This window comes from Lethenteron reissneri, chromosome 14, assembly GCF_015708825.2.
Source record: "Lethenteron reissneri isolate LAM-NWPU_2019-01 chromosome 14, ASM1570882v1, whole genome shotgun sequence".
In the NCBI taxonomy this organism is placed as follows: Eukaryota; Metazoa; Chordata; class Hyperoartia; order Petromyzontiformes; family Petromyzontidae; genus Lethenteron; species Lethenteron reissneri.
In genome coordinates, this window is record NC_083792.1 from 8,097,058 (window position 1) to 8,241,236 (window position 144,179).

At 49.1% G+C, this 144,179-nt stretch overlaps 1 protein-coding gene across 4 annotated transcripts; it reads right to left on the bottom strand.

Moving 5' to 3' along the window:
• Nucleotides 1-32,580: 32,580 nt before the first annotated feature.
• On the bottom strand, nucleotides 32,581-109,870 carry LOC133342344 (ral GTPase-activating protein subunit alpha-1-like). Of its 4 annotated transcripts, XM_061551451.1 has the most exons (42): nucleotides 109,527-109,870; nucleotides 100,030-100,140; nucleotides 98,601-98,650; nucleotides 94,846-94,903; nucleotides 91,253-91,296; nucleotides 90,240-90,423; nucleotides 88,400-88,515; nucleotides 87,548-87,686; nucleotides 85,403-85,611; nucleotides 84,028-84,429; nucleotides 76,816-77,007; nucleotides 74,248-74,397; nucleotides 72,906-73,054; nucleotides 72,582-72,693; nucleotides 71,340-71,577; nucleotides 70,002-70,172; nucleotides 66,338-66,547; nucleotides 63,610-63,734; nucleotides 62,116-62,368; nucleotides 61,278-61,358; nucleotides 59,613-59,810; nucleotides 58,816-58,980; nucleotides 58,345-58,538; nucleotides 56,230-56,328; nucleotides 55,074-55,229; nucleotides 53,269-53,397; nucleotides 52,577-52,702; nucleotides 51,424-51,482; nucleotides 50,408-50,516; nucleotides 49,589-49,699; nucleotides 49,386-49,454; nucleotides 47,493-47,624; nucleotides 46,724-46,904; nucleotides 44,779-45,706; nucleotides 43,956-44,027; nucleotides 43,568-43,691; nucleotides 42,875-43,030; nucleotides 42,532-42,690; nucleotides 40,437-40,564; nucleotides 39,417-39,541; nucleotides 36,907-36,938; nucleotides 35,016-35,167 (listed from the first exon to the last, which is right to left on the bottom strand). In XM_061551451.1, exons 1-41 carry the CDS (start codon nucleotides 109,633-109,635, stop codon nucleotides 36,925-36,927), a joined length of 6,537 nt encoding a protein of 2,178 aa, XP_061407435.1. In that variant the 5' UTR covers nucleotides 109,636-109,870; the 3' UTR covers nucleotides 35,016-35,167; nucleotides 36,907-36,924. The 4 variants fall into 4 exon arrangements, with proteins under 4 accessions (XP_061407434.1, XP_061407432.1, XP_061407433.1 ...); XM_061551450.1 differs by lacking the exon at nucleotides 36,907-36,938 and having other exon boundaries at nucleotides 32,581-35,167; nucleotides 66,461-66,547; XM_061551448.1 differs by lacking the exon at nucleotides 36,907-36,938 and having other exon boundaries at nucleotides 32,581-35,167.
• Between the last annotated feature and the right edge of the window lie 34,309 nt (nucleotides 109,871-144,179).

Below are 144,179 nucleotides of genomic sequence, written 5' to 3' on the forward strand. Positions count from 1 at the left end.
GCAACAGCAACAGTTCCACGTCGCATTTGCTGCATGTCTATCCTCCATCGCTGTGCACGGTGGCGATGCTGGTTCACGACCTTGTAATGTCAAGACGGTTCCACCTGAAGACGGAAGCTTGTGTTGCCTCCGAAACGTCGTGATTTTTATTTTATTTTACTTTTATTAATTTTAATTTTTTTTACCTACGTGACTTTACCGAAAAAACCTAAGAATATGAATCCTTGCAGTCACGAAAGCTTCAAATCTAGAATTAATGTCAAGAGCACCTATGAAGGATGCTGGCCACGATTGAGAGTGCTTCAGCAGAGAGAGAGCGAGAGAGTTCGTGTCGTTTTGCTGTTCCTCTTCCTCCTCCGTTGAAACAGATCGCAGTGGCTTTGCTGTGTGGTCCATCGTTTTTGGCTTGCATTTCCACGCGGAGTGCACTCACTTAAATGAAACAATCCAAACCTCGAATTTGTCCAGCAAACGCATGGAAAAGATGGATTCAGAATTGAGGTGCTGTACGACCACAATAAATACACTTATTAACGTTATTTTAACACAATATTTGTAGGCAGCAACATGACAGATTATAGTTTCCACAACCGCCCACGACTAAAATACTACTTTTGAGTTAATTTAAGTATTGAGTTTATTTGATTTGTCACACGGATGACCCAATTTAGCCAGTTACCCGGCTATTTTACACGAGAGATCCGTGGGGTGCGTGAAAACTACAGCGACAAATCGTAAAAACAAAAGAAACACCATCAACATTGCAGAGTACGTGTACAGGGGTGCTTAAGGAATATAGGACAACCAAAAAACCACGTGGGTGTTTAACGGTCGTTAAACTTGTCCCAGCAAGGGATAAAGCCATTTGAAGCCTTGGCCCTTGGTAACAAGTCCCCCCAAAAAATATGCAAGTTCAGCCTTTTCAGTGGCGGATCCAAACAGGGGCATTTCAAAAATTTATATTTACCAAAGAAAGTTAATTTCAATGCGATATTTTAAGATGAGAAATAAAATGATATAGGGCTCTATTTCAAAAGTAACTTCATTTTAGGATTACCCGCACCCCCTCATCCTCGGGAAGTTTCTTCAAAAAAATGTATTTTGTGATCCTGGAAGTGGCCGCACCAAATGGACGATTCATTTTATAAATTGCTTCTCGCTTAATCCCCCCAAAAAACCCACGAGCATCATCATGGAGAACATCACCAACACTATTCTCCCGCAGACGTTAAAGATAAGGGTACTTTGAACACTTCCCGTATCATTATTTACGATCATCAGCATCATTATCATCATGATATAGAACAGTGCTCTTCACACACTTTTAGAGGGTGGCCACTTTTGCCGGTAAGACATCCGTTTGAGGGTCGCCACACATTTGCAACCCTCGGGGTTAGACAAGCAGCACGATGATGGGGTGCGTCACCAGGGGTCGCGAGTGGCCCACGGGCCTTGCAATGAAGAACACTTGACGTAGACAATTACACATCCACACGTTCTCAGATGTGTCGGAGTCGGTGACCTTGATGAGGGGTGGGGGGTGATATTCTACATGATGATGCTCGTGATTTTCTTGAGAACTGCTTTTTGTGTTTAGTTTGTTGTCCTTCCCCGCCGCACCTCCGATTGGCACGGTTGGCTACGTACGGTGCGAAATAATTTCGACACACATCCACACACAGACACATACATCCACACACAGATATACACAGATATACACAGACACAAAGACAAAGATAAAGACAAAGATCCCCCGTATAGCCTTAACAGACTGTAGGGGCAAGTGCTGTTAGCGAGCACCTATGAAGGCCGGAACGGTACACGAGGGGGTGGGTGGCCAGCACCACGCCCGACCGCCTTTGTCTCCCCAGTGGCTATGTTTACACACCGCACCAGGTACTTATTTAAGGCTGAGTCGACCTAGGAGAGGCCCAGGACCGGTTCAGATAATCGTCACTGGTGTCAGCCGTGAGCGGGAATCGAACCCGGCTCGCCAGGTTCATAGCGCAGCGCGCTAACCGCTACACTACCGCTCCCCTCTTCAGAGACACACACGCACAGACACACACAGACACACAAAGACACGCACAGACACGCGTGACAGAGCACACGGACGGAGAGTCCGTGCCGCCACTGTCGTTTGTGAGCAGCAGCACACCTCTCCGTGTGTCGTGTGTTGCTAACATCTAGTCTCGGGCAGTGTTGCTGACAAATGTATTGAGCGTTTGTGCTAAAAAAAAATAACAACCAAAAAAATAGGTGTATAGAGAAGAGGGAAGGGCGCTACTTTAAGAAAAATAAATCCATAAAATAAGTTTTTTTTCTCCTTCTTATCATTTTCAAAGTACTTACTAAAAAAGAAGCACGCGCATAGGCGCCGTGGCTGATTGTAGTACGCGCGCGCGCGCCTGTGTGTGTGTGTGTGTACTGGTCTCTGTTAATCTGCGAGCCATATGCGGCATCTGAATAATGCAATGCTTCCAGTGACAGCTTTAATACGCCTGCTTTGTAAAGAGAAAGGCAGAAAAAGGGGGGCTTATCCCAGCGTGCGCGTGTGCCGCGGTGTCGCCACAGAGACCGTGCAACTAGCCCGACGTCGTCTCTGAAGAGCGCTGAGCGCGCTCGCCCATCCTTTGTGACGCCCCGAGGCGCGCGGATGAAGCCGGCTGAAGGACTTCCCTTGGCACAATGAAAATATGATCTTTAGACTTTTAACGCGGATTTTTTTTTTCAGAAGGGAGTTTTTTTTTGTTTTTGGTTGGTGGTGGTGGTGGTGGGGGGGGGGGGAGTAGGTGGTGGGTGCCGCGCTTTGTTTCGTGTTAAAACGTCGAGGGCGGCTCTGCAGGGATATTTCGTCTCTCGCATCAGGGTCCCGGTGAACGGAGAACGGCTTGCGTGGCGGCCACTACAATGCTGCGACTTATCAAGCGGAATAATCAACGGTTATTTATATATATATGTGTGTGTCTAAACATACGACGAATGATGAACTTTTAGACCGCGTGTGCCAAGCACAGGATAAACTGAGTGCATCGGTACTCGAAGGGCAACAGTTAAAGGCGCAGTCCTGCAATTGCTTGCTCACGCGCACTGCTGGTTGAAGTGCCTCCTCTTTAGAGGGAGCTCTAGTCAGCCCTTCCGGAGGGAAGTACTCTGCAGAGATACATTCGAAATATATATATAGCAGATTCACTCTTCAACACACCGGTGGGCTAAAGTAGTGAACTATTTTGTCTTTTGTCAACGTGACATTTTTTTTGCTGATTGGCCGTGTCGGGTGGTGGAGGGTTACGACACATTTATAAAAAACGCGATCGAACCCAAACACGTGTATTATGAATAATATTGGTCGCGAAAGCCTACGTGTTAAACTGACAAATATCCCTCCCAACCCCTATAGCCTCTAGCAGACTGTAGGGGCAAGTGCTGTTAGCGAGCACCTATCAAGGCCGGCACGGCACACGAGGGAGTGGGTGGCCAACACCACGCTCGGCCGCCTTTGTCCCCCCAGTGGCCATGTTTACACACCTCACCAAGCACTCATTTGAGGCTGAGTCGACCTAGGGGAGATCCAGGACCGGTTTAGATAATCGACACTGGTGTTGGCCGTAAGCGGGAATCGAACTCGGGTGGCGGGGTTAGTAGCGCAGTGCGCTATCCATTACAGTACCGCTCCCCTATGTGCATAGTGCCTACATACACACACACACTCACTTGTACACAGACATCTCTGTATCGGTTCCACGTTACATTGGGGGAGCGGTTGATGAGTTCACTTAAGCTACGAACCTGGAACCCCGAGTTCACTAATCGACATCGGAATCAGTCCGAATGCCACACTCCCCCCTCCCCCTTTTCCAACGTGCACTGACCACCATGGGGCCGCCCATAAATGACGTCACACGATTTTGGACGATTTTTGACCCCCCCCCTCGTCACACAGCGTCACAAAAAGTCAGACCCCCCCCCCTCAAATTTGACGTCGCAAAACTCTGCCCCCCCCCAAAACCATAAAACATGCTTCAAATCGTTTTAAACTATTGCCATTGTAGTGCGTATTTAATGTGGCGCAGCACTCTGATGTTGTAAGAGAAAACATTTATTAAAAAGTCTACTTAATTAAGTAGAACGTGTTGTCTATATTTATTTAAAGTTGCGCATTTTGATGTGACGTCACATTTCTCAACACCCCCCCCTCGTCACACATCGTCACAAATGTCTGACCCCCCCCCCCGTAGGTGCGTGACGTCATTTATGGACGGCCCCCATGGTGAAGTATGGTCAAACAGTCCACGTGACTGACACAGCATGGGGGGAGTAGACGTGGGGGCGGGGGGGGGCTTCATCTCACAGTGGATTGACAAGAAAACAATATTGGTTATCATTAATATTTACCATTAATATGCATACTATTATTTATCGTGTCCATTGCGAGGGCATAAACTCAAAGTGCAAAGTTGACGAGCAGAACCACGCCGTGTTTTGTGTGTGCGCTGTGCGCGTTTGTTGTCCATCCTCTGCACCTCCGCTGAGCACGATTGACTAGGTACGGTGCGAAAGAAGTTCGACATAGGTACACAAATATGAAAAACGAACGCATTTCATTTTAGCTGCGTCTCTCTCAGCAGCCACCTGTCTCCTCATCCTCGTGTGATCTGACCCACTTTCTCCTAATCCCCAAGGCCGCAGAGGACCTCCATCGCCACAATGGACTCTCCAAACAAAACCCATTGACGCTCGGAGCTGCCACACGCAAGCACTCACTCACTCGTTTAATAACACGGCGACAAATTGGAACAAACACACACGCACGCACCAATTTATCACGCAAATTCCTCTCGCAACATCTGCAGAACAGCGAGCTGCTCAAGCGGTTCTTAGCTCGGAGGCTCGCGAAACCACCCTTCAGCTTCCTCCCGCAAGGCCCCCACTCCATGGGCCCTGACGTGGGAGCATTTACGTTATGGGAGTGAGTGAGTGGGTGATTGGGTGAATGAATGGGTGGGTGAATGGGTGAATGAGTGGTTGGGTGAGTGAGTGGGTAGTTGGGTGGGTAGATGGGTAGGTGAGTGGGTGGGTAAGTGGGTGGGTGAGTAAGTGGGTGAGTGAGCGGGTGGGTGAGTGAGCGGGTGGGTGAGTGAGCGGGTGGGTGGGTGAGCGAGTGAGTGGGTGGGCGGGTGGGTGAGTGAGCGGGTGAGCGGGTGGGTGGGTGAGCGAGTTGGTGGGTGAGCGAGTTGGTATGTGAGCGAGTTGGTGGGTGAGCGAGTTGGTGGGTGACCGAGATGGTAGGTGACCGAGTGGGTGGATAAGCGAGTGGGTGGATGGATGAGTGGATGGGTTGATGAGTGGGTGGGTGGATGAGTGGGTAGTTAATTGGGTGAGTGGTGGATCATTGGATGAGTGGGCGGGTGGGTGAGCGGGCGGGCGGGTAGGTGAGCGGGGCGGGTAGGTGAGCGGGCGGGCGGGTGAGTGGGTGGGTGAGTGAGTGGTTGGGTGAGTGGGCGGGTAGGTGAGCGGGCGGATGGGTGAGTGAGTGGGCGAGCGAGTGGGCGGGTGGGTGAGTGGGCGAGCGAGTAGGTGGGTGAGCGGGCGGGTGAGTGAGTGGGTGGGTGAGTGAGTGGGTGGTGGGTGGGTGAGTGAGTGAGTTGGTGGGTGAGTGAGTGGGTGGGTGAGTGAGTGAGTGAGTGGGTGGGTGAGTGAGTGAGTGGGTGGGTGAGTGGGTGGGTGAGTGGGTGGGTGGGTGAGGTAGGCGAGTGGGTGGATGGATGTGGTAGGCGAGTGGGTGCGGTAGGCGAGTGGGTGGGTGGATGAGTGAGTGAGTGGGTGAGTGAGTGAGTGGGTGGGTGGGTGGGTGAGTGAGTGAGTGAGTGGGTGAGTGAGTGGGTGGGTGAGTGAGTGAGTGGGTGAGTGAGTGAGTGGGTGAGTGAGTGAGTGGGTGGCTGGATGGGTGGGTGGGTGGCTGGATGTGGTAGGCGAGTGGGTGCGGTAGGCGAGTGGGTGCGGTAGGTAGGCAACACGGACACGGGAGATGAACCGGAGTTTGGCACCGGCTGAACAAAGCAAGCCGCCCCCCCACCCACACTCCCCCCCATCTTCCTCGTCTTGCCGCTGCTCCTAAGGCGAAGCGAGCGAATAAACGAGCGGATCCCGCCCGCCGTCGCAGTTCGGGGCGACTCGGAGCCATGTATTTTTAATCGTAACCACACTTTGTAAGCGCGCGCCCCACAACAACAGGTGCTCACCGCCACGCGGACGCCGCGAACGTTCGATAATTATTATTCATTCATCTCCACCGTGGTACGAACCTCGTGATGGTAGTTGTTGTTGTTGTTCAGATCCCAGCCCGGCTCCTGCTGCTGCTGCCGCTACCATCACCATCAAAGGCAAAGGTCCCCCGTATAGCCTTCAGCAGACTGCTGGGGCAAGTGCTGTTATCGAGCACCTATGAAGGAACGGCACATGGAAGTGGGGGGGGGGGAGGGCAGAACCACGTCCGACCGCCTTTGTCTTCCTCGTGCCGATGTATACACACCGTACTCATTTGAGTCGACTTCGGGGAGGAGTCCCATGAACGGCTCAGATAATCGTCACCGGAGTCGACCGTGAGCGAGAATCGAACTCGGGTCGCCGGGTTTGAAGCGCAGCGCGCAAACCGCGATACCACCACTCACAGCACCACCACCACCGCTCCCAGCAGCACCACCACCGCTCCCAGCACCACCACCACTCCCAGCAGCACCACCACCGCTCCCAGCACCACCACCACTACCACCATTACTACTAGCAGCACCACTCCCAGCACCACCACTACTAGCAGTAGCACCACCACAATAGCAGCAGCACCACCACCGCTCCCACCACCACCATCACCGCTCCCCGCACCACCACCACCACCACCAGCAGCAGCACCACCACTAGCAGCAGCACCACCACCGCTCCCACCACCACCACCGCCGCCAGCGTCACCGCTGTCATTAATTCCGTCCAATTGTCTGAATTCCGTCCGACAGCCCTGCCAACGCAGTGGATTACACCGAGTGCGCCATTCGTCTTCAAAGTACTTTGCAGCAAACAAGGGGAGCAGTCTGCTAAACAGCTGAGCCCAGGGCTACTTGTTCAAGGCAGAGCGGAGCGGCCCACGCTTTCACTCCTGCCGTCCTGAGTGGACATCTCGCCAGCTGTGCGTTGTGGTGGTCATTCGATTCCCGCTTCACGGCTGCCAGCGACGACTGTCTGAACCTGTTCAGGGCTTCCTCCCCTAGGTCGACTCGGCCTCAAATGAGTCCCTGGTGCGGTGTTGTAAAATGATCGCCACTCATGCGGAGATAAAGGCGGGCGGGCCGTGGTGCCGGCCACCCACACCCTCGTGTGCCGCGCGGGCCTTCACAGGTGCTCGCTAACAGCACTTGGCACAACACTCTGTTGAAGGCGATACGATGTTAATGTGGATGTTCGGATTGTCAACGTCTGAAATGTTTTGCAAATAAGGGTGGAGCGCTACGAACCCCATGACCTTCCCCTAGCGGACTGCTCATGGATGTCGATGGTGATGTTCACGGTGGTGCGGTGGTGAACCTGGTGACCTGCGTTCGATTCCCTGCAATGGCTCAGATCAATGGGACGTTTCAGGTGTTTTGTGTGTAACTAACCAGGTGAGAACTGGAGAGACCAGGGATTATTGTCATTTGCAAGAGTGACCTGGGGCATTAGTCTGCTCGTAGCGGGGGGGGGGGGGGGGGGGGGCAATTTACGAATTTGGCAAAATTTGGACGCAGACGCCGGCACACGATGGCTGACTCTCGCGAATGATGTCATCGGATCTTCAACATTCACTGTGAAGCAGACGGCTTATCGTGGCCATTCACAGTCGCAGTGTTGACCAGGGCGGCCGCTGAATTCCAACCGCAAACCTCTGCAGCGAGCGGCGAACGCGCTACCCACCGCCGCACCGCGTCACCGCCCAAAGCGATTCCTGAACCGGTCCTACCGACCAAAGATCACCCGGATAGCCTTCACAGCATGTAGGGGCAAGTGCTGTGAGCGAGCACCACACTCAGCATCACCAAGCCACATTGACCAGCGTGGTGAAGTATGGTCAAACAACCTCCCTCCCCCCCCCCCCCGCATGACCGACGCGGCACATAGAGAGGCCTTCCCTCCAGCAGTAGATTGACCACTCAGGGGGCCGATAATTTGAATGACAGATCGGAGGTAACAATCCCCACGAGCATCATTCACAGGCGAACGTGTGGCGAGACGTGATGGCTCAATTTGGTGGTCGATACGCGTTGTCACCAGTGCCAGTTTGTACTGCCTGCACCGATGGGGAAGATTTATAGACATCGGCGGTTGGGGAGCTTAAAACCTGCGTTTAAACCCAGCCCGAGCCATTACACGTGGTTGGAAAAGAATGATAATAATCATCAACAACAACAAGTCTTGTGTTTAAGCGGCAAACTCAGGCTCAAGATTATTTCTTTTTAATTTTCCAGGAGGGTCTTGCATTGTGGGTTGGCCAATGCCATTCGCGGGCGTTCGGCTTCACGTGGGGGTATAGAAGCCATCGGGTTAAACAGAAAACTCAACACATTCTTTAGTCGCGCCGTGGTCTTAAAAGGTGTTTACACACCTCACCAAGCACTCATTCGAGGTTGAGTCGACCTAGGGGAGGCTAACCGCTACACCACCGCTCCCCACAATGTCAACGTCTGAAATGTTTTGCAAATAAGGGTGGAGCGGCGGTGGGGGACAGCGCTACGAACCCAATGACCTTCCCCGAGCGGACTGATCATGTATGTCGATGATGATGTTCACGGTGAACACACGTGCACCGACACACACACGCACCTACACACACACACACGCACCTACACACACACGCACGCACCTACACACACACACACGCACCTACACACACGTGCACGCACTCTCACGCGCCGGGGCGGGGGACACCCCAACAAGACAAGACACACGCCGCACGCCTTGAGCTCGGGCCGTAATTTAAACGGGCACATTTATTATAAACACTCGTGAGAGTAATTAGCGACATCAGCCGGGACCCAGCGTTGATTTGGAGGAGGGCGTCGCTCGCGAGCGTGGCGCGTGCCAGAGATTGGGGGGTGGGGGGGAGGAGGTGGGGTTGGAGGGAAGAAGTGGGTAGGTGGAGGAGGTGGGGGGGTGGGTGGAGGAGGTGGGGGGGTGGAGGAGGTGGGGGGGTGGAGGAGGTGGGGGGGGGGTGGAGGAGGTGGGGGGGTGGAGGAGGTGGGGGGGTGGAGGAGGGGGGGGGGTGGAGGAGGTGGGGGGGTGGAGGAGGTGGGGGGGGGGTGGAGGAGGTGGGTAGGTGGAGGAGGTGGGGTTGGGGGGAGGAGGTGGGGGGGGGGTGGAGGAGGTGGGGGGGTGGAGGAGGTGGGGGGGTGGAGGAGGGGGGGGGTGGAGGAGGTGGGGGGGTGGAGGAGGTGGGGGGGGGTGGAGGAGGTGGGGGGGTGGAGGAGGTGGGGGGTGGGTGGAGGAGGTGGGGGGGTGGAGGAGGTGGGGGGGTGGAGGAGGTGGGGGGGGGTGGAGGAGGTGGGGGGGTGGAGGAGGGGGGGGGGTGGAGGAGGTGGGGGGGTGGAGGAGGTGGGGGGGGGTGGAGGAGGTGGGGGGGTGGGTGGAGGAGGTGGGGGGGGGTGGAGGAGGTGGGGGGGTGGAGGAGGTGGGGGGTGGAGGAGGTGGGGGGTGGAGGAGGTGGGGGGGTGGAGGAGGTGGGGGGGTGGAGGAGGGGGGGGGGTGGAGGAGGTGGGGGGGTGGAGGAGGTGGGGGGGGGTGGAGGAGGTGGGGTAGGTGGAGGAGGTGGGGTTGGGGGGAGGAGGTGGGGTGGGGTGGAGGAGGTGGGGGGGGGGTGGAGGAGGTGGGGGGGTGGAGGAGGTGGGGGGGTGGAGGAGGGGGGGGGGTGGAGGAGGTGGGTGGGGGGGGGGGTGGAGGAGGTGGGTAGGTGGAGGAGGTGGGGGGGGGGTGGAGGAGGTGGGTAGGTGGAGGAGGTGGGGGGGGTGGAGGAGGTGGGGGGGTGGAGGAGGTGGGTAGGTGGAGGAGGTGGGGGGGGTGGAGGAGGTGGGTTGGGGGGAAGAAGTGGGTAGGTGGAGGAGGAGGTGGGGGGGTGGAGGAGGTGGGGGGAGGAGGTGGGAGGTGGAGGAGGTGAGGTTGGGGGGGTGGAGGTGGTGGGATTGGGGGGAGGAGGTGGGATTGGGGGGAGGAGGTGGGGGTGGAGGAGGTGGGGGGGGGGAGGAGGCGGGGGGTGACGGCTGAGAAGGGCGAGCGAGGCTCCCTCGGCGTCGTCCACCCTTGCAACGACGGCAACGCCAAGAGAGGTGCGGGCGCTTCTCCTTCTGGGCTAAATGAGCACCCGTGGACGAGGGCTTCAAGAACAAAGGTGACCACGACGGTAACTACCCCCCCACCCCTCCCCGGTGTGTGTGCTTGACCTGTGCGTTGAACTTTTTGCGCACCGTACGTATCCAACCGCGCCGATACGCAGGTGTCCGGGTTGAAGGACAACAAACTAAAGCCACAAACACAAACAGTTCTAAGGGAACGTGGGTTTCAATTTTGATGATGTCAAAGCGCATTGCCCCAGGTGGCGTCCTAACATCGGAAGGAGAGGAGCGTTCCAGACGGGTCGCAGAAGCGCATCTGAAGGCGCCGCGCCATGCGAGTGACCGCCGCCTTTGTTCGAGGGTCCGAGACAAAAGCGACCGCTGCGAGGATGATGATCGCAGTTTGAGTGACGATTTTAATGCTCCTTGACGTTTACTGTCCGGGGATGCGTTCCTGAAATATGCGACGACGAACATCACAAACGACGTAAATCAGAAGCGATGTACAGAGTAAGTCGGTGGTGCTGGTGGTGGCGAAGGCCGAGAGGCGACGGATAACGAGAAAGAATGGACGATGATTCTAGATTTGAAGCTTTCGTGACTGCAATGATTCATACTCTTAGTTCTTTCGGTAAAGTCACGTAGGTAAAAAATGAAATTAAAATTAACCAAAATAAAATAATAAAAATCACGACGTTTCTGAGGCAACACAAGTCTCCGTCATCAGGTGGGACCGTCACAGCCAGTATTGCAGCATCATTTTATTTTTTATTATTTTATTTTTATTAATTTTAATTTCATTTTTTACCTACGTGACTTTACTGAAAGAACTAAGAGTAAGGACGATGATGATGATGCTGTCAGCGACGTAAGCGTAGGGGGTTGAGGCGATGCAAATCGGGTAGCGGTGTTAACAGTAACGCGACGACGTGTTTGTGAAACGGCGTAAAAGGGGGAGACGTACATCTGGGAATTGCTGTCTCATGTTCTATAATTATATAAATTGTATTCTTGGTTCTTTCGGTAAAGTGACGTAGAAGGGAAATAATAAAATAATAAAAATTAAAAACAATAAAAATTCCAACGACGTTTCGACTGCAACACAAGCAATCATCATCAGGTGTGAAATCCACAGCAATAAATTTTAAATTAAAAATCAACAGCAAGAAAATACATTTTCTTGCTGTTTGATTTCACACCTGATGATAATTGCTTGTGTTGCAGTCGAAACGTCGTTAGAATTTTTATTTATTTATATTATTTTATTATTTCCCTTCTACGTGACTTTTACCGAAAGAACCAAGAATATGACTCCCTGCAGTCACGAAAGCTTTATATAAATTGTGTTTATTATTATTTATTATTGGGCGGTAGAGGTTTTTCCGCTGTACGTGGCCACCTGTAATCCAGCACTACCGCGGAGGGCAGCAGCGAGGGTTGGTGGGTCACCGCACACAGATGTTGCGTGAAACTCCCTTCCACCCGTGGCTGGGCGTCGAGGCGGTGCCGTAACCGTGGCTCGCCAGGAGAAGGCAGTACAGCAAGTGTGGACTAATTGCCATCCGTTTCCATCTGTACGGGGATAGGGCGTTGCCCCCTCGCACACGGCGTGGGGGTTTTCTCCAGGTGCTCCGGTTTCCTCGTCATTAATTGGCTGCAAACTTCTTAGACTAAAAAGTCCATGCAGGACCCTTCTGAAAAGACATCTCACGTCAAATAAATCTTACGGCTCTCCGAGATAAATACGAAATAATGAGCGTGAAAATATACGGACAATTGTCAATCCACTGTTAGATGAAGGCCTCCCTACACCCACCCACGCACGCGATGTCTGTCATGGGGTGTTGCTTGGCAATACTTGAAGAAAGAAAAACCCCGTCGGACCTGGGTCAGCGAGCCGCCGACACTTCACGAGACCTCAACGTGCACCTAGCCTGGCGCAAGCGCTGTGGTCACGTCACCGCCACTCAGTGTCGAACGGAGCTTGTTGTTGACCATACTTCACCACGGTGGCCGGTACCGCTTGAAGGAAGAGGGCGGCACACGCGTATGGCTGGACGTGCGTGCGTTTGTTGTTCGAGAAGAGAAGGCCGCCTCCAGTGTGAGTGATGCCAAGGGGATGTCGCAGGAAGACTTTCCTGCATGGTGTTTCTTGGTGATATCACGGCGTTCATTGTGAAAATTCGGTCACAGTTCCTATGATCACTGTTTCATTGCTTTTATGGCTTTATTTTGGTGATTTTTAAAAAAGTTTTTCGGTTTGGCCATGTTTGTTTGTTGTAGTACAGAGTTAGACTGATGGCCTTAATCTAAGTTGTCTTGTGGTTGTTGTTGTTTGACTTGCATCCCACTGGGATTTTTGCACACAGTGTTGGTGTACGGTGCTTTTTCTGCAATATTTTGCTGTCTTTTCTTTGATTTTCTGTTTGCGCATAGTCACTTTAAGATGTTTTCTTGTTCATGTTTTTGTTTTTTTGTTTGTTGCGGTTGCACCCGATTCAAGAGCCGAATGGCTCACAGGGCTATACCTAATAAATGGGAAAATGTCAAAACTGGGTGGTTTTTAACTTTTGCCGACAAAACTGGATCCCAAATGTCAAAACTGGGTGCACCCTGGGTGGCCAAAAACTTGAGTTTTGGACACTCAGGGTGCACCCAGTTTTGACATTTGTCAAATACACTTGATAATTGTATACTAGAACAGTGTGCCAGCACCCCATTCATCCAAACACTTGGTATTTGTATACTGGCACACTGTGCCAGTATACATATGGCAAGTAAGTGTTACTGTAGTAGCGAGCTGGCACACTGTGCCAGTATACAAACGGCAAGTAAGCGAGCTGGCACACTGTGCCAGTATACAAATGGCAAGTTAGGGTATGTTCGCGAGCTGTAAGTGTTACTGTAGTTGCAAGCTGGCACACTGTGCCAGTATACATATGGCAAGTAAGTGTTACTGTAGTAGCGAGCTGGCACACTGTGCCAGTATACAAACGGCAAGTAAGCGAGCTGGCACACTGTGCCAGTATACAAATGGCAAGTACGTGTATGTTCGCGAGATGAAAGTGTTACTGTAGTTGCAAGCTGGCACACTGTGCCAGTATACATATGGCAAGTAAGTGTTACTGTAGTAGCGAGCTGGCACACTGTGCCAGTATGCAAACGGGAAGTTGTGGTGCAAGGTATGGAACATGAGCCACGAGAAACATCATTTGGAACGCTCTAAATCTGTGGCGACATATGGATGAATAACGCAAGGACCTAAACGTGTACAAAATGATACATTAAATCGTACACCTTCTTCACCCAGTTTTGACATTTGTCCACATTGAACATCACCCAGTTTTGTCATATCAAAAAGCACCACCCTGTTTTGCCTGTCGTTTTCCAAGACCACCCAGTTTTGACATTTGGGATCCAGTTTTGTCGGCAAAAGTTAAAAACCACCCAGTTTTGACATTTTCCCATAAATGAAACTTGAAACTTGATCACGGCGTTGGAGTGGAGGCGCAGTGGTGATCGCACTGCGCTATGAACCCGGCGACCTGCGTTCGATTACCGAGCCGAGGCTAATCGTCGGTCCGAATATGCCTCGCCACCAGTGTCAGCCGCGGCCTTGAATCGAACAAACAAACAAAAAAGGGGTCGCCGGGTTTATTTCCACCGCGCGTAAGTGAGCAGCAGCCTAACCACTGCGCCACCGCTCCACGGTGAAAGTGGGCACCTGGGTAGGTTTGATGGCAAACCCGCTGGGTGAACGTCAAGATTCTCAGAGCTCTTCACTCTGATGCACGCTCGAGGATCACTACCACCCCGTCCTCCTCCCCCCCCGTCTCACCGGCTGTTGTCTTCACGAGCTTTCACGGTCTTCTCTCGGCTGCTTGATCCATCCCCTACTCTCTCCAGCTCTCGCCGGCTCATCATCATCATCATCACCGCCATCGCGGTCCATGGGCAGAGAGCCCCCGCAGGTGTCCACTGCACATTTCGTCACTTGTGAAATACTTTCCTCTGTCTTGTGCCAAAATGGTCTAGTAGTGCCCCATCTTCCTGGCACCGATCTAATCTCGTACGTCGTCGTCGGACATTCTCTGTTAGCTCTTCCTCTCTTTCACGGTTCCTTCCATTTTTGGCGAACAACAACACTTTTCGTAAAATTTCCCTGTTGTTGTCCAACCTACACGCGTGTCCAAATAGCGCCAGTTTCCTTAAGTGAGCTCTCGCCCACGCTCACTCCTCCCGTATTACATCAACCACCGCGCCTCTCTTCCCAGAATCCCATCAATTTTCAATATGCGCCGTCCTTCCAACCCACTTTCAGCCCCATGTTGTGTATCTCGTGCGTGCGTTGCCACTGCCGGAGCACGTGGCACAACAGCTTTGTTAATTTTTCGATTTAAAGCTTTCGTGACTGCAGGGATTCATCTTCTTGGTTCTTTCGGTACAGTCACGTAGAAGGGAAGTAATAAAATAATAAAAATAAAACATAATAAAATAATATAATATAATAAAATAATATAATAATCCACTGCTGGATGATCTCCCCCCCACCCCCCCCCCAGAACTTCTCACGCCGTTGCGGGACAGCGGGGGGGGCTATTCGACCATACTTCACCACGCTGGTTAGTGCCGGGTTGAAGGTAGGGAAGCACACACGCCAGGAGTACAATACAACCGTGACGGATGCTGCTGCTGCAACTTATCACCACCACGTGCTCGCCGCAAAGCAGCTTATAACAACCTGGCATGCACACGTGGTCGGTCGCCCGTGTAATCATTAAGCACCGTGCAATGCTCAACCTCGTACCTTAGCTCCCCGTGCCCTGCCTGACGGAAGTCGGGCGATGCACGTATTATAGGGGCGCCACGGTGACTAGGAGATGTTAACTTCCTCGCCGGGTATCCAGGAGATCGTTGGTTCGATCCTGACCCTGACGCTTGCTGTACATTTGGAGTTTGCGCGTTCTCCCCGTGACCGCGTGGACTTTTCTCCGGCTATCCTCTCCACATTCAGACACACGCGTTCAGGGTATGTGCCTGCGATACATTTCCACGTGATGATGAGCCGACTTCGTTGAGCCACCACTTGCGATGGACAATTCGCTTCTGACAAAGAGCCACGTAGCTCAGCGAGGCCTTACCTGGTAGAATACAAATTATACGAACTTCCCGACAACTCTTCTTGGTTCTTTCGGTAAAGTCACGTAGAAGGGAAGTAATAAAATAATACAAATAAAACATAATATTATTATTATATTCTTTTATTTTATTACGTTTTATTTTTTATTATTTTATTACTTCCCTTCTACGTGACTTTACCGAAAGAACCAAGAAGATGAATCCCTGCAGTCACGAAAGCTTTACATCTAAATTTTCCCGACAACTATCAAAACAACGTAACATATGAACACAGTCGCCGCGCCAGCGGCAGGGGGTGCCCATCGCCAACAACACAGCCCAGGCAGCTGGCACAAGGAGGGCAGCTCGAGGGAGGGGGGGATGGAGGTGCCAGCCCCCACCCACCCAGCCCCCACCCACCCTCCACCCAGCCCCCACCCACCCTCCACCCAGTCCCACCCATGCCCCCACCCAGCCCCCACCCAGCCCCCACCCACCCTCCACCCAGCCCCCACCCAGCCCCCACCCAGCCCCCACCCAGCCCCCACCCACCCTCCACCCAGCCCCCACCCACCCTCCACCCAGCCCCCACCCAGCCCCCACCCAGCCCCCACCCAGCCCCCACCCAGCCCACCCAGCCCCCTCCCCCCCTCACCCACCCCCCTCGGGCTTAATAAGCCCGAGGGGGGTGGGGGCTGGGTGGGGGGTGTAGAGAGGGGGGGATGGGGGGGGGGGTTTGTAGAGGGGGGGGAGGGGGATGGAGGGGTGTAGAGGGGGGGGGGAGGGAGATGGGGGGGGTTGTAGAGGGGGGGAGGGGGATGGGGGAGGGTAGAGGGTGGGAGGGAGATGGGGGGGGTGGTTGTAGAGGGGGGGGGAGGGGGAGTGGAATCTACCCCACGTTGGGGGCATGGAAAGCGTGCGCGCTTAATGAGGCGTGAATTTGGCCGACAACGCTGGCCAACAAAGGTACGACTGCGAGATAGCGCTGGAGGAGGAGGTGGGGGGGGGGGGTTCGGGGGGGTTGGGTGGTTTGGGGGGTTGGGGCAGCCCAGAGGGAGATGAGGCTAAGCCGACAGCAAGCGAGCGGGACCCCTAACTCGTGGTTGTGCCGGCTAATTGTTGAGCTCTCAGTCAAAAAAAAATCCATATTTTTGGGAGGACCCCCCCCACCCCACCGCCACCCCGCCGCACTTTCAAATCATGAACTCCCAGCGAGGCGATCCGAAGAGCTAAAAGCAAGAGATGGAGACGGCAGTGAAATGAAAGAGGGCTTTAATTCTAGATTTGAAGCTTTCGTGACTGCAAGGATTCATACTCTTAGGTTTTTTCGGAAAAGTCACGTAGGTAAAAAATTAAATTATAAATTAATAAAAGTAATAATAGAAATAAAATAATAAAATAAATTTTAAATTAATAAAAGTAATAATAGAAATAAAATAAAATTTTATTTAATAATTTTATTTTAGTTCTATTATTACTTTTATTAATTTTAATTGTATTTTTTACCTGCGTGACTTTACCGAAAAAAACCCAAGAGTATGAAAGATGGCTGCAGAACGGCGTATTTCGCTGCAACTGCTGCCAAACGTGCCCCGCGGCGCCCTGTTGTGCACGCGCGTCGCCAGCCACCCGAGCGCTGTGACGGGCTTCAGCGACCGCTCGTATCTGATCAAAACAGAAGATGCAGACGAGATAGAAGTAGGGATTTTTTGTGTGATATTTGCTAAAAAAAAAAGCACCGACGCTTATGCGGTACGAGTAAATGGGAACCCTTTTTTCGCCAGTATCAAAGTGATGGGGGAAAAATTAATAGGCTTTAACCTTTCCGTCAAGAATACAGGCGGTGTGAAGATGTCCAAACGCCGAAGAGACACATTGTCACGAGACATCGTCAAGTCTAGCCACGCGTGCTCGCGTGGTTAATGCAAACACGCATGGTCTTTGAATATCTCCACACCTGTAAGCCTACTCTTACGTTCATCAAATTAAAATTCACTTGAAACCAGCGAGCGTGTTTCTGTGTGTCCCTTCGTTACGCTCGATTATCTTAAGCCCAAAATGTGCAGTCTCGTCCATGAACGAGACGTTCCCTGCAGCCCGTTCCAATTCGACGCTACAGATGACTGCATCGTCAGGCGAGATGAAATGGTTCGTGCCTTCTGCGTTCATATCCAGGCCGCTGTTTCTTACAATCCAATTTTGGGCAAAATCTCTTCCAATGTTGCCGCCATTAATCCAGCAGCGGGCTGATCATGGCCAACGCTGATTCTAATGTAAAAAATAAATCGCAAAATCCCTAATTGAGAGAGACAGAGAGACACCGAGAGAAACACGGGATTAGCGAACACACGTACAACGGTTAATGGACATCGTTAACGAGGTTCAGAATGAGAATCTTTATTTATCCTGGAGAAATCCGATTAGCTCTTTTTCCCCTCCACAGATGTCCAGTGGGGGCGGGTGAGAAAGCTACAACAACAACAACAACGATGCAATGATCATGAAAGGTGGGGCTTGGGCAGGGGATGAGGCAATCAAAATAACAATTAGAGGCATTTTTTTTTCGAATTTGCTCAAACAAATCAATCAATAAACGAAGCGCAGTTGCGTGTAGATGACGTGACGAAACGGTCCTTGACAGAGCCGCACGCCCTTCTGAAGCCGCAGGCTGCCGACGCCTGCGCTTGGGGTGGCACGACATCGCGAGAAGGGACGCCGTAGCCGATGGTCAATAATAGTTGACAGAGTGGTAGACCAAGGGATGGGTCAGAAGAGCCACCGGGGAGACGCAGCGACGGGATGAGCGCGTGCGCAGGCGCGTTCTCACGTCGCGTGATTGCGTCGGCGTCTTTCATCTTCTTCTCGTACGGCGCACGATGTCGAGGCAGAGCGACAGGGCACAATTTCACGTGAGAAGGTGGCCAGGCCCTGACAACCGCGTCAGCAGCAGAGTGCATCGCCACGACGTCTCTCTTTCGTGTTTGTGGACCGGGGCCGTCGCCTCGTGATTCGCTGCTAGCATCTGCTCTGGATGACCAGTGCCGTGATAGATGTCGACGCCTTGAGGTGGAAGGGGCGGGCGGGGTAGGGGCATAGGCCATCATCCAGCAGTGGATTACGCACGGCTGCTGCTGCTGGCGACCGCGAGACTTTCAGAGATGATAACCCCCGGGCTCACGCGTCACTCGGCGGCCGCACGCTAAACTCTTGCGGTGGTCAGAGCGGAGACGTCAAGCAAACAACAACAAGAAGAACAACAACAAGAAGAACAACACGTGGGGATCTCCCGCTGCTTTGTGAGTGGGGGGGGGGGGGTGCCGGCCACCCACTCTCTGGCGTGCCGTGCCGGCCTCCACGGGTGCTCGCGAAGAGCACTTGCCCCAACAGTCTGTTAAAGGCTATATATGTATGTGTGTGGGGCTTTGTCTTTGTAGGCACCATGGGGCACGTGTCCACACGAGCCAGCAGGCGATGGCGGCGGCGGAGGAGGAGGAGGCAGCTCGCGGGGACGGGGGGGGGAGGTGGCAGGGGGTGCGGTGGTGGTTTGTCGTCTATCTGCACCGGCAGCTGCCTCTCTCTGCTCCCCCCAAACCCCCCGCGTTTTGTCCCCTGCAATTAGCGAGACCGGGAGGCGACCCGCGCCTGCGCGCACGGTGGGCCCATCCCGCTGCCAGAGTCGGTGCCTTGGGGGAGGGGAGGGGAGAGGGGAACGACGGCCGGGCTTGGATTAAAGGGGCCGTGGTTACGTGCGGCGTGCAGTGCAATTAGGGGGTGCACAGAGAAGCGGGGCTTGGCTCAACCGAGGCCACTGAGAGTGGGGGGGGGGGTAGGGGAGAGAGTACGCTAGTGGTTGTGTTGTGTGCGTGTGCGGTTTTTGTTCCTTTTTGTATTCGCGGTTCATTCGCATCGCTTTAAATCGTTACGCGTTCGGGTCCAAGTGACGTCCGGCGCAAATGAGCATTGAACGCATTTTGTGTTGATCTCCCGTTTTACAGCCACGGGCCGGTGGTGTAAATTCCTCGTGCCTATGGCGGGGACGAGTCCATCGTAAGGACAACCGTTGCTGACTTCTCCATGAAGCGATGTAACTGCACTTATTTGATAACACCCGGAGGAGTGATGGGCTGAGTTAAACCCCCAACCAGGGTTTGAATTCGTATCCTTCCCATCTCGAGTCGCTCGCTCTGCCACTGAAGCCACCTTACCGGATACGCATCGCGCAGAATTAAAACATCATGACCATCGTCATCGTCTATCCTTTGCCGAGCACATTGGACTTGCAATGCGGAGGTCGCCGGTTCAGTCTCCCCGAGAGAAAGTTTCTTGAAGCTTTCCCCCGCCTCTGTTCACGCAGCAGTACAACGTGGGGTAACCCCGCAGTCGATCGGCAACTCACACGTGGTGGGGTAAAGCTGTGGGCAACTCCAGCCTCTTCCAAAAACAATGTCTGGGTGGCGTGGAAGAGTAGGTCCAAGTCCCATCGAGAGCAGCGCTCCCCAACCTTTTTGGCACCAGGGACCGGTTTCGTGGAAGACTATTTTTTTCACGGACCGGGTGGGGGTTAATCATTGGGTCTTTCCCCCTTTTCAAAGAAGCTCTCCAGCGACGTTGGTTTTTTTTTACTAATTTTGGCTCGGGTTAGCTTGTGGGCTTACCAAAACTGTGACAAGTCCGCAGTGCGGGAAAGAGGCGCGGATGGAAGTGGTATATAATAAAAACAATGGGGGCGGGTCACGCGCGGACTCACCGCTCTCACCTCCTGCTGCTGTGCGGCCCGATTCCTAACAGGTCACGGACCGAGACCGGTCCGCGGCCCGGGGGTTGGGGACCCCTGCTCGAGAGCTCCCTCTAGTCGAGGTGAGCAGTCGGGTGAGCAAACAACGTTATCGGTGTTTTGTATAGTTTGTATAGTAATTGTCTCACCCGCCTCTTAATGGACATCTGTTAAAAAAAAACAGCGCCATAGCTCATCGGATTCCTCCAGTATCAATACACATTCTGATTCTGAAGCTACTACGGATTCTCGTTTTGAATGTCAGGGCTGCATCGTGACCTTTTCCTTTAATTTACACCATTCCCACCATTTGCAATGCATCTCGGTGCACACCACAGCAAGAGAGGAGGGTTGGTGTTTGTGGGGCGATAATATTTGAGATGACATTAATAATAATAATTTACGAAAACACTCGGCAAGGGAGCGATTGCGCACCAAAGCGCGCGCACACACACACACGAGAGAGAGAGAAAGCGTCTCTCGCTCGCTCTCCACGCCGGGGGGGAAAAAAGAAAACAACCGACCGACCGAGAGCAGCGTCGGAAACCGGCAGCCCCCCCCCCCCCCCGGCAGAGCGGCACACGTGCGGCGGAGAGCAGCGGACGCTGCGTGGAAGAGCGGCGACGGCGGACGGCCGGGGCGAGGCTCGCAACGCGCCGATCACCGGCGCGCTAATGTCCGCGAGCGCTCTCATTTCGCTCGGTCGGGGGGGGGGGGGGGAGCGAGAAGAGCGTGCGCCGATTACACCCCGAGCTAGCGGCTGTCCTCGCGTAAACCCAACATTAGCCGCAGCGACGTATCGGTGACTCAAACGCACGCCGCCCTTTGCATTGCTCGGCCCGCTGGGCAGACGTCACGATCGGATTCCAAAACAACAGCTTGTGCGGTCGCCTGTAATATATATATTTAAACAATATTTACGCACGTCCCGCGACGATCGGGTGAATTTAATTTCCCCCGCACCTCCGACGAGCACGGTCGGCTACGTACGGTGCGAAAGAAGTTCAACGTGCACACACGCACGTTGCATTTGGCGGCTGAGCGCGGCGATTTTTGTGACTAAAGACGCGATTTTGACTGTGTTGCGTGACGTTGGGCCCTTTGGCCTTCGGCTGTATGAGTCTCCGGAAGGGACGGGGAGAGACCGCGGCTCAGAAGACGACCCAGTGGCGGCCAAAACAGGGAACCCTGCCCCAAGACGTTGGCCGCGGTGAGAAGTGGAGCGATGAGGTCGCCTCGTGAGAGGACGCATTGGCGCCGCGGTGGCGAGATGTTAACTACCTCGCCTGGTGTACAGGGGGTCGTGGAATCGATCACGACCCTGACGCCTGTATATTTTTGGAGTTGTGTTTTCCCCGTGGTCGCGTGGATTTTTCTCTCAGTCCTCTAGTTTTTTCCCCTCCACATTTAGAATCAACATCACGCGTTTAGAGTATTTGGCCACTATAAATTGCCACGTAATAAGCCAGATCGCTTCCGACAAATAGCTATATAGCTCAGTGGGACTTTCCTGTAAAAAGAAAGTTTCTATAGTTTATTTTCTCTTGCATATCCGTCTGCGTAGGATGTTTTCCTCTCAGTTTTAATGTTAAGGTTTTTTTTTAGTGGGATTGAATTATAAAGTGCAGTGAGGCCTTGTGTGAATGACGCGATACACAACTGAGCTTACTTACTAAGGGGTTAAGTGGAGCGTTACGTTGCTGAATTGTGAGGGACCTGGCGTTAGCTTGCGGAGAATTTCATCCAGCTGTGGATTGATCATGGCTGATGACGATGATGTTGTTCCATGGTGTAATATAATAATAAAATACATGATTTTGTGCCGCTGCTGCTGCATTGGTGCACAATCACAAACAACAAGAACAACAAAAATTCACGTTTGTCAAAAACACCTGTGGTCTTTAAAGGAAAAAAAAATAACCTCTAGAACAGGTGACGTTATTAGGCAAGATATGAGAACTGCATTTTATACCATCTGATGAGAAAGTGCATTTGAAAAATATTTTTCCTTTTTTTTTTTATTCTCATCAGGCCCCACGGTGGAAACAAGCGTCGTCTTCAACTCGGTTGATCCACTCGGTCTCTCTGGCTTCTCTATTTACGGGCTATATGAGGAAGGGACATTACCCAAAACGTCGCCTGTTATTATTGTTAATTGTCATCTGTTACGGCCGCAGTGTTCTTGACGGATGTGTTGAGTCGTTTTGTTAATCACTCATTCAACAGCCGTCCGTGCTGTCAACACCCCCCCCCCCTCCTTGTCTCTCTCGCAGTCAATATCATACTGCCTTTCTATATGACATAGACATCCCCGCTGTCAAAGATGCAATGACATTTACACGAGATATAAATATGCAGTGCATCGTCTTTGTGCCTTGCAATGATAGAAATAACATGGGAAAATGATGGATATTTTCACCGGCGAACATGCATTGGATGCAAGGCTTTCCTGGCGCGCACAACCCCAGAGAAAAATGTCGTCAATCGGTGGAATGGAAGATGCTTTTCAAAAGCTATTTTTGAGCTGAGAGACTCGTCTTTCTACACTGAAGGCTGGTTGATTCAAAATGATTGGAAGAAAGCAGAACTGAAAGTCCTCGAAGCCGAATCCATAAAATCATTTTGAATGGCACACAAAAGCATTTTCTGAAAGACAACAAAGACAAGAAATCAGCGCTGATGGCCGTCACGGTGGAGGGGGGGGGGGGGGTGAGTCGAAGTAAAAAAAAATCATTTTTCGAAGGAAACTTTTCGTGCCATCGTGTGACAGCTGTACGCAACATTCCGAACCAAAAGCCTGAACATCAGAACACAACACGCATGCATTTACCGGTCAGCGTTCTTCAATGCAATATGTTCCGTACGTATAAGTGCGGCGTAAAGGTTCATTCTTCATCTGTAATCTTCATCTGCAATCAATTGTGATCGTCCGTCGAAGAGACGGGGTGAGAGGTTTTTTTTTGTCTAACCCTTTCATGCCGGCCGTCTGGAAAAAAAATATCTTAGATTTTTTGAAACCCATTCTCCGGTGTGAGTTTTGACGCCAAATTAGATCTGATAATCGCGGCACACTTATAATATCCACAATTGAAAAATGAACGGCACTCTTCATTTCACAAAGACCTTTTGGGATGTGAGAGATATATATATATTTATTTTCTACAGGGGCTGTTAAAACAATGTGGAATGCCTTCTCAAAGTGACATCAAGTGCGCTTGCAGAGCCCAGCAAATGGGTCAAATCAGGTGAAATCCATTTAAATTTTTGGAAGTAGATTTATTTATTTTCATCCTCAAAAATGCAGACAGCATACCAGCTACTGCGCACGGTATGCTCTCACGAACGAATTGGCACGGCCCTAATTGTTACGTGCCACGTTGCTAATGCGCATGACAAAGTCACCCGGGAATGCTTCTGGTCTCATCAGATCTTGCAAGCGAAATAGGTTTCAGCCCGAGCAGCGATTGGATCGCCAGCGACTGCTCATGCGCGGCAGGTGTTATAGGCTGCGGGGTGATGTCAGGTGCGCCGATACTGCTGGCTGCTCAGCATGCCACCCCTCCTTCCACCACCTCTCCCCCACCAGGTTTCACCAACTCGCGCGCACCAGCACGGTGGTGAAGTATGGTAATTTTTTTAAAATCTATCTACGACCCATCGCACGGCGTGTGAGAGGCCAAATTGTTTAATTTGGCCGAGGAATCGAACTCAGGTCGCCAGGTTTGTCGCGCAGAAAGCTAACCACTCTAACCACTGCTGAACCTAAAAAAAAAACCCTCATTTGAATTGGTCAAAATGGTTTGTGATCACGTGAGCGCATTAACTCACATTTGGTCTCTGCGGTGATGTCGGCAGCCAGTGGACGCTGGGTTCACCGTCTGTACGGTAAACATTTTTTGGCAGTCGGTAATTACATGCGCGTGTGTGTCGCGTGTATGAAAACATTTACTGTCGTGAATAATCCAGGGCGACATCGCGGCCAGGGTTTCACGGTAACGACCCCGAGCTGTCGCAGAGGATATACGTTTGCCACGGATGTGCAGAACAAAGGAGATGCCAAATATTCGGTGGGACAACTACGTTGGTAGTGGCGCCCAAGAACGAATAGCAACAAACACATTCAACACTTTCGTCAATAACACTCTGGCCTCCAAACTAAAAAAAATAATACATAAAACTGGGTGATGTTTCGTTTCAATTGCACCTCCGATTAACACAGTTGGCTACGTACGGTGCGAAAGAAGTTCAACGGACATGCATACAATGGCCCTTCTTTCACGGCACACAAAGAGAGAGACCTCTGGCCTCTGTGCTGTGAAGAAAGGGTCATTGGCAAGGCCACGCGGCTGCAAATGACACAAGAGATTGGCGGCACGGCACTAGTCCAGGTGTGCGCCAAACCTGTCAGGTCTCATCACGACCGCGCTCGCCACCCAGAAAAGAACCACGAATCGACAGAACGATGGATCGACAGAACGATGACTCGATGGCCGATTCATAACAACGACGGAGGAGGCGTCATCGTCGTCGTCGTCGTAACGGCAGCGGCGATAACACCTCTCCGCTGCTCCCGACGCAATTATCTGTCTCAACCAGCTCGGTGTCAAATTATAATTGTTGCTTTTCATCAACATCAGCCATGCGGAGTAGGAGGAGGAGACCGGCGCATTGACCGTGCAACCGCAGCGGACGGGCGCGTACGTGCGGATGCGCAGACATACCCCGGGGGAACTCGTTAAGCGCGGAGCGAGTGGCGCTCGTGATGTCTTCTCGCTGGCAAGCGATGATCCTCTCTCTCTTAATCCTCTCTCTCATCCCGATCCGTTCGCAGGCGGTGGCATATCTCAGCCCGATTGCACTTCCTCGCCACGTCGTGCAATGTGCCATCGGAAATAAGTATCGGAATCGGAGTATTTCTTTACAACGGAGGAATCCGATGATCTGAAGGTCTTTATCACAGATGTCCAGTAGGGGCGGGTCAGAACGTCACAACAACAAACAGCACAAACACACCATTGGAGTGCGACGTGTAGGAAAGGTAATCGAATCACCTAAAAATATATACAAATAAAACTCAACTTTTTTTTTTATCTTACCAGGTAAAGCCCGCTGAGCTATTAGCTTTTTTTTCAGAAGCGACTTGGCCACAAATGACAGCTCAGAAAAGTGACTCGTCACGCGTAAATTGACAGCAGAAAAAATCATCTAAAAACATCTGAACATGCGGACTGCTCGCTTACTTCCCGCATCATTTCGTGGCGAACTCACAGAGGGTCGTGCCCAAAGTGGCGCGAGAGAGGATGAACCCTGGGGGTGTCAACTCGGCGGCTGACACGGCGGCAACCGTTGCTCCGATAATCAAAGGCAAATTTTTTTTTTCAAACGTTGCCATAACACATTTGCAAAGGCCGACGAGACGATTGCTTGTTCTGAGAATGCTAAAAGCTGCCGTGTAGCGCCAACGCAGAAAGCGGCAACGTGAATTGTGTTTCTACGAGCCTTAATTATACATCGATGTTGTTGTTAAGTTTTATATATATATTTTAACCACTGTAGTTGAAACGACTATTTATATGTTGTGCACTTTCGAACATGTTTGAAGTTTGCTGATGATGATTAATTAGGAAAACAACTTTCGTGTTGCTCTGGAACCTTTCACTGCACTTCGCGGTTTCCTCTTAGTAATGAAGTTCATTTGGGGCGCCACGGTGGCGAGATGTCAACTACCTCGCCTGGTCTACAGGAGGTCATGGGTTCGATCCCGATCCCGACCCTGACGTCTGTGTATTTGGAGTTTGAGTGTCTCTCTCCCCGTGGTCACGTGGATTTTTCTCCGGGTTGCTTTCTCGCCACTCCGTCAAGCTCTCATTTGTGGCCCAGGTCGCTTCTGCAAAAGGAGCTGCCATAGCTCAGTGAGCCTTACCTGGTAAGCCAACCATGAGAATCACACCTCCGATTAGCACGGTTGGCTATGTGCGGTGCGAAAGAAGTTCAATATACATAAAATATAGTTTTAGTTCAGTTTCAGATTTGTGGCACTAGAGTCGGTTACGTTTTCATCACCTGTTTTCATTCCACCACGATCCATTGCTTCACACCCATCCAGGTCTCCCTTCACAAGGAGGCGTCCGATCTCGATGGGCTCCTATTACCTGGATTTAAATGACCCCAACTATATGGGGGTCAATTAATGAGAAGTATAAAACACGAGAGCGATGCCCTTTTCAAGTCTAAGCCTCATATATGTCTGTAAAAAAGGCTATCCATTTATAGATACCCCAATTATTTCTAATTACCCACCGTCTTCTCAACAGGCGACTCTGAACATTGTGAACGTGACGGCTATTTTGGGCCAAGTGCGTCGGGGCGAAGGTTTGATGTGAGAAGCGGATTATCGCGTTTGCTGATGAGAGACGTGGAGAGGCTTTGAAAGAAACAACCAACGGTCGTTTTCCACAATTGTTTTCCCGATTATTTTAGTAGGGTATCTATAAATGGACCACCATGCCGCACATGCAAGCCCAACCCACCAATTTATCCGCGACGCCACAGACGTCGGGGGAACGTTCAAGTCTCGCCGGGGTTATAGCACAGACGCCACACGTCGAGGGCGGAATAAAAAAAACGTAATCTCTTTAAACGCGGACCGCAGAGCCGGCCTCTGCCGCGGTGCCGCGGTGTGGACCGGAGGTCATTTGAAGGGCTCTCGGAGGCTGCTCCGTGGAATCCGCTTCGGTTGGGAAGAGATCTGGACAAGGGAGAGATCTGGACAAGCGAGAGATCTGGACAAGGGACGATATCTGGACGAGATCTGGACAAGCGAGAGAACTGGACAAGCGAGGGATCTGGACAAGCGGACTTCATCTCGTGACGGCTTGTCGTGGGTCACGCAATCGGGGAAACATCTCCGTTTTTTTTTAAAATCACGACAAAAAAGCCCCGGCCACCCCCCCCCCCCAGAAAAAACAAGAACGGACACAGGAGCGGCGGTGCGAAGCAGCGCCGAGTCCAGCGCGGGTACACGGCGGTGCTGCAGGTGGCAAGGTGCGGACGGAACTGGCTCATCAGCTCGCAGGGCTTAACATCATCGCCGCCGCCGCCTGTTCGTCTTCATTAAAAATGATTACAGGTGCTTTCGGGGGCTCCCTTGGGGCGGCGGCGACTGTGGCGGCCGTGGCGGCGCGATCACACCGAGGACTCCTCCGCGGCTCCATTAAAATCCGGCCGCGACAGTGTGCGGCGGTGCTCACCTGCACGCGCAAACAAGCTCACGCATCCGCACGCGCGCACACACAAGCGCCCACGCTCACATGCTCCAACGCACACACGCTCACACACACGCACGCTCACACACACACACGCTCACACACACGCTTACGCGCACACACGCTCATACGCTCGCACACGCGCATGCTCACACACACAACACACCCGCTCACACACATGCTCACACACACACGCTCACACACAGACACGCTCACACACACACACGCTCCCACACACACACACACGTTCACACATACATGCACACACGCTCACGCACACACACACGCGCACACGCACACACACACGCGCACACGCTCGCGCGGCACTCTACCCCCCCCACCACCTTCCTCATGGGTAATTTTATTCCGACTGCTTCGTATTTACGCGACACTAAACAACTGCACGGGGGACGATCCGTTGTTGTATCGTACATCCGAGCTCCACACGTCATGCGGTGGCCAGGTTTCACCGCACCGCCCAGACAGACCCTCAACGTGGTGAAATATGGTCAGGTAACTAGCCCCCCCCCCCACCCCCACTCCTTGCCCCTGCAACGGGAATAGCAACGGAGGTGGGAGGGCCCTTCAACACGCAAACAAAACACCAACATTATAGCATTACAAACAATACCTGCTATGGGGGGAGGCAAGCAGGTGGTGTGTTTGAACGTAATGGGGGAGTCTGGTAAAGTCCGATGTGGAAAATGGACTAACGACTGCATCTGGTACAACAACAACACCACCACCCCCCCTCCACCTTTACGGAACAGCAGCGGCAGATGCTGAAAGAGACAACGGTCCTGCAGCAACGAGACCCATTTTTGTTGTTTAACACGGACGTCATGGGGCAGGCAAATGAATTAAAACACGGCTTCTGCGGAGCTTGTGTTCGTAGCTTAGACGAAGGTCGGGTGGATTTGAAAATGTCAAAACATTCGTGATAATTAATAACAATGAGCGGGCTCCACTGCTCCAGCGCCTCTTTGTCTTTCGTCCCCCCCCCACCACCCCTCAACTTGCATCGCTTTCAAATTCATTGCACAAAAAAACACGTGGCATGGCATGGTTTGTGAGTGTGTGTGTGTGGGGAGCGGTTAGCGCGCTGCGCTATGAACCCGGCGACCCGGGTTCGATTCCCGCTCATGGCCAACACCAGTGACGATTATCTAAACCGGTCCTGGGCCTCCTCTAGGTCGACTCAGCCTCAAAATGAGTACCCGGTGCGGTGTGTAAACATCGCCACTGGGGAGACAAAGACGGTCGGGCGTGGTGCTGGCCACCCACCCCCTCGCGTAGCGTTCTGGCCTTCATAGGTTCTCGCTAACAGCACTTGCCCATACAATCTGTTAAGGCTATACGGGGGATCTTTATATTTGTGTATATATCGAATATTCTGTCGTCTACCAGCCGAGTCGCCGTTGAAAAAGGAGATTCTTAGCTCAATGGGCTTTTAACTCGGGGAAACAACACTTCTCATTCCGATTCTGATACATAGGGTGGCCCAAACGTCAGGACGCATAGGGTTATTTCATTTATTTAAACACTGGCATTAAAACCATTTAATTTCTTATTCTTCAAGGTATTTTTTTCATTATCATCTATTTCTCTTCTTCCTTTTCACGTGAAATTTCCAAAGCCCGATTAATATTTCCGAATGAATTGAGACGAAACATAATTGATAAATGTGCAATGATTACACACCTGTAATTTTTCTAAGAAAAGTGCTAAATTCATTTCAAACGCATGCATGCATTGTTAATGGAAGTCAGTTTAGACATTTGTTAAAATAAATTAAATGACCCTGTGCTTTGTTAAAATATAATAACCTGACGTGTACTGACTTTTGGGCTACCTTGAATTTAGTTTCTGAGCGTATACAGAAACAAATGTTTACTTGGGCTCAACGTAGCTTTGTTAACATGAATGGACGTTACATAAGCATCCACCAGTCTGAATACATGATACCATCCAGTATTCAGAAAAGAGACAATGAACAACTCACCCGGTAAGTATCCGAGTTCATCAGATCTCGGAGGCTAAGCAGACTGGAGCCTGGATAGTGGATGAGTGAACTCCAAAGACAAGAATTCCCCGTGTAGCCTTAGAAAGCTGGTGGGGCAAGTGCCGTTAGCAAGCACCGATGAAGGCCGGCACGGCACACGGCGGGGTGGGTGGCCAGCACCACGCCCGGCCGCCTTTGTCTCCCTAGTGGCGATGTTTACACATCGCACCAGGTACTCGTTGAGGCTGAGTCGACTTACGGGAGTCCCAGGACCGGTTGACATATTCGTCACCGTCGTTGGCCGTGAGCGGCAATCGAACTCGGGTCGTCGGTTTCGCAGCGCAGGGTGCGAGATGCTACGCAACCGCTCCCCACACACACGCATTGTTATAGGTCCAAGGACTTGCACGGAAGTCAGCGCAGCAAAGTCCATTGTACTCTACACTTCCATGCTCCCGCATCTGTGTCCATGTACACTCAGTGCTGACAAAGAGGTCACAGAAGCTGCGTGGCGCATGTGCCATTGGGGCTCCGGGCGGATGGGCGGTTTCAGGGATTTTGGGGTCCCAGCAGGAGCCACAAATGGCCCTGTGACCTCCGTCACCCTGTGGGGACACGGGACTCACTGCTCGATAGACATGCCCCTGGGTTTTCTTGATAAACTTACAACACTTTACTTTAATATCAGGGGTGATGCAGTGTAATGGTTAGCGCACCGTGAAACGAATCCAGTGACCCAATTCCAAACCGGTTATGGGCCCCCCACCTTGACCAATCTCAAATGCTCACTGGTGAAATATGGTCAAAGAACCCCACCCCCACCACCACAACCCATCACCAACATGGAATGTAAAAGGGTATTTTTCCAGCAGTGGATTGACAATGGGGCTTGGTACGTTATTATTATTTGAGCAGCACACGATTAAAATGCACGCTAACTGGAAAATGAAGAGGCAATGATTGAAATGTGTAAGTGGCAATGTTTATTAAACCCATTCTGGTTGGGATTTTTTTTCTTTTAACCCCCTTGCAAGTTAGGTCCGGCAGTTGAAATAATATTTGGGTCAAACTGGGCCATCTCGTGTCTCAAAATGAGACAAAGCCATAAACAAGCTCGTATTACTGTCACGGGCAGAGAGATAGAGAGCGAGACCACGTGCCCGTATTACGAATGAATGCTGGCTTCAACAGCAGCAGGAGCCTCGGTATTATAATCAAGTGCTTGCAAATGACAAATGTGGGCCGCCGTAATTTTCGTCAATGTGTAAAATACACACCCAAATTGCTTTGGAAATGCATTTCGACGATAATGCACAGCGGCAGAAGAACAAATTATTAACGTGCTTAAATGCTGCAGCCGGTAATTGATGAGAAATATCGCCGCCGCAGTTAGCGATAACGGCGCTGCATTAGTCACCCTGGACGTAGACCTTAAAACGTGAACTATGTAGTGCATTATACACATACTGTGCAACATTCAAAACGCAATTTAAAAACTAATTTGTAAATACGAGTCAAAAAGGAAGGAATTATCTTGAAAATGTCACGAGTCCATTAACCGAACACGATGTGCCAGGATTGACTAAACGCTGTTTAAAATTTTGACTTAAAGCTTTCGTGACTGCAGGAATTCATATTATTTGGGTCTTTCGGTAAAGCCACGTAGATAGAAAAAATTATAATAAAAATATCACGACATTTCGATCTCAACGCAAGCAATCGTCATCAAGTGAAAAAATAGTGGGAGAGCTGCTGAGGCATGATGTTATAAAGGTTTGAGATGTGTGTAGCCCAAGGGTCATAAGCGAGGTGGGCGGGGCTAGTGAAGAAATTTGCATGTCAATGTAAGATCGGTGAGAACTAGGCAACCTCCACGACGACGAAGCTGCGGGGGTGGCCATTGTATTGAGAGATTAGCATGTCAATGTAAGATCGGAGAGCCACCGCCACATCAAAGAAAACGAGCAACAGTGGCTGTGTTAGTGAGACATTTAACCTGTTAATGTAAGGCATTTAACCTGTTAATGTAACACCAGAGAGTCGAAAATAACTACTAAACATTACAGCCAGTTATGACTTAACCTGGTTAATAACGTCCTTCCGATGATTGCTCAGTTTGTACCCATCTTCTCGGTTGAAATTGTGTCCGTGTTTATATATCTGGATGGCTTCATGAACGAATCTTTGCCGATAGCCAGTGGGTTTGCAGAGTACCATCATCTTAGGAAACATCTATTTCGTGTGAGCCCAAAGCGTTAAAACAATGATCAGCTACGCCTGAGGTATTGGTCCTACCGTGTTTCAGATGTTATTTTTTTTTTTAAATTCTATCTACGTGCCTTTACTGAAAGACCCAACGAATAAAAACGCTGTTTCTTTCAGACCTTTGTCATCTGGTAGGACGGGCAACATTGTCTTACCCCCGCACCCTCGATTATATAGCGACGTACGGTGCGAAAGAAGTTAACCATACATACGTCCACTTTGGACCCCGTTTCTTTAAAACTCTCTCATCTATTTAAAAAAAAACTACGTTTATTTTACCAGGTAAGACCGAGAGCAATAACTCATCTTTTCAGAAGCGACTTGCTCACAAATGAGATCTCAACGAAGTGGCTTATCACGTGAAAATTTAAAGCAGCCAAATACTCTTAAAGCACGTTTCTAAATTTAGAGAGAAAAACCGGAGGACCCGCAGAAAAATCCACGCGACCACAGGGAGACAGATGTGCAAACTCCAAATACACAGTAGCAGGCGTCAGGGTCGGGATCGAACCCACGACCTCCTGTATACCCGGTGAGATAGTTAACACCTCCGATTATCACAAATGGCTACGCACGGTGTCTAAGAAGTTCGACACACATACAACGTCCACTTTGGACCCAAGCGGTGTCTTTACAAAGTACTTTGCATTCTTGAGAGCGTGAATAAGCGCAGTCAAACATTTCCTGCTTACGAGCTTCGAGGCATCGGTACTCATCACCTCTTTATAGCCAACTGTGGAAACTCCACGTTCATATGGCGGGGGCGAAGTTATCCACACGGAGGACAATGACCATTGAGAAGAAGAATTGAAACGTTTTAACATTTTTATTAGAGGGCATCACCCCCATATTAATTATGATTACAAAATACAAGCCATCCCTTAATAAATGCTCGAGTGGGTTCAGTAGTAATGGTCAGGATATTTACACATGCAGTCACTGTATATCATCATGCCATGTCAGAATAATGGGCAAATTTATCCGCTACACAACTTAGAAAAACAACGACGGCGACCAGAAGAACCGTGAACCCCCGATAACTGGTGAACATTTGACAACTCAAGAGCCTTTTTACCCAGGTGCCAAAAAACATAATCCCGGTGAGAGTGTCACACACCATGAGAGTCACGAATCTTGTGTAGCGCACACACACCCACCAGTGCATTTCCTTTTAGAGAAAGAAAAAAAAGTCCACCCAACAACGAGTGTTGTCACGTTAAGGCTCGGCCGCCAATTATTAACGGTGCGATCAGTTTAAGTGCAAATATATTCAGTGATTCGGGGCGCGGTGACATCGCGCGCACAGTGGAGGGACCTGGCAAGCATCGGGTTTTTACCGGCGTCACGTGCGTAGGCCGTGTTGCCAGCGACGCATCGCTCAACGCGTTGGGCGCGGCGGCAGAGGGGGTGGGGGGGGCGTGCGGTTTCGGCGCAGTCGCACCGCCTGCACACCCGACAAGTACGGTGACGACGCAGGCAGATCGATCGACCGACCGTTCCTTAGCTCATCGGCGAACCACGCTCCGTCAGTACCTTCCGTGGCAAGCGCGGGGGTTGTAGTTTTGTCCGACTTAAATTGTGTACAGACAAGAGGGACAATGCATTATTGTTATCATTCAAATTTAAAGGAGTCGGGCAAAAGTTACTAAAACGTTTACAAAACTGTTCAAGTGCAAGTTTTAATAAACGGACACGGAGAAATCGATGCAAAAACATAACAAGCCAGCATGATTTGCCCATCGTCACGAATTTATGAAATGGTATTGTTGTAGAAATTATCCACTTTTTATTCAATTATATATATATCTTTTTTAAATAATAATGAAAGCTTTTGGGCGAAACGTGAACATTTGTACCGCCGTACTGCAAACACGCAGCAGCCGCGTTGTGTTAGCCGCTGAGGAACTTTGGAACAACAACAACAATAATAATGATTTGTTTTGCGGTGAAAAAAGAAAACAGTGAATATTTTTGTGCTGCTTACAAGGCCAGTTATTTATATAAGAAAAAAAAACATAAAAACATAACATAAAAATACATAACGAAGAAATGGTACAGTTGTTGGGCTAACATATCTTCATATTTTTTGTTATATATATAATACACATTATAAAATACAGTACATCATACAGCGGAATTCTGTAACTACTTCATGCCTTATACAGACAGCTTTAGATTCCTGCACAGAGAGACACGCGCAACTCCTGGAACTCAATCAAGTTGACATAAATATTGCATCTTGAGAACAATGACGCACAGGTTGATACACCTTTGCACCATACATACATACACACACAAAACAAAGTACCGGATCGTCCGTTTTAAACAAACAAACAACAAAACCTGTACCGTTATTCTTTGTCTTTAAGAGCACGGTCAAACAAACGTGCTGGATAGACATTTACAACCAGACGGAGAACAAAAAATAAGCGTGCCACGATCAAAAAAAAAATTCGTTTACGCAGACCTACGTACAGTATTCGGCAAGTATTTGATTTTAGTCTCCTAACGTTCGAGTCTGCAAAGCGAGTCTGTCGCGCTATGGCCATAGGTGATGCGCAAGCATGCCGCCCGTCCTCCTCCTGCTGCTCGCGTAATTCCAATCTCAACGTGGGCAGTGCGAGCCCGTCCATTCGTCCACGACTTTGATCTCATCTTTGACATGATATCTTTGAGGCAGACGTCGTACGGTTCCGCTAAACAATAAGTTAACCTGCGTCTCTCGCAAGCGTACCGAGAGGCGCCTACTTCCGGCGACCGCGCAGCGAGCGCTTGGGTACACGCGTGGGTACGTGCGCGGCACGAACCGTACCGTATAGTACCCGCCTATACACACCCGACGTCGCTCGCGCCTTGCGGGCCGACAGAGTGGGCGCACAGCCACCTTCGGTTACAACGCCCGCTAACGGAAACTTCGTCGCCCCGCCTGCCCCCTGGCATCGGTCGGCGGACAGTGTTTGTGACCTGCAGTCCTGCGGGGTTGGGGGTTTGAAGGGGGGGGGGGAGGTGAACCGAGTGCCAGCAGGTTGCCCCTTCTCGTACGCACGACTCGGGCACCGGGGGTGGTCGTGGGTGGTGGCGTTCGGCAAGCGAGGAGAGTTGTCGGGTGTGCGGAGTGCATAGGTAGGGAGAAAGGAGGTGTGGCAGCTTCAGAGTTGTGCCAAGGAGATCATCGCGGTGGGGGGCGGGGGGGGGGCAGTCGTCCACCCCCTCCTTCGCCCCCCCCCTTCCTCCCCCATCGAACCCTCCCACTACGTTGCCTTGTTGGAGGAGCCGGACGCTCGACGGAGCTTGACCGAGACGCGGCTTCGGGCGGAGCGTGCCGACAGAGGAGACACGGAGTCCGCTACGGTCGCTGCGGTCGCGCTTGGGCCTTCCGCTTGCGGCGGCGATTCTGCAAGGAGCAGCCACCTGCGCTTTACAGGCCACTCGTGACAAAGTGGTAACGAGGCGTAGGAAGCCTGGCAGCCGGACTTGCAGACACACACACACAAAGATCCCCCGTGTAGCCTTAACAGATTGTCGGGGCAAGTGCTGTTAAGCGAGCACCTTCGAAGGCCGGAACGGCACAGGAAGGGGGTGGGTGGCCAGCAACACGCCCAGCCGCCCTATGACAGCACAGTGGCGATGGTGACATGTCACACCAGGTACTCATTTGAGGCAAAGTCGACCTAGGGGAGGCCCAGGACCGGTTGAGATAATCGTCACTCGGGTTGCCAGGTTCATAGCGCAACACGCGAACCGTTGCACTACCCCTCCCCAAAGATCCCCGGATAGCCTTAACAGACTGTTGGGGAAAGTGCTGTGAGCGAGCACTTATAAAGGCGGGCATGGCACACGAAGGGGTGGGTGGCCAGCACCACGCCCGGTTGCCTTTGTCTCCCTAGTGGCGATGTTAACACACCGCACCAGGTACTCGTTTGAGGCCGAGTCGACCTAGGAGATGCCTAGGACGGGTTCAGATAATCGCTATCAATGGTGTTGCTACACTCCCGACACACAGACACTCACAGACACACTCACATAGAAAATACATCTCAAATGCACATTAGGGCTGCCATATTAACAATGGTGTGCTTCAAGTAGCTGAGAACTGCAACTTACTCTAGGTCTCCTCACTTCCCGAACGCAGGGCATTATTGATTGCCTAAGTTACGGAACACACGTTATCACTGCATGCCATTGCGCTTATTAAGGAATCGTCATTCGTAACGCATGACACCAGGTTACCCACGGCGTACGGTCATCGCGGTTGTGCCGTGGAGCTCTCCCGACGCGTTTACGGGGGTTGTGCCACACACGCCGTTCGGCACGACGTCCCCTGCCTGAGGAGCCGCCAGCGCTCGGAGCGAAACGTCGGACGTCGCCCCGAACGGCACGCGGCGCAAAAATCGCTTCACGCTCCGAGAGCCGCCACACGGCCCGCCCGCCGCCGCCGCTCCCTTCCGCTCGCGAACGAAGGCTCCGAGGGTGAAGAATGAAATGTGACATTCAGCGGTGAGTAAAAAATAAAACATGCAAGGCCGTCAAACGATGCTTCGAAAGACAAGACAGCGGACACCACGGGGAGGGATCGCCGCAGCGAGAAACCCAGAACCCCGCCGCCTCCCCCACTCCTGCCAGTCCGCGGCAGCCACCCGGGACGTGACGTGGGGGTGGCGCGGATGGAGGGGGGGCAGGGGGCAAGGGGGGGGGGGGGGGGCGAGTGCTCGGACGAGCCCATTGAGCGCCAGCGAAGCGAGCGCAGGGAGAGCGCGAGCGCCGCCATGCCGGCCAACGCTCGCGCGGTTCTCCAACCCCCCGGGCTCGGGGCTCACAAGACGAGTGCGGGCGTGAGAAGGCGACGCGGTTAGTTAGTGCTGTTAGTTAGCGCAGTTAGCGGGGGGGTTATGCCAACACACATCTTTACGCGGCGGCTCCCAGATCGGAGACACGCGCACGTCGGCGGCGGTTACGATCAAAAAACCAAATGACAGGGGCCCCTCACAGAGAACCGCCGCGGTAAAGACGGATGAATGATGAAGAGGAGGGGGGGGGGGGGGTTCGAGGGGGGGGGGGGGGGTTAAAGAGGCGTTGACCGGTTAATGGAGTTAAGAAGTTTAGTGTTGATTGACCACCGAACAAAGATCTTACCTTGGGGTACTCAGTATTTTAAGCAAAATGATCTAAAGTGGGAAGAAATAAAAAGCGTAATCAAAGAGTAAGGCTACCTACGAGGGATTTGAGATCAAAACAAAACACACGCTTCAATTAGGGCTGCGATTTCACAACGAAATTCCACGTTGACAACTTAAAATGCCGAATGTAAAGCCCTCGCATCAAACCGCTCTGACAATTCGGGCGCATTTTTATTTTATTTTACTTTACAAACTGTCACAGCCATAATTTTTTTACGAACACCATTCAGAGAGATTGAATAAAAGTTAGCAAACACACAATTTGGAGAACGATATATATATTCTTTTCACAAATGGAAAACAATGCATGCCTGAAAATACAACAATGAACTGTCAACACACGTGTGGGTACACATTTGGGGAAGTGTGAACACAGACAAAGGCGGCCGGGTGTGGTGCTGGCCATCACCCACTCGTGTACTGTGCCAGCCTTCGTGGAGGCCTTCATGGGTGCTGCTTGCTAACAACCCTTGCCCCCAAAAGTTTGTGAAGGCTATATGGGGGATCTTTGTCTTCGAAGTGTAAACACACACAAAGATCCCCCATATAGCCTTAACATACTATTGGGGTAAGTGCTGTTTGCCAGCACCTATGAGGGAAGTGTAAACAAAGACGCACACACACAGACCTGTGCCGTGAAATACAGAGCTCATGACAAAACCCAAACTGCAATTTGCCCGATGATGCTGGATGTAATTACCAGCAAAACGTCCTACTCAAAAATTTAAAATGATGTTGATTTACTCTTCAACACACCGGTGGACTAAAGTAGTGAACTATTTGTCTTTTGTCAACGTGACACTTTTTTTTACTGCTTGGCCTTGTTGGGTGGTGGAGGGTTACGACACACTTATAAATAACGCGATCAAAAATAAAAGAAACCTTTCTTATCAATATTGGTCGCGAAAGCCTACGTGTTAAACTGCTCAATTACATCAACTCGAGCTCAATGATTGCCGAGTACTTCCTGCGACGCGTACAGAATGGGAACTTCTATCCATTATACCTTCTGGATTTGAAGTTTCCGTGACTGCAAGGATGCACATACCCACCTCAGGAACTGTTTTCGCTGTTGGTTGTCTCCACCTGATGACGGACGCTTGTGTTGCGCCCGAAAAGTCGTGATTTAATTGTGTTATTTTCATTTTTATTTGTATTATTTTTATTTTCACCTACGTTACTTTACCGAAAAAAACAAAGAGCCATTATACCTTTTCCAACTTCAATAATATTCATTCACGTGGCTTGACAACAACTCCCCCTTACCCCCGTGACCCCGCAGAGTTCACGACTGCCGTAGCACCCTCAAGGAACCAGCAAACTTGGAGCTAACTCTTCTCGTCTCCACTCGTCTACGGCTTTCGTAGCTTAAAACATAAACCGCTGGCATCGTAAACCAAAGAGTGAAGATGTAATATTTTCTTTAAGGCATTATTCTCATCAAGACTTTAACCTAATCCGGCTACGTGTAGAATTCAACGATCAGAACCTCTCTTCCCATTGCTAATTCAAGCAATTAAAAATAAAGAACACGTGTGAAAATGCAGGCACGCTGACATCCCGTCCCAACCAATTAAGAGTCATTGTGCCTCGATGTACATCGAGCGACAAACCGCCGTTGCGGCACGTTCATCGCCACCATCGGCTGGCGCCGTTTCCTTACGCCACACGCTCCATCTACACGCGGCGTGTGCCCATCCCACACGGGCACGGACTCGGCATGGGGCAGACGTCTCCTCTGCATCCCCAGAACGAAGCTCAGGTGCATGGGGCAGCGGATCTCTGGGGCCTTCGCTCAAGTGGCACTCGGCTGATTTTAACTCAGAGCCACTTCTTACCAACACCCACCCCCATTGTCTATTTTAATAACGGCGCAAACGTCGGTCTAGACCAGGGGTGGGGAATGTCCGGCCCGCGGGCCGTCTAAGGTCCGCTAAATCATTTGGTCTGGCCCTGCCAAAGCAACCGCAGGCGGGACTTGAAATTCAATAAATCTAGGAGCAAACCTGGAAAAGCAGTTGCGAGTAGCAACATCATCAATACCGGCTAACATCACACGCCTCATCAAAGAGAAGCAGTTCCTGCCATCACATTAGGGGTGAGTTAATTAAATGTTTGACCAAATATAACAGGCTAATGTTTAACTTGATAATTTTGTATGGCCCGCGAATGATGTTATAAATATCCAAATGGCCCTTGGCAGAAAAAAGGTTCCCTACCCTTGCTCTAGACAAAGCCAAAAACACCGTCGCGTAGATTTTCACGGCGGTTGTGCCGCCCGGCTTCCCCGGCTACCGACGTGTTTTTGTGGTTGCGCCGGGGGGCGCCGTTGTCCCGACGTTTCACTGCACGTGCCGGGGTGAAAACGCACACCGCGGAACAAACGCTCCCAAGCTTCACAGGGGACACGGGGGGTGGCGCGCGGGCGGTGTAAACGCCGTCACGCGCGTTCTGCGTGTCTCTCACCATGCTCAGTTGGCAGGGGCCGCGACGGAGCCGGACACACGAGCTGGAAGGCAAAGTCCTCGAAGCACGTCTGGTCGCGGTGGTGCTGCACGATCGAGTCCAGGTACCGGGCTCGCTCTTCGTAGCTGCGGTGATGGCACTAAGGAGCTTTAGCGGGGGCACGCACGTGCGGCGAATGCGTTTAGTGCTGTTGGCTACGTATGGTTTGAAAGAAGCTCAAGATATAATAAGTACATACGTAATAGCAAATGCGAAGAGATACGGCACGAGAAAAAAACATGATTCTGCAAATGTGCTTCTTTTCATCGATGCTGCTATCAGGGCTGCCCCCCTCCTTTGCAATGTGCAAAGGGATTCCGATTCTACGCCTCGCTATCGCCCTCTGTAAGTGTGCGGTGCCTCCAAGTGCCTGGCATCACCATCACGGACGGCATCTGCTGCCCTGTTGCCGTGTTTCCATAACACTCTGCTCCCCACCACCTGTGAAAGGGCCTCACTCGGGCATCTAAACTGAACTATTTTAATTTTTCCAGGTAAGGCCCACTGAGCTATGGCAGCTATTTTTCAGAAGCGACCTGGCCACAAATGATAGCTCAACGAAGTGGCCTATCGCGTGGAAATTAAATAGCGGCCAAATACTCTAAACGTGTGTTTCTAAATGTGGAGGAAGAAACCAGAGGATTTGGAGAAAAAATCCACGCGACCACAGGGACAGCACGCAAACTCCAAATATACTGGCGTCAGGGTCGGGATCGAACCCACAACCTCTTGCATACCAGGTGAGGTATTTAACATCTTGCCACAGTGGCGCCCCTATCCCTACGGCTCAAACCGGCGTGCGTTTGACAAGAACCGTGGACGCTTCGACGACGTCACGGGGGAGCCGTCACGGCGATGCCTTCACGGCTCCCCCGCCGGACGAACATTCGACCTCCACCGCCAGAGGTGGCACACGGATGGTGGGGGGGGGGGGCGGCCGGGGGCGAGTGACCCGCGGGCGGTCTTCATGAAGGAGGATACAAGCTTTGGTAGAGCGGGATGAGAGTCTTGAGGGCGCGGCTGGCGTTGAGGGCCGTCGCTCGCACCAGCACCGGCAGGATCTTCCCGTCCACGATGGCGCCGTCAAACAAGGGCCCGAAGAATGGCGCCTGCGGGACAAAGGCCCCCTTTGTGTTTAACTCTTTGAATTTTGATTGCGGAGAACGCTGCGAGTGGGCATCCATTTTCCATGATATAGTTTTTTTTGGGTTAGATCGCGTAAATATAAATGCGTCGTTAAACCCGCCACCACTCGACACTGCCAATTACTAAGGTTTGTCACGTAAATAAAACGTGCCAAATCGTTACTGTAATAAAGGTTTTTGGGTTAGATCACGTTATGTATAAATGTGTCGCAACCCTCTACCATCCGACACGGCCAATCAGTAAAAAATGTGTCAAGTTGACAAAAGACAAACAGTTCACTACTTTAGCCCACCGGTGTGTTGAAGAGTGAATCCACAGCAATTACAATTTTTGAGTAGCACGACGTTTCGCTGGTAATTGCATCCAGCATCATCGGACAATTTTCCAGAATAGTGAAGCCCTCCACTTGCTCCCGGTCTTAAATAGAGCAGCAGCAGGGTGACGTCATCATTAAACCCAATCAGATGCAGAGATCAGAGGCGGAGAGGGGTGGGTATTGTAATTATATAATAGATTAGTAATCAGTTAATTGCTATGATTAGTAATCAGTTGTAGATTAGTAATAAGTTGTCATGTGTCTTTTTTAATAACTGAACCAAACACTCTACCCAATCATGTCCTAAAGTAGTGAACTATTTGTCTTTTGTCAACGTGACACATTTTTTACTGATTGGCCATGTCGGGTGGTGGAGGGTTGCGACACGTTTATAAATAACGCGATCTAATACAAAAATCTTTATTATGAATAATACTGGTCGCGAAAGCCTACGGTGTTAAACAAATCGATACTAGTTCAGCACACCGGTGTGATGGAGAATAAGCCCACAACATTTACATTTCGAGAATTATGTTTCGCCGGTAATTACAACCAGCCTCATCAGCCTGTTTATCATCTCCACTGCTGGATGTAGGCCTCTACATGCCGTGCGGATTGTGTTGGTTATTTGACAGTACTTCACCACTATGGGAGCATCGTCGAGTACAACCATTGCTTTTGCTGTACTGCCCTCTGCTGCCTCACAATCTAACCCTGATGCGGTTTATAACACCTGTTTTATGCTTGATGGTTGCCCCCCCCTAAGCACTGTCCAAGGCTTGAACCTCCTTAGCCTTGGAGATATGATAATACCAAGTGGCATTTCTGGATGATTCGGAAGACCAAAACATCATAACAATAATGCCACATTATTCACCCAGGCAATCCACTTCAACTCAGCACTTGCACTGGGATTTTGGCTAACAGACGATATTGGTAATGAGTGGCATGTGGAAGGAACGCAGAGTACCTGGAGAAAACCCAAACATACTAGGGGTAATAGTGGACACCTTCCAGCCCACACCTACAACATCTGGCAAGCCCTGGTGGTCATCCATCAAAGTACCAAACTGGCTCCGTTCCTGTTTGGCCCCAAGATAAGAGAATTTTGTATGCATTTTTAGAGTGATATTAAAAGTATAACCTCCGGTTATCATGGTTGGCTATGTACGGTGTGAAAGAAGTTCAACACACGAACATACAAAATACGTGAATGAGATGGGCATGCCAGTTATCCTGGCTTATGATGGATTAGTCTATGATTGGAACAATTGAAAGAATCGAAAGCGGATTTGTTTTTTTTTAGGGGGGGGGGGTGGTGGTGGCTAATTTTAGTTTTGCGAAATGCAGTGGGGCTGCACTTTTAACGAGCCAGACTGACTTTATATTTTCATTCACTCTCACACGGTTCGTAATCGGGGTGTATATGGGCCCACCCGGTGTTTTTATGTGCCGAGCGACAACGGAAATCAATAGCGGCCTTCGCAAGAACAAAACTGGGAAAAATATCTTAATGCGACGATAAGTGCCTTCTTTCACACTTGTATCGTTCCGTGTTGCAAAGTTATGGCAGGCGCCCCCACCCCCCAACCCCGTCGCGAGCGGGCGTCGCACCTCCGGCTTCTTGATGATCTGGATGCTGAACAGCTGGTTCTTGGTCGGCGTGATGACAATGAGGACGTCGCCAAACTCCGTCGGGATGATGCCCCTTCGGTAATCTCGGCTGTGCTCCGACCAGACGATGTGCACCTCGTCGTTTCCGATGTGGCGCAGCTGCGCAACGGAAAACCAGGTGAAGTTACCGCGTGTGCAGGTTACACGCGCGCGCGCGCGATCAAAAGAAATGAACCGCGACGACGACGACAACGACGATGATTAAAACACGAGCGTTCATCAGCGTTTTCTTCGTTCGGAACCGAGCTATTGTCACGACGGGCCCAGCGGCCTCCGCGATTACCTTCTTGGTCACAGAGTCATCGGACTCGGACGGCATGCGGGTGGACACGTGGAAGATCACCTCCATGGTGGAGGTGGCGTAGTACGGGGTGGAGAAGCCGTTGCTCCTGTTGTGCTGCAGGCCGCCCATGAAGCCGCAGTGCGTGGTGAGATCCACCTGCGACGAACGGCACACACGGTGGCAACGCACGCGCCACCGTCGTTACGCGAGTGCGGGTTCGCGCGGACAAGAACTCGCGGTTTTGAGACCAGTGCTTCGAACGTGTAAAGCGGTCGGCAGATTCACATGCTGACAATAGGTCAACCTGACATATTTTTGTGGTTATGGGAAATATGGCACGTTGCCAAAAACGGATCGCGCGATGGTGAGCGTTCACCAGCGTGCCACGCTGTTCTAGATGACATAAAAAAAAAAGGTTAATTGAGAACAAAAGAGGGGGGGCAGAGGAAATAACTCATTGTCCAGCAGACTCCAAAAATTCACTTTTAAACATTTTATCCCTGAAATATTGTTTCAAACTTACTTGCCCATGCGTGCGTGCGGTCACGCACTGCGGTCGCTGTACACGCGCGTGCCATTGGGAGGTGGGGCTAAAAGCCGATGATGATGAAGACGGCGGCGGTGGCGACGGTGCGGTTAAAAACCATCAACCGCATCCCCCCCCCCCGTGCCAAAAACTGGCCAGGGCCTCACCTCCCAGCCAAGGCCGGCTACAAAATCCTCGTAGGCCCGGCTGCCCCCCTGGTTGGAGAGGATGGAGAGCTTGTCCTCTTGACCCTCCGCCACGTACAGCACGGCGATCTTGTGCGTCTCTCGGCTGCACGCGCACAAAGGACCCAATCACTGCAATGGCTTCGTAAGCAAAAAAAATGAACAAAAAATAAAAAAAATATCAAAAGCAAGCAGCAATCAGTGTCCCAAGACAAACGCATTGATCACCAGGCGTTGGTCAATCCTATCGGCTTTAGAGGACGCGAGAGACGCTGCTTTGTTACTGGAATGGAGACATCACGGTTAAACGGTGCCTCATCAAACGATGAGGCGGGCAAGCAGAATTGCACCCTCCCCCTTGAGGACTCACCATTGTCGCGAGTCGAGGTTTTTCAGCTCCCGCAATAGCTTCTCGTTCTTTTTCAGCAAATCGAAGCTCGGCCTGACACAGCAACAAAGCATTGTTTGATTTTGGGCTATCGAAACAATGCAACGTAACGGGCAAACGCACGCGGGCGAGCAAGCGTTGCAATCTGCGTGACGCGTAAATTCAAGCATCCGCGCGCTGTCACGTTTGTGGACATTAATGGCGCTGCCACATCGCTGTTCGCTGTTGTGAGAGGCGGCACTTGCAGGAACATTTATAAAACAGTAAATTCGGGTCGATTGAGGATACGGAAGGTTGGCTCAGGGGTTATTACCTTCAGCCGGCACCGACCGCGGACACAGGTTCGAATATGGATATCATGCACCCGTGATTAAACTGGGTTCATTAAAGCACAGTGCTAAACGTCTTAGCAGCAAACATCACGACAGAAAAATATTCCAGAGTGAAAATTAAAAGGAAAATACCATAATAACAGCACACACCCTGTCCGTAAACGGATCTCGTTTAGAGTATTATTATACATTTTATTTTGACCTTGGTATCCCTTGCAAAAGACACCCATTTGTCTCAAACCGACTCTTGTTCATGCCTTTTGTCAATCCACTGCTGGATGAGGGCCTCCCCACATCTTTGCAGGTGATAGGGGCTATCTGACCAGGCGAATACGAGACGGTGGCCCTTCATAAACAACGTGAAGAAGCAGTTCTTAAAGGAGCTGTAGTGTTTGCCGACCCCGAGTTCAGTTTCAAACCAACCGACGAATCAACAGTATCACGTGCGCGAGCCGGCTCTCCGTAGCCGTTACCTGCGGTCCCACGAGTGCATGCCCAGGCTGCTGAGGAAGAGCCGGCAGTAGTGGAACGCCGACTGCGGCTCGCGAGCGCCGGGCTCGCACTCGGGCACGGCGCGCATGCACGCGTCGCCCGAGTGGGCGCGCGCGTGCCTCCCCTCCTCCAGCCACTGGGCACGCACCGCCCGGCGCACCTCGCCCTCCAGCTTCTCCGACGAGCACTGCGGCGGCGCGGCGGGCACGTTGAGCGGTGCGCCGGGCCGCTGCAGGCACTCGGGGCTGGTGGAGCCAAGGAAGCGCAGCGTCTCGTCCAGAGCGTCCTGGTCGCGCCCCAGCGTCTCCCAAGACGGCACCGGCAGCGACTCGGCGCAGTCTCCCTCCTGCATGACGGACGATGATGACGACGCCGCAGCCCCCCCCTTCGCTGGCTCGGCCGCTTCCTCCGAGCCGGCCGAGTCGACGTCCGCGTGATCCAGCGAAGCGCTGCCCACCGACGCGGCCGGCCTACGTCCCTGCTGCTGCTTCTGCTGCCGCTGCTGTTCCTGCTCCTGCTGCGGGCAGCAGTGCGCGGGGCCGTACAAAATCGCCGCGTCCCACGAGTACTTCCCCGAGACGTCGCGCACCACGACGCGGACGTTGGACGCGGCGGACGAGGCCAGGCCGGCGGCAACCCCGCCGCCGGGGACGTCCCTCTCGGCAGGGATCTGCAGGCAGGAGAGCAGCGTGCTCTTGTTGAACACAAAGAACTGCAGGTTCGGGTTCTCGAAGAGGTCGGCAGACAGCTCGGCGGCGCTGGCGTGCGGGTTCTCGTGGTGCTCGCGCACCAGGCTGGCGAGCAGCGCTGGCCCGCAGCTCAGCGGGTAGTGGCCCAGGTGGTTGACGAGGTGGACCATGACAGTCCGCGCCGCCAGGGGGATCAGCTCGCGCTGGATACGAGCAGCTCCTGGGAACGACGCACGGCCACCAACACAACCAGCCCCCCCCACCATCCACACCAGGCTTAAGTTGGCGTGGTCCATAGCCGGAAACAATTAGTGTCAATCAGTGAAGGTGCAAAAAAAATGACAACTTTTTACTCATTCCTTCACATGGCCGATAAGAGTGAATTGGTACGAAATGATCTGGTCAATGTTTAATAATAAATTATTATTATAATTCACTGCACTTTGTCAATCCAGTGTGGGAGGAAGACCCTACCCATCACCGTGGCCAAGGACCGGTTCAGATTCCACTTTCCACTGATGGTAGCCGTGGCCGTCATATCAAACTCAAGTGGCCGGGGTCAAAGTGCAGTGTGCTCACCGCCAACTCTCCTCTAAGCCACTGCTCCCCTCCAAATGGCAATCATGTCCAAATATCATAGTTTCAGACCATTACATGAAATCACAATCATAATGTTTTGGCCCATCTCTGGTAGCACAGATATATAAAATATCTAGGCCGGGCCTACGAACTCGTTCGGCTAACCACGCTTTTGTGCGTGCTTGGCAGACAATACAGGGAGTAAGCAGAATTCTCAAGCACAGCGTTGGTTGCATCGTGTTAATTCACAAGAGCCTTGTGAATGAACACGAAAGAAACACCGACAAATCTAAATCGTTAAACGTCACCTCTGATTAGCACGACTGGGTTACGTACGGTGCGAAAGACGTTCAACGTACTTCGACATACGTGCACACAATAGGGGGGGGGGGGGTGGCACCTTAAAGGCACAGATCGCCACCCAGGAAGCCAAAAGGCAGCGCTGCGCACCAGTGTGGTACGTGTGTTGCACTTCTTTCACACCGTACGTAGCCAACATCGTTATTCACGCAGCGTACAGGGAGGCACAATGGCCCTACCTCTCTGGCCTCTGCCCCTTATGTGCTGTGAAGGTGGGACCCCGCCTGAGAAAGTCCAAGGCAAACAAGTGTCCTAAAATGAACGGCAATAATGATTATAAATAAAAGGATAATCGTACCATCGGACACCGTCAGGAGCTTGCTGGACCTGTCCGACTGTGGATAGAGTAGCTCGGGGTCTTTGATTTCGTCCAGGGGCAGTGTGGGATTGTAGTCGACACTGATGAGGTCCTTCAGGGTGAGGGGGCAGTACCTGGGGTTGTTGAAGAAATGGTAGCCGTACACGCAGCTGTAGAGGACCTGCGGGCGCAAAAGGGACCACCGGCAACGCGAGAAAGGTAAACAAAAGTGAGGAACAGTCGCCGCGTTACCATTGGCGATAGCAACTCCTTCCTGACGTAATAATAATAATAAACATTGCAAGGCACATTTTATCCGTAGATCCAAATGCGCCACCGTGTATGGCAAGCAGCGAATGAACAGAACCTGCAGGGTAAACGGCCAGAACTAGGTGGGTAAAGGCCAATTTAAAGAAGTGAGTTTTCAAGACAGACTGAAATATAGCTAACCACTCATTAGCCAACGCAAAGCGTTCAGAAGCTTGGGAGATACACTGGGAGGCACTGAGCAAGAGCGAGAAGGAGACACAGGAAGTGATTAAGTCCCTCCTCCCCCCCCCCCAGGGTTTAAGAGGAAGATTTGGAGACCTGAAAACAGACAGAACCAGGGGTGGAATTGCTCATGGGGAGGGGACTTCCCGAGCAGTGGACCTGGGGAGCCATTCGTATCAGAATCAGAATCTCTATGTATACCGAAGGAATCCGATGAAGAGCTACAAAGCTGTTTCACAGCTGTCCAGTGGTATCGACGGCACGGAGGATCGCTCGCCTTGTAAATGCTGCTGAGCAGCGACACGGAGTGGGGCTTGGAAGCGCCGGCGGGGATCAGCGACTGCAGCAGCGTGTCCACAGGCAGCACCATGCACCAGTCGAGTAGGCACAGCAGCAGCGACACCATTAGCTGGGGGGGGGGGGGGGGGGGGGGAGCCACAAAAACTCACCGCGCGCCACAGGTGCCGCCGTCCGTCACCGCTGGCGAGACGAAGGTGAACTTGACGACTGCGGGATGAGCCGCACGGACCGAGATGCTGCTCGACACCCAGGTGGTGAGGTTAACGCGATGCCGCGCTGTTTACACTGGCTGGATGTCTAAGATCTGTCACAATCCAGAGCAGGGTTAACCTCATTGCTATTTCTCATGCCACGCCACTCTCCACTTTCCACGTCTAATGTTGTTCTCGAATAAAATGAAAATGTCTGCATTTAACACACGAAGATTTTGGAGACTTTTGTTTAGTCGCGAACTGCATGGCATGGATGATGGATAGCTGCCTCGATGTGCTTTTCGGGTTGTGCCGTGCATTGTTCGATGTTTTTCTGCACGTGTCGGGGGGCTTCTGCAGATGGCCCTGTGGAAGCTCCCAGTATGTGGAGCGAAACGTCGGACGTAAAAAAACTAAACAATTTTTACTTTACCATGTTAAACTCACCGAGCTAGAAATATTTTTTTCAGAAGCGACCTGGCCACAAATTATAGCTCGACCAAGTGGCTTATCACGTGGAAATTTATAGCAGCCAAATATTCTAAACGCACGTCGATTAGAAATGTGGAGGGAAAAAACGGAGGATCCAGAGAAAAATCCACGCAACCACAGGGAGAAGAGAACATGCAGACTCCAGATATACAACAGGCGTCAGGGTCGGGATCGAACCCACAACCTCCTGTAGACCAGATGAGGTAACTAACATCTCGCCACCACTGTACCCTCTCACGGCATTGGAGGTGGACAAGACAACTGGAAAAACATACGTAGCAACGCAACTCAAACCACGACTGTGCCAGACGTTTACATTTTGATTTAAAGCTTTCGTGACTGCAGGGATTCATATTCTTGGTTCTTTCGGTAAAGTCACGTAGAAGGGAAATAATAAAATAATATAAATATAAAACAATAAAAATTCTCACGACGTTTCGACTGCAACACAAGCAATCATCATCAGGTGTGGATTTCACACCTGATGATGATTGCTTGTGTTGCATTGCTTGTGTTGCAGTCGAAACGTCGTGAGAATTTTTATTGTTTTGTATTTATATTATTTTATTATTTCCCTTCTACGTGACTTTACCGAAAGAACCAAGAATATGTGCCAGACGTGTTAATTTATCCATTAAGATTAATATTTCCACTCCAAATACATGCATCAAAGAGCGCTATGGCAGCCGTGCTGTTTGTAATTGTATACGCTAAAATACAATTCGACGAACAGAAGAAGAAAAAAGCAAAGGGGGAACACGTACAAGACATTTAACACAAACGAAGCTATACGACGCAGACAGAAAAGGAATTGTGACCGTGACTTTGAACGTTCAACACATCGATGGCAGCGGGGTGGGTGGATGCGGCTCATCACGTGCCCAATATGGTTAAATATACCCACCACTTGAAACCAAAATGCAATAAACAATTACACAAGCAGCAACAATGGAAGCACTGTAAGTGGAGCTGCGCACGTGGATGAATGACATTTAAAATGTAAATCTAATTTTATTTAACAAATGGGGCCAATTAAAACAATTAAAGTCAGGTTCCATGAAAATACCTCGTCAAAACAATCCAACGCAAAACCTCTGAGCACACTTCATGTGTAATAGCCTTTGGAATTTTTTTTTGCGGAAACAAAAAAATGCGTCGCTTTGTTCATTTAAAAAACGATCGCCCACCCTCTTTTCTTGCTCTTGTTGCGAGTGCTCCGCTGCAGGTAACAGGTAAACCATCGTCGCCACCAAAATCTGCAAAGGGGAACGGAAAATACGAATAATCACGTGACGTGAGCTCCCGCGTGACAAATCCGGCAGCGCTGTCACGTTTCTAAAAACCTAATAAAGTGTACGTCGGCAGAGTAAAAACACGCGTGACGTTGTACCCCGATGATTTTCTTTGGCATGTCCACGTGATATTCTATCAGCTTGTCGACGTACGACACCAGCAGGTGCAGGAGGTCGCATGCCACCTGGGCCACGTGCTTGTGGGGGAACTAATGGGGAGACACGAGAGAGCACAAAGGCAACACGAGTCGGACCGGCGCGGCAGCAGTAGCAGCAACAGCATCAGTCACATCCTCCCCAGGAACGGTTACAACAAAGGAGGGACGCTGAAGCATGCATGCGTCAATCACGTGGTGTGGCAGCGGTGTGCGCAATCTACTAACGAGGATGTCGAAGCAACCGGATGTAATAATAGGACCACACGCCTTCCCTTGTACGGCTGGGAACACTGGAGTTGCAGCACTCCGCTCGACAGCCCTTTGTCGATCCACTGCTGGGAGCGAGGTCTCCCCGTGCCGCGTCGGTCACGGAAATTGTTTGACTATACTTCACCGCGCCGGTCGATTGCTCAGGTTGGTTGTCCATGTTTAGGTTTTGTTGCTGTAACCAGGTTTCTATGGTGTTACCGGGTTCTCCATCAAAAATGACCATCTATTGCCCAGTGGGTTTGTATGTGTATGTATGTATGTCGAACTTATTTTTTTGCAACGCACGTAGCCAACCGTGCTCATCTTGAGGTGCGAGTTTGACCTGTGCCAAAATTAAAACCTAAAAAAAAAAATCCTCCGATGGCGTTATCCGTGCTCGTGCATCGAACTCGGGTCGCCAGGATTTGTCGCGCAGCGCGGCGGATCAAACGGATCGCCACCGCCCCTCCCGTGTACGAGTAATAACCGTGGTGAGAACGCAGACGTTACCTTCAACGTTGCACCGATAACATTTAACGCTTCTTTGATAAGGGAGTGCTTCGTCGCATGGGCCAGTTCCTCGCACATCCAAATCCCCACGTTGCACAGCGCTATACACCTGGAAAGAACATGTTATAAAAAATACATTTGAAAATGTAACTGCATGGGGAAAAATTACTCTGACTGTCACATCATATCATACTAGATTAGGAAAAAGCATTGTTCGCTAGCTGGCTGAAGAGAGGTGATGGATGGACACGTGCAAAGGACGTGCAGTCTGCAATATAAGGAACAATGTTTGCTGGCTCACTGGCTGGAGGAAGGGATGCTCATGTTCAATATACAGGTGGGCTGCGAGTAATTTATAGAACAGCCCATGAAGTTTCACTGTTAACATCCCTGAAAGCTATTTGTCAAGCATACATTTTGTGAATATTCATTCAATTCGTTCAACTTTTCTCCGTTATACAGGTTTTTTGCGTTAGATCGCGTAAGGATAAATGTGGCGTTAAACCCGCCACCACCAGACACAGCCAATTAGTAAGGTTTGTCACGTAAACAGAACGTGCCAATTCGTGTAGAGCACGCCGGTTTGTTGGAGAGCAAATCCACAACATTTCCAATCTGAGTACGACATTTCGCCAGTTATTACAACAAGCTTCATCAGGCGGACAGCCAGATTTGTTAACACGAGAAATTAAATTAGTGGAAAGAGCTTAGAAAAACATTTCTAAAACCACATGTGATTAGCTTCGAGATAAAATTTAAGTTCTGCTTACATTTTTGTTATCCTAGTTAATAGGTCAGATGTCATTCATGACTCATCATCAACACCATAGCTTTCTTGTTCCTTTCAATCAGAATGAGCCCTTTCACAGGACGAAAATTACTGCAGCTGCTGAATAGCTCGCAAATGGGCAAATACAATTTGTTCCAACGTACTCACTCCAAACGCAACTCTTGTGTTTGGGATGTTGTCTAAAACGATCCAAGCAACAACCTCGGTGACATGTTGCGGCTCTTACCTTGCAGACACGGAAGGCTCCTCCTTCGCAGACTTCAGCAGGGATTTAATGATGTGCTCCTGGCGGGACATGAAACGAATTACTGCCGCTTGCAATCACAACATCAAAGCCGGCTTTCGAAAATTCAAGCGCCCATTTGTACAGAATATGGAATATGTTAATGCATACATATTTTAGTTTTACATTCATGCATTATCATTGTATCACAAAAAAATACATTTTCATCGAGAGCTCTCGCAACAAGCAGAGCGTCACACTAGTTGCAAACGGTTCCGGGAGAGAACGTTGCATAACTCCTTCTCCAGGCACTTCAATAGGCTTCTTTGGGCACACAAGCGGACCTGATTATTTGATTCTCTGAACGTCAATTAAATGGATTTTCTCATTCTCACCTTTGGACAAACCAAATTCAATACAATGATTTTTTTTTTTTGGTGCAGCCATTTGCTGACCGCCGGGCTGAGACCATCAGCTCACGCTAAACTCGAGAACCCAGTTGGAATCACTCCGTCCAGACTCTGAACCCAGGCATCCCAGCGATGCCGGCTCAAGTCGCTCTCCGCTTTTCCTACTCCACATTTAGAGAAGTGCGTCTAGATTTCGATTTAAAGCTTTCGTGACTGCAGGGATTCATCTTCTTGTTTTTTTTTGGTAAAGTCACGTAGAAGGGAAATAATAAATTTTTTTTTTAAAATAATGTTTTATTTTTATTATTTTATTATTTCCCTTCTACGTGACTTTACCGAAAAAACCAAGAAGATGCGTCTAGATTATTTAGATAATTTTGCCGCTGTGGATTTCCACATGATAGGCCACTTCGTTGAGCTATCAATTTGTGGCCAAGTCGCTTCTGAAAAAGAAAACTAATAGCTCAATGGGCCTTACCTAATAGGATAACAAAAAAAAAATTCGTTTTATTTTTTTATGTGATGTGTTTACCTTCCCTATAATTTGCACTCATTTTGTGTTTTTGTATTATTTGTTGCTGTAACGTTGTGACCCGCCCCTTACTGGACATCCGTGAAAAAACAGCTTCATAGCTCATCGGATTCTTCCAATTCTGATTCTGGCCGCCGAGCCACCGAGTCCACAGCTCGTTATCCCCGTAATTCACGTCAAGTAACCGGCGGGGCGGTGCGCGACTCTCCTTTACCTTCAGGTCCTTGCATGGGATGAGAGCTGTGTCAGTGGCAACGGGCTGCAACACCAACACCTCCTTGTAGAGGTTCGGGAAGCACAGCATGGAGCCGAGCAGCATCTGCGCTTCTGTCCGGGGAGCCTGAAGAGCACCACAGCAGCACGCAGGGTCAAACAGGAGACTGCCGCAATTTCCGACTAAAGGGTCATTAGAAAAACAAAAAAACCCCAGCGTGAAGTAATGGGAGGAGGTGACGAGCACTCACGCTCACGCCCCCCCCCCCGCTCCCCCGCAATTAACCGCTTTTAAAACGGGCGCCGGCAAATCGATGCTCGTGCAGCTGCGTGCGTGGGTGCGTGGAGAGTGGTAGTGTAGCGGTTAGCGCGTCACGCTAAGAACCCTGCGGCCCGAGTTCGATCCCCACTCACGGCCAACACCAGTGACGATTATCTGAACTGATCCTGGGCCTCCCCTACGTCGATTCAGCCTCAAATGAGTACCTGGTGCGATGTGTAAACATCGCCGCTGGGGAGACAAAGGCGGTCGGGCGTGGTGCTGGCCACCCACCACCTTGTGTGCCGCGTCGGCATTCATAGGTGTTCGCTAACAGCACTTGCCCCAACCGTCTGTTCAGGCTATACGGGGATCTTTGTCTTGTCTTGTGGGTGTGTGGGTGTGTGGGTGTGTGTGTGTTGGCGGGCCCCTACATGCACGACCCCGCATGTGGCGACTTTGCTGGCGGCGACGATGAAGTCCCAGAGCAGCAGGGTGCAGCCCGGCAGGCCCAGGGAGAAGATCCGCGGCGAGCAGAACCGGATGATGGTGGACACTGTGTCCTGCAGAATGGCACGTCACAAACGAGAGAAAGAGCACACCCCCCGTATAGCATGAACATACTGTTGGAGCAAGTGCTATTAGTGAGTAGCACCTACTATGGAGGCCGGTGCGGCACACGATGGGGTGGGTGGCCAGCAGCACGCCTGGCTGCCTTTGTCTCCCCAGTGGCGATGTTTACACACCACCGCACCAGGAACTAATTGGAGGCTGAGTCGACCTAGAGGAGGCCCAGCACCAGTTCAGATAATCGTAACCGTTGTTGGCCGTGAGCGGGAATCGAACTCGGGTCGCCGGGTTCGTAGCGCAGCGAGTTAACCGCTATCCTACCGACCGCTCCCCACCGCGACACACACACGTGCGCGCGTGCACAAGAACAATTATCTTGGTCCACAGCAGGGTTTTGTTTTTTTATCGATTTTGCTGCCACACTTCCTTGGGAGTCGATCGACAGGCTGTGCTCGCAAGTGCTGCCCATCCACACTCAGCACGGACCCATTCGGTCAGCCGTCGGCTTGCGCCCGCACCCATTCAATATGAGAAAAAGGCATGGGCGATGTACGCATAGCCGTCAACCCACACGGTTTAACCCCGTATTCTTGTACATGGAAATTGAGTTCTCAGGTGCATACGGCGGACAGCCGATTCAATACGGGCAAAAAAAAATCATCATACGGACAAATAAAAAGCAGCAGCATACAAGATCACAGAGAGTAAGTACGATAAGGTAATATCATTGACACCAATTATCAAAATTAATACGTAAAACTGTTTTTGTTTAGTAACATAATTTTTGTCTATTTGTTCGTGTTTCTCCCTTGTGATGGGACTTTGAAGGATGAACGTTGAGACTCATAAGGGCACGGGGTGACCAATAAGGTCTGAATTGATCTGTGATAAGGTAGGCACTGATAAGGGGTTGACAGTTATGTGTACGGCGCACGGAAAGTGACGCTGGCAATGCTCGGGACGCGGAGCTGAAACATTTGATCGAATAAGACGCTTCTTTGTGTGTGAAGTATCTCCTTGAAGTAGGGCCATTACCCAAAACGTCGCCAATGCAGAACAGGGAGCAGAACATACAAGCTGCACGCAAAAATGTGCCCGAGTCAGGGATTGAACTCAGGTGTTTCCTGCTGCGAGGCACAAGTGCCAACATTGTGCCGCTCCACTGCTCAAATCATGGGACGAGGTGAAAATAAATGGATTCAGACTGGACTTGATATGGGGGGTGGGGGGACTGGGAGTCACCAGTAAGGATGGAGGGGCTGGGGGAAAGGAGCTTCAGTTAATGGGGGGGGCACAGAGGAGAATGAGCGACTTCCCACAGAGAAAAGACCCGGTTGCTGGAGCATGAAAAGCGTGGAGGGGAGTAGGGTCAGATGGGATAGGAGAGGTAGGAGAGTGCATGGAGGGGAGTAGAGTGCGTGGAGGGGAGTAGAGTGAGATGAGAAGGGAGCAGTAGGAGAGTACGTGGAGGGGAGTAGAGTGATGATGAGAAGGGAGCAGTAGGAGAGTGCGTGGAGGGGAGTAGAGTGATGATGAGAGGGGAGAGGTAGAGGAAGTCGTTGAGGGGGGTGAGTAGAGTGAGACGAGAGTCGAGAGTTGGGCCGGGGAGAGTCCCCGGAGTCCACGAAGCATCTTGAAAGAGGAGGTGGTGGCGAGTGAGATCAAGCACCAGGTCAGGGCTGAGCAGGCCCTGGTGCATGATGGAGTAGAAGTGCACGAGGAAGTCGCTGTTGGGCAGCATGTCCTGCTGCCGAGTCATGACTTTGCAGACCAGCTTGTACGCGTGCAGCTTGCCCTGCTTGTAGCGCTCGGGCAGGGCCGTCGCCTGCAATGACGTCAACGCACGCGAAGGGAGGGGGGGGGGGCAGACGGTTAGTTCCCGTCCGTCTCGTTCAGGCTGCGTATCAAACAGCGCATATCGCGTTCCCGTCAAAACGTATTTGATATTACCGGCGGTTATTTTCCAAACTGTGGTCATTGTTTCTGAGTTCCCACCGATGATCGGTCAACCTCGCAGCGGGCTTATGGCTAGCCGTCGAACAAAGACGCTCAACCGCATCGCACGCTTTCAGGTGCGCTTCTGCGGCCGCCTGGGACGTTATTCCTTTCAATATTAGGAAGCCATTGGAGAAATGTAGATTGAAAACTAATTTCTTTAGAACGTTTGTTTGTGTTTGGTTTGTTCTCCTTACCCCGCACCTCCGATTAGCACAGTTGGCTACGTACGGTACGAAAGAAGTCCAACGTACATTATTAGGAGACTCGGTGACATTTCCAGAATGGTGTGGTCGCCGTCACGTGACAACTTTATTAACGGCCATGTCGGCTGGCAGAGGGTTTACTCCAGACACAACGTTTTACTTGTGCGGCAATCTGATGCACAAAAAACAAAAATCTATCGCGAAATCGTAATGTCGTTGGTGAAAGCCCGCTGCACATTAGGACCAGTGCCGGATTAAGCTAGTGCGGGGCCTGTAGTATATGTTATAAAGGGGCCCTAAATAAAAAAACACAAATATGAAAACACGTACATTTTTAACTTGCATAGTAAAGTAATTGTATTCTTTCATTTGCTATACAGCCAGATAATACGACAAATCGCTCACCTTAAACACCCAGTCAGTTCATAAAAGTTGAAGGCGGTATAGTACTAGAGTAATACAGCAAGTGCAGAATTATTGAACCGGAATTGATAGCTTGAAAGCATTTAGCGCGGGGACCTTGAAAGCGCGTGGCCCGTAGCTATACATATGTAGCTACTTTTGCTACGAGGATAATCCGGCACTAGTTAGGATGGGACGGCCGCGCGCAGTCCGTCGACTTGCCCTGAATAGCCACGGCGTGAACATGCGGAGAGGGGGGATGAGCTCGGGCGGCGGCGGTGACCGCTGGTTGTCAAGGCTGATGCCCAGGTTGTCTCTCATCTGCAAAATGACACAAGCACGAGGATACGGGCACCTTCGCTCCTCTCCAACAACAGGTGCAAAACACGCCTCAGCCCAGATCACTTTTAACCTTCCCCACAATTCCCACACTTCCGCTCTACTTTCCCAACTCCACTGGCTCCCTGTGGACTATCGCCGTCTGTTTACCTTTTCTGACTCTCGTCTGTAAATCCCTCCATGGCCTTGCCCTACCGCATCTCGCTTCTCTCATCCGTCACTACTCTGTGCCATCCCGTCCTGTACGCTCCCAGCCTCCACTGTCCCTCTCCGTGTCTCCCTCGCCCCTGCGACCAGTCACACTCTCGCTACGTTTCCCTTCGTGCTCCCCTTCACTGGAACCAACTCCCACCGCACCACACAGAGACATCATGTTCACTGGAACCTGGGGCTTCTGTTGCTCCCTTAAAATCCACCTCTTCTCCTTAGCCCATCATACTGCTACTGCTACTCCCTGTTCCCCAGTTATGACCAGGCCTACCCCAACCCCTATCACTACCCCTATATCACTACCCCCCTATCACTACCCCCCTATCACTACCCCCCTATCACTACCCCCCTATCACTACCCCCCTATCACCACCCCCCTATCACTATCCCTAACACTACCCCTATCACTACCCTCTTATCACTACCCTCCTATCACTACCCCTAACTCTAACACTATCACTGCACCTATCACTATCCCTATCACTAATCCTATCACTACCCCTATTACTATCACTGCACCTATCACTACCCCTACTACTATCACTACCCCTAATGCTACTCCATGCCACTACCCCCCAGCTATGACCAGGCCTACCGCAACCCCTCCTTAACCTCTGCCACCAGTCCTCCTGTCACCATCACTACACCACCACTCTTTATTTCAACCGCTATCATCTTAAGTATAATTGTTGTCAAGCGCCTTGGATTAAGGCGCTCTATAAATCTATATAAGATACGATAACAACAACAGGAACACACAAGGGAGACATGAGACTCTATTTATTAAAGATATCACTGCAATTAACTTGTAAATAAATAATGCTGAGAAATGTAATTAAGAGAATGCCAGGCTCCAGCTTTTAATTGGCAAATAGCAGCGATCACAGCAGTGACTTTTAAGTGCCCTTCATTGTTAAGAAACAAATTAACTCAGGCGGTCACATGATCCATGTGCGAAACCACGACGACGCGCGGGCAAAAATGTTGTTCCACAACAATTAAGCGGGAAAAAATTGTCAATTACTAACAAGACGGATGGATACATATTCCATCGGTTCTGTCAATCAGCGTAATAAACCTTTCAACCGTGCATCGTGTACAAGACTCTAGACCTGTTACAAACGGCGTTAGCTTTACACAGAGCAGTCACCATTTTAACGATACCCAATAGCTTTGTTGAACAGCAAGCAGCCGTGAACTATGAATAAACACATTACCGTTAAAACACAAATAAATACAATCAATCACATCCGGCTAAATTTAACGCTGGCTTGCTGCCCTTTTCCTGTTCATTTCGCTTTCATCATTTTAGCGACGCAGGTCGCTCTCGCTAACGAGACTCTACCCTGGTCTCTCTCTTGCGTCCTCGCCTGGTTACGCAACGAAATCAACCGCAACTCACTGGAAACTTGGCACCCAACCATTGCGGGAACAACGCCTGCTGGCCTGGCCTTACGCCAGGGACAATATTAAACTATTTGAAAAATGTTTCGTTATGTTTTACCAGGTAAGGCCCACTGAACTACGAAGCTCTTTTTCAGAAGTAACCTGGCAATCACAAATGATAGCCCAATTAAGTGGTTTATCGTGTGGAAATTTAGAGCTGCCAAATACTCTAAATGCACGTTGATTCTAAATATTTAGGACTACGGGGTGAGAGAGAGACACACGTGCACATTCCAAATTTACAACAAGCGTCAGGGTCGGGATTGAACCCACGACCTCCTGCACACCAAGCGAGGTCGTTAACATCTCGCCAGGGACACACGAGAGAGGTCACGCACTGACCTTGGCCAGGTTCTGCCAGAGCTCGCAGAGGTAGTCGAGGACTTGCGCGTGGATGTCGGGGTCCTTGATGCTGTTGACGTCGCCCAGGATGCCCAGGACGCGGCGCCACAGGACCGTGGCCACGTCGGGGTGCCAGCCCATGAGCGTGCCGCCCGACATCACGCTGCTGTCCTCTGCCAGGAACTCGCTGCCCTCTGCGTGGAGGGTTGCACGCACGCACGCATGTAAGCACGCCGTGAAGTAGTAGTGGTGGTGGTAATAATTTATAAATGGGAAGCAAATATACCATGTGTTAGGACTTCCCACGGGTGATGCGGATATTTGGTGCGCGAGTGGCGACGTTTCAGAGATGATCCGACCACCGCACCTGTGGCGAACGTCAAACAATCGAACGCATCTTGAACAGATGCCCCCCCCCACCCGCCCCCATCCCCCTTATGTTCACTTGGCCAGGAATCGAACTCCCGTTACCTAGATCGTCGGGCGTCTGCAGCCCTGTGTAGTGCAGCTTGTTGTCATCGGCATGCAGGGGAAGCTCCCGGGCCTCGCGGTGCTCAGGGGCCGACACGCACGGAGATGGAGTGTGCGCGCGCGTGCTAGAGCCAGAGTGGATGGGAGAGCCGCCTTCCTCCGAACCTGCGGGGGGTGTCCAAGGTTCAACACAAACACCGAGTTCCATAAGGCATGACATGAAAGAAAAAATGATAAAATAACCACACACATAAACACAGACGCACCGCGACACGCGGTTGCAATGCATCATGGGATTTCCCAAGATGCCTCGTGGCTGAGTCGACCTATGGCAGGGGCCCAGGTCTGGCTCGGATATAATTTGCCACTGATGTTAGTCGTGGTCTGGAAACAAACGTGGGTCAGCGGGTTCGTAGAGTAGTGGTGCTAACCACTATGCCATCAATGCATCGTGGGTTTTCCCACCCGGTGCGAGGGTGTGTGCGTGCGTGAGTGGCACACATCGCACGGCAGATTGCGACTACCTCCTACACCAACGGGCAATGAAGATTAGCCAAGCCGACCTCGAACCATGGATGGCACTAGTAACACCACTGCCCGTTTGCCTTCATTCACAGGCAGCGTTTCAGATATTCGCCAGGCCACTCCTGAAGCCGCCCATTGGCCGACTCACTCTCACAAAACGCGATGTGGACGTAGAAACGTTGCCGAAGACTCCCCACATCAGATTCTGATTTTGAAAGCCACAAGGAGGGTGGGGGGGGGGTAGAGGCGCGACATGGCGGGTGCGTTCATACCGGTCATGGTGACGGTCTCGGCGGACACGGGCTGCTGGCTCAGGCTGCTCGTCTCCGAGTCGATGTGCATCGTGGTGAGGCTCACCACCTCGTGCTCCTCCTCGCCCGCCGCGTGCGCCGCCGCCGCTGCGTGCGCCGCCTCCACCTCGCTCAGGCTGTAGCCCGTGCTCGTCGACGCTTCGCTGCTGAAGCTGTACCCTGTGCGGCAAAAACGGTAGGCGGCAGCAGTGAAAGGGAAGGCCTCGCTCTGTGTTCACATCGCTCGGCGAGATTCTAATGTTGCAGCACAAAGGCCTTCCCCGCGCCGTGGCGGTCACGGAAATTGTTTGGCCGTTTCTTGGGGCACGCCGGCCAGTGCGTGATGGGATGATGAAGGGGAGGGTCCAGGACCGGTTCAGATATCGCTCGCCGCTTATGTTAGCCGTGGTAGGTGAATCCAATTCGGTATCGCCTGGTTCACACTGCAGCACGCAAAGTCTCTCTGTGACAATACTGGGAGGTTTTTCAACTAGCGCTTAACGCAAGATGCAACCGAAAAAAGAAATATATTTTATTCAGTGGTTACATCCTTTCGCGGTGTACTGCGGCATTCGACAGGCATTTGATTTTGTTCAAGACGCAATTGGCTTAAATGGTTCATAAGTAGTGGCGTACTGCTTTAGCGACACTAACGTGGTATAAGTACCAAGCATTCTCGTACGTCACAATCGGAACGTCGCAACAGCAGCACTGCGCACTTCTGAATGTCACTTTAAAGTACTTTCTTTTTAATCATGAGGCTTTGAGCCCACGCTGGGCAGACCAGGGCACACGCCTAAGCGTATAGGTGCTACGGTAAATCATGTTTTCTCTTGCATCCTACTTAAAGTGAACATATCAGACTAAATCGTTAATAAAGGCAATTAACATATTCGTTGCAATTTCGTGCAATATATCATACCACAAGTGGCGGTGATGTCCCCACGGCACTTGTACCAGGCTAGGTGCACTGAGGCCACTGTGTCGAACGCTCACTGGAAGGAGGTCACGGAACGGACCCAGCTACCATGGGTTGACCGACTGAGATGCCTGTATACACAGTGTCTATGCTGTCTATATATATAAAGACACTCTGATACACAAACACACACAATCACTCTGAAACATACATGACGATTACACTGTGGATACATCGTGATGTGAAGAGGGGCGTTAGTCGGGTCATGCAGGTTGTTACTGAAAAACCCTTGATAGGGTGTCAATGGTGCGCGCACAAGACCATTTCTCACACACAAGCCAAGATGTTTGCTTGTTATTTGTTAACGGTGACGCCACCGTACATGCTCGGGGTGGCAACATTCTCATTCCGCACAAATGGCAGGTCCGTGCCGGTGAGACTGTGGTAGTTAGCACACGCAACCAAAAGGTGTCGTCTGAAAGGTCACCAAAAACAGAGATGCCAGCTCTCCGAAGACGGGGCAAGCTGTTAAACGGAACATAACAAGTGCAAACCGCTCGCACTTTGCAAACGTAGCCTCTGCGCGCGCAAACAACGCGGTTAGTGGAACAAACGGACCCAATAACGGCGGTGGTTGGGCTTCGATTGCTCGTTAGTACAGAGGCATTGTGAGGCCAGGCTACAGTTTGCTCCGAGCATGGATTCGAGTGGAGCAGGAGCGTCATTACCCCTGTGGAAACTCTCCGTCAACTCCGACGGGCTCCAGGGCTCATCCAGTTTGGGGTCCGGCCACTCAAACACGACAAAATCTGAGGACGTGTCAAACCACACTGACTCCAGGCGGCAGTTGCATCCTCAACAAACAAAAAACGAAGCAAACTAATGAATAGAGCAGAACACTCACGTGTCGTAGGGGCGTAGCAATTCGAGTAAAAGTATATCGCTTTGATTCAACTCAAGAATCAATTGTTTATTTTGTACGTGTGTTGAACTTCTTCGCCAACCGTGCTAATCGGAGGTGACATTGTGGTAGGAACTAAATGCAGCGGCATCCATAATTGCTGGGAAGGTCACGTGAACAAATGACATCCATTTAATGAAATAGAATTCGCAGCCCTTTGTCAATCCACTGCTGGATGAAGGCTTCTTCGCACCACCGTGTCTATCATGGCGGTTCTATGACCATTCTTCACCATGCCAGTAAGTGCGCGCTGTTGGGGGGGCACCCCGGAATTGATTTCAGGTATCAATTGTATCCGAGAATCGAGGGCAATGTGCGACAGACAGCGCCACTGCATACAAAAATTCACGAATCTAAAAATATTCATTGTTCCGCGTGCGATTCGACGCATCGCGAGCTTAAGAAGAGACGCCAATCTGTAACCCGGTGCATCGCGACAGTGGTCCTAACGAGGAGGCAGGAGAGAGGGGGAAAGAAAAACCCCAAAACACCATTTCGAAGTCAAAATAAGTCACAGAAAAGTTTAACAAGATACGACGCGGCAAAAAATACTCGGCGACGGAAGGACAGACGGACAGAGGCGTCGAGAGCACGTGCGCACGCACCTTTGGTTTTCATGCCCTCGTGCGGCTGGAAGGCACTGAAGGGCTCGTGCTGGCTATCCTGGCTGGCGTGGCTACTGGGCCGGCACGGGGGGGAGGGCCACTCGAAGGGTGACTCGTGATCCCCGGAGCGGCGCGAGTGGAGCTCGGGGCCTTCGGAAGGGCCCTCGGCGCTGCCGGGGCTGCCACTCGCGTGGTTCGAGGATCGCCGCCTCTGCACGTGCGACGACGACGTCATGGCGACGTCACTGGAGCTCTGCAATGGCGGGTACAAAGACAAAGATTCCCCCGTATAGCCTTAACAGGCCGTTTGGGCAAGTGCTGTTAGCGAGTAGCGCTTGTGAAGACCGGTACGGCGCACGAGGAGGTGGGTGGCTAGCACTACGCCCGGACGCCTTAATCTCCCTGGTGGCGATGTTTACAACACCGCACCAGGTCCTCATTTTAGGCTGAGTCGACCTAGGGGAGGCCCAGGACCGGCTCAGATTTCATCGTCACTGTTGTTGGCCGTGAGCGGGAATCGAACTCGGATCGCCAGGTTCGTAGCAGCGCGCTAACTGCTACACTACCGCTCCTCTACAAGAGCGGATATACACACACACACACTGTGCTTTCAAAATGGCTTTTGTTATTTTGTTTACAATTTGTTTTAATCTTGATTGTGTTATTGGTGTGCCATGTTACACCATGGTCATTCGGAAACTTTCACAGAGGAGTGCAACCGTTATGTGTTGTAGAATGGTCCGCTGAAGCAGATGGCCAGAACTATTTCTGAGTTTCCTTTCGAGTGAGCCCTTGTCGACACAGTAGGGGGGGGGGGGGCAGCAGCTCTCTCACCGTCCCTGCCACACGAGAGTAACGTTCGGTCCCACGACAGCTAAAGCGATACTTTTCAGTCTCAGAGCTAGAATTTAGGCAAATCGTAAGTTGTGTAGCTAACATCTAGTGGCATTTTTGCAGCTATTGATTGGTCAACTGGGCTGAGAACTAAGAACTGCTTCTGCGGACGGACAGTTACACCGCTCTGCGATAGGTGTGAATGGATTCCTCGTCCCACCACACGATGACACCAATAGCACAACTGGGATAACGCAGGGCAAAAGACTTAGACGAAAAAAAACAACAAAAACAAAACAAACACAAAGGGACGGTACTCCGAAATCACAATGACTCGTACGCTGCGCCGTTCCAAGGGTACGGCGAATGGTGGCAAGAGGGGCACCACGGTGGCAAGGAGATGTTGACTACCTCGCCTGGTATCTGGGAGGTCATGGGTTCGATCTCGACCCTGACACCTGCTGCATATTTGGAGTTTGCGTGCCGCTCTCTCTCTCTCTCTCTCCCTCCGTGGTCGCGTGGATTTTTCTCCGGGTCCTCCAGTTTTTCCCAGGTAAGGCACTCACCCCCCCCGCTACCCCTAATGGACGGCCCAGCTCGTAAGTACGCACGGGCACACGCTTGCACTTAAGATTCGGTGACCCGGCAGGCGGCATTTACCACCGCGCTGGCGCTCCGGAGGCGTTCGGCAATGAATTCGTCCATCATGTCGCTGATGTCGCCGCTGGTGGAAGGCGCGTCGGAGAGGAACGTCCGCAGCTGGGCCATGCCATCTTCCTTCATCACTGCAAAGGCGGAGGGGGGGGGGGAAATGCCATCGTCAGTCAGGAAAGGGGTTAAATACATTCTGACCGTGAGATACATGTAATGTTGTTTAAATACAATGCAACAATCGAGTCAGTTTAACACGTAGGCTTTCGCGACCAATGTTATTCATAATCAACGATTTTTGGGTTTAGATCGCGTTTATTTATAAATGTGTCGTGACCCTCCACCACCCGACACGGCCAATCAGTAAAAATGTGTCACGTTGACAAAGACAAATAGTTCACTGCTTTAGCCCACCGGTGTGTTGAAGCAACAACATTTACAATTTGAGTACGACGTTTCGCTGGTAATTGCAACCAGCATCATCGGGCAATTCGCCAGAATGGTGAGGCTCTCCTGTGTCTCCCGTTCTTATATAGAGCAGCAGCAGGGTGACGTCATCATTAACTCGTTAACTCATCAGGTGCAAAGATTCAAGGGGGGAGTGATTGTAATTATATACTAGATTAGTAATCAGGCTATTGTTACGATGCGAGTTGTAGATTAGTAATCATTTGGAATGTGTTTTATTGTGATTATGCTACATTAGTAATCAGTTAGTGGTTGTTTCCCTTATAAGTAATTGTAATGTATCTTATTTAATAATACGCTTCCAGGCCGCACTAAGCCTGTAGCTGTCTGAGCGATTAAAGTTATTTCTGTTTCTCTCAATTTCAATCGATTCTCTAATTAGTCTTTGCCAGTAGTAACTAGTGACTAAAAGAACACCAGAGAAATATTAAACTATCACAAACACAACTGTCGGCAGTAGCAGAACATGCATGCCAACAGGGACACTCAATTGATTTTGACAACGTGGAAGTGTTGTGTAAAACTAGTTACTACTGGCAAAGACTAATTAGAGAATCGATTGAAATTGAGAGAAACAGAAATAACTTTAATCGCTCAGACAGCTACAGGCTTAGTGCGGCCTGGAAGCGTATTATTAAATAAGATACATTACAATTACTTATAAGGGAAACAACCACTAACTGATTACTAATGTAGCATAATCACAATAAAACACATTCCAAATGATTACTAATCTACAACTCGCATCGTAACAATAGCCTGATTACTAATCTAGTATATAATTACAATCACTCCCCCCTTGAATCTTTGCACCTGATGAGTTAACGAGTTAATGATGACGTCACCCTGCTGCTGCTCTATATAAGAACGGGAGACACAGGAGAGCCTCACCATTCTGGCGAATTGCCCGATGATGCTGGTTGCAATTACCAGCGAAACGTCGTACTCAAATTGTAAATGTTGTTGCTTCAACACACCGGTGGGCTAAAGCAGTGAACTATTTGTCTTTGTCAACGTGACACATTTTTACTGATTGGCCGTGTCGGGTGGTGGAGGGTCACGACACATTTATAAATAAACGCGATCTAAACCCAAAAATCGTTGATTATGAACAACAATCGAGTGAAATAATTTCTAATTAGATTTTTAAATTACTTGATTTTGAAGGACTTCATTTATTTGGAATTTGATTCCCAGCCAGCGCATTGAAATATAATTTAGAATTGCTTCATGCTGTTATAAAGAAATGTCCTACATAGCACCTAGAACTCAAGGAGATTCAGATGAGCCTTCTAATTATTTTAACTCTCAACTCTGTACTACGCTATGACATTTGGCAACGAGCCTCATGGTAACCTCTCATAACAGTCCGCAGAAGTACTAAGTAGCGCTACCTTGGAGATGTCTCCAGTCATGACCCAGTTTAACTGAAGTTACTGCTTAATATGGCGCAAAAAAAAAACCTTTTCAAATCGTCCACACGGACAACGGAACTCTCTTTGCTTGCCTTTGACAAACACGGTTAACATCCACGATTGTGCAGAATTTCACAAAGACGGCATCAAAGTAGCGTAATGTATGCCGCATTATGGCTTCGTTTTACAAAGAAGACGGCGCCAATTTATTTTGACTCGCAGCCTTTCAAATTTCCAATCCAGGATGCAGAAAATGCTTCGAGGGAAAACATCATGTGGAGCACTTATGCAAATGACTTCTCAAAAACAGCATGCGATGAAACAGCTGTGCTTGTGATTCACTGAATGTCTCCCTGACGAGAAAAACCTTGACTGTGATGCCACTTTCTCGCTGAACTTTTCCACCATCTCAGTCTCTCTCTACGTAGAGTCGTGCACCCGAGTGATCCGACATCGACCACGCTGCCCCCCCCATTGGGCCTGGAACGATTCGACAAACTGACCCGACTCCTGGCCGTGATCACATTCAAGAATCTTGCCGATGACGTCTCATTTGTTACGCCTCGCTCGTATAGTTTATTACATCCATCTTTGTACCAACGTGTTCGTACCACGAGTCGAAACGTGATGTCAGCAATACCCACTGAGCACGTAATTGATGTAAATCGAGAACGTGAAGATTCTTGCACGCATGACCCAGCGTGTGCATCGAGGGGTAGAAGACTCGATTTGCCACATAAATCGAAAAAACGTCATACGCCCGATGAGCTTCTCCCTATCTATCCATCCATCTATCCGGCCCTCCCGATTGTCGCCGCGCCGGCTCGCGGCTACGACAGAAATCGCACGACGACCTTTGGCCCTCTCCGAGATGAACTGCTCCATGATGTCGGATGCGCTGCTGCTGCGCGGAAGAACCGCCGACGCCGCCGACGGCATCGCCGACGACGCCACTCCCGCCGCATCCTCGGGCTCACCGCGGAATCCGTCGGCCTGGCCGCCCTCGTTCTGCGAGTGGTGGCGAACCCGCAGCGGCTGGCCCTGCTGCGGGGGGTCTGGGTAGTCTGCGGTACAGTTTGTATTTTCCACCCAAAGACAATAGAACTTATTACAGGCCGAACAATACTTTTGCAGACTCTTGAAGCAGAAACTCATTATTGATGTTTGAAGGGCGAGCGCAAACTTTACTTTCTTTTTGCCTGCAAACATGTTGTGGTGTTTTAAAGTAGATGTGCACATTCTTTGCTGAATGCTTCATGGAATTCTATTCATTTGCTACTTCAATTCAGACTCAATGGGTTTTTTTTCCCCTCCCAGACACTTAATGAAAAAACGAAAACTCTTTCAAATGACGCCATGAACAGCCCCAAACCTTCCCCCCTCCCCCGATAAACATCGCTGCGAGTTATAACCAATAGGCCTGAACCCTCATATTATTTTCGCAGACTCTTTTTGTGTAACAACACAAAATCTATTATATTGCACAAAAACTTTCGATGCAACAGATGCTCATTTGAGAGGCCATGAAAATCGCGGTAGACTTGAAATAAAAAAAAACGGGGTCAGTGCGTCAGCGGTGGGAACATTAGAAAACTCGAGTGCGACTAGAACGTATGTATGCACGTTGAACTTCTTTTGCACCATACGTAGCCCAACCGTGCTAATCGGAAGTGTGGAGGGTCAAGGAATTTGAGGAGTGGAGTGGAAGGGGAAAACTTTGGGTGGTGCTTTGCACGGCGCCAAACCACAAAGTGAGACAAGATCCAACGATGGTGAATTATAAACCAAGGTGAGGAGATGTTAAATAAAGGGCGGCTCGGGAGTTCGGCAGAAACATTCGCTGAAACAGTGAAAGGGGTTGGTTGTTGTTAGGCATACAAAGCAGCAATGGAGGTATTCAAACACGGCCAACAAAGCGATTTGCAGCAAGTCACAATAATGGCAGGCATGTTGCAAATGTGAATGCATGCACCTTCCACGGAAGAGAAAAGGCCGATGTGAGCACCGTTGAAATGGAACACGAGCGCGAGTTGAACATTCGCGATGACAATGAGAAGGGCATGGGTGCCCAGATACGTCGAGAGAACATCGCAATGCAATTCCGGACGTGTCACCGGTGAACGTGCAGTAACTAAATGAGACAACTTCTTGGTTCTCATGCTTCGGCCTGGCGTGGAGCGATAGCGCAGTGGTTCACTCACGCCCTGCCCTGAACCCCGGCCAACCCGAGTTGGATTCCCAGCCACGGACAACATTTGTGGCGAGTGCTTTGCCCGAACCGATCCCGGGCTCATCTTCTTGGTTCTTTCGGTAAAGTCACGTAGAAGGGAAATAATAAAATAATAAAATTAGAACATAATAAAATAATTCTCACGACGTTTCGGCCACAACGCAAGCAGCCGTCCTCAGGTGAAGAACAGGTCTGTCGGAAAGACAGCGTCTGAATGGGCACCACCACGCTTGGCAGCGTCGTGAAAATTATTTTATTATGTTTTGCTTTTATTATTTTATTATTTCCCTTCTACATGACTTTACCGAAAGAACCAAGAAGATGAATCCCTGCAGTCACGAAAGCTTTAAATCGAAAATTAAATGAGACAAATGGAGCAGCGAAAAGCACTGGCGGTAGTACACGCCTCTGTGCAGAATCGTAACAATAACAAGGAACAAACATCTGTAAGGGTTTAACGGAGAATAATTGATCGATGTGCAATGATTATTCATTGTCAAAATTAGTTCTCAAGGTCGCGATCCATATGCATTGAGTCGCACATTTAAGAACGGATCCCTTCCAATCCATAGAACGTCGGCGTTCATAGTCAATACAACACCACGTTGGTATTTTGTGTGCGTTAGGACATGTGGTAGCTCAATGTCAAACTTATTGCGTGTTAAAATCAACCGTGCTAATCGTGGTATTGGTGTTGTATCAAGATGGTTTACGTCACCATAGCAGCCACTCGCGGTTGCTGTATTAATCCTAACGTTAAAAAAGGCAAACGATTCTTGAATCGAAACGGGGACCGTTACATCGAGGGAAAATTCGTCGAACCGCTGGGGGTGGACGGAAAGGGAAAATCGTTCCACATCTAATCAGAGCAGTCTATTCCTTACATCGCTCTGAAAGCATAGAGCTCTCCTCACATCAACTGCCTTCAAAAGTCGCAACACATACGCAAGCAAAGCGATGAGAAACCGTACATGAAGCAAGGACAATCTATCATGTTGTTACGTACTCCGTAAAGCGCCACTAGGAAAGCGTCACGTTTTTTTTTTACTATAAACGCCACCGTCAATCACTTCTTAATGGAATTCATTTGGAATATTATATCATAGGTTTGATATCCGGCCTTTGAAGGTTATTGTGTAAAAATGAAACAAAGGGCTTGTAGATTATCATGAGTGGGTCAAAGCCTTTTGATAATAAAACAAAACCAACACAAACCATTCATATTGAAATGCTTATGTGGATGAGAGGCGGTGAACAATTTTTGAGGACAGGATATTAGCACTAGACCCTGGCTCACACATCGCGTTATTTAAAATAATTGAATGCAGTGTGGTGACGCATATTAAATGATTCAAAGACGAAAATTTGACTTAAAAAAAAACTAACAGGACAGATAGCTTCAACTGAATTAATATCATGCTTTCAAATAATGTGTTGACTGGCCACAGTGTACGATAGACAAATTACTAAAAACTAAATTAGTATTGTTAGTAGGGTTCAACCGTACAACAACAAATTTTGAATTGGTAAAAACGCATGTAATGGGTTTTCCGCGTGCTCGTCGAATTTTACATGGTGTTGTTTTTAAAATGCCGCACCGTGCCCTCGCTTTATGCGGGCTCGGATTGTGAGATTTCGCGTGCATGCAGCTAACCGATTTCTACCCGCTCGGCCGTTCGGCAAAAACCCAAAAATACCTACGCAGCAGCAGAAACACTCAACTAAACTATTTTTATTTTACCAGGTAAGGCCCACTGAGCTTTATAGCTCTTTTTCAGAAGCAACCTGGCCACGAGTGATAGGCCAATGAAGTGGCGTATCAAGTGGAAATTTATAGCGGGCCAAATACTATAAACGCATGTTTATAAATGTGGAACGAAAAACCGGAGGAGCCGGAGAAAAATCCACACAAACACGTGGAGAACATGCAAACTCCAAATATACAGCAGGTGTCAGGGTCGGGATCGAACCCACGACCTCCTGCATACCAGGCAAGATAATTAACATCTCACCACCGCGGCGCCCTTCAATGGACGTCTCTCCGCGTTTTCCACACCATACGCCCGATGGAGCTCGTGACGACGCTAATGACGGCGCTCATGACGGCACTCATGATGGCGCTAGTGACGGTGCTAGTGATGGTGCTTGTAACGGCATTCATGATGGTGCTAGTGACGGCGCTAGTGACGGTGCTTGTAATGGCATTCATGATGGTGCTAGTGACGGCGCTAGTGACGGTGCTTGTAAAGGCGCTCATGACGGCGCTTGGGACGGCGCGAGTGACGTACCCACGGTTTTTTGCCGCACGATGCCGCGAGCCTTCTCGGCGCCGGGGGAGCCGGACGTGGTGGCGCTGCGCTGGCGCATCATGGGCTCGGCGGGGTGCGGTGCCTGATCGCGACTCCATCCCCGGGAGAACGACTTGTCCTGCCCTCCGCGGCTCGCCTCCTGGCACAGGCCTGGGCGGGGCGGTGGCACGGTGGAGGAGGGAGAGGGGGTGGTGGCACGGTGGGAGCGCGCATCAGCGACCGTGGCGCAGTGGGGGTCATCTTACCCGTATTCGGGGAGGAGTGTGTGCGTGTGTGTGTGTGTGACTTGCTGGCATATTGTTTATTCTAGCGGGAGAAACTGTGTCCTTGGAAATTACGCAGAGGATGTACTATGGCCATAAGCTTCAAATGTGATGGGGGAAAAAAAAATCAATGCCTTCTGCAACGACCGAGTTAGTACTCCTGGCGCCCCTGAAAATGTCCATTGCAACAAAGGTATGTAGTCTGCATGTTAGGACATTTACTCGACTGACTTTCATCGTACAGAGCACAAGCTCTTTCTGACCGGAAGGATCCAGAAACCTAAGGTGCTCGTGGTGATCTCAGCAAGGCCTACGATCTTTGACCTTGGCAAACAACATTTTCACCATACTCTTTGGTTCTTTTGGTAAAGTCACGTAGGTATATTTACCGAAAGAACCAAAGAGTATGGATTCCTGCAGTCACGAAAGCTTCAATCAAGATTTTCACCATAATAACATGTAATTAATATTACTCATATATATTTATTATTATATATTTTACAGTGGTTATAAAAATGGCTAAACTCTATTCTCGATCACCCGATTTTACAAGCCCAGAGCTGGGAACAGTCTTTTACTACAAAGAAAAAAACCGAGGGAATATTTCAAGGGCGGGAGGTGGGGTGGACGTACGTGTTATTGCATTTCACCCTTTCCCGTTCCGCGACGTCTGCAAGTTGCAGGGTGGGTGGTGTCCCGTTCACTGCTGAATCTCGGAACGCGCAAGAGGCTCGGCGTTACTTTTATTTAGTGAGGCGTAGCGCCGTCGTCACCGCAGAGAACCGTAGCGACACGTGAGCGACACGTGAACGACACGTGAGCGACACGTCAGCGCTCTATAATAGCTGGCGTCAAACTGTGCCACATGCCCTTCCCGCATGGCCTTGTGGGAGCCTCGGTACCAATAACGTGATTTGATTTTAGTTTTCGCTTCCGCTTTCGTTTAGATCGAAAAAAAAAACGATGACGTACACGTGCGTCATCGGAACGGGAAAGGGTTAATCGGCAGTCGAATAGGCAACCGTCACCCGCCTCCCCTCAGTGCCGCCCGCACCTCGCCCCTTGTGTTTCTTCTGCTTCTGCTCGCTGAGCTTGTCGAGGGGCAGGTCGCCGAGCTCCAGCGAGTAGACGTGGCGCGCCAGCACCTTGGTGAGCGTCTCCATCGTCTTGGCCCACTCGGTGATCAGCTCCTCCCAGAGGGTGAGCGCCGACAGCACCGACAGGAGCTCGTCCCAGAGCTCGCGCGTGATGAGCACGTTCAGGCTCGCCTTGATCCAAGCGACGATCAGCGTCTGTCGGGGGGGGGTCACCACCCACCCACGTGCGCCCACCGTGTCACGCCGCGGGCCGTGGAATTCGCCAACTCGTCGGTATAAGAGACCGCCGCTCGCTTGACCCGTCCAACGGTTTTTAAAAGAAAAGTTGAAACGCTGACCCTGTTGTTTAGCCTGGTGTTTACTACAAACCATTTAAAAAGTATTTACAAACAACTGAATTAATTTTACATGCAAGATTTAGATCAGGTTGTTACCAGCAGCTCTACGTCACGTGAGAGTGTAGCTGTAGTTGACACCTGATGATGATGATGCTACTGGATGTAATCTCCAGCGAAAGGTAGTATAAAATAGAAATTTTCTCGCTTTTCAAAATTACAATTTCGTGAAAAGGAGTTTTACAGCTCATCAGATTCCTCCACTATATGTGAATATTCTGATCCCAATTGGCATTCCGTAAAATGGCATTCCACCTACACAATGATCGAACCCAAAATAAACTAATTATGAAAACTAAATTAATGTTACACCAGTGACGGTTGTAGACTAGTCTCGTTATTACTCTTTTAATTGCAAGGTTTTAGAGCTTTAACGGAGGATAATACATACTTTGTGCAAAGGGGCCTCGGTTTTAAGAAAGGCGCCTTTAAAGAAATAAAGTTTGATTGATTAACGCCCCTTACGTGCGAATTTCCGTCACATCCTGTAGCGTATAAACTGTAGCATTTGCACGGTACGAGTAGTCCATCGCGTGCTGGAGTCGCGGTCTAATTATTCACATGCTACTGTTCTAAAAATTACCCGCGGATTACTCATTTGAGATTATTCGTAGCAATCCTTTCCTCTGGCCACATTTGCTGATGAGTTCTCACCTGCTTAAACCAAATAACAAACTTCAACAGTGGCTAATATTATTGACTTGTGTATGTGTATATATGTTGACCTTCTTTCACGCCGTACGTAGCCAACCGTGTTAATCGGAGGTGCGGGGGAAATATTAAAAAAATATACATCAAGCTCACCTGGAATATTGGTCCGGCCAGCTTTCCAGCTAACGTCCTATATTTGGCTTGCTGCGGAAGCTTCCTGAAAACCGTTTCCGCGATCCTCAAAAGAACCAAGAGGAGTTGCTCCCTGTAAACAGTCAACAGCACCATCATTTGACACTCTCGCCCAATCACGATGCAGTCTCGCGCATTCACGAAACCTATTGACGCTTAAATGTATACGTATTTTTTGTTACTTAATCCCATGCTCTGAAACAAATTACATAGAATTGCAGACCCACCGCATTAACTGGTAACAAAAAAAACCAGCTGCTGCTGCCGGTGGCGCCAATGTCTCACCAAGTTTGCTTGTTCATGGACGTGTTCATCACCATGTGCCGGTAGATGTTCAGCACTCGTTTGCACATGTCCACGTGCTCGTCCAGAAGCTTGGGGATGTCATTGCTGGGTTCCAGCAGGAAGACGTTAACCGACGTGGTCAGAAACACCTACGCGCACAGAGACGGGAAGAAACGTCACCGTGCAACGGCGCTCACCCAAGAGAGACGCATTGTTCCAATTACGCAGCCAGCAAGGTTGGCTACGTACGGTACGAAAGAAGTTCAACATACATGCATTACTGCGCCTGTCGTCAATCTACCCCTGGATGTAGGCCGGGGGCTTTCGCGCAGTGTGTCGGTCGTGGGGGTTGACCATACTTCACCCCACACTGAGCAGTGGGGGGTAGGCGAGGGGGGTGGGGGGGTGGATAAAGGAGTGGGACCTCGGGACCGCTGATAGTTATTCATGAGCAGGGAAACTAACTCGGATCGCCGAGTTCATAGGTCAGCGCTATCGCTCCACCAAAGATGCAACGTGAATATTTATTCACTATATCGTAAAAACACAGGCAAATAAAGCCAATGTACGCTTACTAAACATAACATTTTTTATTTACATTTATTTGGCACACAATGGTACGATCGGTTCCTAAAATAAACTGTCTTGAATAAACACACCACGGTGATTGTATACTCGAAGTATAATTTGCAACAGAAGGTAGTTAACAGCTCGCCACGATGGCGAGATCTGGTATACAGGGGGTCATGTGTTTGATCCAAACCCAGACGCCGGTTGTATATTTGGAGTTTGCATGTCTCTCTACTCGTGGTCGCGTGGCTTTTTCCCCGAGTCCTACGGTTTTTCCCTCCACGTTGAGAATCAACATCACGAGTTTTTGCGTATTTGGCAGCTATAAATTTCAACACGACGATAAGCCACTTTGTTGAGCTTACCTTTTGTGATGGCCAGATCACTTCTCAAAAAGACCTCTATAGCTCAAGTGGACCTTAGCTGGTAAAATGACAGACAGACCTGGTTTTCACCTGAGGACGGCTGCTTGCGTTGTGGCTGAAACGTCGTGAGAATTATTTTATGTTTTGTTTTTATTATTTTATTACTTCCCTTCTACGTGACTTTACCGAAAGAACCAAGAAGATGAATCCTTGCAGTTACGAAAGCTTTAAATCGAAATTTAATAGTTTTATAGTTTAGTTTTAATTTAAAGGAAGGCCCTACACACAGATGAGGGCCAAAGGCCTTATCAGCCTCTGGGTTACACGGCCCGTGCACGTGTCAATCTGCTGGAGGGGACGATGACGGGTAGAGGGGGGGGGGGTACGCTCGGGATAGGGCCGCTCACCTGCAAGGTGGCCTGCACCCCCGCATAGAGGCTCTTGTTGCCGTCGTCCATCTCCGACGCTTTGTTGATGGCATCCTCGTAGGAGGAGTTCCGGGTCCAGCTGGGAGTGCGCGCGTGTCCTGCGCCACTTTTACTCGACGGCAGTTTTCTCTGGAAGGGTGAAACGGATGAGCAACCCGAGCTATAAACGCTGCGATGTGTGAATGTTAAACTTTGTTTGTGCCGTACGTAGCCAACCAGGTTCGGGCGGGGGGACAACAAAGGACTGACACTTGCATCGTCTTTGTCCTGTTCTCCTTTTGGCGTTCCCTGGTCTAACACTGGTGAGGCAAGGCCATGAAAAGGCTGTCCTCTGGTCAGTTTCAAAGAAAATTCATATATTATCCGAGCATGTTTTGCCACAAGTCCGTGTGGTTAATGCAGACTTGATGGCTTGTTTGAACATCTTAACACAACTCCTGTTTTTTTGCCAGAAAGGGTAAAACCTCCAAGTTATGTTTCATCAGTAACCTCACCGTCAAAGACAATAGCAGCAAAGTCACATTTCCGCCAATTGCCGAGAACGTGGAGAAGCGCAAAACGAGGAAACGAACCACGCGCACGCATGTCGCCGCAAGGATTAATTTGACTGCCATGAGTCTGCAATAAGCTTCCGTGGATTACAAGAAAAATAGCGAGGGAGAGAAAGTGCGCGGCCACGAGATGCATGTACGTTAAACTTCTTTCGCACCATACGTAGCCAACCGTGCTCATCAGAGGTGCAGGAGATGAATGGTATGGGCAGAACATTCATAGAATATGCGTGGGAGAAAAAAATCATCATCAGGTCTCGGGCCACGAATCGCCATTCAACAGAAACTCTTACACAACCCCCTTTGGTGACAAGCAGCTTGAAAACTAGAAAAGGTCTCACTGTCATCTTCTGCAAATGAGTTTTCGACGTCCACCCACCCCCCCCGCCAAAATTCAATGCATTAAAATAATGCAATAAAGGGGTGATGATCTACATATTCAGGGGGGCGCAATTGCAATCCCAAGAATTAATTCATGTCATTGAAGCCGCCTTGTTGGAATCACGAGCTGTCAAATTCGAAGAGGTCTAATTCAAATTAGGATCATCATGTATTTTCATAATAATTTAGAGCCTTTCAACACAATGCCATTCATCGTTTTTGTGTCTTTTGTTCCCTGCCGTAGATGCAGGTACGACACCTTGAAGATGTGCTATTATTCGCAGAAATATATTAATCTAGACATTTTGTGGTATCATTGCCATCAGGAAAATGGAGCACTCGTTTGACAAACACTGGAACGTGATGATATTTAAAATAAAGCTTAGGTTACGGCAAAGGGCGCAGTTACATTTTACGATGGCACTCATGCCTCATAAGATGCAACGTGAAATACAAATAGCTCTTATCCTGTAGTAATGTTTCTTTGATGTAGCAAGGTAAGCTTGAGAGCCCAGAAAATTTTAAATTTATTTTGTCAACAATTTATATTTTATTTTACCAGGCAACGCCCATTGAGTTACACAGCTCTTTTTTTATATAAGCGACCTGGCCACAAATGGTAGCTCAACGAGAAGTGGATTCTCGTCATGTGTAAATATAGAGCAGCCAAATATCCCAAACGCGTGATGTTGATTCTAAATGTGGAGGGAAAAACCGGAGAACACGGAGATAAATCCACGCGACCACGTGAAGAACACGCAAACTCCAAATATACAGGCGTCAGGGTCGGGATCCAACCCACGACCTCCTATATACCAGGCGAGGGAGTTAACATCCCACCACCGTGGCGCCCCGGGGAATCCACACGAGCCGAGTACTCAGCGAGTCATGGGAGAAAATGTTCTTCCTTCAGACCAGCAAGGTGAAATATGGTCAAACAATGCCCATGGTTGACAGTTACTGCATGGGGAAGGTCTTGATCCAGCAGTGGAGAGACAATTGCTGATGTTTATGATGACAAATGTACGCAAGGCCGTGTGTTCTGGACTGGTTTTTGTGTTATGCCATGAGTCAAATTGATTATCATCAATTCCACCGATAATTATCAGTGGAGTCATCAATTACTTAAATAACAGGATGGCCAAGCTCTCGTGTGTACATTCACTTTGCAAGACGTGGCTTATCATGGACACAGACTGGATGCATCAACAGCAGTGATCCGGCTTTTGGCACTGCAGATGTAAAGCTTTGGAATGCCTTGCCTTTGCTAATAAGATAATAAGAGTCGTTTGATACATTTCAGTCTGTCTTTAAAACTCACCTCTTTAAATTGACCTCTAACCCCCCCCCCCCCCCCCCCCCAAGAGTTCTGGCTGTTGACCACGCAGGTTCTCTTAATTTCCTGCTCTCCATACACGGTGGCGCACTGAGATCGACGAATTAAGTGCGCCTAACAAGCGTCAATTATTATTAGAAACGGACAGCACCACCGTGGATTTCTATCGGCCCCAGCAATGTGCAAAGAGAGGCACCGTCCCCCCCCCCTCCCTACTCGACGTGCGCACGCGCAAATCCCAGTCTTTCCGTCCGAACATGAGCTTCTTTGGATTTCTACCTCGGCTCCGTTGCTGTCGCTCTCCGCCTTCCTGGCCTTGGCGCCGCTGGCCGACGGCGGGCGAAGGTGAGGAGGCGGCGCCTCCTCGGGCTCCTTCATGAAGAGCGGCCGCTCCCCCTGCTGGATCCACTCCTGGTACACGCGCACCACCTTGCGGATGGCTGCCGCCTCGCAGATGGGCAACAGGAAAGCCTGTACACACCACCCCCCCCCCCACCCCGCGCAGAGGAGAGAACCGTGAGGCCCGCGAACACGGTGGCGAGATGTTAACTACCTCGCCTGGTGGACAGGAAGTCGTGGCTTCGAGCCCGACCTCCGACGCCTGTATATTTGGAATTTGCATGTGCTCCCCGTGGTTGCGTGGATTTTTCTGCAGGTCGTCCGGTTTTAGCCTTCCACATTTGGAAACATGCGTTTAGAGTATTTGGCTACTAAAATGTCGTTCACTTCATTGAGCTGTCATTTGTGGCCAGGTCGCTTCTGAAAAAAAGAGCTACATAGCTCAGTGGGCCTTACCTGGAAAAAATAAAAAATAAAAAGAGAGTTTTTTTTAAAGCTTAGAGCGAGTTCAAAAACGTTCAGGTCAATGACGCCGCGCGGCCTTGAAAAGAAAAGGGCGATGTGCCGGGACGACGGCCCTTGTCTCTAGTGTCGGTCGCTGGTGGGTGACCAAGGAGAGCACGTGTTTCTGTACATGCTCCCGTTTGTATTGTCGTTGCTACGAGCTATTTAGCTTTGCCGGGTAAAACAAAAGCATTTAAGTTTGTTCTGTCCCATTTGTTCCGCGAGTCTAAATGTAGCGCGAGAACATAATGGCCATTAATCGTACGTAGTTCGACGCTTTACCCGACGGTGGTCCATACATTGCGCAGCCGGATAAGCAATGAGGTTTCGGCTGCCATGCAATGCAGAGGTCACGTGGGTTTGAATACAAATGATGGTGAAAACACGAAATGTGTTCGCAACAATACTCGGAACAATTGAATACACAATTCCCAGCAGGATCTATTGTGCTGCGAAATTCCACCTTTTTGCGACACAATGCAATCCCACGTGATGCAACGTATGAAAACAATCCACTCCTGCTGCGTAACCATTACACGTGGATGTGAAAGAGGAATGTGGTGGGGAGCTTAGCGCACTGCCGCTGTTAACCCCGTGACCCATTCCAGGTCACGGCAAATACACTATGTAACACGATTTTTGTTCCTGGGTAGTAAGTGCTATTTTCTAAATGCTTATGCCTCAAAAGCATAAAAAATGGCTATTAATCCCCACAAACTTTGCTTTTGTGACCAGGACTTTATGTGAAGGAATAACACAAATGCACACGTTTTCTCATTGAAAATAGGTACATTTCAAAATATCACTGTGCTGGTCACAAAAGTATAGTTTGTGGGGAATAATACCCATTTTCTGTACTTTTGAGGCATAAACATTTAGATAATAACATTTACAACCCAGGAACAAAAATACATTTTTTTTTGCTACACGGTGATATATCAGTGCAATCTACACCCCCCCTCCCCTCCGGCTGCCGCCACCACCAATATAGCCTTCAACAACCCACAGTGACCAGCGTGGTGAAGTATGGTCAATGTAACACGTAGGCTTTCGTGACCAATATTATTCATAATAAAAGGTTTTTGGGTTAGATCGCATTATTTATAGATGTGTCACAACCCTCCACCATCCGACACGGCCAATCAGTAAAAAATTAACCCATAAAAACAAAGTTTTTCACTATAAATCCTTTATATGCGTGGCGGCTAGAGTCCTCTCGTCCTCTGGCTTGAGATGGCTGCCACCTATGGGTCAGATGATTGCCTGCCACCATTAAGCAATTGGTAATTAAATATAATTTATTTTTTCCTAAAAAGTGTAACATTTTGGAAAAAATTTTCACGAAAATACATTGTCACGCACAACGAGTCTGTGTGCAAAATGTCAGCTCGATTGGATCACGGGAAGTGGGTTAAAAAACGACTGAAAGATTTGCATGGTCGTAATCAAGCAAGCAAGTGAACTTAATATAAAGGATTTAAAAAAGTGTCACATTGACAAAAGAGTGGATCCACAACATTTACATTTTTTGAGTAGCACGACGTTTCGCTGGCAATTACATCCAGCATCATCAGGCAATTTGCCAGAATAGTGAAGCCCTCCACTTGCTCTCGGTCTTAAATAGAGCAGCAGCAAGGTGACGTCATCATCTAACCCGATCAGATGCAGAGATCAGAAGCGGAAAGGGGGGTATTGTAATTAAATAATAGATTAGTAATCAGTTAATTGTTACGATTAGTAATCAGTTGTAGATTAGTAATTAGTTGTAATGTGTATCATTTAACAACTGAACCCAATCACTATAACCAATCTGAAGCATATTATTAAATAATACATATTACAATTAATTATAGGGGAAACACTAATTAACCGATTACTAACATAGTATGTAATTACAATAACCCCCCCCCATCCGCCACCTCTGATTTCTGCACCAGATTGGGTTAAATGATGACGTCACCTTGCTGCTGCTCTATTTAAGACCGGGAGCAGGTGGATGGCTTCATTATTCTGGAAAATTGCCCGATGATGCTGGATATAATTACCAGCGAAACGTCGTACTCAACAAATGTCAATGTTGTGCATTCACTCTTCAACACACCAGTGGGCTAAAGTAGTGAACTATTTGTAAATTGTCAAACGTGACACATTTTTTACTGATTGGCCGTGTTGGGTGGTGGAGGGTTATGACACATTTATAAATAACGCGATCTCACCCAAGTATGGTCACGTAATCCATACAACCGACATGGCATGGGGAGAGCTTCATGCAGCAGTGGATTGAAAAAACGGGACATCACAAACATTGTATTCCATCAACACCCGGCCGCCTTTGTCTTCCCAGTTGGGATGTTTACTACACACCGCACCAGGTACTCATTTGAGGATGAGTTGACCTAGGGGAGGCCCAGAATCGGTTCAGATAATCGTCACCGGTGTTGGTCGTGAGCGAGAATCTAACTCGGGTCGACGGGTTCGTAGCGCCGTCGGCGGGTTCGTAGCGCAGTGCGGTAACCGCTGTGCCACCACTCCCCAGACACTTACACAAAGACAAATAACATACATATCGATATGCACACCATACCACTTTACACTGTGACTGTGCAGAAAATTGGCACAGTAGGGGGTACAGCTGGTGCATCTACCGATCATCTAAGTCGGCCAACCCATTGCACCTGGGCCCGTCCCGAGACCTCCTGTTAGCAAGCCTTCGACACTTCATGTGGCCTCAAAGTGCACTTGGCCTGGCACAGGCGCCATGGTGACGTCACCGTCACTTAGTGGCGAATGAGCGGGTATTGGCATAGGTTGTGTGTGTAGGTCAGGGGTCCTCAAACTACGGCCCGCGGGCCACATGCGGCCCGCCGAGGACATTTATCCGGCCCGCCGGGTGTTTTTGCCGGCGCTGCCTGTCACTTTTTTTCTGCATGAGAAGGACGGTCATTGGTGGAAGAGGGAGAGGGGGCGGAGTTTCCCCCAATCAGACTGCATTGATGGGCAGTGCAGTCTGTATGTCTCTGTGTGGGCAAAGTTATTACTGGTATATTGTTTTTGTAGCGCTGTATATATATTGGTATTTTACTAATATCAATTTTGACTCCCTAGGAAACAATGATGTAAAGAAAGAGAAAAATTGACTCGGAGTGTAGGATATTCAAAGAACAGTGGACTTATGATTACTTTTTCATGCAGTACAAGGAAAGAGCTGTGTGTCTGATATGCCAGAATATAGTGTCTGTGTTCAAAGAATACAATTTACGTCAACACTATAAAACTCAACATGAAGATAAATATGCTTGTTTGGTCGGAGAAGTGAGAAAAGATAAAATATTAAAACTGAAAAATACATTAACAACTCAGCGAAATAGTTTTGTGAAGCAGAAGCAGCTAAATATTTCATCACTGCGAGCAAGTTTTCAAGTTTCCAAGCTAATAGCATGCACTGGCAGACCATTCGTGGAGGGAGAATTTGTTAAAGAATGCCTTCTTTCTGTTGCCAAAGAGATGTGTCCAGAGAAGGCCGATTTATTTAGTACAGTGAGTCTTTTAGGACCTACAATTACACGGAGGATTGAAGAAATGGGAGACAATTTGCATCAGCATTTGCAAAACTCCACAAAAAAACTTTCCTATTTTTCCTTGGCACTCGACGAAAGCAATGATGTTCGTGATTCTGCACAACTTCAAATTTTTATTCGTGCGACGAATGACTATTTCGAAGTCACAGAAGAGCTTGCTGCACTGCAAAGCATCAAAGGAACAACTACAGGAGAGGATATCTTTCGATTTAAAGCTTTCGTGACTGCAGGGATTCATCTTCTTGGTTCTTTCGGTAAAGTCACATAGAAGGGAAATAATAAAATAATTCTCACGACGTTTCGGCCACAACGCAAGCAGCCGTCCTCAGGTGAAAACCAGGTCTGTTGGGGAGACAGCGTCTGAATGAAACAGCACACGAGCTTGGAGCATATATAAGCTGGGTTGGAAGCGGGAGAAAGAGCGCCTTGACAAAATAATTTCAATATCAAGAGGAATTTATCATATTTATGGGAAATGCAGGAATGTGATTAGTACTACATATGCCCGTGCTGCATATGTAGTACTAATAACATTCCTGCATGTCCTATAAATATGCTAAATTCCTCTTGATATGCAAATTATTTGTCAAAGCGCTCTTTCCCCCGTTTCCAACCCAGCTTATATATGCTCCAAGCTCGTGTGCTGTTTCATTCAGACGCTGTCTCCCCGACAGACCTGGCTTTCACCTGAGGACGGCTGCTTGCGTTGTGGCCGAAACGTCGTGAGAATTATTTTATTATGTTTTATTTTTATTATTTTATTACTTCCCTTCTACGTGACTTTACCGAAAGAACGAAGAAGAGAGGATATCTATGAAAAGGTTTGCCAAACTGTGAATGGTTTGGAGCTGAACTGGGCTAAACTAGCCAGTGTGACAACTGATGGTGCTCCTAGCATGGTGGGGTCTAAGAAAGGAGTAATTGCTCGCATTAACCAAGAGATGGACAAACATAACCATTCTCATCCAATAGCCATACACTGCCTCATCCACCAACAAGCGCTGTGTAGTAAATCACTGAAGTGGGACTCGGTTATGAAATTTGTGGTATCTTGTGTTAACTTCATTAGAGCTCATGCACTAAACCACAGACAATTTCAAGCATTTCTGTCTGAGCTAAATGTTGACTATGAAGATGTTCTGTATCACACAGAAGTCCGTTGGCTGAGTCGAGGGAGAGTTTTGAAACGTTTCTATGACTTACTTCCACAGATTACAGCTTTTCTGCTTTAAAAAAACAAAGAAGTACCAGAGCTCAATGATGCAGAATGGAAATGGCACCTTGCCTTTCTGACAGATGTAACAGAGCTACTCAACAGTTTCAATGTGCAACTTCAAGGAAAGGGGAAGCTCATCTGTGATATGCAATCACATGTCAAAGCATTTGAAGTAATATTAGGCCTCCTCATCAAACAAGTGAAGGAGGAAAACTTCTGCCATCTCCCCACAACTCAAAATCTGTTAGCGGAAAAACCATTGGTTGCATTCCCAAACAAAACGTGTGGATTCACTGGAAAAATTGCAAAAGGAGTTCCAATTTGGATTTAAAGAGCTTCATCTCCATGAACAGGACATACAGCTTTTCCGTAACCCATTTTCTATTGACATTGAAAATGTGGATACAATTTACCAAATGGAACTGGCTGAACTGCAGAATTGTGACTCTCTGAAAGACGCATTCAAGTCAAGCAGCCTTCATAATTTCTATGCATCTCTCCCCTCTGAGACATATCCTCATCTCAGGAACCATGCACTCAAAATGGCAACCATCTTTGGCAGCACTTATGTCTGTGAACAGACTTTTTCCAGAATGAAACATTTGAAATCTCCAACCAGATCTAGACTAATAGATGCACACTTGCATCACTTGTTACGACTAGCAGTGACAAATATGGAACCGGACATTGACCATCTCATTAGCCAAAAGCAGGCCCATAGTTCCCATTGAAATACTGGCAAGTTTGTTGATTTAACTTTACTTGTTCTTCATTTTAAATATTGTATTTATTCCCGTTTTGTTTCTTCACTTCAAAATAAGATATATGCAGTGTGCATAGGAATTTGTTCATAGTTTTTTTTTTAAACTATAGTCCGGCCCTCCAACGGTCTGAGGGACAGTGAACTGGCCCCCTGTTTAAAAAGTTTGAGGACCCCTGGTGTAGGTCATCCACACTCAGTGCTGCTGCACCACCTCCTGGACAGAGTGGAGCATAGCGCTGATAAATTTGCTCCCCGATCTGACAACCGTCAATCGTTAAAAAAGGGTAAGTCAATGCTGAGCACTTCAAACGCGGTACATTCTAAGCTTTCACTGAGACAATGGTGCACGTTTCTCCAAAGCTCAAGTGCTTAAATTAGAAAATTATTCACGTGAACATGACAATGCTGTGAGCCAAACTAAATAACATGACTTGACAACCAAAAATAATTTCCCTAAATATTTATTCATGCCTAAGTAATTGACTTGACAAACAAAAACACTCCGGCGAAACATTTAAAGAAATGTCAACTATTCTACGGGATACCGTACAAAGTAACGGAAAAAATAACCAGTCTGGCTTACACCCACACTGTAGAATGTAAAAACAGGCAGGAGGGTGACAGGATGGGGAATTAACAAGTTGTGTTTGTATAAACTTGCATGCTATATTGGTGGGGATATGCTTGCTGGAAGCAGCGCTGGGCAGCAAAATCCACAGTTATATATAATCCTTTGCCTTCTTTGTTATTTAAATTATTCGTTTTAATAGTACATACTACAATACCTCAGTTAAAGTCGGCGGGGGGGGATGCGATCCTAAAAGGTGTGATGACAAATATCGAAACGACAAAAATCTCAGCGATTTACAGGGTCGCGTGTGGTGGATGCGAAGGCTGAGAGGCGTCGGATACAACAAAGGACGGACGATGATGTTGTCAGCGATGTCAGCGTGGGGTTGAAACGACGGAAATCAGGCAGCGGTATTAATAATAAAGTTACGACGTATTTGCGAAACGGGAGACGCTACACACACTAACACGCACACGCAACGATGTGCAATGTCACACACACGGGGCGCGGCGCTGCTGACCTGGCGGAAGACTTCGATGACGAAGTTGACGTTCTCGCGCGACGAGTGGAAGACCTTGCGCGCGATCTCGGCGTCCGACAGGTGCTCCTCGTCCACGCTGCACAGGCTGGAGGTGCTGGGCTCGCGCTCCGTCAGCGTGCTCGTGTTCGAGTGCGACTGCTGCTCCTGCCCCTCGGGCTGGGAGCCGCTACCCGCGCCGCCGCCGCCACCTCCACCGCCGCCGCCGCCGCCGGCACTGAGCGCCATCGCTACCCCGGGGCCGCTACCGCCACCGCCACCAACGCCGCCACAGCCACCACCGTTCCCGCCTGTCCCTCCTCCTCCTCCCCCCATCACGCTGTCGCGCGTCTCGCTAACGCACACCCGCTGCTCCTCCGCGATCGCGTAGCCCGCCGCTGCTCGCTTTCGGCCACCAAACGGGAAGAGACGCGCGCGCGCAAGCGTTGAGCAGGCGCGGCGATTGAGCCGTCGCAGCACACGCGGCGCGTGCGTGAGAATTTACAAACGACGACGAGTGCAAAGGGATTGCAAATAAAATTATTTTGTTGTATATAGGCTAACGGTGCAGACACATCTGTACACGTGAAACGGAACAGAGACAATTTTATCCTACCTCCCCTGTCCAGTTATTGTTAAACGGGGGGGGGGTTGGGTAGGGGACAGCCCCCACTGTCATGCCACATGGCAAAGTCAAAGAGCCTTGGACCGAGAGGGCAATTGCTGGCACGGCACACGAGGCGGGGTTTGTGGGTGGCCAGCACGGCCAAGTAATCCACACAACCAACATGGCATGGGGAGAGCTCCATCAAGCAGTGGATTGACAAAGGGACATACATCATTATTAAGTGCATAATGTATCATCAAAAATGTTGTGTTCCAATGGCACCGTGCCTGGCCGCGATATTTACACGTGGGCTTCGCGGTAGCAAGATGTTAACTAACCTCGCCTTATATGCAGGAGGTCGTGGGCTCGATCCCGACCTTGACGCCTGTTGTATATTTGGAGTTTGCATGTTCTATCTCTCCGTGGCCACGTGGATTTTTCTCCGGGTCCTCCGGTTTTTCCCTCCACATTTAGAATCAACATGCGCTTATAATATTTGGCCGCGATAAATTTACACACGTTGATAAGCCACTATCATGTGCGATGGACAGGTCGCTATTGAAAAAGAGCTATACAGCTCAGTGGGCCTTACCTGGGGTAAAATTAAAATAGTTTTTGAATCGTTTAACGGCAGCAGGCGGCTGCAGGAATTTGCCAACGTGTAAACAACGATCAAATTATTTACGTAGCAGGCTTTACAGCAGTGTCTCCTGTTTGCATTTTCAGTGCTGTTTAGTTGAGACAGTCCACAATCACGCGACGCTGACCAACCTGAATGTTCTTTGGCACGTCCTCCCCGTCGACGCCGGGCAGCTTGGGGATGGCGATGGGCTTGGACTCGAGCCAGAAGGCGACGAGCCACTTGACGACGGAGACGCGCGCCGCCAGGAAGGGCTCCTTGGTGCAGTAGATGGCGTGGTTGGTCTCGGCGTCCTTGCCGATGAGGACATAGTGAGGCTTCGACCTCCACTGGGGGATGTCTGCGTGCGGGAGGGCAAAGACAAAGGTCGCCCACCCCCAACACCGTATTGCCTCCCAACAGATTGTTGGGGAAAGTGCCGTTAGCGAGTAGCACCTATGACGGCCCGAACGGCACACGAGGGGGTGGGTGGCCAGCACCGTGGCCGGTTGCCATCGTCTCCCCAGTGGCGATGTTTAGAAACCGTGCGCACCTCCGATTGGCGCGGTTGGCTACGGTGTAAATAAATGTCAACATACATACATGCATTTGAGGCTGAGTCGACCTAGGGGGGGGGCCCGGGACCGGTTCAGATCATAGTCACTGGTTGGTGGCCGTGAGCGGGAATCGAACTCGGATGGCCGAGTTCGTAGCGCAGCGTAGCGCTAACCGCTAACCGCTACGCCACCGCTCCCCACGCACTGGAGAGAGCGCGGAACAATGAACGGCGCTCTTGGGTCGTGGACGCGAAACGCTTGCGCGCGAGTTCACGGTCGCGCCGTCCTTAGTTCCTGGACGAATTTCTGGCACCACAGAGCGAAACGTTGCGACGTCACACGGCCAACAACACGCGGTACAATCCGGAAAACACATCGGAAGCCTGAGCATCTGTTGAGTTCTGTCCATCATTTGTTCCCAAACACATTACAGTTTGGGGAGTTATATTCTCCCGGACACACGGTAATATGCCTCCGGTCTCAACTTGGAGAACTATTGAATTTAAACACACTTTTAACGCAACATCTGCAACTGTTCCAGACGGAGATCAATGCATGCAAACTGACATTGTGAAACATGACATTATTTACATATTCACCATTGCGTTTGACTGGTCGAGATATTCATTGTAATACTTGTAAAGTATTACAATAAAGCACTTGTGCAAGTTATAGAATACAAATATTCATATGCGTGTCATCATGCGCTCACTATGTGCGGATTGATGTCCTGGAGACAGCCTTGCAAATGAGCAGTTCCATCTCAAGAGATTATCCAGGTTCAGTTAATTTTTTTTCATTTATTAGGTATAGCCCTGTGAGCCATGTGGCTCTTGACTCGGGTGCAACCGCAACAAACAAAAACTAAAACGAAGGGACTAAATATGATCGCATCTCAAAATGTTGAACAGAAGTGGGACATGGACATGCTGGGAAAAGGAGACATCTGCTTGTGCGAGAGAAAGTGGTAGGCAGAGGGCTCAGATTATGAAACTAAACGAATATAAACAAAACTATTTCATTTACCAGGTAAAGCTCACTGAGCTATTTCAGAGGTAAACTGGCCACAGATTATAGCTCATCAAAGAGGCTTCACCATCACACGTGGGAATTTATAGTAGTGACCAAATACTCTGAACGATTGTTTCTCAATGTGGAGGGAAAAACCGGAGGGCCCAAACAAAATTCCACGCGACCACTGGGAGAACATGCAAACCTCCAAATATACAACAGGCGTCAGCGTCGGGATTGAACCCACGACCTCCTTGCATACCAGGCAAAGGGGATAACATCTCGCCACCACCCGGCGGCCCACTACAAGGGCAGCAGAGGAAAAAGCCGATGGCTGCTGCCAAAAGGAAAACCGTCACACTTTGGCACAGCGGAAGAAAAAACAAACAAATAGAGCAAACATTTTACATGGCATTTACTGCACTGCTTTCTGTCCTGCACGGATACGCCGGTGAAGAGCAGAATAAAAAAAAAACTACGCACCCAGGTCGCACCTTGTAAAAGAGGCAAGGTTTCACGCGCCTCAATATTTGAACGTGTTCATCTTTCTTAAACAATTCACAATTATTAAAGGTGCACGTGGAACACGTATGTGTCCTGCGCTGCCCAGCGGCTCGCGAAGACGTTGCCAGAAATTTGGCGCCACGCGAAAATAAACATGACCCCACCCTCCGTCCAAAGCAGCAGCGCGTACTTCCTGTCAACAGGCAGAGAGAGGAGAGCACATACCGATGACCGGGTGATACAAGCTGATTTCCCACGAGAAGCCGGGGAAGATGTAAGGCAAGTAGAAGTTTTTGAAGTTTACAAAGAGGAATGCGAATCCCCTCTCCTGATTTTCCTTGTCCCTCCACTCCAAGCTCTTGGCCTGCACAGGGCACAGCAGAGCAGTGTGGTCGGACAAAGACGCTTGTGGCAAGGCTGGTGTCCCGTAAAGTGCCACGCACACCACAGGGCCGTTGGTGAATCCACTGCTGGGTGAAGTTCTCCCCCGGGTCACGGGGGTGGGGGGGTTATCCGAGTTCAGTTTGATTACAAAAATTGTTTAGTTTCATTACATTGTTAGTGACTTGCTTACCTATGCCATACTCCAATCATATTTTTTTTATTGTTTGTTGATTTACTTATACTGGATTCCTTATACTGGATTCCTCCAGCATAAGTAAATATTCTGATTCTGAGTTTATTTCCCCACGCTGGTTGGTGCGGGTTGGTGGAGGCGGACAGCGCAGAAGGAAAGAAATGTAAATGTCAGCACTGTCTTCTGTTACCCAACAGTTATCCTCCCAGCCCGATCACAGCCTGTTTGTGGGTCGTGGAGATGGTCCCCCATCTGAGCACTGTCCACCAGGCTCAACCACGCTCAGTTTCCTACATATGATAACATTGGGCACATTCCGATATATTTGAAGGTGTTTATCTTTCTTAAACAATTCACAGTTATTAAAGGTGCACGTGGAACAAGCCAAGATTTCAGCAGGGCAACCCGAGCTTTTGCTTCATAAAACCTACTATGACATTGTAAAATGGCACGAAACGCCTAAGTAATTGTAATCGCTCACTCAGAAGCAGATGACTCACCTGGTTCACCATGTACTTTAACAGTGCATCCAAGAAGTAGATTGTGGGATCTTCCTGAGCTTTGTCAGATGACTGTGGTGGAATGAGTGGCGTTATCTCTTCCGGAATAACTTGGGCTGCGTGGAAGGAGGAGTGTACAGATGAGTCAATAATGTTCGTCAAGTCGCCGCCGTTTAGCGCGTGATGTTCGCACTAAAACACGGTTTCGCTATAACGCGGTTCTTCCATTAGGGAACACTTTTCGAAGAAAGCGGAACGCGCACACCGTTATAATGCGGAACGCGCACACCGTTATAACGTGGAACGCGATACTGTTATAACGCGAAATGCACACACCGTTATAACGCGGAACGCACACAGTTATAACACGGAACGAGCGCACCGTTATAACGCGGAACGTGCACACCGTTATAATGCCCACACCGTTATAACGCGGTCGATGATGAACTACTTTCTTGAGCTGCACGGCTGAGAGGTACAGTGATACAGTACACACCATCTCATTTTCTGTGTGTACATCGCCAAACTTGTTAAACGAGCACTTCCTGTATATGTTCATGAGAGAAAACCTGAAAGATTCCATGCTTTGTGTTAAAAACCGAATCGCTACTTTCAACTATTGAATTGCACTGGGATTACAGAATGGGAATATTATTTTTTCTGAATGAAGCCGATTAGCTATGCGGATCTTTCTCACAGATTTCCAATGGGGTTCCCTGCTCAAATAAAACGAGGCGGTGCTAATCTCCTCCTATTGACAGACCTAAACCGTTGGTGGAAATTCCACATTATTATGTTGGGGGTGAGTCTATCTAGACAACCACTGTTGACATCTCTACAAAGATGTACCTATTTTATTGACTCTTTTACAGGATGATGGGCTGAACCAAACCCCAAATAACCAGGATTGGAACCCGCGTTGTTGCGATTGCGAGTCGCCCGTTCGACCACTAATCCACCTGGTTGGACATCTAGAAACGATACGTGACTTACACAGGCACATCAGCAACGTGACGCCTAACTGACACCACGTGAATTACATCCGACTCATTATTTTATTGCAGTAAGCCCAGCCTGGTATCTGGTTATGGAGTGGTCTACGTTATTACGCTTTAGTAAGCACGCAGCCTCAGCGCAACAATTAACCGAGGGTGTAATTGGATATGCAGCCAAATTACAGCCGGCTCTCTTTGCGAAGGGTAAATAGAGGTTGTCAGTCACTGTTTCCTTGCTTCTTAATTATATCCATGAACCACTGTACACTTTTGTTTTTCCAAAAACATTTCTGGGTAGAAGTGGAGTGGTTAGAGGGTGCAATGAACACGGCGACCTGAACTCAATTCCCAGTCATGGCGAACATCGGTCGCGAGCCCTATCTGCAACCAGTCCTTGGAACCTGCCGCCCCTACCAACCTCCCCCCCACCTCGCCCCCCCCTTCCACGCACCCCGCCCCCACTTCGCTACCCCCACAGCGCCCCCTGCCCCCTCCCCCCCGCTAGCCATACTACCCCACAGTTACACTGGCGGTAAAGTATGGTCAGAAAATCTTCTGTGACTGGCCAGTCATGGGAAGGCCTTCAAGCGACAAAGAGCTGTAAATCAGCCATTATTACTGGACCCAGTTTGTGGAGGTTTAGGTGCTCGAAAGCACGTCCGCTGCGGAGACGGCGCCATTAAAATTAAAGTTCCCTTGCAGGAGCTGGATGCACTGTTGCATCGTGAGACCGCGAGAAATGTCAGCAGCTGTGGGAGGGAGGCCATCATCCAGCAGTAGATTGATCGCAGCTAAAGACGACGACGCGTGGCTTTTCCCACCGTCCGTAGCGCGAGAGCGCGCACCTGTGCCCTCTTGCAGGGCGAGCGGAGGGTTGATGAGGGTCTCCAGAGAGCGGGGGCCGTGCTCGGACAGGGGCAGGGGAAATCCGGGTATGAGGCAGGCGAAGATCAGCCTCTGCTCCTCCGAGCAGTTTCCCTGAAGAGCCTGGATCCACAGCAGGAAGAGCCGCACCCCTTCACGTCGCAGCTGTCGGGGGTGGGGTCCGGAGGGAGGCGGGGGGGGGCAGGGAACACATGAGAGCCACACGCAACGGGCGACGCGCATCACAAATCCACAACCCAGAGTGAGCAGTGGTGACACCACATGCTCAGATAATAACCAATAGTCATAATTATAAGAATGCATTTCAGCTATTCCAAATTCACCAATGAAGACCTCTCCCCAACGCCGGGCAGTGCGGGTTTGGTGCAGTGGGGGTAGAGACATCGGTTCTGGTATCGTTTGCCACCGATGCTCGCCGCGTCCGGGAATCAAACTAGGGTCGCCGGGTTCATTGCGCAGCGTACTGTAACCACCGCCGTTTCAGATGTCGTTCTGACAAACAACCCCCTCACCACCATTTCAGCGGCCAATGACGGTATTGGCACCATCGCTTTGATTTGTGTAAAGGCGTGCTTTCACTCCGCTTGGTTCGCAACAAATATTGCAAAGTTAAAGCTATCGCAACTTCATTAAGTAGGGACACTGAAAAGTAAAAATGTTCCCAACTTTACGGAAAGATGGCGACTCCCCCTTTAGACAGACATGCATTGTACTTGAAGCAATGAAACTTTGGAACATCTAATATGTACCCACAAACAACACGAGGTTGCATCAAACAGGCTTGTGATAACATTTGTTGTCATCGTCAAAAAGCAAAAACTGTGTAATTGCATTCACAAATTACTATACCACTTTTATTTTCCTCTTTTTATTCAAAGCTACAGCAAATGCACGTACAAGCTAGGCTGTTAAAAAAGCACAAAACACACAAACAAATGCATGTCCAAGCTACAATAAAAAAAACACAGCTTACTTTAAGAGAGTTTCCAGAATGAAGCAGTTTCTTTAAAATGAGCCCTGAAAGAGATGCAGAAGATGACAACACGTTTATTGGAACTAAACAATGCCACGTGGTGTCTGCTCGCGAGTGCATGGGTATCGGCACGGAGCCCATAACGTGATTTTTCTTATCGGCAAAATTTGTGCAACTTATTTTTATTTTACCAGGTAAAGCCGCCCCCCCCCCATTAGCTCTGTTTCAGAGGCGACCTGGCCACACCAGCTCATCGAAGTGGCTTATGTCATCATAAAACGTGGGTATTTAGACTGTCGTAGCAGTTCCAACGATTTAAGCACGCGTAATTTGTTGTTAATGTGCAGGGCAAAATCGGAGGAACCCGGAGAACAATCCACTCGACCACCACTGGGGGGGGGGGGGGGGGGGGGGGGGGGAGAGATCACGCGGACTCCAAATATACAACAGGCACCGCCAAGGTCCGTGGTCGAAGCCACGACCTCCTGAGCAATACCGTACTACACAATTAATGTACAAACCTGAAACAAAAAAGGCACAAATCATAAGACAATAAAAAAAATTTTATTCGTACAATGTGGCGATATCCAAATCGGGTTATAATGCAGTATGGGTTTATCGATTTAAATATATTAGCAAAGTCACAATATTCGAATCAACTGGATTGTGTGCATGCGTGTAAGATTCGCTTGATTTGTACATTATTTTTTATTATTATTATGCTTGTTTACCCAGGAAATCCTCAGTGAGGCTCATGACCCCCCCTTTATCAGGAGGATCCTGACAAGGTTTTTCCAAGTAAGAGGCAGCGATTCCCTTGTACAATCCAAGTAATTTGCAGGTTAATTTCCAAATTTGATTAATTTGGACCATGATACCAGCACACAGTGGCTTACTCGTTTTCGAATGACGGTCCGAGCTGTTGAATGTTCACTGTGAAGCAGACGGTGGGGCTAAGTTACTTATAGGCAACACACCCGCAGTGTTAAACTTTTGATTATACAGGTAAGGAATCAAAGTGCTACATATCTTTTTTTCAGAAGCGACCTGGCCACAAATTATGAATCAAGCAAGTGGCTTATTACGTGAAAATGTATCGTAGCCAAATACCCCTGAATGCATGTTTTAAATGTGGAGGGGAAAAACTGGAGGACCCGGAGAAAAATCCACGCAAACTACCAATATACAACAGGCGTCAGGGTTGGGATCGAACCGACGACCTCCTGCATACCAGGCGAGGTAGTTTTGCCACCGTGGCACCCCGATTAGTCAGGCAGGTCAATGGATTAGAACCGTGGACCTTTGCAACAAAGGTGGCAAAACCACATTACCGCTCAGCCATGTGACGGCACACACACACGTGATTGTTCACACGATGATACCTGCAGCCACTAGAGGCATTACAATGCACCGAAATGCTACAAAAATATCTATTGATTCTTGAATCGAATCATGACCCAGAATGGTGACAATTCATCAGATCGCCGCCCAGGGCATGAATCGTCACACGCCTAGTACCACACGGATTAAACTCTCAGAAACTGTCCATTAATGCTCAAATTCAATATGTTCTCTTTTTTTTTTCAAAATAAGCTTTTAAAAGCCTCTCCTGATTTAAATCACAGAGCACACTTTACTATTAATCTTTTACAGTACGTTTCACAATCGCATAGCGCACTATCGCCTCTCCATAATAACAGGCAATGCTACAGCAGTGATCATAGGCAAAAACAAAAGACAAAGATTCCCCGCATAGCCTGTAACAGACTGTTGGGGCAAGTGCTGATAGCGAGGACCTACGAAGGCCGGCACGGCACACAAGGGATTGGTTGGCCAGCACCACGCCCTAGTGGCGATGTTTACACACTGCACCAGGTACTCATTTGAGGCCGAGTCGACCTAAGGGAGGCCCAGGACCGGTACAGATATTAGTCGCTGGTGTTGGCCGTGAGCTGGAATCGAACTTTGGTCGCCGGGTTAATAGCGCGGCGCGCGAACCGCTGCACCCAAATAAAGGCATCGCACTTAATCGCAAGCGAGCATTCGAACGCCAACCGCAGTAAACACCGAGGAAACGCACCCGAAATCGCACTGACAAAATATTAAGCGGCAGTTATAAATAACGCATTGGGCGGGCCCCGCTGCCTCTTGCAGCTGCGTGAAGCTGCTGCGATGCCGGCCCCGTTCTGGAATGCGACTTCACAGCGAACAAGCACCCAACAAGTCAGCGGCAGGAATGCCCCTCATCAAGCACCAGCGTCGCCACACTGTATAAACCACGCACGCACGCACGCCCGTTATTTTCTCGTGCCACGCTGACTCGCAAACACAATTCAGCTGTGGCGTGTCAGATGTGTGTGCCGGTGGCCGTCGTTTTTTTTGTTTAAACAAGACTCGCACGTGGTGTACAATCCGCTTGTTAGACAAGAACCTCCCCCCAGGGGGCGGGGCAGGGGGGGGATTATTTGACCATATTTCACCACTTTGGTCAGTGCAGGTTTGTGAAAGTAAAAAGAGGTGAGACTGCAGGAGAACAACGCGGCTGTGGATTTTGCCGAACTGCCCCCTTTCCTGGCCACCACGTCGCCCCGCGATGGCGGCCGCCTATAAGCGACCTGTTGGTGCACGGTGGAGGTCACCCATCCAAGCGCTACCCAGGCTCAAACTCGCTTAGCTTGCGAGAGCCTCCGAACAAAATCGCGGTGCGTCCGCCGGGTGATTTGGTCATAGGCTGCAGGGCCACTGTAAATATTTATACACAAGCATAGGGGTGGAGGGGCCAACACCTTTACATCAACACTGAAAATCCAAACAAGAGACACTGCTGTAAAGCCCGTGACATAAATAGCTCGATCGTTGTTTACGCTTGGGAAAATTCCTGCAGCCGCCCGCTGCGGTAAGATTAAAAAAATGCGAAAAATATAAACGATTTTAATTTGACCCCGTAAGGCCCACTGAGCTGTACAGCTCTTTTTCAGAAGTGACCTGGCCACAAATGATAGCTCGACAAAGTGGCTTATCACGTAGAAACTTATAGTAGCCAGATACATACCCTAAACACGTTTCTAAATACGGAGGGAAAAACCGGTAGCCCCAGAGGAAAATACACACGACCATGGGGAGAACATGCAAACTCCAAATATACAGGTGTCAGGGTCGCGATAGAACCCAAAACGACCTCCTCCATATCAGGCGCGGTAGTGAACATCTCGCCACCGCCATACCAAGTGAACACAAACTCGGGGAGCAAGTGAGCGGTGGTGATACTCACGTGGGGGGGAGCAACGCGTGCTTGGTGTATTACTTGCAGGATTGTTGGGGAGCGGTGGTGCAGCGGTCAGTGCACTGCCCTACCAACCCAGCGATGCGGGTTCGATTCCCGTTCACGGCTAACACCAGTGACGATTATCTGAATCGGACCCGGGCCTCCCCTAGGTCGACTCGGCCTCAAATGTGTACCTGGTGCGGTGTTTAGTAAACATCGCCGGCCATCCACACCCCAGTGTGCCGTGCCGGCCTTCATAGGTGCTCGCTAACAGCACTTGCCCCAACAGTGTATTGAGGCTACACGGGGGGGTTGTTGTTTTTCGTACCTATACTGTGGAACTGCCATCTGTTGTGGATCCTCTCGGGCAGCTGCTGGAGAATTTTCTGTCAAACAAAACGAAACGGCACAGATTAATAGAGCGGTAAACAGGGTTCACACATTCGCGGAAAACCAAAAACCCGAGACTGATGTTTCCTATTACTTTTCGCTTACGGTTATATCTCAATCGCACGGTCCCACTTAGGGGTTACATTTAAAATGACGCGAGGCATCGAGGGCTTTAACCGGCAACCCTGCCCCTGTGCTCACCTCTCCGACCTTCTCCAGAACTCCGGTCCTGCCCGGTGTCTAACATCTCCCGTGTTCTCTGAATTATAAGACCCACAATTTTCCTCCCCGCAAACCCCCCCCCCCCCCGTCCACCTGCTGTATGGCAACGCAAATGAAGGGGGTGCGGCATGCATGTGTGACCAGATTTGTATAACTTTAATGACAACGGAAACCAGGTTTGGGGTGCGTCAGATTTTCCGGAGCATCAGACCAGAGAACGCCAAAAGGGGAACAGTAAAAATTCAATTATTTTTGGTGTTCTCTTGTCTGACACTGGTGAGACTAGGACATAAAGAAGGCTGTCTCTGGTGTAGGCCAATCAGTTCAAAAGACAATGCATATCTAAATTATCAGAACATGATTTGTTTGCATGTTCACCACAAGTACGTGTGGTTAATGCAGACTTGATTCCTTGCAAAAGGTTTCCGTTTTGGTGTTTGAACGTCTTAACACCTCCTGTTTTATTGCCAGAAAAAGTAAAACTTATTCTTGTTTTCATACTTTGATACTGGAAAAAATAGTCCCATGTTATATTTGAAAGTGTTGGGGCATTAGTGTACACGGTACTTTATTTAACGCGGGGAAGTTTGAGAAGTGTTTGTTGGGCGTGAAGCCCACTTTACAAACGAAGGCTGCTTCAGGGGATCGTGCTTTCGTCACCAATGACACGTGACGAAGACATATCGATTCTCAACTCGTACGGCACAGCAGTGTTACAGCCCTGCATCAGGGGACAGCCTTGACAGATGACATCGCAATCCACTTCAACAGATCACTGCAACAGACGTCTTTATCCACACACTCGGGGAACGCCGGTCACAGAGAGAAATTTGTCGCACGTCAATCGAGCCAAGTGTTTAGCTCATTCTCAGAGCTGGAAGAAGACAAAGTGCGAGTCATAAAAACCGCATTTAAACTGGGGAGTGTATTTTGAACGGAGTCATTGGTAACCAAGCTGTAGCCATCACTTCACTGCACACGAGTGACTGAAGCATGGATTCGAACCCAGGATCTCAGCAGGCGCTGCCTTGGTGCTCTGGCCTCTTAGCCAACCCGGCCAACCCAACAACATTTTTTCCTCGTTGAACTTGGAAAAAATGTTTCATCTCCTCGGACCGGTCAGACCACTCACAGTTTGTGTAGTAAGCGACGCCAAAACTGCATGTCCACAACTGATGTATGATTTATGCCGCTCTCTTAGCCGCTAGGCCCACCACTCTCTCTCTGGGACTCCGTCCCCACGCAGCTCTGACTGGTCCCCTTCCAAATAGGAAGGAGACGTCACAGCGATACACCACTCCGCTGCTCCCGACATGCTTATCTGGCTTGACCACCTGAATGTGACATTGTAGTTGTTGCTCTGTCAGCCATACGAAAGATGAAGCCAACTCGGCTTCTTCAACATCCCCGTGCCCCCCCCCACCCCCCAGTTCCCTTCCCCTACTCCCTCCCTCCCCCTGTTCCTTTCCTTCCCCCAGTACCTTCCAACCTTAGCCTTCCTCATATAACATCTTCATGTCCCTACACGTGGTCCCCACCTGTACGCGGCAGTGAGCCCGATTTTTCTCCTTTCGTTGGGCCCTGTCGCGACAAAATCGGGTTGCTGTTCGCGGAGTTTCTGTTGACCCCCCCCCCACCGCCGTTCTGTGATCGGCGTTTCGTGCAGAGCTCGCGTCGAGTTGCGATCTGATCTCATCTAGGATTTTATAAGGGTGATGATAGGGAAAGGGAGGGTTTGAGGTTAGGAAGGGGGAGTATGGTTAAGGTTCTAAGAATGCGGACAGGACGTAGCAGAGGGATACGCTATTGAAACAGATGAAAGCATTAAAAAACAAATACATATCCCCGTGCCTTCGGACCCTCCCCCCCCCCGAATCTCTTCCTTTCTCTCCATCTCTCATTCTTTGTGCCTAAATTGCGCGCTCCCAGACGGTTTTGTTACGTCACGGGCACATTACCCGTGTATCGATTGCATTGACAGGTCAATGTTAGTGACTTGTTGCTGTAATTTGGCAACCCCTCCCCTACCGGACATCTGTGAACAAGAGTTTCATAGCTCATCGGATTCCTCCAGGATAAATAAAGATTGTGATAAGTTGTTGTTGTTGTTGTTATTGTTGTTATTGTACACGGACAAAACGATACTCGCCCCGTAACTCAACTTTCCGACCAATGGCAAGCGACGACCCAGGGGACCAAGGTGAATCAGTACCTGCCCGCCGCTCCCACACCCGGGCCACAAAACACCATTTGCTAACCGCACGATGGCAAAACAACACAACGGTAAGCGAGCGTAACGCGAAAACATTAAAGTCACACTCTGCGTAGCCAACTGCCTGTGACCTTGAGTGTGTCGCAACACCAGGCAGTGGATTTTAATGGCTTACACGACTCACTTTTCACCCAAAAGTAACAAAGCGTTTGCCATTTTCACATCTTCACCGTTGATTGCAGCACAAATGAAAACTGCCAACCAAAGAATATGAATGTATTATACCACATGTGTGCACCTTTTCTTTTAACCAAAGGAATAGAAATTCAATGCATCGCGTTCACAACAAACCTGATCGGTGGTAGTCGTCTACCAACGTGTTAAGAAAATTATTTAGCCAACATTCCAAGAAAAATTATATTCATTTTTGGTAAACCACTCTCTCTGATCTGCCTCACAACGTATACTCCAATTTCCAGCGTCATTCCACGAGACGAAGAGACGTCCATTTCCAACGTCCGCAGCTGGCAGTGCACCCCGCTCGTGATGCGTCCGGTCTGAGCCTCACTTGCAGTAATAAAAAAAACATCCCTCGCCTTCGTTTATCGTCCCATCCTTGTGTGCCTCTTCATTTCTTTCAGCCAAAAAACTACAGGCGTGCATCAATCTGATAGCCATTAAGTCCGCGCGTACCTTGCAACTTGCGTTCGACGCTTTCCGCGTCTAAGAGTTCACGTTTCGACAGTAAGCATATGGAATTTTCCGAAAGACACTGCGCTCACTTTGCGCCCGCAAGGAAATGTTTTGCGATGCTTCGAGTGCGTACGCAGCGAGCAGCGACATTCGTGCCGATCTCAATATAGCGTAACCATCTGCTTCAGTGAAAACCGAAGTGTTAATAACTCAGGAGGTAATTTATAGAGCAGTATATACCGGGCAAGATCAACGGCCACGGAATATCTTGAATTCGGGGGAAAAGGTAAAAAAAGAAAGGTGAATCAATTTTTCTTCCATTTTTTTGTGGCAAACACTTAAGGTTGTAATAGGCCCATGAAGTAAATGCAATTCATGCACAGGGCGGTGTAATCAAAAAGGCGGTTAAAAGTTTAGGAGAGCTATACAAAAATGAACACAGTTGTCAAGTTAATCATTTTGTTTGCCAAATTACGAGCAAGGCAGACCATTCGAATCGTGAAAAAATTAGTCTGTGACAAACACGCCAACATAAAATCAATAACAATGCAAAAAATATCTCCCACCTCGAAGATAAAGAGAATTGATTCCAACTCTTCCCTCTGAGACTTGTGACCTGCAAGAATAATAACATTAGCTGCCTTATAGTGGCACACAAAGACAAAGATCCCCCGTACAGCCTGTAACAGACTGCTGGGGCAAGTGCTGTTAGCGAGCACCTATGAAGGCCAGAACGGCACACGAGGGGGTGGGTGGCCAGCACCACGCCCTGTTGCCTTTGTCTCCCCAGTGTCGATGTTTACACACAACGCACCAGGTACTTATTTGATGCCGAGTCGACCTAGGGGAGGCCCAGGACCGGCTCAGATAATCGTAATTGGTGTTGGCCATAAGCGGGAACCGAACTCGGATCGCCTGGTTCGTAGCGCAGCGCGCTAACCGCTGCACCACCGTTCCCCATACATACACATACACATGGGATTGCAGAACCGGTTCTGTGCTCCATTATCAAACGTGAAAGAAAAAATTCAATTCAACAATAAATGCGGTTAAGGTGATGGTTGTAAGCCAAGAGAAAACAGTCACTCTGTACATGCCCACAAATGGTAAAACTGTCAAAACAATCGCAGATGTACGCACATTTAAGTGGCGCTGTTTGTTCACAGCCACACGACAAAGTCCTGTAACACTCTGAACAGGGAATTCTTTCCACATTGCAACCATTGCCCAAAGAGACATCCACTCAAGAGGCTGCCCCTAGAACATTCAGTCCTGAAATCCATCAGGTGAACACACAACGGGGGACACCTGTTAATAATGAGTAAATTTTGTCTCGCGTACAAAAGGTCTGGTTATTCCGAGCTTAGTTGATGCTCAAACAAGATAATAATGATACACTGCGACGACACGACAAATGCTCCCTGCGGGAAAATATATAAAGGAGGATGAAGCTGAAATGTTAAACCAGCGTGAATCCTCAACAGAATGGAATGCCGTGAAACGATGTTTGTACGATGTTTGGCTCAGTAGAATGTTTGTGTTAAGTTTGTTGTTCTTCCCGGGGCACCTCGGATTAGCGCAGTTGGCTACGTAACTTGCTGTACTGCCATTTCCTGACTATCTCTCGGGCCAAGCCTGCAACACTTGCTATTTTACAGGCAATCTAAAATTCTCGGCATAACCAAGATTAACCCTGCTCGGCATTTAAAAGATCCGGCAAGATTAGGCCCAATCACAGGCCGATTCTTGTGGTTTACCCCAGCACTGTACCCCGAGGAACCAGATCCACGGAAGGTGAAAAATGGGTGGTTTTTTTCCCCCTTTTGAACGAAGCCAACCACGTTAATCGGAGGTCCGGGGAGGGGGGGGGATGACAAAAAAACAAAACCCAAAGAGCAATCTCCCCTTGGGGAGATTAAGTTTGAAACGCATGCAATGGCACCACCCCACCCCAGGTTACAAGGCGGCCGTGTTGTGTGCGGTTTTGGCACTCACCCTTCTGCTTGAGGCTGGCCTCAATGCTGACGAAATTCTCAAAGAACACGTAGTAGACGTGCGAGTAGTTGAACTCCAAGAACTGCTTGAGTTCACCTTGGTCCGCGGTGTCTGCAAGGCAACGGATTGGAAAACGGCACAACTCAAGGTTCAAGTGTATATTTTTTTATCTAGGCAGGTGAGAGCGCTGAAGAGAACAGGGACCAGTCTCAGTTAAACTCTAAACCATTTTTATTTTACCAGGTACGGACCGCTTAGTTCTATAGCACTTTTCCAGAAGAGACCTGGCCACAAATGATAGCTCGATGAGATGCCTTATAAAAATGTGAACATTTACAGCAGCTAAATACTCTAATCGCATTTTTCTAAATGAGGGAAAAACCGGAGCCACCCGGAGCACCCGGAGAAAAACCCACACGACCACAGGGAAAATGCAAACTACAAATATACAACAAGCGTCAAAGTTGGGATCGAACGTACGATCTCCTGTATACCAGGCGAGGTAGTTAACATCTCGCCACCGTGGTACCCTTGAGTTGCAAGTGACCCAGGGCAGCCAGTATGGGGTGATGATTGTCGCCATGCGTGTGTAACTTTAGTCAAACCGATGTAATTTAATTGATAACTAGCTTTACTACCCGGCTTCGCCCGGGACTTGGATTCTTGTCTTGGATTAATACACGGCCTGCGCGGAGGGTGGGAGGGAATGTGTCACGTCGGCAGGCACACTGTGTGACGCTGCTGCATGCGGGTGACATTACAGATGTGACGTCACCGCTCACTTGTCGTGCAATATATTATATCTATTATTCCCCCCCCCCTCCAAAATTTAAAAAAGTATATTTTATACGTTTTGCATTGTGTGCAGTCTGGAAGCTACCCACATGCTAAATTTCCAGTTTTTTGCATGTCGGGAAGTATGCTAAACATTTCGAAGAAACAAACATATTCACAAATTTCCCTTTTATATATATATAGATAAAGAGTGAATTATTCAATAACCCACTCATTGGAAACTTTAAAAGTTATGCCACCTCTGGCGGTGCCTACCGACAAATAGAATATTTGGTCCGGGATCATGGACGATTATTACGTTTCTTTACACCCACGGTATTAATCAGGGAGGCCCGCTGGATTCGAACCGTGAGGCTCTGCAAGGAGCAGGCGAACGCATCCCCGCAAGGCGACGTCAAAAGCCCGTAAACACAAAGCAGGCAAGAGCAGTCACAGGTTCCTCCAAAATAATTTCCCAACGTGGCCACTCCTGTGCTGTTGAGATTACGAGGCCCTTAAACAAAAGCAAGCGCTGCAATTTAAACTTCCTGGAAACTCTTGCCAAAGCTGGTGTTCGCATCAGATTCAGATGTGTGGTTTTAGACGGCTCACATTTAAAAAAACTACAAAGTAAAAAAATCATACCGGACCTCCGTACCTGTAATGCTGAAATTACCACGTTAGCATTTCGGCAATCGCTGCGCACACCGAGAATGTTGCTTGCGGATAATGGAACTATTCACACTGCACGTTTCAATCCAGGACACGATACACGTTATCTCCGTTTTAATAACATTGGCAGGAGATCAGACCATGGCTGGCACACTCTTTTATTCGTGGAATTTATTATTTAATTACAATCCTGCAATGCTTTGTGGAATATAGATATATTTTTTCACTTGTTCAACATTCAATTTTACAGAGGCACATGCAGCGTGCTCAACATATTCGCGTAGACTTTGAGATTGTTCATGGCTAAAAACCGTAGCGCAGATAAGGCACCTGCTGTAAATGTCAAAAAATATATCAAGTGGGAAAGAAAATAGTTTTAAACCAAGGTGGAAAAGTAAAACGTGTCGCAGCAGGAGCTCCAGTTTCTAACTTAAATCGTGAAAACTATTAAATCAAATCACGTGATGTAAAGAATATACAGCGCATCGTAAACACCACTAAGGAGTAAGAAGTATAACTAGTTTTAACGACAACAAATTACATAACTGCTTAAAGATATACTCATGCGCTCCACAGTGCCGCGTATCCGCGCAAGATAAAAGTCGATGTTCTGTCAGCCCCAGGCGCACGTAACCTATCGCGCCGGGCATTTACTCCGCAAGCTGAAAACGCCCATCTGGAAACCATCAGAGGTTTTTTTTTTTTTACGTCAAAATTATTTTCGTTGCAGGCAAACCGTATTATGGGAAGGGCACCCGTTAATATACTCGCGCGTTTTCGAGCCGCAATAACCGGGGGGTAATAGGAATCGCTGAAAGGGTCCCCTCTGTATGCCTGGTGATGCAGTGCCCCCCCCCCCCCACCACCGCACGATCTGGCAACGCAGATGGTAGATATTACCTGCGAACAAGGTTGCAACTGATAAAGCCGCCGGGAGCACGTACGTGCCACCACCTTCTGCGGTGGCCTCGTTCAAACTATAAACAAAAATGCTTTATTTTACTGGGTGAAGCCCACTGAGCCATACAGCTCATTTTTTCAGAAGCGACCTGACCACAAATGATAGCTTGACGAAGTGAATAATCAAGTGGAAAGGTATAGCAGCCAAAAGATCTATATTGATTCTAAATGCCGACGGAAAAATAGGGGGACCTGGAGGAAAAAGCCACATGACCACGGGGAGAACATACAAACTCCAAATATACAGGTGTCAGGGTCAGGACCGAACCCACAACCTCCTGCCTACCAGGCAAACGAGATAACATCTTGCCACCGCAATGCCCCAGGGTCAAGGTCTCTGGCTGGAGGTGTGTCTTGCTCAGCCAAAGTTACATATCGACAGCTGTTTACTCGTGATGGGGGGTTCTAGGTTGGCGAGGGCATCAAGGGTGGTCCCGTATTGAGGGTGCTACGCTGCAGGCCTGGGTGGTACGCGCAAGTCCGTCTGTCGCGCTCCTTAGCTGTAACAGTTGCCGATGTTGTGCGAAGGTCTCTTAATTCAAGGTTTCAATAAGTCGAGGCTGGCGGCCCATTTTGGCATGTCTGGGACATCGGTCTAAGTAGGTTCAGTCCGTCGGTTTATTTCGGGTAAGGCCCATTGAGCTAAAAAGCTCTTTCAAAGGTGAGGGAGCCAAAAGGGCTGTTAAAGCTGCTCTGTATTTGAACGAGTGTCCAATAACTCGTGCAGGGCCATGTTGCGCAAAGTCAATGGTGGCCCAAAATCGCTCCCCTCCCGCAAAATGAAATGAATCAATGCCTACATTTCATAACCTTGACATATGGTGCACACTCCTCCTTGCTGGCTCACCATCAAGGGGAAAAAGGCTCCAAATCTTTTCAACGACTGGAAGTAATGCAGTCCATTGGCGCTGAAATATTGGTTGAGTGTAAAACCACGAACAATAAATTCACTCCCGCTATTCAGCCCTGTAATGACTGCTCTCAGCTGAGCTCTGCAACATTACTGTGAAAGAAGAAGCAAGCGCATGCAGTATTCTAATACAGGAACTGCTTTTTTATTACTTTGTTCCCCCCACCCGCACGTACGGTAAGAAATAAGTTAAACGTACATACAAATATACAAGCAGGCGCTCCTTTTTAAATTGCTTACCCAAAGCCATGGCTAATTCCGCAAGTAAAGGAGGCCTTCCAACAAGTAACAATACTAAACTAATTCTAATTGCATTAACTATAAAAAGTATGAAGTTAATACACAGTAGGAGGGCCTTGTCTAGACATTGCGCAGTCCGCTTAACTAAGCTGCCGAAACTAAAATTAGCCGTAATGAAATGCTTTCAGTAAATCTGAAAGCGCATGGAAACGCTTGCACGTTCGGCCGGAAAGTGTTTGCAATGTTATGAAACCATCGAACGGGGAAGCTAATGTAGACCGCCCTGTGCCAGTGGGTGCTACTTTGAGTAAGCAACCATGATAGTGGTAATGATGTTTAACTACACACGGCCAGAACGGCTCACTCCTCCCCATCATTGCACAGAGCCGCTGCCAGGGGACTGCTGCTTCGTGACAGTTATTTACTAAGGACCACCTGCCCCTACCACCCTCCACCTACCCTCATCCATGCCCATTTTACCACTTCACGCACGTGCCCCATAGCCCACGGCCTCTCTCTCCACGTTGCACCCATCAGACAGGTCCCTCTCTCACCGTAACCCTCCACCTTATTCTGCCTTGCCTACCCCTAACAACATCAGCTACATTCCCTGCCCCTGTCCCCTCCATCCAATCCCTCCCCTCCCTTACTAACCACCGTCAGCTTGCATTTTAAAGCGCCCTGGAAAAGGGGCGCTGCGCAAAATCCTAAGTAGAATAGTATTCACCACATTGCATTGCGGCTCTTGAAAGAGCTTTTTTATTATTATACCAAATTCGATTTTTTTTTTCCTTATTACTTTGCTTGCCGACCCCTGGTTTGACCAATGCTCACCCCTGCTACTCGTGAGTCACCCTTTGGGACAATTTTTTCCACCGCCCCACCAAGCACTTTCTCCATTTGTTGCTGTCGATGTCAAGCTGGCATCTCTGAAGCGCCGCTGCCGCTTGCCAACCCTGGAATGTACACTTCTCATTCTCATGCAGGACGGTCAGTCTGCTCTTTTATTTCCAGCCACAATATTAATTTGTAATTCAAGCACCCTCACGTACACGGTTCTTTGGTTCACAACATATCCGGGGGTTAATTATAATCACAGTTATGGTGGGCATTGTTAACCGACATTACAATTCCATTGTAATCGCAGCTCATTACGATTGACACGATCGCAATTGTGGTTGGAATCTCTCGGGCCTGGTTCACAGTGCATTGTGGACATCGGAACCTTTATTCAATTGTTTGCGGAGCACATTCTGATCCAAACTTCAGGTCGATCCACTGCTGTATTATCACTGATTGGTCCACATCTAAATCGCATCCACTGCACAAACCATGGCAGTCGATGCGGATACCTGATGGTGGACAAATGGAAAATTAAAAACTCTCCAGAGGTGTGAGACAGTGGTCATCCAGAACAGAGACCGTACAGCGTATAACGCAATGCCCGATCCCACAAATACGAAGGAGACATCACAGCGATACACTCCGCTACTCCTGACGCGGTTATCTGGCTTGACCACCTTGAATGTGCAATTGTAGTTGTTGCTCTGTATTTCCATCAGTCATACGAAAGAAGAAGAAAACTGACTGGCATGTGTTGATAACCCATAGGGCCTGGAGTGTTGCTAAAGCACTTTAGGAAAGACACGGTTTTGCTTCCTCCACTCTCCTCTGCTATGGGCTTGCTTGCTTATACCTTTGACAAAAGGAAGACGTTACGACCGTTACACATGGTCAAGCCCTGTCGCCTTCAATCAAGTGAACATGGATGTCACATCTTATTATTTTCGCCATAAAACACTGAATTAATAATGGCTAGAGCTTTGCGGGATAGTACAAATCTACAGCGGCTTTTCGTGGTAATGCATCACAGGCTTCATTTTATCCTAGGTAAGCAAATTTAATAATAATGTAATTATAATAACCCTTGCAACATTTCCCTGCTGCTTAAAGAGATGTTTGAGATTTCAACTGATAAGTACCTCAACTCAAGCCTCATATCCTATAATCAGCATCGAATAAAGAGCCAGAGCTTTCATCATCTTGTGAACAAGCTAGCTTTTTATTGGCATTATTCTCACTCATGTGGGGGTCTGCCTTCCTGCTCCTCCTTCTCCACTCATTCCCATCCTTGGCCATCATCTCCACGTCCACTCCACACACTAATTCGTATCGTGGTTCATCGCGCCCAGCCGCCTCTTGCTAGTCCCTCCTCTCAATTCTCCACCATGGTGCTCAGGAGTTTATCAACTTTCCTCCAATGTGGTTTTGCTATCCGTTCGTGCCGCATCCTCGCGATCTGAGTCAACACTCTCTCGGCTTGTCTGAGACGGGCACCGCCACACTTTTGCCGTCTTCCTCGTCTCCGTCGCTAACACGATTCAGTCTTGCAATCCCCGAGAGCCATCTCACCATCCTGAATTCTGTGGTGTGCAACATTTGACGTACTTTATAAGGTCGAATTCATGACACACAATGTTTCTTGCCACAAATGAACCACAGTACCGTGCTGATTTCGTCAAGGAGCATAAACCATCAAGTAAACTTCGGTTATCCTCGAAGTGTCTTTTGGCTAGCCAAGTCCTTCCAGATGAGCTATGCAGTTTTAAATCTAGATTGAGAACTCATTTCTTCAGAATAGCTTTTTGTGTTCAGTTTGTTGTCCTTCCCCAGCACCTCCGATTAGCACGGTTGGCTACGTACGGTGCGAAACAAGATCAACATACATCTGCTGTTCCTTCAACAAGCAGACTCGTAAGTCAATATATCTATAAAAACACTAATTAATTGTCCAATAACACCTTAATACATAGAGAACCGCAGAGCTTGGGAAAATGTTGGCGCCGGCTCATCAAGTGGTTGCCTTCCTGCTTGTCTGTGGTTTCTCGCGCCTCCGAGTCGTTCTAAGCGACAGAGTAAATACTGTGTGCTCTACAGGTTAAAAATATGATAACACTTTTCTTATCAGTGTATTCACGCCAACAGTTGCTTTATAACCAGCCGAGTGTCAAAAATGGCCCCGTTACCGTCTTATGCGACTAACCTTCCTAAGTGATACCATTTACGTAATTAAAAAATGCACCAAAAAAATTTCATTGGCAATTAATCTTTAAATATCTGCAACACCCTTAAAAATCAATATCGACCTACCATTTGACTTTGTAATGATCCCAAGGTCCTGGCACAGGTAATGACGCAGCTATTGCATGCAATCATTTTTAGAATGTTTGGTTAAAAGCCACGACACATTAACCAGGAGTGAGCTTAATGGGATGCATTACCTCTCTACAATGCAACTAGGTTGAGCTGTGAACCCCAATTCACGATTATCCATTCTTCGTAGGCTTGACAAACTTAACCAATGTCTAGATTTGAAGCTTTCGTGACTGCAAGGATTCATATTCTTAGGTTTTTTCGGTAAAGTCACGTAGATAAAAACATTAAAAAGTAAAATAAAATAAAAATCACGACGTTTCGGAGGCAACACAATCAAGTACTTGATACAGCTGTCGTGGCTGTGACGGTACCACCTGAAGACGGAAGCTTGTGTTGCCTCCGAAACGTCGTGATTTTTATTTTATTTTACTTTTTAATGTTTTTACCTACGTGACTTTACCGAAAAAACCTAAGAATATTAACCAATGTCCATACATCATAAAATGTACACATGGCAGCCACTGTGAGCCAACTGGCTCTAAGCTCAGGATCTGAGCCTCATTTTCACAACTGGGCAGAGTTGGGGAATCTGTACATTAGTTATAAATTTTTGGTCGAGCTTAAACATGATTTATTTAACCAGGTTAATGGCCACGAAGCTCATTCGAGATGTTTTGATCTCCAACCAGATAAGATCTCACTGAGATTCTGGGTCCCATGCTCTCTATAAGACAAATGCGTGCAGATTCAGGTTTATCACCTCTTTCACCAAGGAATGAATGATGTCCATAACCTTTTACAAGGTGAGTCTATTGAGATTCATCTTCTTGGTTCTTTCGGTAAAGTCACGTAGAAGGGAAGTAATAAAAATAAAACATAATATAATAAAAACATAACATAATAAAATAACATAATAAAATATAATAAAATTAAATTAATTTTATTATGTTTTATTTTTATTATTTTATTACTTCCCTTCTACGTGACTTTACCGAAAGAACCAAGAAGATGAATCCCTGCAGTCACGAAAGCTTTAAATCAAAAATCTATTGAGATTCATGACATCTTTATCCAGATGAGCAATGACTGACATTCAGGAACTCTCTCATCAGGTGAACTGCTCGTTGACATTCACAACATTTGTAGACAGGTGAGGGTATATTGGCATTCATGATATCTTTAGGCAGGTATATTGATAGTCACGTATCTTTAGACAGGTTAGGGTATATTGAGATTCATGATATCTTCCAGGTGTGTGCTCTGAAATTCACTACTTTAGCCAGGTGTTCGATGTCATGCATTACTTGTTTTCTCAGCGGGTCTACCGAGATGTATATTACCTCTCTCTCAGCTCATTGACAGTCAGTACCTATTTCACCAGATGAGTGCTCGATGACGCGCAAGCCTCTTTAGTTACACGCTCATTGTCATGTGTCACCTCTTTCAGCAGGTGAACAATCACTTAGAAGTTAAGTGTTAATTGATACTTTTCTTTTACCAGGTGCGGTGAGTTCATTGACGATCCATTACCTCTTTTACAGATCCAGTAACTCTTTAAACAGGTAATTTCTCACCGAGTTGCATGCATCGACTCTTCAGGTAAGTGCCCATTGAGATTGACGACCTCTTTCGCTAGGTAAGAGTCTGTTCAGGCACATTACCTATTCAACCAGGTGAATGCCCATTCAGATTCATTACCTCTTTCACAGGCGAGCTCTCAATGAGATCAATTTACCTCTTTGTCAAGCAAGTGTGAAGGTCCGTCCATTGCGTCGATTACACATATCTCAAATAGCAATGCATCGAACTGGCACGTCACGTGTCGCAGAGCATTCCTGCACCACCACAAAGACAAAGATCCCCCGTATAGCCTCAACGGACTTGTGGGGCAAGTGCTGTTCGCGAGGAGCTATTAATGCGGGTACGGTACACGAGAGGGGTGGGTTGTCAGAACCACGCCCGGCCGCCTTTGTCTCCCGAGTGGCAATGTTTAACACCTCGAGGAACCAGGTACTCATTTGAGGCCGAGTCGACCTAGGGGAGGCCCGGGATCGGTTCAGATAATCGTCACTGGTGTTGCCCGTGAGCGGAAATTGAATTCGGGTAACCGGTTTCGTAGCACACCGCGCCCCATAACACACGCGAGCAACAACAACCCCTCACCGCCCAATCCCCAGCAGATAGCACCACGTCTGTCAACAATAACAACAAGTCTGCACAACATACCACCATTGATCAGGAGCCACCCACCGCCCCCAAACAAACTACCGCAACACGAGTGATAATGATACTGCCGGTACTGTTGCTGATGAGTGATGCTGCTGCTGCTATTGATTCAGATGTTGTTGTTGTTTATGCTAGTGATGGTGGTGTTGATGGTGATGATGATGGTGCCGCTGTTGGTAATGAGTGCTGATGATGCTACTGATCCTGGCGTTGTTGATGACAAGTGCTCATGATGGTGATGGTATTGCTCGTGATGGTGCTATTGCAAATGAATGAACATGCTGCTGCTGCTGCTGGTGTTGGTGTTGTTGATGATGGTACTCGTGGTGGTGGCAATGATTCTGCTGCTGAGTGATGATGATGCTGGTGCTGATCCTGTTGATGATGCTCGTAGTGGTGATAATGATGCCGCTGTTGCTCATGAGGTTGACGATGGTGGTGAATGTTGGGTGCTGATATCACTGCTGTTGATGATGATGGTGTTGGTGGTAGTGCCGGTTGCCGCTGGCGATAGCGGCGGTGGGGCGAATGCCGCGGGCGACTGTCGGCATGCACCCACCTATGACGGTCCTCAGGTGCTTGAGGCGAGTGAGGACATCCTTCTTGGGGTCCAGAATTTTCTGCATCGACTTCTTCACGTCGCCCGCGTGAGGCTTTTTGGAAAACATGGCGGCGGCACCACCGCCACCACCACCGCCACCACCACCTCCTCCTCTCGCCCGTACGTCTGTCACCGCACGAGTGTCCGCCCGTCGGCTTGCTCCAGCCCTGGGCGAGCGAGCGAGGGAGCGGCTGAAGCAGGCTGGCAGGGGGGGGGGGAAGAGGCCGTTCTGAGGAGCACGTTACATGACGCGGCTGGAGAACGGAGGGACGCGGCTCACAGCTGTCACTGGCGCCGTCATGGCGGGCCGAGCGCGACACGCCCACTTCCGCCCCCGCGGGACACGCCCACTTCCGATGGGGGCGTGGTGGGAACGAAAGACACGCCCACTTCCGCCACCGTGGGACACGCCCACTTTTGATGGGGGCGTGGTGGGAACGAGACACGCCCACTTCAGCCACCGCGGGACACGCCCACTTCCGATGGGGGCGTGGTGGGAACGAGAGACACGCCCACTTCCGCCACCGTGGGACACGCCCACTTCCGATGGGGGCGTGGTGGGAACGAGACACGCCCACTTCCGCCACCGCGGGACACGCCCACTTCCGATGGGGGCGTGGCGGGATTGAGACACGCCCACACTTCATCTTCTTGGTTCTTTGGGTAAAGTCACGCAGAATGGAAATAATAAAATAATAAAAAATTAAGCATTAAATTTTTCATTTTATTATTTTATTATTTCCATTTCCATTCTAAATAAAACATAAAAATGTAATTTTTATTATTTTATTATTTCAATTCTACGTGACTTTACCGAAAGAAATGAAAAAATAATAAAAATAAAACATAACAATTTTATTTTTATTATTTTATTATTTCCATTCTACGTGACTTTACATTTAACGTTGCTCAAATCTAAGCATACCAATGAGAAAAAACCCCATCGCAATAGCACAATTTGTACAAAAAAAACTTTCAATATCACGCCAACAAAGTGCCCTCCGTGTACAAAATACGCTCTCGGCATTAAGCGTTTGTGGAAAACCACCAATTCCTGAAGAACTGCATTCACAGTAAACGAGCAACGTTGGTGCAGCGTTGGCCTGTGGTTGGAACCGCTGGACCAAAGTTGGTTCAACGTTGGCTGCAGGTGCCAGGTTTGCTGGATTGTGACCATGTCTTAAGTCCCCGTTGATAAATTGAGCAACACGTGGCGAACAAAGTCGGAGTTGCACCCCTTCTATTCTTTTTTTTTCTGCAAAAGATTTCCATGTGATAAGCCACTTTGTTTTAAATGGTAAAATAAAATAAAAGTTGTATTTGTATTATTTGAAGTGATTACCTTTCCTATTCTCTGCAGTCCTATCGTGTGTTTGTACTGTTTGTTGTTGCTGTAGCGTTCTGACCCGCCCCTACTGGACATCTGTGAAAAGAGCTTCATAGCTCATCGGATTCCTCATGTATAGCTACATATGCTGATCTTTAGTTCATTCGATTGTCACAGTGTCGAGCCAAGGTTGATACCGTTTTCCCCATTGTGATGGGCGTAGAATGCAATGTATAGCAGTGAGCCGCGTTGCCATGCACTGAATTACTAGAACGCGTGGGTTGTTACGTGGTACGATGCATTACGTCTCATTACGTGAGCGCAAGAATCGATTTATATCGATTCATATCGATGAATCCGTGAGGCGATCTGACGACACCTGCTGGCGATATTGAAGCACTGTCCTTCAACTGCCTGGCCCCAGATCCAAGTCGATTTTATGGTTAGGAGCAAGAATAGAGATTGGAGGACTCATGTGGTTATGGTTAGGTGCAGGGCAAGAGTTTGATTAGCTAGTGTGGTTATGGTTAGGTGCAATGCTAGAGATTGGTTTGGTAGTGTGGTTAGGGTTAGGAGTAGGGCTAGAGTGGTGGGCTCGTGTGGTTATAGCTAGGTGCAGGGCTAGATATTGATTAGCTAGTGTGGTAATGGTTAGGAGCAAGGCTAGAGAGTGGTGGGGGAGTGTGGTTATGGTTAGGAGCAGGGCTAGAGATTGGTTGGCTCGTGTGGTTATGGTTAGGAGCAATGCTAGAGATTGGTTTGGTAGTGTGGTTAGGGTTAGGAGCAAGGCTTGAGTCTGGTTGGCGAGCATGATGTTGCCTGAGATAGTGTGACCTCTATTTGCCAAGTACGGCCTTTTTTAACTCTTTATTAACTTATGAAAATGTTAATGTGTGCATTGCTGCGCCGTTTCAGGACAGTGCTTCTATTCAGTCGGTACCTGCAAAAACGAGGACGGTGCACCACACACGTGCGTGGTAGCGACAACTTTTCGCGAAACACGTTTTCAGAGCGTCGAAGCGAATTGTATGGCAACGTTTTAAAAACGCAATCTCGCGCGGAACAGCTGAACATGCTATTGATGGACCGAGTCGACTCATCTCTGGCATGGGCCCGTGGAATTTCCACCAGTGGTGCGGTGCTGAGCGTGGGGGAGGTGAAAGCTGCGTCACTGTTAGTTTGAGAAGGGCGGCTCTTTGATCATGTGAAACGCAGCAGCTGACAATGATGACAGTTGAATCACCGGGCTATGTTGCAGCAATGTGTGTTTAAAGATGCACATAATTATTCTTATTATACCGGTATAAATGCATCGGCCACCTTCTCAGATTGATCTTGAGCAATCCCTGTTTGTTGATTTAGACCACGTGGAGTGTTTGGCAAAATATCGTCGCGTTCAGATCCATTCCATCACCCGACATCGACAAACAAATGAAATCGTCACAGATGCACAGTACACGCGTTTGATGCACGCGTTGCTATTGTTTTAGCTCACCGGTAAAGCAAAAAGCACAGTAACTGAATAGTAATTATTCATAATAATCCTTATTTTATATTCTTGGTTCTATAGGTAAAGCCACGTAGAAGGGAACTAATAAAATAATAAACATATAAAACAAGAATACGAATCCCTGCAGTCACGAAAGCTTTAAATCAAAAAACCCTCTTTTGTTCAATTATTCCAAGATGAAGTATTCGCATTTTAGTGACATGTGAGTTCATGGCATGCCTTATTATTATTAATAATGTAAATTTTGACTTAAAACTTTCGTGACTGCAGGAATTAATATTCTTTGGATCTTTCATTAAAGTCACATAGATGAAAAATAGAAAAATAAAAATAGAAAAATATGAATAGAATAAAAAAAATCTAATAAATTTTTTTTGCAAAAAATCAAACGTTTCGTTTGCAACACAATCGCTTGTGTTGCGATCGAAACGCCGTGGGTTTTTTGCTTTTATTTAAAATTTTATTAATATTTCATTTTTTATTTATTTTATCTATCTACATGATTTTACCGAAAGAACCAAAGAATATTAACAATGTACTTATGTATGCGGGAGAGACACACTTGAACCACGGGACTCTTTTTCAAGAGGGTCTTCCTGCTGCTACATTGGGAGGTTTTATTTGAAGAAGTTGTCAGACAATCGATGACAAGTCGCGTTTATTCCAATACACGCGGGAGGAAACCCTGGAGCACCCGGAGGAAACCCCCACGCATGTGCGAGAAAGGGGGGCAACGCTCTATCCCCGTACAGATGGAAACAGATGGCGACTAGCCCACACTTGCTGAACTGCCTTCTCCTGGCCAGCCCAGGGCATGTGGAACCTAGACGCGCACAGGAAGAGAGTTTCACAACATCTGTGTGTGATTCACCAACCCTTGCTGCTGCCTTCACATTGCTGGGATTACAGGCAGCAGCACAGCCTCATCACCATGAGACTGTTGTCAACAACATCGATTTGTGGACTCTAAAACTGCAAAATCTGTTTTAATTCCACCTGCCAAACAGCAATCCCCGAATATTCTATCATTTTGCAAGTAATAATGAGCCACTATAATCAATAGATTATATTAATTAATAACTAATAGAAATGTGTTGAATTCAGCTCAATGTGATTCCAAACTACACATAGTCATTATTTTATGTATAGGCTACTCTTATATATTTACTAAACATTAATTAACCCCAGTCTCGGTTTTTACAGTGTAGTGGTTTTCACATTGATGACCTAAACGTCGGCTTTCGCGACCAATATCATCTATAATACAGGGTTTTTTTGTTGTTAGATCACGGCAATATAAATGCGTCGTTAAACCCGCCACCACCCGACACAGCCAATTAGTAAGGTTTGTCAAGTAAACAGATCATGCCAATTCGTTACTAGTACAGCACACCGGTGTATTGGAGAGAAAATCTACAGCATTTACAATCCGAGTACGACGTTTCGCCAGTAAGTTAAACCGGCATCATCAGGCAGCAGCCAGATTTGTAGGATAAATCCTATTTGAATAGCTACCGACTTATAGCTACAGACTTAGTGCTGTTTGGAAGCGAATCATCAAATAATACGTTGTTTAAATCCGTGCCTGTAACAGGTCATCATGCATCAATGGGGTTACCTGTGAACAGACAATAACAGGTACTCCTATGTTAGTGCACACAGACAGGAGGTACAGGAGGCCCAAGAACAATGTGCATGTATAATGTACGTTGAGTACCACGTGGATAACCCAACCGGTAATGGATACCCATTGTAATGTTAAGCATTCATTAATCTCCTCCCACTTTGCACAAGAAGGGCTCACAAGTGACGTCATCACATCTACGCCTCTACTCAAGGAACGAAACAGGAGGGTTTTTTCACAAATCTGGCTGCCGCCTGACGATGCCGGTTGTGATTACGGGCGAAACGTCGTACTGAGATTGTGAATGTTGTGGATTTGCTCTCCGACGCACCGGTGTTGCTGTACTAGTGTAGTGACAGTACGCAGTGATAGCGGGGCAGTATGGTCCCCTGGTACCATGGTTACTAATGGACGGGCTAATGATGATTAATGGGACAAGCATTGGCAGGGTCACGTGAGGGGGAGCACAGGATCAAATCGTGGGAAAGTGTAATAAGGGGCCGTCCATAAATGACGTCACGCACCTAGGGGGGGTCAGACATTTGTGACGATGTGTGACGAGGGGAGGGGGGGAGAAACGTGACGTCACATCAAAATGCGCAACTTTAAATAAATATAGACAACACGTTCTACTTAGTTAAATAGACTTTTTAAATAAATGTTTTCTCCTACAACATCAGAGTGCAGCGCCACATTAAATACGAACTACAATGACAATAGTTTAAAGCGATTTGAAGCATGTTTTATTTTGGGGGGGGGGGGGGGGCAGAGCTTTGTGACGTCATATTTGAGGGGAGGGGTCTGACTTTTTGTGACGCCGTGTGACGAGGGGGTCAAAAATCGTCCAAAATCGCGTGACGTCATTTATGGACGGCCCCTTAGCTGGACTTTGGTCAGCATTACCCGCCGACAACTGGTGAGTAATACTGTAACATTATTCGGTGGTACTTTGTGAATATTGAAGCGTTTGTCTGTTACACAATAGCTAACTGTTACTGTAACTGTTCCTGTGACAATTTAATAACCGGTGGTCAGAAAACGTTTTGTTTCATGTACATCTTATCAGGCCCCATGGTGCAAAGTGGAGTCTACAGCTCTTATAATTATGATAAATATAATAATCTACTCTGTCTCTCTGGCCTCTCTATTTATGTTCTACGAAGAAGAGACCATTACATGAAACAGTGCCCATTGTAGATATTTTTCTTCCATTTAAGGCCACAGAGTGTTATCGATGAATGTGTTGAGTTTATTTTGTGTGTGAGAGTGTAAAGTACAGTATTAGTTATGCCACCAGTTATGGATCGGAGACATATAAAAAATATAGTGTTGAGGATTTGCAATTGAAAGTTCATACGTCTTTACATCAGTTTACTTTGCCTCCGGAATTCTGCAAATGCCTGTATCTCAGAGAACAGCACACATAACATAATTTTGCCATGGGTATTTTTTTTGGCAGCACTTGCCCATGTGCAGGCTCTAAGGAGTGAGCGTGGGATGTTTTAGTCACTTATTAAGCTTTTACGGAAGCCCCGGGGGGACAGGCGTCTATGACGTCTCCTGGCCAAACCCCATTTGGCGGAGCCAGGAGACTGAATCCTTACCCTCGGGGCTCCTCCAGAAACAACAAAAAAACACTACCGCTGGCCACGTGGAATGTTCGAACGCTCACTGCGGAGGAGAGGCTGCCACTCCTTTGTCGGGAGCTGGACCGGAACTACCCATATCTCTGTGGTATTCAGGAGGTCCGGTGGACCGGCTCTGGCTCCTGCCACCATGAGGGGTGGGCAGTCCTCTACTTGGGGCAGGAGACTGCCAAACAACACGGAGTGGCTCTTCTTCTGAACAAAAGAATGAAGGGGGCGTGGGAGCGTGGCGGTGAGGTGTGGGAAGCTGAAAGCCCCAGGCTACTTGGGGCTCGCCTTCCCATCAACCAGAGGCGAGGAGTGGTGGTCGTGGTTATTTATGCCCCCATCGAAGATGAACATCCGTGGAGGGATGCAGGCAAGGTCGATGATTCAGATACCTTCTATGACCTCCTGTCACAGGTGTTAGCTAAAGTGGCCCCTCGGGATCGAGTCATCTTGTTGGGTGACTTCAATGCCCGAGTTGGTCATGATGCTGGCACCTGGTCTGGAGTGATTGGAAGGTATAGGGCCAGATCAGCTCAATAACAATGGTAGGAGTCTACTAGATTTTTGTGCAGCTCATGGGCTTGTAATTACCAACATGCTGTTCCGGCATCGGCGCATCCATACAACATAATGGATGCATGCCGGGTCCGAGAAAGAACATCTGCTGGACTACATGGTGATGGAACAGCGGATGCGGGCCCATGTCCTTGACACCATAACCTACCGTGGAGCTGATCTGCCCACTGACCATCGACTTGTCATCTGTAAGATGCGCCTGCCATTCTTACACTCCGGTGGTGTGTGTACACCCAGCACCCAATTCAAACCCATTGTGGCATGGTCTCAGCTAGCTGATGAAAGTTGCAAGTGAGAATTGTAATCATCGCTTGCGGCTGGGGTTGGCATCGTCCCCACTCCTCCTGATGTCGAGGGGAAATGGGCGAGGTTTCGGACTGTGGCTCATGCAACTGCAATGACTGCTTTGGGTACACGGTCCAGACCTCCCCAGAGACCCTGGCTGACAGAGGAGGTGTTTAGGCTGGCTAAGAAAAAGCGACAGGCCCACTCTCATCGTCTACAGCATCCCACGTCAGAGAATGAGGAGGCTTACCGCAGCCTTCGCTCAAGAGGTATGGAGAGCCGTGAGGCGCTGCAAAGATGGGTGGTGGTCGCGGGTTGCCGAGGAGATGGAGTCTGCCTCAATGTCCCGCGATCACACATCGCTCTTTAACGCCATAAAAAAGTAACCTGCAGCGCCAGACCTATTACCATCATTAGGGGAAAGAACGGTGATACAATCTCCGACCCCCAGGAACAAGTTTGCAAATTTGCTGAGCATTTCTGTGAGCATTTCTGTGAGGTTGTTTGCCACTTTTTTTCTGTTGTTTTGGTTTTCAAACACCGCACTCTTTCTTACGAGCCGTTGTCATTTTGCCCAATGCTCCATTCCGATTGTGACGCCTGTGGCATCACGTGTCGAGACGAAGATTATGGTCTCATCTGTCAAGTGAGAAATTAAGATTTTTTTCACCCAAGTCTCCCTTGCAAAAAAAACAGCCTCGTAACCGAAGGGCGGTCTCCTGGAAAGGAAAAAAAATCACGGAGAACGACCGATGTTTATACCCCACGTGCACCATATACCGGAATGTGGGGAAGCCGTGAATCACTCTGTCCACGCTATGTGCAGTGGTCACCTGTAGGTGTCACTGTGAGACAACCAATGCCGATCAGACGGCCAATTCTGTCAATACATTTTGAAGCGCTTCGACTGGCAGGGCTGTAGGTTACAGCATACGCCGGTGTCTGCCTCACAACTGATGGTTGGTGGTGTCCATGGCAGATGTTTCTCACCATTAGTGATCAGCTCCGTCTCTCACGGTGAGTTCCGTGCAACTGGTCACACGTTGTTCCACCCACTGATCAGTGTCTTTCCTGTAGGGTCAAAAGTCGAAGTAGTTAAAATGCTGAATGGACGCAGGAAAGGCTCACCGAGTCTCGTGGGCTCTTTCTTAGGAGGGTCCTGCCAGGCTTTCACAGGATGGAATGGGGGGCGATGATCACTGTGTACATATTTGCAATCGAGTAATTTTTGGCTCGTTTTTGGAAAATGTCGACCCATGACGTTGGCAACACAATGGTCCACTCTTGCAAATGGCGCCACGGGATCTTTAACGTCCGCTGTGAAGCAGACGGCGCGCTTATTTAGATTTTTACGGTTAAAAACACCCAAAGTAATAACCAGTGCTTCTGCTGCTGGATTCGAATTGTCGAACCGTGGTACTCTGCAGCGAGCGGGAAATGCGCAATCGCTGGGGCGCGTCGCCACGCCGCTCAAATCCCCTGCCCAGAGCCAGTGGTGAAAATTCCGCAACCAACCGCTGTTGACTTCCTCACAAAGTGCTATTGATTTGATCAACCCCACGGGGATGATAGGCTGAGTCAACCGACGTATAAATAAAAATCTTTATTATGAAATGCATAGGGTCTTTGCAAAAGTGACAGCATTGTTGGGTAGTGGAGGGTTTATTGACAAGAATTTTGGCATAAAACAGCCATCACGTGGGCCCAACCTAATAAACAAATATAGATCAAAATGGATATCACTTTACAGAAAGTCAACAGTGTTCATGCCAGGGGTGGCTGGTGGGTCAGGGGTCAGGGCACTGAGTCGGCAGGGCTGAGATCCTGGGTTCGAATCTGGGTTTCAATCGCCTGTGATTAAACCCGGTTCTCAAATGTAGCGAGTTGATGGTCTTGATCTGTTCACCAATAATTATTAATTGCATCAAACCACAGAGTTGTAACTTCTCAATGGCAAACATCACACCAGTTCCGGATGATAAGATTCGAGGATATTTTTTTTTATTGTACTCAATGATTGCAGGAAGGGAAAAAATACACTTAGTTTGGTTAAATTCCAATTCTGCCACGGGAAAGTGTAGTGCCCTTTGTGTGGACAAGAGGTCACTTGAAGGGTTCTCATAAGTAGTTCTGTGATACTAAGTTCCACGGTGCCATTCTCGAACACGGGCTGATACACTCTTCTATTGGATTTGCGAATGGACATTTCTAGCCTCGTGACACGAGAAAATAAAATCGAGAAAGACAACAAAAACAAATTTTGAAAATATAACAAAAGATGGAAACAATGGTCATTGTGTGGAGATACTGGCCGACACCACATGAATGTGGAATTTCCACCAAGCTCGCGTTTCAGCAGGAATATACTTAGGGCCCATTTGTTGCCAAACAACAAAACATCCCAGACGCATTGTCTTCACGATCTGCCTTGCCGTCTGTAACAGAAAGATCCGCGCATTTCCACAAACAAACGACTGAAAAGCACTTTCGTCAAAAATGGTAATTTGACCTTTTTGGCCGTTTAGGTTGCTAATTATTCCCCCCCTCCTACCCCCAATTTTTGCTGTTGTTATAAAACATTCGTAATTCAAGTGGAACAATAGCATCGTGGCTCGAGATGACACTCGTCCGTAGCCCCTTTGAGTGTGGGGGGGGGGTAACGGCAGTGCATCGACTCTTGTTTACCCCGCACGTGTTTGTGTTTGCCGCTGCACAACGACCGCATTGGGCCATGAGTGGATGGACATTACACGATTAAAGGTCTGTCATTGTATTCGCCCCTGGACGGTTAAATTGCTGCGTTTATCTGTGTACTCACCGGATGTTGCAATTTGCCCCTCCGCGGAAGAGCGAAAAGGCCGAACGTCGCCAACATCGTCCAACTCTTTGCGCCGCCGAGAGCCAAAAAAAATCTCTTAACCAAACTCAGACAATCGGGACCCACGCCAAATGTATGGCCTCCGATGCCAACCGATAGCTTAGATTCAAGGGACACGCACAGAAATAGTGTCTACCAAGAGCAGCGTTTGGCCTCGTGCGTTGTACGCACGCACGAAAAAAAAACCCCATCAACAATCTTGATTTGATCTTGATTTAAAGCTTTCATGACTGCAGGAATCCATACTCTTTGGTTCTTTCGGCAAAGTCACGTAGGTATGAAAAATAATAGATCTCGACAGTTCCTCAAGCCAACTGCAAATGTGCTATTTTTTTACTGTATGCGAACCGTAAAAAAAAAATGTTTGAGCAAATGTGACCGACCGACTGACAGGCAGGAGCGACACACACAGAGGGAGAGAGCGTCAACTCTAGACGGGTTTCGCCCTTACTCGGACTCATCGGTGCAGTATACTTTCATTTTATATGCTCAGTATTTGGTCACCAGCGACGTCTTAGCCAGCCAAGCAAGAAGCGGGCGGTAGTGGCGGTAGTGGCGGTGGTCTCTCGGGCACGAGGGCGACAGTCTTCCGCAGGTGGGGGAATCATCGGTGAGCCCCGGGGGGGGGGGGGATGGCTGAACAGACCGGTCTGAGTATCGCACGCTCGGCTCGCACACGTGGCAGGTGGCTCCCAGGGCGGGGGTAATGATACTTTCATTTTAAAAAGCGTCATTCATGCTAATAGCATCGCGCAACGCTCTACATTAATTATATATAGAAGGAGCAAATCCCACGTGCACAGACAGGTGAGTGGGCCCTTGTTGTTTGTGTCGTGCCGCCACCAACACCACCACCACCACCAACACCACCACCAACACCACCACCAACACCACCACCAACACCACCACCACCAACACCACCACCAACACCACCACCACCAACACCACCACCAACACCACCACCACCAACACCACCACCACCACCAACACCACCAACACCAACACCACCACCAACACCACCACCAACACCACCACCAACACCACCACCAACACCACCACCAACACCACCACCAACACCACCACCAACACCACCACCAACACCACCACCAACACCACCACCAACACCACCACCACCACCAACACCACCACCAACACCACCACCACCACCACCACCACCAACACCACCACCACCACCAACACCACCACCAACACCACCACCACCACCACCAACACCACCACCAACACCACCACCAACACCACCACCACCAACACCACCACCAACACCACCACCACCACCAACACCACCACCAACACCACCACCAACACCACCACCAACACCAACACCACCACCACCAACACCACCACCAACACCACCACCAACACCACCACCAACACCACCACCAACACCACCACCAACACCACCACCAACACCACCACCAACACCACCACCACCGCTCTGTCTGTTCGTCTCCGCCGTTTGTCCGCTTCCTTGGCCCAGTCCTCCCTTGCTGCCCCGCTTCTCCTACCGCTCCGGATTCAGTCAGAATATTTATTTATATTGGAGGTAATCCGATGAGCTATAAAGCTTTTTTTTATACACACGTGTCCTTGGCTCGCCTTGTAGACCGCATGGGTCTCCGTGGTGAAGCCCTCATTCAGCAGCCTCCTCCTCCGGTTATGACCGCCCGTGTCGCCCTGGAAGAAACCGCAAGGAAAAATGGAAAGAGATGAAGACCTAACAGAGAATGGTTCGACGGCGACGACGCAAGACGTTGGTGCCAGACAGATTGTGGCCGCGACTTGAGCACACTGGCACGAGACGGAGGAAAGTGGAAACAAATGACGACATGTAGAGTGGAACCCTACGTTGCTATCTGCCCATGGATCGTGATGATGATGATGATTATGATGTGTTGCCCGCTCCCATGTTGTCCTACGGCTTTCGCGCAGAACTGGAACCTCTCCTAGTCCCTGTCTGTCGGCTCCTCCGATTATTACGGCTGGCTACGTCCAGTACCAAATACGTTGCATCCCACAATCAATCATTGTGGTGAACATAGCGGACACTCGTGGCTGCAGATGCGACATGGAACGCGTTACATTCAACACACACGCACGCTAGTAAAACAAAACATCGATTCTCACATATGCAATTTGGGCTTTGTAATCAATATTAATCGATGAACTGATGCGTCGTTACTCCTTTCGTAATTAGTGCCACGCAGTGTTTGATTAAACGCAGAATTAAAGCAGCACTGAAATGTAAGCTCCCATCATTCAGGCCGCCGGTTTTTTTTAGGCGAGAAGAATTAAGCGGGAATCAGCTGGGTCCGCGCGCTAAAATTAAAGAACCCGAAAGTGCCTCCGACTCTTATCGCCCGAAGCCAGCAGTTGGCCTTCCCCTGTTGTTCTTTTTAAACGCGGCGACCGCGCGCGTACCAGACCCCTACCGGGGCTTTAATCACTGTCCGGGCTAAACGTCGCCGGTAATGGGCAAACATCTGCGGCGGCAAGAAGGGAGATTCATTCGCATCTGCTGCTGCTGCTGCTGCCGCGCGAGGCGGACGTCGGAGCCGTCCGCTTGCGGGGAAGAGCCGTCCGTCTCCCGCGTCTGATGCGCGCCGCGCGAGTCTTTTGTTCCACAGCGGAGCTGGTCGGGTGCCAGCCTCATCCATTCGTCCTTGGCGAGCCCGCGCGACGAGTTAAGGGAGAGGAGCTTATTAGCGGCTCGCGTTCGGCGGGACAGAGACGAGCAGCCCCCTTCGTCTGGCCCTTGTCCACGTGGGTGCGTGGAGGTCCCCCCCCCCCCCCAACCCCCCCACAATTGTTCCTCCACGGTAGATGCTCGGCACCCTGGGGTTGATTTGGCGAAAATCCGAAACGCCGCTTTTTGTCGTGGTCTTAATGTTAACGAAGCCCCCCCCCCCCCCTTCTCGTTTGGGTCACGGCGGTACCGGACGCACGCGCCGTTCTCCAAAGCCGATTGAAGTCCACGGCTGTGCTCCCCTTGGCCCGTGGCTCGCGCTGCAACGTTGCGGGGGGAATTCCGTAAAAGCGTTTCAGTTCTCGCTGGCAGCGCAGGTCACGCACGCCCTGGATTCTGCTCCGAAGGTCCGAGCCCGAGGGCTTTGGACGGGTTGGCGAAACGCCTTCTGTACGAGAGCAAGCGTGATACCGTTTCATTTCAAGTGAGCTCGCAAGATCTGTCCTCCAGCATTACTTTTTCTCAAAAATATAAATTTTCTCCAACGCCGTCTGCTAATGATTCACTGGTGGCCAACGACCACCGACTGGGTCAGGGATCGTCAGGGATTGGGGGTTGCTTTTATTCGCCGCTCCATTCACCGCTCGCACATTCGGGCGGATGGCGCAGAATTTGGACACCTCTCACGGCGTCGCGACGACGCGTACTCGACGGCACACACAGACTGCCAATCGGGTGTCATCTTTATTGCGCGGTACAAAATCGCGCGGCTCCACAAACACCGCAAAACGCGAATGTCAAACACGGGAAAGGGGACAGGAGGGTGGGGGGAGGGGCGGGTAGGGAATTGACAGACACTCAATTAAGTTGCAGGATTTTTGAAGGATAACAAAACACACACACACTCTCTCTCACTCACTCGGAACACTCCTGTTGCGGCGTTCTGCCGAGTGACACGGGGAGGGCCGCAGGGGCCAATTGTTGCGCAGTGATAAAAATCCAAAATAAAATTGCGTGTCCCTCTCTAACAAAGCAGCGATGTCAACTCAAATCGAGGTCCACAAACCCAGCAATTTTCACCCCCAATGCCACGGTTATCTTAAAGTGTCTCTCCAAAAATAAATTGCCGTCTCTTTTTTTTTTTGGAACGGCTGCGCGCCGTCGAATTGGCACGCGGTGCACCAGATTCGAGCCATTGAGGCACCCCAAAAAAAATATATAAAAAACGACGCAATTTAAAAGACGAGGAGAAGAAAAAAAGCGTGACAGAGAATGTTGTTGGTTGCTAGTTTTTTTTTCATGTTGGTTTAATATACTACACCGGCGACGCGCACAGCAAATAAGTGTACGTTTTGAGCTTTAACTATTCGGTTGATGCATAATACGAGGATACAAGTGAGTGGCTTGTATAATGGCAACGTTGACCGGCTCGTGGTGAAGCACGGTGCGTATGCGTGGGAAGATCCTCATCTGAGCAAAAGAGCCGTACGCGTGCAATCGTATTCAGCATTGTATTTTGAATTCCACACTGTTGGACACGCCATCGTTCATTAGAGAACATTTGATGACTTAGCAATAGGGTGTAGTCGTGTGCACACTCACGTGACCCACGGCGCCATGCATATTCATGTTTTAAGGGACAATCATTTATATGCGTGCCGCGATGGTAGTGAGTGTATGCATTGAAAATACAGATATTCACAGCAGTTGGGTTCTCCGTCCTGTGTCAAAGACATATTTTGTAAGGCCCTTGATCAATCGACTGCTGGGTGAAGACCTCCCCGTATCATGTCGGTCATGGGGGTTGTTTGACCATACTTCACCACGCTCAGTTCAAAATTGATTCGGATATCACTCGCCACTGTTAGCTGTTACCGAAAATCACGAAGACCACGCGTGATTATAAAGACCTCCGGATTAGCAATTATAGACTTTTGGCACAAGTGCTGTTAGCGAGCACCGATGAAGACCGGCACGGCACACGAGAGATTGGGTGACCAGCACCACACCCCGGCAGCTTTTGTATCCTAAGGTGCTTATTTGAGGCTTAGTTGACCTAGGTGAGGCCCAGGACCGGTTAAGATAATAGTCATTCGTGTTAGGCCGTGAGAGGGATTTGAACTCGGGTAGCTGGGTTCGTAGCGCAGCGCACTAACAGCGCCACCGCTCCCCATGAATACCAAATGCAAATATTCCCCGTATAGCCTTAACAAACTGTTGGGGCAAGTGCTGTTAGCAAGCACCTATGAAGACCGGAACGGCACATGAGGAGGTGGGTAGACAGAACCACGCCCGGCCGCGTTTGTCTCCCCAGTGGCGATATTTACGCATCACACCAGGTACTCATTTGAGACTGAGTCGACCAAGGGGAGGCCCAGGACCGGTTCAGACAATCGTCACTGATTGCTGGCCATGAGCAGAATCGAAATCAGGTCGCCGGGTTCGTAGCGCAGCGCGCTAAATGCTACACTACCACTCCCCACTTAAAAATAAAAAAAAATCACCCGCACGTTTTGACTACCGTTTTTTTTAAAATAGGCACAACTTACACACGAATGTTCTGCACAGAAACCCACCGCCCACAAGACGGTAGATGGAATGCAGTATTACTTTTACAAGAACACATTTCCTGGACCACTGGCCATCATTGACGGCAGCGGCAGTCAAAGGAGTGGAACGCATCAGGGAGAGAGAGAGGGAGGAAGGGACGTCCGCCGAGGAGGTGGATCAATGGCATGTGCTCGCGTGCAGGTGCTATAGGCTTGACTATTACATCGCGGGATCGTTAGAGGGGGCAAGGCTTTCATCCCAGCAGTGGATTGAGCATGGCTGAATAATAATAATAATGATGATGGTGATGATGATGATGACATGTTCCTTGCGTAGTTAATCAATCAGAGCAGTGCTGTGACGAGGTGTAAGTAAATGAATCACGACTTCTTGATGCGCCCGTTGCCACGCGCAGCGAGATAGACGATGAGCCTTGAATTAATCGCGTGGCACAATAGCCGCCTTTAAAATCGTAACCGTGTAATGTCTCCTTTGGAATCCGCACGTCCCATCCCCTACCTGCGATACATCTGAAACCGCAGTAAATCGTGCCCTCGCTTTTGAACAGGCTGTCAAATGATTAGTGGAATGCTCATATCCAATTTCCCCATTTTGCTGCGATAAAACCCCCGAAATAATTGGAACTTCATCTCACGTTTAGACTCCTCGAAGGCAATCGCAGAGCGAGCTTTGGACGTGAATGCTTTATTACTATTGTGACGATTTTTTGTTTTAAAAAGTGACACTTTTAGTTAGTTACGGGGGAGCACGTGGCACCACGGAGGCGAGATGTTAACTACCTCGTCTGGTATACATGAGGGCATGGGTTCGATCCAGACCCTGGTGCCTGTATATTTGGAGTTTGCCGTGTCTCTCTCCCCGTGGTGGCGTGGATTTTTCTCCAAGGCCTCCGGGTTTTCCCTCCACATTTAAAAAAAAGATTTGGCTGCTATAAATTTCCACATGATGAGCCACTTCGTTGAGCTATCATTTGTGGCCAGGTCGCTTCTGATAAATAGCTCAGTGGGCTTTACCTGGTAAAATAAAAATAGTGGATCGTAATAAAATCGTTTTCTGCCGAGTCAAAGTAACGAGAGCGGACGCGGAAAGTAGAAACTTTTCGAAAATAAAATTATTTATTGCGAGGTTAGATCACGTAAATATAAGTGTGTCGTTAAACCCGTCACCACCCGATGCAGCCAATTAGTAAGGATTGCCACGAAAACAGAACGTGACAATTAGTTACTACTTCAGCACACCCATGTGGGTTGGCGAAAAAGCAGCGAAAGATCCACGTGACTCCAAATATACAGCGGGCGTCAGGGTCGGGATCGTACTCACGACCACCTGCATACCAGGCGAGGCAGTTAACATCTCGCCCAACGTCCAAGGTCCTCCAATGCCCTACACGACGACGGTGAGAGAATGCGTGTCATCTCGCGTGGACACTTCGTGGAGAAAACACTCATCACGGCACAAGATGCAAGACGATTTGCTCCTGCGTTAGCCAAAGTCCTTGTTTTATCATTGTCCTCGGAGCTCATCCGCCATCACGTCTCGAGACGAAGAATCCATTCGGATCTGCTGCGGAATAGTGCAAACCCTTCGTGCTCGAGAATGACCCGCGCAAGCTGATATCACAGAGCCACCTCTGAGATTATCTCCCGAGTGAGCTCGAGTCCACAAAGGAGGGATCAGCAGATTTGAAGTTTTCGTGACTGCATGGATCCATACTCGTTGGTTATTTCGGTAAAGTCACGTAGGTGAAAAAAACTTAATTAAATCACGACGTTTCGGAGGCAACACAAGCTTCTGTCATCAGGTGGGACAACTACAGCAAAAAAAACAGAATGACCGTTGTGGTTGTCCCACCTGATGACGGAAGCTTGTGTTGGCCTCCGAAACGTCGTGATTTAATTAAGTTTTTTTATACATATTTTTTTCACACCTACGTGACTTTACCGAAAGAACCAAAGAGTAGGGAGGTCAGCACTTTGCCACCCAGTTCAGCAATTGATAAACATCCATCAAATATCCATCAAATGTGTTTCGTCTCAGTTCATTCAGGACTCTTGGTCGAGTTTTGTAGATATTAACAATGATAATTGATGAGAAAAAAATATTAACTTAACGAATGAACAATTAAATGTTTTTTTTTTATACCGGTGTTAAAATAAATGTAATAACCATATTGCTTTGTCCTGACTGCATGGAAAAATGGTCCTCCGGCCCAATTACTCCGACGGCCTAAATATGCCACATTTGAATCGGGAAACAAAAAAAGTGATTGGGGAAAACAACGGAGAGTTGAGACTCGGCGAGCCTCAGCGGAGCAACAGCGACACCGCTCATCAGCCCCCTCCTCCTCTCCACGTGAGCGACGACATCCAGACAGAGGCAGGCAGGGAGAAGCCCCCCCCGCCCCCCCGTGGGCTGTGATCGCGACTGTTTAAAGTGTCCCGAAGAACAAGTTGAGGTGACCCTGTCCCCCTTGGGATCGGTTCTCAATGACAAACCCCTCCATTTGAAACTGTGAGGGGGCGGGTGAGGGGTGGCATGTTCCAAAACAAACAACATCAAGACATACAAAGAGAAAGATCACCCGTATAGCCTTAACAGACTGTTGGGGCGAGTGCTGTAAGTGGGCACCTATAGAAACAACCGCCGTTCGCCAATAAGTTGCGGTGATGTCACCGTGGCGCTTGTGCCATGCTAGGTGCACTTTGAGACGACATTAAGTGTTGAAGGCCCGCTGGCAGGAAGTCACGGGACAGGTGCCATGGATTGACTGACTGAGATGACTGTCCGATGCAACTCCTGTGGCCCCTACTGTGATGTATTTTAGTCGCCCGGTGCTTCGCTCGTTGTTGTGAGCGTCGCTCCTCCGCCCTCCGTTGTTGTTGAAGGGCGACTGCCTCCACCTGCCCAGTAGCAGCGTCCTTCACGAGCCTCCTCCACAGAGGCCCATCTTGACACCGCTGGTACCGGTCATCGGCAAGTCCACTTAGCTCCACATCCTCATCAGTGCATCTCTTCTCTAGCCCGTACCGCGCCAATTTGGCTGTCTCTCTCCGGCCAACAGAAGCTGTTTATCCCTCCTCTCCACGGTGGCTGGGCTACATGACCCAGGATGGATCGTAGGCAGGCCAGCCTGAATGTTTCAAACCGGCGCACCAGACAGTGATAAAGATCCCCCGTATAGCCTTAACAGACTTTTGGGACAAGTGCTGTTAGCGAACACCTATGAAGGCCGGAGCAGTACACTAGGGGGTGGGTGGCCAGCACCATGTCCGGCCGGCATTGTCTCCCAAGTGGCGATGTTTAAGCACCGCACCAGGATGTCGACCTACGGGATGCCCAGGACCGGTTCAGATCATTGTCACTGGTGATGGCCGTGAGAGGGAATCGAACTCGGGTCGCCGGGTTAGTGGCGCAGCGCACTAACCGCTACACTACCGCTACCCCTAAAGACAAAGATTCCCCTATAGCTTTAATAGACGTTTGGGACAAGTGCTGTTGGCGAGCACTTATGGAGGCCGGAACGGTACACGAGGGGGTGGGTGGCCAGCACCAACGCCCGACCACCTTTGTCTCCTCAGTGGCGATGGTTTTACACACCACACCAGGTACTCATTTGTGGCTGAGTCGACCTAGGTGAGGCCCAGGACCTGTTCAGAAAATCTTCACTGGTATTGGCCGTGAGCGAGAATCGAACTCGGGTCTCCTGGTTTGTAGCGCAGCGTAGTGCTAACCGCTACACGACCGCTCCCCACAGCCACAGCCGCGCACAGACACACACACAGACACACACACGCACACAGACACACACACGCACACAGATACACAGACACACACACGCACACAACGCAGCACAGCTGCCCCCTCTGAGCTCGCCGTGTCCACCCCAAGCGGCGTAACGCTGGGAATGCTGAATGGTAGCGGATTATTTTTACGCTTGCTTGCCGGTAATTTTCTGGCAGAGCGAGCGGGCACCGGACGGACGTCTGATTACAATGTTCCGTATCCCTCAAATTATAGCCCGAGATCCAGTGCTGTTAAGGGCATTATCACCATCAATAGATATGCGCCCCCTCCACCATCACCATGATTACTCTGAATGAGTAAATTACAAGGCAACTGAATTGCCTTGCCATGCACACAATTGAACCAGGGCATTTTGCTTCTGAATAATGGAAACATTTATCGAAAATAAATATAAAATGTATATATATTTATTTTATGAAAGAGATATAAAAAAAAATTCCGAAACAAACGGGGAAGAATGTGGACGAAAGCTTTTGACGTCGTCGTCGAGCGCGTTGGAACGATTCACCGCGCTGGGAGTTCGCATGAATTTGTCACAATTCAGGGGTGGGTCTCGATTCGATTCGAGGACGGTGGAGAGCACCTCGAGTGGCTGCAGGGGGATCACGTGAACCCACTAAACGCGACGTCTATGACTTGAAAATAACCGAACAAACATCGGTGCGTAAGTGCAAAACAGTGTGGCCGCATGCGTCGTGAAATTCAGAATCACTGCGAGTTGATCCATTAGTGCGTCTGTCCTGCCACTAATTGTCATCATCTAGCCCAGTGTTCTGCACTAATTTTCAGAGTAAGGGTAGTGGGGGGGCACTTTCGCCGAAAAGACATCATCAGCAGTGTGAGCACCGCTAGACATTTGAAACCATTGTTGGGTTTGACAGCAGCACGATGATGATGGGGGGTGTTTTCACGTTTGCCTATTGTCGGAGGCCACACGTCAGCGGCCGCACTAACGACCACCAGGGGCCGCCAGTGGCCCCCGCGACCCTTGCAAATGAAGAACACTGATCTCGTGGCTTCGTCTGACGAGCTCTGGCAAGAAGAATAATTGGAAGACATCGTAGAGTGAAGACGGTGGAGGACGTTGTCTGTCGCTTTGCCGGAGCAGGAAGCCAGGAGCCGTGCGGGCGTCTTACGAGACCTTGCCGTGCACCAGACACGCGCGCGAGAGAGAAACAGACGTTACAGGGACCACCTCTACTTACGAACATTCGACTTACGAACTTTCAGAGATACGAATAAAGCTGCCCGCTAGGTCCAGCTGCAGCTGTTCACGATGCTATTGCCTGTTACAACTTGATTTATGAAGAGAAGAAGAGAGCAACTGTGTAGACGGAGGATCTTTGAACCATGTTTATCCATACATCAAACACGTATACATCCATACACATGCTGTACTAGAGCTGGACTTCTTTTATACCGGTAACCCAGACTATATGGTTCCACGTCCGTTACGCCACATCCAGTGTACCTCTCGCAATGATGCTTGCGACCAATAGCCACGCGCCACTTACTCCAGTTTGACCGGCGAAAAACCTCGAGAGAGAGAGAGAAAATATTCAGTCGAGAGATTAAGCCGCGGGTAGCAACGCCGATCGGCAAATATTAACAGAGCGCGTACAACGAGCTGCCATTTGCGGGCGCGACGAATATAAATGGGAAGATTGTGGTTTTAATGTAAAAGGTCAAAATCCGTATATTTTCTGTATGCAAATCATCATTCCGCCGGGAATGGAAGTAACACATGCATGCAAAGCTCCTTTAATACCCCCTCTGAGACGCGGTCTAATAACATGGGCAGGCACGTGTGTGTGTGTGTGAGTGTGTGTGTGTACACGTGTGTGTGTGCGCGCGCGCGCTGTAATCCATAATCACACACAAGTCAGTGGCAATTTGTAGCGAGGATCAGCGAAGCACTGCTGGTGATGCCTCCTCGCATGATTTCCTCCCACGCGACATGTGCTGTCTGTTGCTCTCCATTCACAGAGGGCGGAGGAACGGCTATCTCGTCTCGGTACACTGAGATCGGGCCCTCTTTCTCCCCTCCCCCCACCACGCCCCACCAACGACACAGATCCCCCGTTATAGCCTTTAATCGACTGTTGGGGCAAGTGCTGTTAGCGAAAACCTATGAAAGGACGCTAAGGCACACGAGGGAGTGGGTGGCCAACACCACGCTCGGCCGCCTTTTGTCTCCCAAATGGCGACGTTTTACACACCGCACTGGGTACTAATTTGAGGCTGAGTGGGCCTAGGGGGAAGCCCAGCACCGGTTCAGATGCTTGTCACTGGGTGTTGGCTGTGAGCGGGAATCTAACTCGGGTCGCCGGGTTCCTAGCGCAGCGCACAGACCACTGCACCCCCCCACCACCACCACTTCTCCCCACCGCGTGTAAAAATTCAAATTGTAATTTTTGGATCGCAGTGAGAGGGAGAGAGAATGTGCGTGTGTAGGGACACGTTTAAATGATAATGTGATGTATGCAAATGTATGTAATGTACCCCGTGCGAATCATATAATGCAGCAATTGTTTGAGATACACACACTGTTGATGTCAAATATATATTAATACCACGCAAACACATTTACAGTGTATCTTTATATATAGTTTATCGGTATGTAATTATATTGTTCATTAAATAACACGCCTATTCAATGCCCCTCTAATCTCTACAGACAGTGGATCAATCTCCCTCCTCGTTCTGCTGGACCCTTCTGCTTCCTTTGACTCCATAAACCACCGACCGCCAATGGTGTCCATGGCCAAGCACGATCTGAAAATTATCCCCCGTGCTCATCCGAGCCACATCGACTTCCGGACGAACGCATCGCGAGGTCGCGCTCGCCACGAACGAGACAGACACCTTTGCTGGTCTCGTCAAGGAGCAATAAAATCGTCACGCACACTGGGGTCGTCAGCCCCACGGCGGCGGCCGCTTTTGGCTCGGCCCTCGAACAAAGGGCCCGTCTGGAACGCTCCTTTCCGTCCGATATTAAGAGGCCTACACTAGCGCCGTGCACTTGCCGAGATTGAAAAAACTCGATTGTCGAGAACTGATTTTTGCGTTTCGTTTGCTGTCCTTCCGCCGCACCTCCGATTGGCGCGGTTGGCTACATACGGTGCGAAAGAAGTTCAACATACATACATGTAAAAAAGTACGTACATGTGTGTGGTCAATGACCTCCTCTTGTCGGACCAAGGAGCACTCTCAATCCCAGTTCACCGAGACTTCTCCACTGCTTTTGACGCCACAGACCATTCCATCAGCCTTGATTACGACTCATCACGCTCGCCTCCTGGTTCCGATCCTGTACCTCGCAACCAGATCCTTCTGGGTGGCTATGCAAGGACTACGCTGTACCCGTTCTGGCAATAAAACAGGTGGTTCGCGAAGATGTTCAAACACCAAATAGACGCCTTTCGCAAGGCGTCAAGTCTGCATTTGTCCCGTTCGCTGTTTGGCGTTCTCTGGCCGGCCACTGGTAGAGAGGCGAGGCCCTAAAGAAGGCTGCTCTAACCCAGCTTAAACATACTCTGCCAAGCTTGGTGGTGTTTATTCAGACGCGGTCTTTCCGACAGCCCTGTTCTTTACCTGAGGTCGGCCTGCTTGCGTTGTGGCCGAAACGTCGTGAGAATTTTATTTTATTATGTTTTATTTTATTATTTCCCTTCTACGTGACTTTACCGAAAGAACCAAGAAGAAGGCTGCGGCCGTCTCTGGTGTTCCATCACATAATCATTAGTAGAGCCACGTTTGTTCGCATGTTTTTCCACAAGTGCGTGTGGTTATAATGCAGACTTGATCCCTTGCGAAAAGGGCATCGATTTGGTGTTTTATTGCCAATAAAGGTCCAAACCGATACTTGATTTCAATGTATTATTTTATTGTTATATATTTTTTCTATCTACGTGACTTTACCGAAATAACCATAGAAGATGAATTCCTGCAGTCACGAAAGTTAAGTCAAAATGTATTTCCATACTTTGGTAATGGCAAAGAGGTCCCGTGGGTAAGCAAGGACTGCCCCCCCCCCCCCCTGCGCCTACGTTACCCAACAAGTTTCCAAACTCGCCCCCCCCCCCCTCCCCAACGTTCATCTCGATACATCTCATCCCTCTGGGAAAAGTCCTCCACCTGGGCCTTTGTCTCTCCAGTGGCAATGTTTTTTCGCGCAACCCATCAGGTTACTCATTTGAGGCTGAGTAGATCTAGGGGAGGCTCAGGACCGGTTCAGTTAATAGTCACCGGCGTTGGTCGTGAGCGGGAATCAGACTCGGGTCGCCGTGTTCGTAGCGCAGCACGTTAACCTAAATTAAAATTAAGCTTTTGATTTAAAGCTTTCGTGACTTTATATTCTTGGTTCTTTCGGTAAAGTCACGTAGAAGGGAAACAATAAAATAAGAAAAATATAAAACAATAAAAATCTCACGACGTTTCGATTTCATTGTTTTATATTTTTATTATTTTATTGTATCCCTTCTACGTGACTTTACTGATAGAACCAAGAACACAAAATTAAGCTTTTGATTTTATTTGACCGGGTAAGGGCCACTGAGCACTGCTGCTCTTTTTCAGACGCAACCTGGCCACCAATGATCGCTTAACGAAGTCGCTCATCGCGCGGAAATTTATAGCGGCCACATATCCTCAACGCGTGACGCCGATTCTAAATGTGGAGGTAAAAACCCGGAGGACCCGGAGAAAAATCTGCGCGTATTTCCCAACGTGCGCGCCAGAGGCACGCGTACGCCGTGACCGCTCCGTGTCGCATCGTGTGTGCCACAAGGGGGGGGGGGGCGGGTGGGGATGAGGGTGGGTGAGGGCGGGGGGGGGGGGCTCAGGACCACCCGCGCGGCGATCCATCAATGCCCGCGCCCCCCCCCCAACCCCCCCAACTTTGCCTTCTTTGCGGAGCGAGTTACAGTAGAGAGGAAGGCGCGAGAGACAATCGCCGTGATGATTGTCGCTCGGGGCCTCGCCCGTGACGACGCGGGCAGAGGGCGAGCAAATGTGGGCTGTGGTGGTGGTGGGGGTCGAGCGAGCGAGCGATTCGGCCCATTGTGTGAGCGTGCCGCGTGTGTGTGTGTGTGGTCCCCACGTGTGTGTGTGTGTGGTCCCCACTTTCTCGCTGATCGTGGTGGAGAGAACCCGCCACAAACCGACTCTCTCTCTCCAGGTAAAAGGTCCCCACTGTGAGCTGCCGTAGAGCGCGTTTTCAGTAGCGACCTGGCGGTCACAAACGATGAACTCAACGAAGTGGCTTATCATCCTGTGGAAACTTATGAGCAGACAAATGCTCATTGAAGGCGCGATGTTGATTCCGAATGTGGAAGGGGGGGGGGGGGGGAACCGGCGGACCTGGAGAAAAATCCACGCGACCACGAGGAGAGAGAATAGAAAACACACACACTCCAAATATACAGCAGCAGGCGTCACGGTCATCACCGAACCCACGACCTCCTGTGTACCAGGTGAAGGAGTTAACATCTCCTAGACACCGATCCCAGTCGGAGAGTTTACCAACAGTGACAGCGGCCAGGGACGGACTACCCCACATTACTACTAACTCGCCCACATTACTACCAATTCACTCACATTACTACTAACTCACATTGGATGCGATGGTGCCTTACCATTTGTAAACAAAAAAAATAAAAATCCCAGCGCGAGATGACGGAAGAGATGGAGGAAAGAGACGGGATCGCTGCAATGAGATGAGAAGAGAGATGCGGACAAGATGGAGATGTTAGAGACAAGTGCAGAGCAGATGAGACAGATGGAGATGAGAGATTCACGGTGACAGGGAGAGAGATGAGAGATATAGTAATTTGACGGAAGAGAAACGGATGCGAGATATGTTGTAAAATGTCGATACAAATATCGGTGTAAAGAGAGATTTAGGCAATATAAAAGAGATGAATCGTGTTATGGTAATGACATTGTTATGTTAATTACGAGCAGTGTCGTTGCCTCATTGGGGGCTCTAAGCAGACGTTATCTTTTTAGGGGGGGAGTTCAGTACGCCCCCCCACACCCTTGTCAAATGATATCCTAGCGAGGTGACAGCGGTGGATATGGTGAAGAGAACGAGGCGCAGAGTGAGATGAGAGCGACGCGAGCGAGGATGTCGTGAGACTGCGAGGAGGCGTACGGACGTGTCGGATAGATGCGCAACTCTCTCGCTCTCTCCCTTGCGCGTGGGCAAGAGAGAGCACATCCACACGTCTCGAGTTGAAGCTCGCAGAGCCACGCGATGGTTTAAGGCGCAGCGTGACCAACACCGCTCGGACCGTGCCACGATACTTTTGACTTTTAAACAACGTTTATTGCCATACTCTTTGGTTCTTTCGGTAAAGTCGTGTAGGTACAAAATACATTTAATCACGACGTTTCGGGCGCAACACAAGTGCCCGTCATCAGGTGTAAACAACCACAGCAAACACATTCCTGCGGAGGGAGCTGGTAGGAACGTTGGGTTGCTCGGCCAATGGCCAGGGTCAACGGCGGCGTGGTGTATTCCGCAAAAATGCCCGACTGAGGGCGGGCACAAGCCGGCGTGAGTAGGTTAAACGTTGAGTTTTATAAAGGGCACCACGGGGTGACCAGCCCCTCCCCACCACTCCCCACGCAGCCCCTCCCCACCCCACCGGACACAATAATCCCCTGTGGGCTGGTGTAACCAGGAGGTTCCTACCAGTATAAACAATTGCTGAAGTGGGCAAAAGAAGGCTGCTTGTGACACGTGGCTATATAGATAATATATACATATTGCCGCAAGCAGCGACAGCACTGGAGGCGATTTCGATGTGAAATACACAAAGTCACCAGCAAACAAACGAAAATAAACGCTACAAATCCACACGCTGTGGCGCTAAAAGGACCGCGCACACCACGAAAGAAAAGTCACGTGGTGGTGGTGGTCAGCGCGCACGCCACGGTGACGAGCGAGCGCTTCAGAAGGTGAACACGAGGGTACCGACCACGCTGGTACAGAGGGCTTGTCCGGCTCCCCAGCGTTCGAAGAAGACGTGCACATCACCGACATGTGTGTGGTATGCGTGCTCCAGGCACAGCCGCGCCTTAAGCAGGCCTCTGAACACTGGAAGCAGCACAGAGCAGCCGTCAGTGTCACCGAGCGCGCGTGGGATGCGGCTTCTTCTCGATGCGGTCCCCGTCGTCTGATCCGGGTGGCCGCGGTCTCACCGTGGAGTCGTCGTCGTCAATCATCCGCCCGTGGAGGAGGTTGTGCCCAGCGACCCCGTTGCTGCTCTGCCACGGTTGGCGGGAGCCGCGTCGTAGTTTTGCTCGGCAGATCAACGCCGTGCTGAGTGAGTCGAGGAGATGCAAAAAGGCGTGATAAGGGGGGCGGGGGGGGTTGTTGTGAGACGGGAGGAGATTGTCGACGGTCGGGACGAGAGGAGACCATTTCGTCGCGTGAATGTCAATTAGGGCGCTGTGTTATAATTGCGCATACATTGGAGATGATTATGAATTGGAGATGATAAAAGATGCCTTCGCTCCTCGCCCCGTATTGTTTTCACGAATCGAGGCTACTCGGGCTACTGTAACGCGTTTGTGCTCGGTCTGCTTGCGCCTCCGCCACTGCATTGTAGGTAAGGGGCAACGCATTGTGGGTAAAGGCAGCATCGCGATATCGTGCGACGCCGACCGTATGTCTTTATGTACGCTGGACTTTCTTCGCACCGTACGTAGCTCATCGGACCAAGGACAACAAACGAAACTATAACGCAAACGGTCGTGAGTGGCGTAAGTGTGAACATCAATGTCATCATCATCATCGTTGTTGTTGTCCGACGATGATCGTCCTAGGACGTTAGTTTGACACTGCGGTGAAGGGATGGGAAGGGGGGAGGGTTTGACCTGGAGCCAACAGATGCAAGCAGAGCGCTCACGGCTCTTTAACCTCCAAGGAGAGCGGGGACTTAACGCGCGGTTAAGATGCACTCTGCAGCATCAGCGCTCCCCTATTCAGCGAGAAGGATTGCCGAGTTAGCCCTTTGAAGTGACATGCCTAATGAGTGTACCTCATCTCACCCCACTCCCCTTTTAAAAGCTGCGACCCTTCCAAAGCTTTGTGAACACACATACACGTGTAGTGTACTACACAGCCATAGGGAATAACTACATACCTGGTCAGGACAACCAACATGCTGCCAGACCCACAGCTTGAAGAGGCGAAGACCACGACGCCGGCAGCACGACGAGTTCCACTCCAGATGGCAGCAGCCCCGACTGTGAGTCGGAGCTCGCCTTTTTACTCGGCCACGCCTCCTTCTGGATCCCCCAGAAGGCTCCGGGCTTGGCCCACGTGTCCAACTGGTAGAACGGGCTGCTACCCCTAATTCCATTGTCTACCAATCTCCCAGCGCCACGCGCTACAGTGACTCGTTCAATGTCACTACACACCAGGGACGTTAGGCAGGGGAGGCAGATCTTCACCTGTCATACTCCAATGAAAATAGCTGTTATAAAAGTAAAACAAAGAATAATCAAATAAAATAAATATCAAGATTGTTCCACTGATCTGTGTTATAAATGTCATTTCTGTACGATTCCAATCATTTTTATAGTCAAAATCGCCAAATTTGCGGAGCTATGCTGCAAATACAGGAAGAGACGAGAGGTGAGTCAGCGACGAGCTCAGCCTCCCCTCTGATTGCGCAACCCGTCAGTAACTGGATGGAGCGCGGGCAATAAGCGCGTGCCTGTTACTATCTCTCTGTGTGTCACCAATGTAATGTTTGTAGACCCCTTCGTTTCATGTCCTCGCCTTCCATACTCCAGGTAACTTATTTCACGTATTGTATAAATATATATAGGAAGCTTGTGTTGCCTCCGAAACGTCGTGATTTAATTGATTTATTTCATGTATTATTATTTTATTTATTATTATTTTTTATCTACGTGACTTTACCGAAAAAACCTAAGAGTATGGCTTCAGAGTCATTACGCACTTTTAAAATAAATCTAAAAATTTACTTTTTATACTTGCTCTCAGTTAGGATTCGCTTAATGTCTTATTTTTATTATGCCTTCGCTAGATATTTGTTACAACGTAATTGTATTTTGCCTACAATTTCACTGTCATTGTCCATGCCTGTAAATCACGACGTATTGCATTGTTTTCACGAATAGTGATATAGAAATAAAGTTTGATTGATTGATTGATAAACACCAAATAGAAACCTTTTTCAAGGAATCAAGTCTGCATTAACCAAATGTACTTGTGGTGAACATGCCTATAAAATGTGCTCTGATTATAATTTATATGCATTATCAGCTGTCTCTGGTAAAGGCCAATCAGTTTCAAAGACAATGCATCATATTATCAGAGCATGTATGTTTGCATGTTTTGCCACGAGAACGCGTGTTTAACGCAGACTTGATGCCTTGTGAAAATGGCATCTATTGGTTTCGATTTAAAGCTTTCGTGGCTGCAGGGATTCATCTTCTTGGTTCTTTCGGTAAAGTCACGTAGAAGGGAAATAATAAAATAATGACAATAAAACATAATAAAATACAATTCTGACGCGTCAGACGCTGTCTTTCCGACAGACCTGTTCTTTACCTGAGGACGGCTGCTTGCGTTGTGGCCGAAACGTCGTGAGAATTGTATTTTATTATGTTTTATTGTTATTATTTTATTATTTCCCTTCTACGTGACTTTACCGAAAGAACCAAGAAGATGAAAACATCCATTTGGATAAAACGTGTTCTATTCTTGTCATCATTTGATACTTGCAAAAAAGGTTCCATTTCAATTGTTGCGATGCGCCTGGGGTGCACAAGCACAGTCAACACACCGACACTGCAACCATACCTTGAAGGAACAACATTCATAACGGGCGACGTTTTGGGCAACGGCTCTTCTTCACAGCGCAGTGTTTTTTTGTTGTTGGGCTAAACCATCAACTATTTAAAAAAATGTTATTTCCTTTTGAGGACAGTGTTGACGAATGTATTCAATTTAAGCGAATATGGCTGGGCAGACCCTCCCCCCACCCCGTACAAAACTATAAACTTTTTTTTATTTTAACAGGTAAGGCCTCACTGAGCTACCTATCTCTGTTTCAGAAGGCACCTGGCCATTGCGAATGATAGCCCAACGAAGAGGCTTACCTCGTGTGCAGATTTATAGCAGCCAAAATACTCTGAACGCGTGACGTTGATTCTGAATGGGGGGTGGGACCGGAGGACCCTGACAAAAACATCCACGCGACCACGGGAAAGGAGGCACCCAGAGAGACGTGCAGACTCCAAATGTACAGCAGGCGTGGACGTTTATTAAGGTCACATTTATCTCCGCGCAAAATTAACGTAACTCAACGTGACTGCGGCCCATTTGACGAGTCGCACCTGTGTACGTGTGTATGTGTGTGTGTCTAGCATGGCTAGCACATTTGGTATCATCATCGGATCGAGCCGCGTCCGTATGCGAGCGACGCCAAAGCAATGCGGAGGAAGATGTCGGAGACGTTGCTCGCAGTTGCAGTGCGGCGGAGTTTGGTGCTGACTTTTGACTTTTAAACAACTTTGATTGCCGCCAGCAGGAAAAGCACTGGAGGCGATTTCGATGTGAAATACACAAAGTCACCAGCAAACAAATGAAAATAAACGCTACAAATCCACGCGCTGTGGCGCTAAAAGCACCGCGCTCAACACGAAAGAAAAGTCACGTGGTGGTGGTTGTGGTGGTCATCGCGCACGCCACGGTGACGAGCGAGCGCTTCAGAAGGTCAACACGAGGGTGCCGTCCACGCTGGTACAGAGGGTTTTTCCAGCTCCCCAGCATTCGATGAAGACGTGCACATCACCGACATGTGTGTGGTACGCGTGCTTCAGCTGGAGCCGCGCCTTAAGCAGGCCTCTGAATACTGGAAGCAGCACAGAGCAGAGAGCGAGGCGGAAGAGCGGGACAGACAGAGAGAGTTGAACACGCAGTAGAAGACTTTCGCGACCAATATCATCCACAGTAAAAGTGTGTTTTTTATGGTTGTTTTTATTTTATTTGGGTTACGTCGCGTAAATATAAATGTGTCCTGAAACCCGCTACCACCCGACAGCCAATTAGCAAGGTTTGCCACGTCCAGCAAAGCGTGCCAATTAGTTTCTATCTCAGCACGTCGGTTGTGTGTTGGAAAGTAAACCCACACCATTCACCTTTATTACAGAGAGAGAGAACGATTGGGGAGAGAGGGAGAACGGGAGAGAGAGAGAGAAAGGGAGAGAGAAAAAAACCCAAATCTATTCACGAACGCAATGCATTTTTCCACCAAACAAAGCGAGGCCGCTATGATCTGATAAACAAGGAACGTTGACAATGCCCAAATGGAGCAACAACAAAAAAACAACCGCGTCGATGTTAGCATGCACACGCATGGTTCCCGTGGCAACTCGGGATAATGATCTGCGCCTTTCAAATATGGAAATGCTTGGCCGAGAGGGGGGGTTGGCTGTGGTGGGGGCAAGTGTCTGTGAGGTGCTGGTGGGGGGGGGGGGGGGTGCTCGTAAACGCAGGAAGCTCGGAGTATCCTGCGAAGCGCGGAATTCACGACCCATGCCCTTCGCGTTCAATTGCGTCCGGCCGACGCTGCCTCGACTCCGGGCTTTGGGGTACAGGCGGCACGAGCACGAGGAAGCGTTAGGAAATATGAAATAAGTATAACTCGTAAAAACAAAGTTTTTCACTATGAATCCTTTATATGCGTGGCGGCTAGAGTCCTCTCGTCCTCGGGCTTGAGATGGCTGCCACCTATGGGTCAGATGATTGTCTGCAGTATTAAACAATTGGTAATTAAATATTTAATTTGTTTTCCCTAAACAGTGTAAAATATTTGCATTTTTTTCACGAACATTAATTGTCTCGCACAACGAGTCTGTGTGCAAAATGTCAGCTCGATTGGATCACGGGAAGTGGGTTAAAAAACGACCGAAAGGTTTGCACGGTCGTAAGCAAGCACGCAAGCACGCAAGCAAGCGAACTTAATATAAAGGATTTAAAAAAAGTATCCTTGAAGTTTGTAAATGTGATATCTAATTTTTGTGTGTGCTACGTTTATAATAGCGGCTTTCGCGAAAAATGGTATTTCGAAAAAAAATGCTGTCGAGTTTGGAAACGTGTGCGTGGATTTGGGTTTTTTTAATGGCGCACGAGGCGAGGCAAATCACGCGGGCACGTGGGCCAGCAGGCAGAGGCGGTGGCGATTGTTGTCCAAGTTCTGTGGTCCTATGTTTGGGTGTTTTCTTTTTACATATCAGAGTAAAACATTTCGAATCATGCTTGAGGAATCTGAAAATCTATTAAGTTATTTTTCACAGATGTCCAGTCGGGGTGGGTAAGAACGTTACAACAACAACAAACAACAACAAACAACACACAGACGCGACAGTAGTGCAACGTACAAGAAATGTAAACAAATCACCCAAACAAGTACAAATATTAATTCTAGATTTGAAGCTTTCGTGACTGCAAGGATTCATACGGTTTTTTCGGTAAAGTCACGTAGGTAAAAAATAATTCTAGAATAATGATGAATGAAAACAACTAAATAAATAAATTGTGATTTAATTGAGTTATTTTCATTTATTATTATATCATTATTATTTTTACCTACGTGACTTTACCGACAAAACCTAAGAGTACGTACAAATACAACTGAACCACCCCCCATCTTGCAAGACAAAGCCCACTGAGGTATGAATGCAGGCTGCTGCTGCTCCTCTCCACATCTGTTTAAGTGATTTCTTGTCAGTTTAAAAACATATATTAAAAAATACTATACTATTTTTTTATTTTATTTTACCAGATAAAGCCCCCTGAGCTATGCGGCTCTTTTTCAGAAGCGACCTGGCCACAAATAATAGCTCAACAAAGTGGCCCATCATTTTGACATTAATAGCACCAGTATATAATCAAAATAATCTAAATAATCTCAATATAATCTAAATTATTATAATAATTAAAAACACTACGTACAGTACAACGTAACTTAGGTGTGCTTGCGTTAGTGCAACGGTCTGATATGTGAACATTTAAATGTAAATATAACAATGAGCGTTACACCGTGCAAAAAGCTACTGCTCTGGGTGCAGGCGGTTAATAGGTTGAGGCGGAAACGTGACGGTCGGATGTGCGACGTTTCACCCTCATCTTCTTATCTTAAAATCCATTTATAAAGATTCCATGGCAAAAAAATAGATTCCCATGTTAATTGTTGCGATGCTACTGCGGTGCGCAAAGCCCAGCCAACACCGACGCAATCAACGCGCCCGTCTGTAAAACAACGCAAGCATACAAAAGGAACAGCGTTCATAACAGGCGGCGTTTCGGGCAATGGCCCTTCACAGCAGAGTGGTGGGTTTTTTTGTTCTCCATAAAACATCACCTATTATATATATGTTACGTTTTCCTTTTGAGGACAGTGTTGACGAATGTGTTAAATGTTTATTTAAAGCTTTCCTGACTGCAGGGATTCATATTCTTAGTTCTTTCGGTAAAGTCACGTAGAAGGGAAACAATAAAATAATAAAAATAGAATAACATTTTCTTGCTGTGAATTTCACACCTGATGATGATTGCTTGTGTTGCAGTCGAAACGTCGTGAGAATTTTGTTTTAGATTTTTTTTATTTTATTGTTTCCCTTCTACGTGACTTTATCGAAATAATCAAGAATATGAATGTGTTAAATTTAAGCGAATATGGCTGGGTGCAGGTGCTTTACACAGAATTAACAACGGCACAACGTATGAATGTCATGGTGCCGATGAGGCGAATGAAAGAGATGAGAGGAAGCAATGGGGGGTGGGGGGGGGGGAGCAAATCCGTGATGGTGCGAGAATTCGGTAAAGCGAAATTGATGACAGTGAATGATGATGAATGGATTGAATGAACGGGGTTAATGAGTGAAAGCCGTATGATGAGAATGTAAAGAGGGAAAGTAACGGTGGCAGTTATGGTGGGGGGGGGGGGGATTAAAGGGTCGTGGGGTGAGCTAGGGGTAACAATAAGTGTGAGTTTTGAGTGCGGAGCGGAAACTAGTGAGCGAAGGTGACTGTTTCATGCGGAGGGGGGCAGTTTGTTCCAGTGAAGGTGGTGGGCGAGCAGAGAGAGAGAGCGAGACAGCGTGGATTGAGCACGAGGAGAAGGAGGAACAGAGCGAGACAGCGGAGATTGAGAACGTGGCGGGCGACAGCGTAGAACGATACAGGCGTGGCGAGATGTGGTGGGTGAGGCATTTGGCACCAGATCTGTTGTGTAGCGGCCTACCGGGGGAGGGGGGGACACCACAAACCCACCCACACATCAGCGATGCGACACCAAATGAAATAGACGTGATAGAGACGTGATTTTTTTTTCAGACGGAAAACCAACGAGAGATATAGGGAGCAGCCCTCGGGCACTGCTTAACTCCTCAATGTATCGTCAATTCCCACGTGTTGCGTCACGTCGTCTGTAATCGCATTGAGTATTGATTGAACATCGCATTACGTCTGCTGCAGTCGCTTTTGCTGAGCAATCATCTCGATGGGCCCCCTCTGATTCTGCCGGCACCGTGAGATGTTCCGCCCGAGATAGGCACGGGCACGAGTCGATGATGTCGATGCAGAGCAAACAACTGCAATTTCACACGCAGGCGGTCAAGCCACGTCACGCGCAGCGGAGTGTACCCCCCGCGATGTCCCCTTCGTATTTGTGGGATCGTTGTACGGTCTCTGTTCTTGATGAACACAGCCGCACACCACGACTGGAGAGTTTTTAATTTCCCATTTGTGCATCATCAGCTGCCCGCATCTACTGCCATGGTTTGTGCAGTGGATGCGGTTTATGTGTGGACCACGAGCTTCGTGGAAGATTAAACCCCCCAGGGACTTTCTTGCGCTGGGTCTTCCGCAAGGCGCGAGCAATGAACGACGATGCTGATAATACAATGAACGGATGGTGATCTCGGAAAACGTTTTGAGAAAAATGTCACCACCCGAAGAAAATGCTGCGTGCCCGTGACAGCCATCCTTGCGACAGAGCCACCATACGAGTGCAAGCTGCGCTTCCTAAGCTACAAGGCAGAAGAGTCGATCGGATGATAATCCAGCAGTGTGTAGCAGGCACGAGCGTCGTTGGGGAGGCGAGGGGAGTAGAGTGGGGAGCGGTAGGGGGAGGGGTGGGGTGGGATTAGAATCCGTGCAGCTGCATGCGACGAAAATAAAGGGCTTGGGCTGCTTCCCCCCCACCTCCCTCCACTTCTTATTCCGCTGAATGCAGCTTTCATTAGATCAACAGCGGTACAGATGCATTCTGCACCGCGAAAGAAACAAAACAAAACAAAAAAATCCCCGCCGAGACAAATAGACCCCACTGTAAGCCCGTGCCACAAACAGGCGCACTGCCCTCGCCTGTCAACAGCAGAACCAATTTCTCTCGGGAGGCACAACAATTGCGTCCGCCCCAATTCCACCCCACGCCAGCGTAACCCTCCCCCCCCCCACCACCTCCCCCCGGTCCATCCATCCATCCCTCTGCGCCTGCAGCTCGCTTGCTTCGCCCGTTTGGGTCCCTCGCTCGGCAAACAAGGGCGGCTATTTGCCGTTAACCCCGCGGAGAAAGCGGCCTCGAGTGCGGCAGGGATACAAAACAAGGGGGTGGTGGGGGGGGAGGGAGAGGTCGTGGAACAATTGA

Bases quoted from the DNA above. Each gene is read 5' to 3' on its own strand.
- LOC133342344 (XM_061551448.1), bottom strand. From the start codon at position 109,635: ATGTTTTCCAAAAAGCCTCACGCGGGCGACGTGAAGAAGTCGATGCAG. The intron at 74,398-76,815 runs GTAGAAATCCAA...TCACCCTTCCAG, and splicing joins GCGACAGCAACGGAGCCGAG to AGAAAACTGCCGTCGAGTAA. The intron at 49,455-49,588 runs GTACAACGTCAC...TCCCCTTTGCAG, and splicing joins TGCCAAAGAAAATCATCGGG to ATTTTGGTGGCGACGATGGT.